The sequence below is a fragment of the Caretta caretta genome, chromosome 12 (assembly GCF_965140235.1).
Source record: "Caretta caretta isolate rCarCar2 chromosome 12, rCarCar1.hap1, whole genome shotgun sequence".
Classification (NCBI taxonomy): domain Eukaryota; kingdom Metazoa; phylum Chordata; order Testudines; family Cheloniidae; genus Caretta; species Caretta caretta.
Window position 1 is genome coordinate 40,800,022 of NC_134217.1, and position 132,508 is coordinate 40,932,529.

Below are 132,508 nucleotides of genomic sequence, written 5' to 3' on the forward strand. Positions count from 1 at the left end.
GCTCCTGGTTCCAACGCTAGATGGTGCCGTGGGGCTAGAACCAGCCCCACTGAGCACAGCACCTGGGTGGGGAGCTGTGACCACTGGAGCAGGGTTATGCCCAGGCTTTGCCCACCAGGCAGGCATCCTATTGGCATCACAGGAGCTGGCTGCAGCTGCCCTTGTCTCTATAGTGAGCTCCTGGGGCGGGGCCAAGCCTGCCACAGTGGGCACTGCCTGAGACCAGTGCTAATGCACCCGCAGTGGGCTGGCCAGCCCACGGAGAGCACAGGCCGCAGGCTGGTTCTGCTGCAGGGCGTGGAGAGGCTGGGGGCAGGAAGGTTAGCTCGGCCTGGCCCTGGGAAGCACACCCACAGTGGAGGGGGTGATGTGGGGGCTGTCCGGCTGCAGGACTGGTAGTGCTAACCTCACAGAAAGACAGACACAAACACACCCCCGCCCCAACTCATGTATTGCGGGGAAGGGATTGGCTGTGGCATGCACCTGCATCAGGCCCTGGTCATGCAGCTGGTCCCCCCAGAGTACCCTGCAGCAGGGGGGCCCACGAGGGAGCAAAGAGCAACAGAGGAGAGGGCTCTCCCCTCCACGGAGCCGGCAGAGGAGCAGAGAGAGCAGAGAGGTCGGCTGGACCATTTTGAACCGGATCCTGAAGCCCACGGGGAGCCCACGGCCGTCTGTGGGCACATGGCTGTGTTGCTCTGTGTGGGAGGAGGTAGCCAGGCCGCGGGGCGGGCAGCACGGCCTGGAGCTGGGGAGCTGACGGGACTCGCATGCAGGCCGCAGCACGTGTGGCCGGCATGACGAGGAGGTGGGAGGGCTGATGGAGAGTTCAGGCTCATGGGGCTGGGCAGGGGAGGAGGGGGAGCTCGGCTCATGGCTGCTCCTCCTGCTCAAGAAGAAGTTGAGGTGAGGGAAGCAGAGAGGAAGCTGGGAGCCTGCTGTATGACACACAGCCAGGGGCAAGGGGGAGGCAGGGGCGAGCCAGAGGAGCGCAATGCCGGGGAGCAGCCTCCCAGAGACGGTAGCTACGAGCAGGGGTGGTGGGAACGGGAGCGAGAGGCAGCCGGGTCTGTGGCTTGAACAGATCAGAGGGCAAAGGAGTCAACAGGATAGTGCGTCTTGGTGTGTAGAGGAACCCACCCTGCCCCGAGTTAGCACCTGCACAATGGCAGCCCCTGGTCCCCGCTGTGCAGCAATGGGGGCATCCCGGAGGACGGGGTGGCCCCGTGTCAGAGGCTGCCCTGCCCAGAGAGTGAGGAGGGAGCCGTGGGCACGCCGGGGAGCTGTCTGTGCAGAGCGGCCCAGAAGAGGAGGTGTCCGACATGCACGAGGAGCCTCAGATCAGAGGTGGCAGCTCCCTGGGGCACTCCCAGAGGGGGAGCTGGATGCAGAGCCCAGGCCGGGAGAGGAGGGAGCAGGCAGTGAGGAGCTGCAGAGAGCAGGAGATGGCATTGTGGACAGGGCGCTGCGCTCGCCCTAGGCACCTCTGTGCTGGCGAGGAACCCACCGAGGCGGGCAGAGGGAGCGAGCTGTGAGGGCCTGGCCGACCTCGCTAGCTAAACGACTGCCAGGAGGGGGCAGTGGCCGAGGGGAGGGCTGGCATGGACCACACAGGCCGGAGCAGAGCAGGGAGGAACGGCCCCAGGAGATTGGCAGTTTGGCGGCGTCTCCCAGAGGCAGGGGTGGGAGCCTGGCTGGACTGGCCGAGGCACTCAGCCCTGTGCTGGCATCCAGGGTGGCCCGACAGGGCATTTGTCTCAGGCCCACTGAGTCCGAAGGGACACAATGGGTGAGACAGGAGGCAAAGGAGGGGTGGGGGCAGAAGCAGGAGGTGGGGCTAAGTGGGTGGTGGGTGTGGCCGTGGGAGTTGGGGGTGGAGCTGGGTATGCACCTTCCTTACTTATTTCCTTGCCGGGGAGCAGCCACAGCCCGGTTGGTGGCTGGCCCTGCTGTGGCTCTGTTGTTACCTCGCCGGGATGTCTGCCTCGGACAGAGTGGCCGTGGTGCTTGGGGGGGCTGGCACGGTGGGATCCGGGATAGTGAAATCACTGCTGGAGAGAGGTAGGGGCAGCCGGCGGAGTGGGTGACGATGGGGAGTTGGTTGATTTGTTTTCTAACCACAGCCACATGCAGGCTGGCAGGTGCAGCATGGGCTTCCCCTGGCTGCCATGCTGGGAGCCTCCCCCGGTGTGAGCGAAGACTCACACTAGACCCCAGCTGCTGGGGACCTGACCCACAGCTAGCAGGTGACGCCAGCCCCTGCCTGCTAAGAGCAGTCCCTGGATGGTTGCAGGCACTTTGATCTGGGGCAGCAACAGGGCCAAAATGCTATTGTGTCCTGGCCAGGCAGCGGCCGGCGCTGGGCTTGAGCTGAGCTGAGAGCACCCTGCTGGGTGGGGACCGGGACCTCCCTGTGGGAGAGCCAGGGGAACCCCCTGGGCCTGCCTGCTGCCCCCACAGGCTGCTCAGTCTGTCCCACCCGAGCGAGCAAAGGGCATGGGCCGGCTGGGGCACGCACAGCTCCCAGCTCAGCCACGGCCGTGCAGGAGGGGCGAGTGCCCTGGCAGAGCTGCCTGTGTGAATTCTGCCAGCAATGGCACAATGCTGGGTGCCTTGCCTGCCCTCGGCACTCCTATGCCCTGCACCTGCATGCTGTGCCTCCTCTCTGCCTGGCTGGAGCCTGGCTCTGCCTCTTGCCTGCCTGGCGTCCACGTTCGTGGTCCAGCTGCGGAGTTCTAGGCAGCAGAGCTATGAGGGTCCATCTCGTCCGCCCCCTGGCGCCAGGGGATGGTTCCCAGCCATCTGGTTCTGCTGTTGCGTAGGGTACGGGCCCTGGGAAGCCAGATTAGGGCAGAAATCAGAGCCACTCCCTTTCAGAGGTACCAGCCTGATGCACTGCCTAGATAAACCCTGCTGTACCCCGACAGTCCCAAGTCCCCAGTGCTAACCCCACGGCAGCCTGGCTCTGGTGCCCTTTGCCCCAAATATCTCGGGGACACCAGCACCCTCCAGCCCAGGGTTAGTTTTATGGGTAGAAGGCTCCACTCAGACCCATGGGTGGGAGGCGGCTAGGGCCCAGCGTGGGCAGAGCTGTTTGCTCTGTATCGGGGTGTGATGAAGTGGGACTGTTCTTAATGTTTCCTCTGAATAGTGTGGGGGTGCCTCAGTTTCCCCTATGCAGTTCTTAAGTATCTAGGTGGTGGGATAAGGGTGTATGATCCTTGCAGAGCCCTAGAGGGCAGGTGGGTGCAGGGGTCTGGACACAGAGAATGGCCAACGCCCTGTTTCCTGGCAACTGATGGCCTGGGCCCTTCCCCCTGCAAGGTGAGAGCTAAAGGGTTGGAGAACAAAGGAATCCGGTGACCTCCTGGCCCGGGAAAGGGGAAAGCCCAGAGGAGGAGGGGCTGGAGGGAGTTTCAGTTTGGGGCTGGCTGGGACATGGAGTGAAGGGCAGACGTGGTTGTCTGGCTCACTGCCCCCAAAATGGACCCAGCTGAGGGGTCCTGTTCTCTGTACCTACAAGCTCTGTGTTAGACCATGTTCCTGTCGTTCTGTTTTACTGGCTGTCTGAGAGTCCCGTCTGACTGTGGAGTTGGGGGGCAGGACCCTCTGGCTTCCCCAGGACCCCGCCTGGGCGGACGCGCTGTGGGAAGCGCATGGAGGGGCAGAGGCTGCTGAATGCTCCGAGGTCAGACCCAGAAAGGTGGAAGCTGTGTGAGCTGTGTGTCCTGCAGACAGGCTGCTCCCAGAGAGGAGACTCCCCCAGAGTCCTGGCTGGCTTCCTGGGAAGCAGTTCCAGAGCATGGCCCAGGGACTCCGTGACACGGGGCGATGCCCTGATGAACGTCTCGGCTCTCCCTTCAAACACAGGCTGGAGGCAATGTGATAGGGCATGAATCGGGGAGAGAGAGGACTCTGTGTTTTTCTCCTGGCAGCGCCACGCCCAGCCGAGCACCAGAAGCCTGCGGTGGGGGTTGGCAGGAGCGTGGCGCTGGAACAGCCGGGTTTGCACACGTTGCACAGAGCGGTGGTGAAGGAGGCCCCATCCCAGGGGAGATCTGGGGCACCTCCACCTCCGCCCCAAGCGATCCGCCCCGAGCACAGGCCCCGTGACATGGCATTGTGAGCCACAAGGCCACAGCTCGCCCTGGGCCCGGGTGCTGGGCGGGTCACACGAGACCGGGAGAGCAGCTCCCTGGCCAGAGGGGAAGGCGAAGGGTCCTTGCATCACCCCGGCTCACAGGGCCTCCCTGCGCTAGCCCGGAGCACGCAGCAGCTTGCCCACACCCCCGCTCTCCTGTCGTACCGCTCCTGGAGGAGTGCTAATACCCCACCCCAGCTGGGGGACAGAGACTCAAGGGGCCGGGAGCCAGTGGCGGAGTGGGGAACGGGGGCCCGGAGCGTCTCCCTCCCTAGCCCAGGGTGCTCTCCCCGCTTCCGGAGACTCCCTCACTCACCAGCACAAGCTGCGCAGCCACCTCAGGCTTGGTCCCAGGGCGCCCAGCGGGACAAGCCGCGGCCCCGCCCTGCTAATGGAACAATGCTGCTGTCCCGGGCCCAGGAAGCACTGGGCAGAGGCGTTGCGAGCTCCTTTCCAGCTGGCTGCAGGATGCTTCAGGCCGCGTCTCCCCGCCACCCTCTTGCCCGCAGGTTTCCGAGTCGCTGTTGTCTCCCGCGATGGAGCCAGGCTGGAGAAACTGAGAAGCTTTGTGCCGGCGGCAACCCGTGACCGTCTGCACACGCTCGTCGGGGACGTGGGTAAGGCCTGCCCGCAGTTCTGCCAGCGGGATGCCCAGGGACGCTGGCCGAGGAGCTGTGGGGCTGATAACAGCAGTGCCCAGGGGAGACACTCGGTGTCAGGCTGTCCCTCCAGGGAGCCCCTTATTCCAGGGCTTCCTCCCGCTGGAGGAGAGGACAAGAGCCCGAGAGGAGCGTTCAAGCCAGCTGCCCCGTTGCATATTGGTAGCGCCGTGCTAGAAGAGCATGGTGCTGCATCCAGCTCCACTCAGGCTGGTGATGCCCGAGCAAGGTCCAGCTGGCAGGCTGGGCTTCCCCCTGCTCCAGGGCTCCTGGTCAGACTTGCTCCCCAGCGGGCAGGGCACGTCATCCAGACAGAGAGAGACATGTCATCGGCCAGGACCCTCCTGCGTGGAGCCCTCTGCGGCGAGGTCAGGGCTGGGTTGCACCTGCAGGACCTTCTCTTTGCCCCTTGCGATTGCAGGGCTGGGCCCAGCCCAGGGGCACTCGCTCACTCGCTGCTGAAATCCTTCCAGGGTCCGAGGAGGGAGCAGAGGCCACCAAGGGAGCCCTGCTGAAGAGCGTCGGGAAGGTTACGGACGTGGTGTCGTCGCTGGGCTTCAGCTGGTGGCAGGGAGGGCCTCCCCACACTCAGACGCTGCAGGAGCTCCACTGGGTGGGTGTGGGCAGGCAGTGCAGCTGGCTCTGGGGAGGAGGCGACAGCGAGCCTTCAGGGAGGGCCGGTCGGGATGCTGAGGGAGTTAGGCCGGGATCCAGACTCCACTGTGCACTTGTGAAGCTGCAGCCCGGTAGCGCCACCCTGTGCAAGGCCTCAGGCCAGTACCGGCTGGGAGTGCCGTGGAGACAACAGGCTTGGCCCCTGCGGGAGGGAACAGGCCCGGCCCCAGGCTCCATCCCAGAACAGGGCAGTGGACTTGCTTACCCAGAGTGCTGGACTGTCTCCAAAGGGCAGCAGCCAGGCCCCGTTGGCCCAGGGCCTCGTCTCGGGATGCACAGATCAGCAGCCTGCACCGGAGGGATGATGGGGGCAGGAGGGTGGGACGCGGCTGCAGGAAAGAAAACCGTCGTGTCTGCCCCGTGTCCCCCCTCCCAGGTCCTGGAAACGCTGCTGCTGAGCACCTTCACGTCCTGGAAAGCATTCTTCCCTCTGGTCAAGGAGAATCCCAGCGGCTCCTACACCTTCATCACAGGTGAGGGGAGGCCCAGCCCCCGGCGACGGGAGATACCGACCCTCTGCGCCCCTTCCCCTGCTCTGCCAGTGCCCCTCGCCGCTGACTGGGCCAGCAGGGGCTGCCATATGTGCAGCTGTGGGGTGCTGGTAAGTCGGGGCTGCAAGGAGCGTGCAGCTTCAGGCGCCGCTGCCCCTTGCTTGCACCCCTCACCCTATCGCTGCCAACGGGCTCTCTCTGTTTCAGGAGGGGCTGGTGAGCGTCTCCTCATGCCAGGCACCGGGTTCCTGACACTGGGGGCCGCAGGCGCACTGGCCTTCTGCCGGGTGGTCCGGGAGGAGTACCCAGACGTGCCCTGCAAGCTGAACGAGGTCAGTGCCCCCTGGCCGGGGTGGGTGGGGTGGAGGGGCACTCACAGCTCTCCCTGCCCCCTCTCCAGGGCCTGGAGGGGAATGGAGCTTAGCCCAGCGAGTCCTGGCCCCCCACTGACCTGGTTCTAGCCCCTACTGGCTGGCATCTCGTGTAGGTCAGCAAAAGCGCCCAGTGCTGCTGCTCATGGGAGCTGCTGCTTGACAGCCCCTTTGGGCAGCCCAGGCCCCACCATGTGTCTGGCCAGCGCCTGGCTCAGTGTGGTCCGGCTCCAGGATACAAGTAACGGGGTCTCTTGCAGCTGGGGCAGGTTTGTGGGTATTAATGCGGGCGAGGGACTCTGCTCCACCCTCCCCAGGGTGAGGGCGTCCCCTCCTGGCCAGCCGGTGGTGGACGGCCTCGGCCTAACTGCCTCCACTTTCCCCTGCAGGTGAAGATTGACATGGGGGTGGCAACCCCGGAGCATTTGCGCCCCGGCTACGTGAGTCACCTGGAGGTGGGCGAGGCAGTGGCCTCCCTGGTCGAGAAGGGGAGCGTCTCCCACGCGGTGCTGCACGCCAGCTCGCCAGCTGACCTGGAGACCCTGACCCTAGAAGGGAAGATCTGAGGCCTTTGCGAAGCCCTCTTGAGCTGTGCGTGCTCTAAGCGCCCCCTGCTCCCTTGTACAGGGCTCCTGGTACATCTGCCCCGTGTTCCGGTCCCCGGCCGGGATGGGTGGGCTCAGCTGGGAGTCGACTCTGAGCAGCAGCTGCCTTGCACTGCGTCACTCTGCTCTCTGGCTCGCCGCTAGTGAGGGTAGCTGATGCCTCCTTTCCCTGCTGGGGACCCAGGACCCTCTTCTCTCTAAGCCGCTTTCTCTCCTCCCTGGCCCAGCAGAGGAAGGGCCAGGCTAGGCGTGGGCAGAGGGGAGGCACGAGCAGCTACTGTGGCTGGCACCTTCATTCACAAACCCTGGCTGGAATTTGGGCTGGGCACAGAAACGGCTGGTGCAGCAGGCGGTTCTGTGAAGAGCAGCCGTGGCCCCAGCAGAGAGGGAAGCCAGCCCCAAGCACCCTGCTCGCTGTGGGGTCCCCAGCAGCCAAAGGCCAAGCCCCACATTTCAGTTCCTTCTCCAGCCAGCTGTCTGCTCTGTTGAGTCGTGCTCAGCTGGGCAGGTCCGTCCTTCCAGCCAGCGAGTGGCCTGCCCTCCCCAGCCTGCCCTACGTCCCCTCCGCCTCTCAGACGCTGCGATTTTATCAGGCCCCTTCCACGCTGTGAGCTACCGTGCTCGGTGTCCCATCCTTGGAGCAGGGGAGCTCGGGGTGCTCGCAAGACGTGCAGCCCCAGGCCCTGGTGTTGGTTCCCCCATCGTAGCGTAGCTCTGAAAAGTCACGTGCTCCAGTTGGCACCAGGCCTCCTGCCCCAGGGCTGGGCACATTGTCTGCCAACCTCCACCCGGCTCTCTGCTCCTGGAAGATGTGTCTCGTGGTTGCATTGTTTTGCATGTTTAAATAAACGTTATTTGTACAAACACCATCCTGTGTCTCTGCGCCAGCATGAGTCTGCTCCTGCTCGAGAAGCCCCTGCCAGATCTAGCAAAGGGATGCAGCTTGGGCACGGCTGGAGGGGCACCACAGTGCAGGCCCAGAAGAGCAGGGGGTGCTCCAGGCCAGAATGAGGCAGTGCCCTGGCTGTGGTGGGGCCTGGGCTAGCCTGGGGGGCTCTGTGCCTCTATTGAAGGGCTCTGGAAGAATGGCAGGAGGGGCAGCAAACCAGTCCCTGGCCACTCCCCATCCTTAAGGGGGGCTTGTTCTGAATCCTCGCTCACCTTCGCCAGTGCTGGGTGCATGGCGCTCTGCCAGCTCGCTCTACCCACTGAACCTCCGTGCTAAGCCCCTTCCCGCCACACCGAGCAGGGCCGGCAGGGGTGGAAGCATTTCACCACTAGCCCGTGGCCGGCTCCCAGCTGTCAGCTTCACTCCCGCAGCTTAGAGCATGGGGCCAGCGCCAATGCCATGGACAAGCTACGTGAATCCGCCCAGAGAAAGGTCTCCAGCCCCCAGCGCAGCATCTGCCCACGGCGGCTCTAGCATGAGGACACGACCAGCCCATGCGGGTGGCGTTCTGGGAAGGCACATGACCAGCTGCAGAGGCTCTGGTCAGGCTGATGCTATGGAGGCAGAGGGTGTCCACCTGGGGTCACCTGCTGTCCCAATGGCTGTCAACACCCCAACCCCCCAGCCAGCTCCTCAGGCCCCAAGGCAGAGATCCAGCTCTGATAGCTGCTGCCTTCCCAGGCCCAGCATCCCTCCCCTAGCAGTGACCCACCCTCCCATCAGTGGGCCCAGGTACAGGCCTGGCCTTGGCTCTGAGCTGGGCCCCTCCGCCCAGGGTGCAATGCAGGGCAGCCTACATTGCTTTCTCACTCATTTACTTACTGCCTTGGGGCCTTGGACCCTCGGGCCCTGAGAGCGACCAATTCTTGCTGCCCCCTTCCCCTGGACAGGCCCCAAGCGGGCCAAGGCTAGAAGGAAATGCCGTGAGGTGTGGCACAGTCCCCCCAACCTGCAAGGGAGCCCATAGGGTCCCACCATGGGTGGCTGGAGCCATGTGCTCTGCCCCAGCAGCAGCTCCCCAGGGAACTGCACACACACGAGGCCACCCCATCCCTGGCTGGTGGCTCTGACACTGGCATCAGGAGTTCACTAGCCCCAGCCTGCTCCTCACCCCCCTGTTCCTCCCAGACTTCGCTCCCCGCACCAGAGAGGTTGTTCCCACAGCCCGTGGGTGCCAAGCCAGCTGCCCTCGTGCAGGGCCTCTGGAGAAGGGTGCTGGGCCCTCCGCTTGGCTCCATCACTGCCTGCCAGCACCGTCAGGCGACGTCTCCCCAGCACGCAGGCCAGGCCTGGGGAGGTGCCCGTGGCAAGGACAGAGACCCCCGGGGTTCCAGGCTGCCCCCTTCTTCCCGGCCTGGCTTCAGCCAAGGCTCCTGCTCTGGCAGCCTATGCCCCTTAGCTCCGCAGGGTGCTCCTGGCACCCCAGGGCTCATCACAGCAGATGTTCCACAGCTAGGCTGCGGCTGGGAGAATGGCTGCTGCTCGGGGTGGGTGGGTGGCATGGCTTGTGCGGGAGCTGGTGCTGCCCCTTGGGGTGGTTCCCCCCAGGACTCTGAACATAACGACCAGACGGGTCAGACCAAAAGTCCATCTAGCCCAGTATCCTGTCTACTGACAGTGGCCAGTGCCAGGTGCCCCAGAGGGAGTGAACAGACCAGGGAATCACCAAGTGATCCATCCCCTGTCGCCCAGTCCCCGCTTCTGGCCTGGGGACCAGGAGGTTGGTTTGCTTGGTGCAGCAGACCTCAAGCAGCCGCTCGTGAGACCTGCCTGAGTGCACAGAGCATGAAGCGAAGGGCGGGATGGCCCCCTGCTGCTGGGGAGCCTGCGGGATGGGGCCATGCTCCCGGGCCTCCATGGCCATGTGCCTGATGTGGGCTGGCATGCTTACTGGGGCGCTGAGCACTCCTCCGCAGCCCACCCCACTCCGGGAGCCAGGAGCACTGTCAGCGGCATTTTCACGCCTGCCAGGGCACATCAGCGTCAGGCTCCAGCGAAGTCTGGCTGCAGCCCTGAGCTCAGCTCCCCCATCACACTGGCACAGAGTGGGGTCCACACAGCCAGCAGTCCCACACCACAGCACAGCGCTGGCCCAGGCAGCCTGCAGCCCGTCTCCAAGCCCAGCCAATGCTGGATGCTCCAGGGGAAGGAGGGCAGTCCCCGTCCAGCAGCGCTATCCCCCAAAGGCAGGACTTTTCCTTCCTGAGTCCACCTGGCCGCCAGCTTCTTCCACGAGCAGAAGGAGCAAGGCCCCTGCTTTCCCTAGCCTCGCTGACCTCGCCACAGGCACCATGGTGCTCCTGTCAATGGCTAAGCTCAGCTTTGACTTTTGCTAAGCTACTTGCCTCTAACATCCTGCAGCAGCGAGTTCCATGGGTCACATGGAAAAAGATGTCCTTCTATGCTGCACTCCCTGTTCGCATCCCTGAGTTACAGCACAGGGCAACTGAGAGCCCGGCTGGCTGGCTCCTCGCCGGACAGACCCCAGGCCTGTTGCCTTCTCTCCCCACCTCGGCTCTTTGCAGACAAGGCAACCAAAGCCAGGCAGAGGACTCCAGGCGAGGCTATAGAATGCTGCATGATGACACTGTAGCCACCACCCTGTTAGTCTCTAGCCTCTTCCTAGCACAGACCATCAGCCAGCCCCAAGGCTTCGCTGCTCACCATCAGAGACAGGCGGCAGCTTCGCCTCCCCATGCCCAGCCCTGCCACGAGCTCGGTCCTCCCACTGCTGCCAAGACAGGGACGCTCTTGTCCCATCTCTCCCAGGGAGTTCTCAACACACCTCTGCCTGCACCTGGCAAGCGAGCGCCCCCTCCTCTCCCTGGGTCATGCAGCTGCAGGCATCTCTTCCGCCACCCAGGGCAGCTGCTAAAGGGAACGGGGTACCAGCCTGAGTGCCCAGAGCCTGCCACGTCCTCTTGCTACAGGACCACGAGCTTCCACAACTGCCCCACCAACACCACAGCTAAAGGGGGACAGGGGCTTTAGCTTCCCAGGCCCACTCCATCCTTTGCTTCTCCAGGGCAGCTCCCAAGGGTCAGTCAGGATGGAGCTGGGGCTGCAGTTCCCTCCTCGCTTCTGATTTCACGCCCTGGAACCCAGGCGAGAGGAACCAGCCCAGACACACCAGGGGGGAGCAGCCACATTTATTACGCTACAATCCCTCCACCGCAGGAAGATGCTACAGTAAAACAAAGCAGCCTTGAAAGAGAGAGAGAGTGGAGCAGTGAATGGCAGGGACAGAAAACACCCTGCTGCACACACAGCCTAGCCCCCAACCAGCCACCTGCTCAGCCTTCAATGGCTAGAGCAGGTGGCTTCGAAACAGAAGAAATCTCTTGTGGCAGCCCAAACACCATGCTGGGTGGAGGTTCCCCCTGCATGCAAGAGGGCATCAGGCAGCTCCCATTGTTTCCTGCCTTCCCACATAAGGAAGCTGCCAGAGGAGCACAGGTCAGCCATTGCTCCAGCTGAGCATGGTGCAAAGGCCCCAGCTGACTGAGCATGGCCCCAGCTCTCCCCACACCCAAGAAGCCCAGGGCTCTATGAAGGGAAACAGCTGCGCCAGTCCTACCAGCCAGCCCAGTGATTGGAACAAGATGGCTCCCAAGACACACTTGGGGGGGGGGAGATGATCATGGCTCAGACGCTCTCATGTGAGCACCTGGGAGTCCAGGCCCCAGGAGCTGCGGAGGGGATTCCTGGAGTGAAGCAGATGGGCCCCCGCTGGGGTAACTGGACCCACATGGTGAGCTCAGCTGTGACAAGTGCACGAGTTCTAAGCTCTCACAATCACCTAGAACAGGTGGAGGTGGGAAAAGGCGCAATGGGAGACAGAAGGGCCGAGTCAGTCTAACCAAGAGGCCTATTGCTGTAACTCAAGGATCATGTTAAGATCATGCCTGGTGAACGAGACACGTGGAACCAGAAATCAGGGAACCAAAATTGGTGTGTAGGAAACTCGGCCCAACTGGCAGACAGAATAATGAGGGGATGGGCTATGCTGTCCACCACCTCCTGGGGCTCCTTAAAGAGACATTGGGGAGAAAAATTAGCAACCTAAACGAGCTTCACCATCACGGCTGCCACCCCGTCTCCTGGGATCCCGGGCATTTGTCAAACTAATCCAGAGAGACACCCTGACCAGGCCAGGCCAGAGACAGGGACCCAGATAACGTCAAAGCCTGGGCCAGGTCAACCCCCACCTGGGACGTGAGCATTCATCTCCTGCCCACCCCCGCCCACTGGGGTCCTTTTGCTTCCCCACCTTATTTCTTCTCTTTCCTCTCTCTCCTTTCCCCTCAGCCTGGCTTAGCTGACCCAGACTGTATATTCTGCCACACCACTGGGAGCCCAGAGGCAGCTACAAGCAGTGCCCCGCCCAGCCTGATGCTGGAACGAGTTTGCCGGAGCTGAGCAGCCTGTGTGCCATGCCAATGTGTTCCCACCAGTGAGGTTATCAGAAGTCAGCACAGAAGACAGAAGTTGCATTGTCTCTTTGCTGTTCCTTCCCCTTCCCTTGTGCGTGCTCGTCTGGTCTTGTCTCCTTAAGAAACAGAACAGGAACAGCTGCAAGGACAGCTGCACCCAGCTCAGCTCACTCCTTTCCCCAGCTCTGGCAGCTAAAAGCTCTCCAGGGACAGCAAACAGGGGATATTGTTAACACTTTCCAGGGCAAGGCTTTATCTGCTTTTCCTTGTCTTGTCTCTGTAACACAAGGTCAGAAGGATTTTCAGTGGTGTTTGCCATGGTGTGAAGCAGGCCAAGGTCTCCATATACCAGGGGTGGACAAACTTTTTGGCCCAAGGGCCACATCTGGGTATGGAAATTGTATGGCGGGCCATGAATGCTCACAAAATTGGGGGTTGGGTGCAGGATCCAGCTGGGGGTGTGGGTGCTGGGGTAGGGCCAGAAATGAGTTTGGGGTGCAGGAGGGGGCTCCAGGCTGGGACAGGGGGTTGGGTCACGGAAGGGGGTCAAGGGTGCAGGCTGTGGGTGGCGCTTACCTCAAGCAGCTCCCAGAAGCAGTGTCATGTCCCCCCTCCGGCTCCTATGTAGAGGCGCAGCCAGGCGGTGCCACCACCCTGCCTCCAATCTCCCTGAAGGGGAGCCAGAAGGGGGCTGGCATGGCACGGACCGTCCGACATTGCTCCTGGGTGACACACCAGGTTCTCCACTCACCTCCCCATTCACAGGCACCATGGCCAGCTCAGCCGCCCGCCTCAGGGAGGATCTCAAGTAACTCCAGAAAATCCAGTAGCTTTTCATCAGCAGGGATTTTGCCCTGTGATCAGTAGCATTTAAAGCTCCAGCCAAAACGAGCCCAGCATCTGAGGCAGGGGAAATCGCTGCCCTGCAGCCCTAGCTCTCCATGGACACAGCACTCCCCAGCCTGGGGGGTAGCGGTGCCATATCCCTGCCCCTCAAGCCGCTGACTGGTCAGAACTGAGCAGCCGTGCACGGAGAACACACACAGGGGTTCTGCCCAACTCTCCTCTAGGGGCTGGAACATGCTGCCCCCCACCCCCGACACACACTAGCCTCAGGCTCCACGGCCGATCAGTGTGCACAGACGCTAGCTCTGCCCTGGCTGGCGCGTCCAGGAGGAATCGGACTCCAGTACGGGCCCCAGAGGGCTCCTCGGGCAGCAGCTGAAACGGGATGGGTGCTGAGCCGTGGGGTGTCACAACCGCTTGCTCGCTCTCTCACACATTAAATACACAGTTCAAACGCGGGTGCAGCCCAGGGGGCGGGTGAGCAGACCCTACCGCTGCAGCCGCGAGGAGCTTGGTGCCGGCACCACGGTGTCAATGTCCCTTAGACTGAGGACGAAACCGCCCAGGCTGGACGCTGCAGCACGCAGGAAGTAGCTGGCTCCAGGCAGCACCCAGGGACCCTGCAGTGGCCGCACAGGGCACGAACAGGCAGAAGGGCAAATTTCGAGCCGAGGGGGTCACAGAGCTGGGACCTGTCCCAGGCCTTCCCTCACCAACAGCCAACACTCACTCTGGCCAGGCAGCTGCTGGAGGCTACAGAATGGGCCAGGTCTGGTGGCCCCCAAGGAGACCCTGTGCTCAGCTCAAAGCCCTCCCTAGATTCAGCAAGGGCAGCTGTCCGGGCCGAGAGCTCCCCACTTGGGGGATGGGACCCTGGGACAGTAACTGCCCCCTGCAGGCCCCCTCCCCGCCCCTGTGCTCTGTGCTCCAGGGGGAGGCTGGAGGAAGCCCTGCACAAAAGCAGCAAAGAGGCTCCTAAAAAGCATCAATACAGGCCCGAGCAGCAGCAGTTACCGGTTGAATCCCATCAGCAGCCCGTGGGCCGTTCTCCTCTCGCTCCGTAGTGGTTACAGTTAGCATGACGGGTGCAGAGCAACCCAAGCAGCAACCCCGGGTCCACTGCCACCCCAAAACATTGCACAGAACATGCCCTGCCCTTCACAGCAGGCAGGACAAGGGGGGTAGGGAAGGGGGGAATGTCTGGTCCTTCCTCTTCAAGTCGGGCCCCTTGGCCCCATGTCGCGTCTCTGGAAGACATGTGTCCGTTGCATCTCCCAGCCGAGGAGGGGTTAGAGTGATCAGGGCAGGGCCCATCTGCTCAGCAGGCGGATGCAAAGCCTCATTACTTCACCAGGACTCCCCCGTGCAAGGACTCCACATAGGACAGAGCACTCTGCAGGGACGTCAGGCAGTAACCCTCCTCGCCGATCAGGTACCTGGCATGGAAACAAGAGAGATCAGGGCACCCCGAAAGCCGCAGGAAGGGATTTCAATCAGTAGCATGACCCACCTTGGAGAGAGCCCCACCCCATCTCCTAGTGGGGCACGCACCACCCCCCTGGTCCTGCAGGCACAGCTCTGACCCCTTTCCACTGCGAGCATTAAGCCTCCACGGCATGCACTCGCCATGCCCCAGAGCGATCACCCCGTCCCACCCATGGGCACAGAGGCAGCAACTTGTCCAAGGCCACCGCAGAGGGTAAGCTCAGCCCTCCTCTCTCTTTCCCAGACCGCTGGCCTCCACACTATCCCGGCGGCAAGTGCTCTGGGTTAACAGCCAAGCAGGGGATACAGCAAATACAGGGTTCTGTTTGAAAAATAAACCCATTTAAAATTAAATCTGAAATTGACAACCTATGTTAAGGCCTCCAGTTATTATCATCTGTTACAATCATTTACATTAAATGGAATATGAAGCAATACGTGTCTGCTGCCCAGTTTTAAAGAAAGTCAAAGCCCTGAACTGGAGGAAGTCCCTGGCTAAGCTCCTGGAGCCTGACTTTGTGGAAGGGCTAAACCAGCTTTTGACAGCAGCAGCTTCTTCTGCAGATGCAGAGAGAATATTGTGTTTATGTCAGTTTATTCAACTCGTTCAGTTCAGTGACTAGCTCATTCAAAGTTAAGAAACCAGCTGGGATTGAAAAAGCAGGAAAGCTTGTTTTCCTCTTCCGTTCTCTGAAAAATAGCAGGTGTGAGAGGATGCGATCTACTAGTTCTATCATCCTAGAAGGAAACAATCTCTTCAGTTTACTAGCTGCAGACAATACTTCCTTTGTGTATCAAATCAGGTAGTGTGAAATGCAAAACATGTTTTGATCAACTTTTCAAATAACTTTTCTTATGTCTCCAGAACGGTTATGGAAGTTCTACTAAATTTTAAAAAATTTAAATGCAGGTTTTGTAATTGGATTTTTAATTGAATTTCTATCCAAACAGAACTGGACACAAATCACAAGTAAAATATTAATCATACAGTAAATCAGAAATGTATCACTCACCATTTCCTAACAATGAAAAATCTCAATGAATGCAAGTTAAGCTACATAAGTGCTTAGATAAATGTTTCTACATACAGTGCATTCTCCTGATTAGCAAAAAGCAGTACCAAATTTAGCGTAAAGGCTATATTTAATTGCAAATCAGCATGTTTCAATGGTTACCAACCAATGAGAATCAACCTTTCTTTAGGAAAATAACTAAAAGTACAGATACAAATCATGATTAAAATCGGTGATTTAAATAAATTCTCCCTGAGAGTAGAGCGCTCCCCACGGAAGGGCCAGGCCTCTTCCCGCCCACAGGGAATCCTGCGAAGTCAGAGGGTTCTCGAAGGATGGGAACCCTGAATCCCAAATGGCTCAGTGGGGGCACATCGCTGGAACACTCCCAAGGAGGCATCTTCAGCCACCTTTGGATGCAGCCCTGCCAGGGGTCAGTGCCCCACATCCTTCCGAGCTGTGTCCTCTGAGCCCACCAATTCCCCCTTCGACTGCCAGGGCCTGCTCTTCCCAACCCCTTCTGCACATGACAAGCCCAACAGCTGCTGCCAAAGGACCGGGGGTACCGGTGAGAGCATCAGAGAGATTAGGGCCCCTCTATTCTGCAGCCCCTTTAATTGCAAGGCCCTGTCCCGAGGAGCCGGTTTGACTGGAGCCAACAGGATCACAAGGATGGCTCAGTAGGAACAGGCAAGAGCTTCTGCCGTGGCGAGGCGGCCTGCCTGGAACCCTGACCGTGCAGAGCCAGAGCCTGCTGGGTTATCGCTCAGTGCCTGGGCAGTGGGACGTGCAAAGGAGTGAGGAGGACACGCTGCATACAGAAATCCCCTGCTCTGCTTTCCCGGGGCCACCAACAGGGTGGTTCCCTCCCTCCCCTGCCATGCCAAGAAAGCCCTGTTAACTCCTTGGGGCCTGGGGTCCCCCTGCCACTCCCCACCAAGGACATGGCCCAATTGGGGCCCTCCGGGATCTCAGCATGCAGGGAACAGAGCTGCAGGGGAGGGATTGAAAATCTGATCTGCAGGTAGAAGGGGGAGGGGGCTTCGCAGGGGTGGCACAGACGGCAGGTCTCAGCCCTGTGAAAGCAGCAGTGCAGAAGGACTCTTCCAGCAGCAGCTCTAGGGCGGGGACCAGCCACCTCCTCTGCTGAGTTCTCTCTCAAATACATCCCAGGCTGCCCCATGTTTGACTCAGCTGCCTGGCCTGTACCATCAGGGCTCAGCTGGGCCCTGCCAGCTGCAGTCGGGCTGCCCACCTTGCCCAGACACTCATGCCTTGCTCAGGCATGTTACACATCAGGGCGCGGCAGCAGACTGCTGGCTCAGCTCAGCCGTGGAAAGCAGGCGTGAACGGGGAGCAAGGGGTGGTTTGCACAGAGTTTGCCATATTTCTACAGGGGTCTCTAAGGCCTCTTGAGTGCGCTTCCTTTGCGACTGGCACGGGGAGGGTCACTGCTCCTCTCTCCTCGCCATGGGGATTCCTGAGGGGACGCGCAGTCGGAGGGAGCCTCACCCACACAAGCAGCTCCCCAAACCACTCAGCGCAGCTGCAAGGTGGCAGGGCAGGTCCGGCCTCCCGGACTTCGGAGACTCCCCTCTTCAGTGGTGCCAGCAGGGGCGGCTCCCAAACTGGAGCAGCGCTGAAGCCTACGTAGGAGGCAGGTCACCACTCTTCTAGGAGGAAGGGGGACCGATGGGCTTAGGGTGTACTTTCTCCAGTACTTACAGGGCTCCCCGCACTACAGGTGGGGAATGGAGGCCCTGAGGGTTATGGCACTCACCCGTGGTCACCTAAGAGTCTGTGGCAGGGGTCAGAACTGCACCCACATCTGCTGAGTCCCAGCCCAGTGCCTTACTCACAAGGGCACCCTAGCTGTGCCCTGGGGCAGGCTCGGCCTAGGGAGCCCGGGCAGCAGAGACGCAGTCTAAGCACTTTGAGGTTCTAGGCACTCAAATCTCAGGCTAAGAAAGAAGTGCAGGGCACTGCAAGGCGAAGGAACACCTGGGTGTTGCAGGACGAGATGCTGTCGAGTACCCAGCACCAGGGGATGCTGTGGGAAAGGAGCCAGAGCCTGGACGGAGCACAAAGCCTGTGCTGGGAGCTGCCACTAAAGAGCCCCTGGCTAGAGCTGGTGCAAAGTTACCCACTGGAAAGTGCCGATTTCATGGAACCAAAACATTCTGCAGGAAATTCCATTCCAACAGCCAGCTTTCCGCGGACGCCATGAAGGCAGCCCACCTGCCCAGCTAGCCAGGCTCCCTCCCTCCCCATGCTCCTGGCTCTGCGGCAGCTCCCCAGGGAGCACAGCATACGGGCCACGGAGCCAGGGACAGAAATCTCTGAAAAGCTCCATTTTGGTTCTTCCAAACCAGACTCTATTTGGATGGGTCCGTCCCGCAGAGAATCTCACACCCAGCACCTCGCTCCAATCTGGAACCAGCACTTTCTCCGAAAAGTGAAATATTCACAGGATGGAAGCTGCGGTTCCAGGACAGCTCTTCCCACAGCAACGTGGGCCCAGCAACGTGGCCCCAGCACCCAGCCCAGTCCCTCTGTCTCAGTTCTCCCTGCAGCTTCACGTTGAAGGGCAGGCGAGAGCTAGATCTGGTCCTGTGTTGTGATGGGTTCTGCCCCCCTGCCGGAGGGAAGCGATTGCGACATAGCTGAACGGCCAGGTCCCTTAGAGCGTAGCTGGAAGGGTGCTCGAGAGGGGTGATAGGCTGTCATCACTGCCCAGGGAGAAGAGGCCACTGGCCCCAAACACACAATATGGCTCTGCTCCCCAATTCTTAGCACCAGGCAGTGGCTGCTGCTGGGGACGGGACACTGGGGGATCCAACGGGTGGTGAAGCCTACAGCAAATCTCCAGGGGATTGCTGGGAATAAGCACCAAGGGAAAGGCAAAGCAGCGCAGGAGAGGGGAATTGTGGGTGGTGCCCTGCTCTGGTTAGTGTCCCGGCTGAAGGAGCAGAGTTGGGGAAGGGCAGGAAGTATCTGCTGCAAGGTTCCCAAAGACCATAACCTTCCCATATCAGCACTCTCCACCCACCGCCGCTCCGGTGCACAGGAAGAGGGCCAGCTCACCCACTCACTGGCCTATCACCTACTGGGATAGGGCACGGAGGAGCCACCTCCAGCCTCTGGCACAGAGCAGCCAGGGCTTTAACTCCCCGGAAACGCAGAGTCGGCTTTATTTAGTCCGGAATGGGTGGCACACAGAGCCAGCAGTGCCAAAGGAACCGAGGCAGCAGGAGGAATTCCCACCCCATCCCCCCTTCCCGTCCCTACCCTTCGTGGATAAACTCCTCCAGCGCCGCACACTCCGCGACCAGCTGGGGGAGGTCGCTCTTCAGCACCACGTAGGACAGGATGGGCAAGAGGTCGTCGGCACCACTGTAGGGGGCACAGGTCGCAGGTCAGCATCAAGTTAGTCTCCCAAAGGAGCTGACACCCCCCCACCCCGGCAGGTCCTTCTCCGGCTGGCGGAGGGTTTGCCACAGTGCCTTTGCCATCGACTGCAGGCGGATCATCAGCGAACAAGGCATTTCCAGGTGAAGCAGGGGGCCTGCTGGGAGCCTGTGTGCTGCAGTTGGTCACCGTCAGGAGAGGGGAGCCTGGCCAAGGGGCAGCAGGACAGGGAAGGTAACTTACCAGCTCTAATGGGTAACAGGATTTTCCCACAGGAGATCCAGACCCAGAGCACTGACTTCAGAAGTGAAGGATGGGAGCAGCGTGGCCCGGCAGAGGCCTGGGTTCTGTGCCGGCCTCTGCCAACATCCCTCTGTGTGACTGCAGGACGTCACCACCTTCTCCGTGCCTCATTTTCCCTATCTGGGGAGACTATTTACCTTCCTCCCAGAGGTGCTGCGAGAGGCGCTGGGTTGCCAAGTGCTTTGCAATCCCCAGGAGGGAGGGGCCAGAGAAGGACAACATGAGATTCAGCCTCCCCAAGCACCAACACTGCCAGCCCGGCTGGAAACCACACCAGCCGGGTTTTCTGTTCCATGTGGCATCGCCAGCAGAGACTCAGAACGCAGGGGCAGAAAGGAGCCCAGCAGAAACCCGAGCAGGCAGGACAGAAGTGTAGGTGCTGGAACGAGGGGGGCGGCTGCACCCCAGGCTTGATGTGGTTTCCATCATATCCAGGGTTTCGTCTGGTTCAATGGCTCTCAGCACCCACACTGTACACACGGTTCCAGCCCCACTGGACAGAGGGGATGCTTGGAGAGCAGAGATCAGCTGGGCCAAAGGGCCCCTTCCCAGTGCAGCCCATACCTGTCACTTTAAAGCAGCAGTCAGTACCCAGGTTAGCGAGGGCTAAGCAGCAAGACCACAAGGGGCGTCCCTGCAGATACTGGGCAGCTGTAATTACGTTGAACCATCGGTTCCTGTCAGGCCGGACAGTGGCTGATCTGTGGTGAATGCCGCAGGTGCAGCTGGCATGCTCGCTAGGTGTGAAGGCCCCGGCTTCGTGAATCACCAGGGCTTGGCCGGCAGCAGTGACACATGCCATGGGTAACTGCCAGCAGACTCCATTCCCTCCCAGCACTCACCGCTCTGCTGTACGCCACCCCGGGACGGTGAGTCAGTGTGACACGGGAACAGGGAACGCTCCTGCTTTCAAACTGCACTTCAAAAACCCCTTTCCACTGGTGCAAAAACTTCAACTGGAGTTAAGTGGCCAAGGGAAAAGGGATGGCTCTGAACTTCGCCCTTTTGTAGAGCGGGAGTGTCTGGGACTGGCCGAAGAGGGGTCACTGCACCTGACTTGGGAGCACGGGTATGGGCAGGGCCTAGGACTAGATGCTGCAGGGCTGGAATGGCACCATGCGGGCGCTCACGGGGCAGCAGGGCAGGACTGAGGGGCGCTGGCCAAGAGGAGAGGGGACCCAGGGCTGGAATGGCAGGAAGTGCTGCCGGCCGGACAAGGGGCTGGGCAGAGCACACCTAGCAAGCGTATGCTGACACCTGCGGCTCTCCCGTTCAGAGACTCTCCGACAAGCACGGACGCCCGCTCTCAGATGCGGATGCCAGCTCTGGGCAGGGATTTGCTCGGCCCCCCAGGCAGCCTTCACTGCCCCTACCCCAAACACGGAGCTGGAAGGGAGCCGAGCCGGGGCAGGGCAGAGCGAGCCCAGGCCTTACCTGCAGCCCTGGGAGTCTTGCGAAGAGCGGGGGGCGAGTGGGGGGGGGGGGGGGAGGGTTTGCAAGCCCCACAGTGAGTCTCCCAGCTCCTAGAGGCTACAGTGCAGGGCCCGGTGGGGAGGGGCAGGAGCAACGCCCAATGTACAGTGCTGGGGGTTCAGGGGGGCAGACATCCCCAGACAACAAGGGATTAATGAACAGCAAAAGCTGATCACCCTGGCTCGGGTCCCTGGGTCCTGCTGGGCACGGGCAGCAATAATCAGGATCGGTCACTGACAAGCCATCCTGGGGAGGAGCCCTGCCAGCTTCCAGCAGGGAGCCCAACAGCCAGAGCCAGCAGGAGACACAGAACAGCCTCCAGGGTCAGAGCCAACACCAGCTAGCTGTGAGGACACGGAGGGCCAGAACCAGGCCGTGGGGGGACACGGAGGGCTGGAACCAGGTGTGACTGTAGCAGAGAGGCCTGGGGGGGGGTGGTGAAACCAGAAGAAAGGCACAGGCAGGGAAAATGAACTCCTTGCCCCACAGCACCGGGCCAGCTCAGCACAGCACGACGATGCACGCAGGCCCCTGAAGGTGCTTCGGGATCATTCGTCTCCTGAGACGACGCAGGAGGATCCCCCAAGAAGCCAGGATGGACAGCAACCACAGGCATAGGGTGGAACATGGGGAACGAGAGGGGCAAGGCAGCTGCCCAGGGCTCCAGCAACCACAGCCCAGCAGAAAGGGTCTCCTGCGGTATCAGCCGCCAGGGTTCTGTACCACGTGAAAGGGGGTGTGGGTGTGGAGGCAGAAGCTGCAACATGAAGCATGAGGGTGCCACCTACCGGCTGCCCTGGGAAAGGATGGAGCACGGCCATGACGGCTTGGATGAGAAGCTTTTGGCCGGCTGGTAGGGTGACCAGATGAAGAGAAGAAAATATCGGGACACACGGGGAAGCAAAACAGAAACAAACACAGCCGGAGTTGACGAAGCCAAAGCCGCAATATCCGACCGTTTTATCGGGACGTCTGGTCACCCTACCAGCTGGGCTCAGGGCGCACACGCCTGGCTGGTTTGTAGAGCTCCCTGCTGCCTCGCCTAGCTGGCCCTGGGCGTTTCCATGTGCAGTCCCCAGCCCAGTGCAGCTGAGAACCAGGCCTGGCCTGTCTCTCACTTCTGCTACTTCCTGAAGAGCTGTGGGGGCAAGCAGGGGAGGCCGCAGGCCCTCAAGTTACAGCGGGTCTCTGCCGTTCGGCCCAGCCTCAGGAGCTCGCGGGGAGGTGTCTGAACATCCGTTTTGTTCATCTCTGTGGGATTGAAAACGAAGCCCAGAGCCCACTGCGCATTTTGCTGACTCGAGGAATTCAGCTTCCAGGTCCCGCAGCCCCGCACAGCAAGGGTTACATTCCAGCCGTCCCCAGGGGCAGAGGTTTAAATGCATCCCGGGGTACCCCACGGCAGGAGACTCTCCCCCTCCCAGCAGCAGTGCCAGGACCCTGCTCTGCTCTGCGGACTCTGCCGAGGGGGACCCTCGCCCCAGAGGGCCCTTGCTCATGTGCAGCACAGGGGGCTGGAAAGCTGGCTTCTCCTCTCCCCACTGAAACTGGAGGGCCAGCTTTTTAAGCACAGGCTGGACAAACACCTGTCTGGGAAGGTTTAGGGACGTGTGGCCCTGCCTCAGCGCGGTAGGCTAGCCTAGATAACCTCTCCAGCTCCCTTCCAGCCCGACGCCTCTCTGCTGGCTGCTCTCACAGCGGGGAGCGGAAAGGGACAGAGCCGTTGCTGGGCAGGGTGGTCTGTGCCACACGCCAGCAAGCTGCCAGCTTTCCGAGGGCAGCACTTCCCGGTGGGCCCACACAACGGTGACAGCCTGGCAAGCGGAGCCGAACAGGAACACGGGCTGGGGATGGCCAGAGGGAGCTGGGGATGGGTGAGGCAGCGCAGAGCAGGACCAGCCAGGCCAAGCCGCAGCAGGGCAGCGGCTGAGAGCGACACTGGCTGGTGCACGTTTTACACGACCAGCAAACTAAGGAGGGAAAACAGCCCAGCAGTAAGTGCAGGGAGTCTCCTCCCCACCTCTGGGTGCTGCAGCGGGTGGGTTCAGCCCCGCACAGCCGGCACCTCAGCCTGGCGTTCCTCGCTCCCCCTCACTTCATGGGGAGAGGTCCCAGTCCAAACTCGGAGCAGAAGCTGCACCTATTCCTGCCTCCCCCCCTCCCCGCCCCTCTCGAACAAGGCAGCCGAGTCACAGCCTGTCTCCCTCCTTCTGCTTCAATGCCTTTGACAGACCTGGCGCCCTCCTCCTCCTGAGAGCTACAACTGGAGTGAGCCGCTGGTCCCCACGTCCGCGCCTTGCTGGGACTCAGATCCCTGCTCTCACTCCCTGTCTCCCGCTGGCTGGCTAAGTCCAAGTGACAGATTCAAAGCTCGCTAATTGCCAGCCCTGGCCCCAGTGAGTCCCTGCCACAGACCGAGCTCCTCGCTCTGCCTGGGATCAGCAGGAGAAGCCGCGTGGGGCGGGAGGCGCTGCCGGAAACTATCCGTCAAGGCCCAGCCCTGCTAAAGCTGCAGCTAGACCACGGACGCCTGGCTGACAGGCAGGATCTGACTTCACACAGAGCAGTCCCGGTGCAGCCCAGAGACAAGACTGAGCCACGGGGAACCTGCCCTCCAACGGGGCAGTGGGCCACAGAATCAGGTTAGCCCGGCAGCAAGGGGGCAGCAACCCCCAGGCCGGCCCAGAAGAGAGTAACACCCCCAAAGCAGCTCACCAACAGCTATCTCCTGCAGGCAGGGGCCTGGGCTCGTCACTTGTTGGAGGAGTGTCTGGTGTGAACCCACCAGGCTCCTCCAGCCCTGGGGGTGCACAGAGCTCTGGGGCTTGGACTGGGCGTGCTCAAGTGTTGCAGCTGCCCCCCAACTCCTCTCCATTGATGCTAGATTCTACTGCCCTGCCGCCCCCCGCCTTCCCCTCCAGCTGGGCTCAATGCCCTACTACCATGCGTCCATCTCTGGTGTGTCCCCCTGGGAGCCAGGCTGTACTCACATGGCTGCGGACCCGGGCTGGGGCCAGCTTTCCCGGGCAGTGCAGTACTCCTCGGCACACTCGCAGATGACACGAAGGGCTCGTACTGCAAGTTGCAAACCACAGAGCTTTAGTGACAACATGCACGGGGGAAGGGGGCAGGGGGGCTGCCTGCATCCAAAGGCCCCCCAGGCTTGTACTGCAGCGGGAAGTGGGGATGGCAAAGCAGCTTCCTTGGGCCATGCTGGGGCCAAGAGCAGACCCTGGGATCCAGGTATCTACCCGCCCTTTGCATTTGCACCAGGGTTCGATCGATCAGCTGCCCACATCTCTTCCCAACCCTGGCGAAGAGAGGACGGCTACTGTATGGGGTCTCGAGAGCCCAAGTCTTCACACACATTGTCTCATGGTAACTTCCCCTCCTGCTCCCCACCGTGCGGGCTGGCCCGGTCGCCATCACAGCTCGTTCCCGGACTCTCCTAAGTACTTCGATGGCACCAGCATCCGAGCACCTGGCAACCTCAAACGGATTTCCCCTCCCCTCCCTGTACCATTACCCCCATGGCAGAGATGTGGAGAATCTGTGGCAGAGCAAGGAACTGAACGCGGGTCTCCTCTCTACCACCCCTGTGGCAACTCCAGCCATTGCTGCCACAGGGGTCACCACTAGGGAAGGAGTCCACGTGTTTCTGGTTTCTTTGAGGGTCGTTTTGCAGACAGAAATGAGGAGCAGCCAATATCGTGTAACCAAACAGCTCTCCGCTCCTCCCAGCGAGCAGCATGAGTCCCACTAGACAGGTGCCCCCGCCTGCACCCCAGAGAAAGAGCGAACCTCACCAATGCACTCCAGCTTCCTCTGCGGGCAGCTCTCCAGAAGGATCAGCCCCAGCTCCTGTACCGCCGTGCTGTAAGGGTAGGAACCTGCGGTGTGGCCCTTGCTGTCCTGGGGGAAGAGGTTAGCGGAGACTCCTATTTCCGAAGGGGGCATGTTCCTGTGGCGCTCCATGCTCCTGGACAGGGCCACCTCCCGGGCCTGGTAGACCCTCCTGCAGGGTGCAGAGCAGAGAGGAGGTGGAGAGCACGGCAGGATGCTCTCTTCCCAGAGTCCTGCTAAATCCCGCCCACGTGCTGGGAACTTCCCGGCCATGGGGCTGGGGAGCCTACGTGTTGGGTTCTTCCTGCCCTACACTAGCCTGGTGCCTCCCCACACCAGCCAGGCCCCACAATGGCACTGCCTTCACTGGGGCCCGCAGCGGAGGCCACACACATGCTGACTGCCCCACTCACACGGGAGCCAGAGATTAACAGGCATGGGCTAGAAAACCAGGCGCATCTGACCTCTGCCCAGCCAAGGGCTGCCCTGGTACCGCTAGGAGCCTGCGGGCTGCTCTGAATTCAGACAGGGAGGGAAGAGACTGCAGCCAACCTGACCCTGGATACAGGCGCAACGCCTGCCAGGAGCACTGGGCCCCGCGCGCCGCGCTCCATGTCGATGCACGGAGATGGGTTCAAACCCCACGGCCGGCCACCTGCTCCCTGCAGCAACGGACGCTGTCCGTGGGAAAGGGATCAGCAGCCCCACCAGAGCCACCACTGGCCTTTCCACGTCTCTGCATGTGGAGCGGCACAAGCCCCGAGTATTCGGTCTGGAGAACTGGACTCTCCCCAGCAGACACCTCACAGGTGGGTAAAGCCTTGGGCCTTGACTCCCACAATGAGCATCCCTTTCCATGCCCCGCACTCTCTGCCATCCCAGTGCCCCAGGCCGGCAGAGCCCTGGGCAAGGCCGGAGAGCAGGGGAGCTGCGGTACCTGTAGAGGGCTAGCAGGGGGGCCCAGAGAGGCGAGAAGAAGGCTTCCTCAATGCGCGCCAGGCACTGGTCCTTGGAGGAGGCGGTGTTCAGGCCCTCAAAAGCCAGCAGGGCCAGGGAGAGCAGCCTGTCTGGGGAGGAAGTGTTACAGGCAGCATGCTGGGTCAGGATCTCCAAGCACTGCTGGGACCCTGGGAAAGGGAGCTCAGGCCGCAGTACGGGGAAAGAGGCTGGCCATGGACCACCAAGCCATCGCTGTCCTGAAGGCGCTGACAGGGCGAGCGAGGCGGGGCCCCCGGCAATGCACGCTGCGTCTGCATGCGTTCGTCACGGAGAAGCAACACCGTGCCACTTGCCCTGCCCAGGATAGATCCAGGAGCCTGCAACAATCCGACCTGGGAAGGGCAGGGGCAGGGGAGCAGGAAGCAAACGCATCAGAGCGGACCAAGGAGGCGGTTTTCTGGCTCCCAGTCCTACCAGCATGACAGCAGCGGCTCCCAGGAGCCCACCACCGCAGGTGCCAGAGATGCTAGGAGAGCCCTGTACAACTGCCTCACTCGCTGAGCCTCCTCCACGCCCTATGTGGAGAAGGGCCGGGCAGCCCATGCCACCCTCTGCGGAGCGTCCGAAGGGGACTCTGTCCAGCTGAGAACCAAGGAGGAGCCCCACAGCGGGGGCACAGGCAGGCCACCCTTGGAGCAGATTTCCAACGTCCTCACCCTCCCGACAGGCTCCAGCCCTGAGCGTGGAGCAGGGCAGAGCGTTGCATGTTGGGACATAGCACAGGCCGTTAGGTCTATGGGCGATGGGCCTGCACTGACCACAAGGGTACACTGACCGGGGCCTGCACTTTGGGCTGTCCTCGTGGCTGTGGCATTACTCTCCCTCCCCCAGGACAAAGCCCTGGGGGGAACAATCCGCACTCCCCTCCTCGGATACCCAGACCCCTCCCACCACTCCCCACACGCCCCTCACCCACTGAGTTGTGAATGTCCTTCACGATGGCTTTCAGCTGCTCCTGCAGAGAGGCCTTCTTCTCAGCTGGGGCCTGGGGCTCCGCTGGGGGGCCAGTGGGCCAGCTCTCGGGCGCTGCCAGGAACCGTTCCAGGTCCTCAAAGGAGCTCTCTCTGTCGGCCAGGCAGGCAGCCGTCCCTTCCTGCAGGCTGCTCTCTGTTGCCAGGTCCTCGCTCAGGGGCGCCGTGGACAGGCTGTGTTGCAAGTTCACCTTGTTCTCCTGGACGGAGGCCATGCAGTACAGACTCTGGGAGGACCTCAGTTTCCGGCCCCCAGGTGCTGGGGTTAACAGTCCCTCAGCATCCAGCGAGAGGGAGGAGAAGCCCCTGGAAGCGGTGCTCAGGTCAGCGAGGTTCTGGCTCACAATGGGGTAGAGCCTGCTGTAGATAGCATGCTGGAGCTTTGTCAACAGCTGGGGAATGGGGTGCTCGGGGAAGCTGGAAGCAAAGGGCAGATGCTCAAGACAGGGAGGGGAGAGGAGCCAGGCCTTACCTGGGGTGCGCTCGAGGCCGTCCCATGGGGATCTGCTGTCGCCTGGGAAGCACCTGGCGGCCAGGACAACGGGAGCTGCTGACCCACATGGCTGGGAGCACAGCCCCATGCCAGGTTCACCGGGAGCCCACCGCGCCTCCCTCCAGGGGCGGAGTTCGGTGGCCAAGCACGCTGCACTCCCAGGCAAGCCCCTCCTGTCACTGTCTGGGCAGCTGCCCCCTCTGCTGGGGCTGGGAGAGCCAAGGAGCAACTCGGCAGGACACAGCACCCAGCCCAGGCATGTTCTGGGCTAGCCGGCACCCCCCAGCACAGAGCCCCCATCACCCTGGCCGGGAGAGGGCAGGGGGCCCTTCGGCCCACATCAGCTCTCCCACTAGCCGCTACCTGAGGAGGTGGGAGATGAGGCCGGACACCAGAGAGAGATCTGTCGGGTTCTTCTTCAGCTTGGCTTTCCAGTGCTTTGGCCACTCCTGGGAGGGGGACAGCAGCAGAGAGCAGCTGAGGCTGCGGCTCCCACCGGGGGAGCCCTGGACAAGGCCACCCAAAAGACAACTGACCCCTCCCACCCAGCAAAGCTCCCAGCGCTCCCCACCCCTCTCAGCAAGGCCACGGCCCCCCCAGCACGCGGCACCTCCTGGTTCCTGAGCCGGCCCTGGCCAGAAAGGCACTGCTGCCCAGACGCAGTCAAACAGCAGGGAGGGCCTGTGCCCTCTCGACTGCTGGAGCCAAGCCGCAGCGCCACTCCTCTCCTGCTGCCACGGCCACGGAGACCAGAACGCCTGCATCGGGGCTGGGCACTTTCTGTAACCCCCACCACAGCCTGGCCTCGCTGGGGCTAGCTCCCAGCTCCCTGTCCCCTTCCGGCAGCCCCCGGCAGACGGCTTGAGAGCCAGCAGGCAAGCAGGCCGGCCTCCCACACTTCAGGGTCCAGCGGCTCCTGGGACAGCGACCGGCCAGAGCCACTTCCCAGGGCCCTGCCGCACCAGTACTCACATGATCCTGCTCGTACTCCAGGATGGCAGCATAGAGCGCCCTCTGCTCCTGCTCCTCGGGGGTGAGGGCGATGTTGCTGGAGAACCTCCTGCCCAAGAGAGACCACATGGCAGGCTGAGAGACCCGCTGCTGCCTTTCCATCTGGAGCCAGAGCTGGGTGCCGCCCAGGTGGGCAGACTGCAGGGTGCCAACTCTAGAAATACCCACAGCAGACACCTCAAGAGCCCAGCCAGCTCCGGCCACGGTGCAGGGACCCATCCAAATTGGAACAGGCGTCTGGAAACAGGGCTGCTCACTCGCGGAGCTGCACCCGAAGGCTGGCCCAAACAGCGCTCTCAGCAAGGAAGGGAAAGGGGCACAGGGAGGTCACAGGTGGCATGTTGCAAGCAGGCCAAAAGTTTGGGAACTGACCTGAATGCCAGCCGGAGCTGAGCACCAGCATACGCTGCCAGGCCAGAGGTATGTTAGCGGCATGGTCACCTACCTTTGAGCTGGGAGGGGGACAGGCACAAGTGGGGGGGGGTGCGGGCACACGCAATAGCATCTCTGACTCTACGTCAGCTCTGCTCGCTCTACGGCACAGGAGCAGCCGGCACTAGCTGGGAACCCGAACGAGGCAGGGCTGGAGACCTCGACTAGAGTGCTGGGAAGGACTCAGAAGGCAGCCCCGCAGACTCTCACCCCTCTCCCAGAGCCCTGCTCCCATTGGAGGGAGCTACGAGATGGGCGAGCACGTGGGGTAATGACATGCAAATGAGCATACCCATAATCCCTCTCTCCAGCACTGCCACAAACAAGTAGCCTTTCCTCCCCGAGTCCCTGGGGCTGGCTGAGGGGAGCCAGAGGGGGGGAGTTCTCCCCAGCAGGGGGGTCATTTAACCAACAGAAGCTTTGCTGTTTCCGTTCCTCACCCACCACAGCTGGGTCTCCCGCCCCGGGAAAGGCCCCTGGACAAGGGGCCCTTCCCCAAACCCCGGCCTTGCTCACCTGTTGGCAGCTTCCTGCAGCCGCAGCCTGCGCTCCTCCATCTTCCTCTGAAGCTGGGGCACAGCCGAGTCAAGGCTCCACAGTTGTGTCTCCACCCACCCGCCCAGCCGCGGCTACGCACAGGGGCAGGGCTAGTCCCGAACCTACCGGCCAGGCGCAGCTTGGCACAGCCAGCTTCAGAGGCACACACCTCTGGCTGGGGGCTCAACAGAGCGCGTGAGCAGAGGCAATCAAAGCAAACGTCACCCCGCAGTCAGTGCCTGGCAGAACCCGGAGCCCCTTGAGGCAGGGCCAGGGGCCCACCAACACCATAGTGCAGCCCTGCATGGAGAGCGGGGAGGCATGGCTGCTTCTCCGTGACCGGGCTGAGAGGGGGCCCCGGGGGAATCCAGCAGCCCTGGCTGGGACACACTGCAGACACCCCTCCTGCTTAACAGCTTGATCCGCCGTTTGCAGAGTCAATCCAATCTCACTATGGCATTAGTGCTGCTGGGTTTACCTCTAAGAGGCGCCATCTCCCAGCCTTTCCCCTGGGAGTCAGACTAGGTGGTGACCCTCTGCGCCAGGAGATGAATTTCTCCTCCCCCTGCCCCCCAGGCAGCAAACGCTCTAGACCTGCTAACCCCACTCTTCCCTGGAAGAGAGCATGAGCCTGTGCCCCTGCCCCTGCCCCCGCTGTTCTGGATAATAAAATAGCACCATGGCTCTGTGCTTGGGGAGCCGTGCTGCTGCCGGGGCAGGATGGGAAAGATACCGTCTCCTCCCGGGCTTTGGCAATCACCAGGTTCTCCATCATCTGCCGCTGAAGGGTCAGCGTCTGCAAGGCAAAGACAGGCCTCACTGGCACTCCCTCAAGCCCGCTGTGACCGCTACCTTGTTGGAACGTCAGCCCTGCGCACGAGTGAAGGGGGATAGAGCATGGGCTGGGCCATCCCTCACATGCAGCGTGCTCAGAAAGGAACTGGCTGCACCCCAGAAATGCCCAAACTTTTGCACATGCTCCCAGAGCCCGATGCAGCTCCCGGATGGCTGGGAGTTGCAGGGCACTCTGGGTAAGGACATGCAAACAAGAGCACCTGGTGGTGGCACTCCTAAAGTACAGGGCCCAGGGCCATGCAGCTGGCTGGGCAGGCCCCTCTTCAGGGCCAAGGGGCTGTGGCAGGGACTTGGAAACCAAGCTCATTTACATGCCACTACCCAGAATGCTCTGAGGCAGCGGCAACTGCAGGCTATTCCAAAGCAGGTGGGGCAGGGAGGGTGGGGGGAATGTCCTCTGGTTTTACCCCCCATTATGTCTGGGCTCCACTGATCCATGATCCCCTTGCAGCCCCCCCCATTTCAGCACTCTGACAGCAGGGCATTGTAGGTGGCAGGGGAACCCCCTGGGCCATCCCCGCACTGGGGAGCCTGGTTTCTTGAAGAAGCAGCCATCCCAGCTGTGCTCTCCAGCAGCTCACACCCACCCTCCCACAGCTAAGACTGACCCAGAGCCATGTTGTTGAATGTGGCTCTCCCGATGCCCCAGCTGGAGAAGCCTGGCTGCCATGCAGCAGGGACTGGTACACCAGAGATCTGGGCCCCAGCACTCTGCTCTCACAGAGCCTCCGGCTGGCGTTTGTACCCATTCCACTTAGGGGAAGCCCCTGGGGAAAGCACAGAGGATGTGCCATGAAAGAACTGCCTGTTCCATGCTTCATGCTGGGAGGCTTCCTGTGGAGCCTGGCTGGGCTCCAGCCTCCCCCACCATTCCTTGCCCGCGCCAGGCGGTCTCCACTTGCCAGGGAAGTCTTCTGCACAGCCTGGCTGGGGTTCAGCCGTGCCACCCGGGCCTCGTAAGCAGCTCTCAGCTTCTGGTTCTGCAGCGATGCCTCCTCCAGCGGGGTGAGCTCCCTGGGAGGACACAAGAGCTGCGAAATTACTTGCCCTGGCCCCGCACTGAGCGTGAGACCTGGATCAGCCCTGCCCAGATCAAGAGACTGCTGCATGAGACAATCCCAGGTCTCTCTTCACCCATGTTCTGACCCAACCTGGACAGGCTCAAAGGCCACACAATTCTTCCCTTCCTCACCTGGCGCAGCAGCACCCTGCACCAGGAACCTCCACGTTCTCTTCCACCAAGGAGGAAACTACTCCCCTGGCAGGAGGGGCTCATGGAACGAAACCCCATCTCCCAAGCCCGCGCCTTAGGTCCTGCCCCTCAGCATCACAGCCGGGCTCCACGCAGGCAGCTGGAATCTGGTGGCTCAGCGTGGGCAGAATGGCATGTACCAAAGAACTCCCCCTGCCAAGCTGCCTCAGGCCTGAATATCTGGGAGCCTTGACCTCTGAGGGGGGCTGCTAGAAAACCAGCACCCAGATCCTCCTTGGAGGCAAGACACAAAACTGGGGGAGCCCAGAGCTCTTTGGGGACATCCCGGGCATGGCCTGGAGGTCTCGGCAGGCAGCATCCAATTCCTTGGCCTCAGGAATGGCTGAGCTATGCAGCCGCCACCTGCTAGCCTGAAGCAGGAACACAGGGAGAGGAGAGGAGAGGAGAGGAGAGGAGAGGAGGGAACCTCCCTGCTTGGGCCAAGCCAGCACTATGGCACATGGTTACACTGGGAAGAGATGGCTCTTCGCCCACACACAGCCTGCAGCCCCTGGAGGGCTGGGGAGATTCCACGCAACGTTCCCCAGCTCCACCTCACTTACTTTTTAGTGCCCTGAGCTTTGGTGATCTGCAGCTTCTGGAAGATCTCCGGGGGGAGAAAGGGAGACAGCTTCCCCCCCTCATCTGAGAAGACCCTGCGGTGCCTAGAGATGGGAGCAGGGCTGGGGCCTCTCTCGTGGGCTGCTGGCTTCACCTTCCCTGGGGTTGGGGGAAGATGTGGGTCAAAGCAGGTGTTTTGTTTAGAAGTTACTACAAGTAGTGAAGGCTGGCAGGAAAAGCCGGGGCTGCTGAGTGCCTGGGAGCAGCAGGGCCAGGAAAGCCAGCCCCAGCCGCTTTGTGCACCCAGAGGTCTCCAGAATGGGCACCTGAACAGGACACTGGCAGGGATTTGCTACCCTGCTGCCTCCCGGGTCTCTGGGGTCAGCACCAGAGGCAAGGAAAGCAGGCAATGCTGCATTCCTGCTGGAAGCCAGCACCAGTCTCCCCTCCCTGGGGACTCTGCCTCCAAAGGCTCCCAACTCCTGCTGTGGGGGGAGGGGGAGAATCAATGAAACCCACCCTCTCCCTCCCGCCACTACAGATCCAGGTCAGCCACCTCCTGCTGCCACTCCCCTGACCTCGGCAGACCTACCCACTCTCCCTGGGGGTGGGGGCCCAGCAGGCTAGCCTGGGCTACCCCATTCACCCTGGGTCAATAGCCCATGTGGTGGCTCTGCAACCACGTGTGTCTGCCGGAGAGAGACTGGCCCCAGCTCCCAGAGGCGACAGGCAGGTGCTTTGTGCCCCAAGCAACCTCCTTCCCCAGAGCTCAGCCCAGCAGGCCATGTCCCGTCTCCGCCCTGAGGCCAGGGGCAACTCACCAAGCACAGCGGTGCTGGACTTGGCTCGCTCCAAGCACTGCTCAGCGAGCTTCAGCATCTTTGGGGTGTCGGGTGTCACGGCATCGCTCCCACCTGGCACAGGCAAGGGGTGGGGTCAGTGGGTTTCCTTTCCCAGACAGGAAGGTGCTGGAGCGAGTTTGACCCACCCAGGCCTCCAACCAGCATCGGCTCTCTTTTCCCCATGGGCTGCTTTGTGTTATAACCAACAGGCAGGGAGAGCTTGTCCTCTGCCCCACCCTCCTTGGCCAGCTGGGACACAGGGCCTGCCGCAAGGGGAAGTGTTCCCTGAGCACTGCAGCCTGCCTGTCTCCAGGGCCTTCTAAGACAAGAGACTTTCCAAGCTGGGACCCTCCACACGACGTGGCGAGGCCTCCAGAGGCCCCCACCAGTGCCACCAAACAGGGCCCCAGAGGATCCTGGGTCCAGCAAACTGCAAGAGGCACCCAGGGAGGCCGCACCCTTTCCTGGCTGCAGAGTGCCCCAGTGCTCTGCTGACAGACTCGGCAGGTATAGTGGAACCTGAGAATTACGAAATGACCGGTCAACCACACCCCTCACTTGGAACTGGACGTATGCAGTCAGATAGCAGAGGCACATAAAAGCAAACACTGTACAGAACAGTATAGTGTTCAACAGAAACTACTAAAAATAAAGGGAAAGTTTAAAAAAAGATTTGACAGGGTAAGGAAACTGTTTCTGTGCTTCTTTCATTTAAAAGCAGCATTCTTCTTCTGCCTAGTAAAGTTTCAAATCTGTATTAAGTCAAGGTTCAGTTGTAAATTTTTGGAACCACCACCATAATGTTTTGTTCAGAGTTATAAACATTTCAGAGTCACGGCTAGCCTCCATCCCCGAGGGGTTTGTTACTCTGGGGTTCTACTGGATTTGCTGATCCACTCGTCCAGACTGCGGCTATGTGAAGATTGAATATGGTTATAGAATCATAGAATATTAAGGATGGAAGAGACCTCAGGAGGTCATCTAGTCCAACCCCCTGCTCAAAGCAGGACCAACACCAACTAAATCATCCCAGGACCAACACCAACTAAATTATCTGTGTTTCCGGCACAGAGGCAGCCAACAAGGTGAAGCTGTTCCTCATTCCTTTAGTCCTTGGCACATGCACGCAGTCAGACGGTGCATAAACCGGCTGCACTACACAGGGCCTGCCTGAAAGCCCAGAACTCCACAGCGGGCCCAGGGGACAGGTGTCAGGCCATGAAGGAAAATGAATGTTTCAGGGCTGTGAAGCCTTCGGAGAGTGAAGGAAAAGCAGTCCAGTGTCTGCTTTTCACCAGGGAAGTGGCAAGTCTGGTGGTTAGTGCGGGAAAGTTTTGCTAGACACTGCTTGCTAGTGGGAATCTTGAGGGTCCGCAGTTCCCTTCCACCAAGGGATGCTGCTGCGTGCATGTGGGTAGAGAGCAACACTGCCAGGCACGTGACTGTACATCGTCCGCTGCCCACCCCCACACAATCCCAGCCACCTTCGAGGTGGCTGGAGGAATGAGGCAGCTGTGACTGGAGCGTGGAGACAGCTTCTCTGTGCCAGAGAGCTGTCCCAGCCTGGCTGTATTTCTTTAGGGAGGTGTACAGAACTCACACAGCTCACTTGTACAGTCATTAAACAACCAAAATAACCCCTAAGGACCAAAGATTTGAATTGTGGGTTAAACCACAGAGCCCCACCCCTGCTGAAGCAGACTCCCAGGCTGGGGGTTCTCATTACAGCTTTTAATCTCTGGAGGCTCCGCCCAAATATCAGGCGAGTGCCTCCAAGGGGGTAACTAGGCAGTGACCCACCCTTCGGAGGATGGGAGAGAACAGCGTTTCAGCCAGACGCAAAGCCGTTTTGTACCTTTCGCTGCTTCCTCCAGCAGGGCCTGGGAAATGTAGCTAATGCTCTTCAGGTACTCCACGTAGGCCTCCTATCGACCAGAAAGGACAGAGAAGGCGGGGCTCAGGAGCAGCCGGTTCGACTAAATTCACCTGTACCAAGCACCATCCGCCCACCCATTCACCCAGAAATCAGAGCCACAGAACCTGCAGGCCTGACCCACTGTGCAGCCGACCCCGCAGCTGAAGCGCATCAAAGGAACCCAGAGAGTGAGGGGGGGGCCTCTTTTGGGAGAAAGGCTGGGGGAGGTGGTGAGTCCCCACACCCCAGTCTCACAGGGTTCTGTACAGCGCCAGCACTGTGGAATCTAAGGATTCACTCCCCCCGGTTCCGAGAGCCCCTTGCGTGGTCACGCCTTACACCAGCCCCCCGGCGCTAGGAGCACGCCGCGTCCTGCAGCAGGCACCCGAGAGAAGCGGAGACGCAGACCCGGTCATCCATCCACACGCCCTGTACAGGCCAACACAGAGACCGGACAGCGAGTGCCCACGGGCAGGCCCGTGCAGGCCCCAGACCTGGGCGCAGGGTCTGCTCCCAGGAGAGGCCTTGGCAATTCTGCACCCCCCGCCTAGCAAGAGGTCACCAGCTAAGGGCTGTTGTAGGAACCTGGGGCCCTGCCCCTCCCGGCTGCCAACACAACCAGGCCCAGGCGCCCCCCCGCGCGGAAGGAAAAGCCCCGTCCAGCCCCCGGCGCAATCACGGGTGGGAAGAGCCCCGCGCTGTGTCGTGGGCCTCGCCCCCCAGCCCGGACACGGGGGGGCCGTGGACCAGCACCGCCCCCAGCCGCGTGCCAGCGCTGGGCACAAGGCCGCCCCCACGCGGGACACAGCGGGGCCCACGCGCGGGACACGGGGGGCGCCGCCCAGCCCCGCTCACCCGCGGCCGGTTCCCGGTGTCCAGCTCGATCGCCGCGGCCGCCAGCTTCATGGCGCTTTGCAGCGGCTTCACCGCCCCGTCCCCGCCGGCGGCCATGGCGGGCCGGGGCCGGGGCCGGGCCGGGCCCCTCCGCGCTCGGAGCCCGCCGGGCCGGGGCAGGGGCAGGGGCTGAGCCGCAGCTGCAAGCAGCGACCATGCTGCTACTGCGCATGCTCAGTGACGCCTCCTGCCAGGCTCGCCAGGCCGGGAGGGGGCTCGTGGCGGCCGGGCTGGTCCGTGCAGCGCCGGGCACCTCTGCGGGGCAGCTAGCGCTGAGCGGCCGGGCTGGAGACCGGCCGGTCCGAGCTGTGCCAGGGCTGGCCCCTCAGGGGACCCGCCCGGCTTTCCTTGGGGAGCCGTCTAGGTCGCCCGACCGGCGGGGCTGGGGCTTCCCTTTCCCCTGAGCCCGCGGCGGCTACCCAGACTGCACCGTGCGGCCGTGTCCGAGCACCCCACAGACCCCCGTGGGCTTATCCGTGCAGCCCTCCTCCGCCCCCTTGGGTAGTGACCGATCAGGAGCCCCGTTCCGCAAGAGGGGAAACCGAGGCACGGATCCGTGGAAGGACTCGCCCACGTTCAGGAGTCTGCAGCAGAGCCAGGACAAGAAGCCCAGTACCCACACACCAGACCAAAAAGCTTTTTGTTAGTTCAAAGACCATCTGAAACACTATTATTAAATCCACCCCCCTCCTTTGGTTCTTTGCAAGAGCGTGCTGGGCACCCCGGACAAACACGGGGAGCTGGTCCCTGCCTCAGGGCGTGGACAGACCCCGGGGGCCCGGTCAGGGGTCCGGAGGCAGGCGGGTAAAAGGCTCCGTCCACCTTTCCAGAAGCGCCCAGGCGGAAGGGAGGCCCCGGGCCCGCGGCGGCAGCTGGTAACCGGAGGAAGGGGCTGTACAGGGGCGAGGGGGGGCTCAGCGGAACGCCCCTCCACGCAGGACACGCCAGCCGGCTGCGGGGAGGGAGAACTCAGCCGCGGGCGCCCGCGGGCGGAAGGGTCGGCTCAGGTCTCCGAGTCCAAGGCGGGCCCGAGCCCAGCGCGCGGTGGGCGCCCCCCGGCCACAGCACACGCCAGCTCAAACCGCTGCCCCGCGGGGGCCGTGCGTGGGGCGCGCGCCAATCCCGCAGGATCCACCTTGTCGTGGGCGGAAATCCCTCGCCCTCGGGGTGGCCGAGATAAGCGACCGAATGCGGCGGCCGCCCCCTGGGCCCCCCCCCGGGCTGGCGGCACGAGGACGGGTGGGGCGCGGGGCCGGGACACGCGTGGGGCGGGGCTCGGCTGCGCTCGGCTCCTCCGGGCCGCCAGGGGCCGCTGTGCCCAGCCGCGGCCCCCGCCAGCCCCAGCGCCGAGGCGGGAGGCGCCCGCAGCGGGCCCTGGGCGGCGGCGATGAAGCGGGATCGGCGCGGCCGGTTCCTGTCCCTCGCCGGCGGGCGCAGGCCGGAGCCCCGGGCGGGGAGCGGGCGGCGGGGCCGCGCTGCCCGGGAGGCGGCGGCGGCGGCCGGGGCGGGGCCGGGGGCGCGCGGGGCCCCGGCGCCGCCCGAGCCGGAGGACGGCGCCGAGGAGGCAGGTGGGTGCCGGCGGGGCAGGGACCGGACCGGACCGGACCGGACCTGACCCGCGCCCCTCCCCCACCCCGGGCCTGAGCCCTGGGGCCCCCGCGGGCTGGGGGGGCCGGTCTCCGGGCCGCCTCTGGACAGTCTGGCCCCGCCCGTCACCGTGGCCTCTGAGCCCTCCCGTGCCCGGCCCGGCCGGCCCTGCTTCCGTCCACGCCCCGGAGCGAGCCGGCGGGCGAGGAGGGCCCGGCCCCAGGGCGCAGGAGGCCTTGGGGCAGGCCCCGCTAGCCCCGCAGGGTGGCCCGGGGTCGGGTGTGCGGGTCCGCGGGCGGGGCGCGGAGTTGGCAGGGCCCGGAGGAGTGGGGAGAGGGGCCGGGGCCGGGGCCGGGGCCGGGCCGTCCCGGGAGCAGCAGCCCTGCGCCTGGGCCCTGCGAGGCAGCCGGAGCTCGGGGCGGCGGGGCCCGGGCTCCTTCGCCCAGGAAACGCGGTTTCTGCTAGCAGGGGGGGAGCCGTGGGCAACTGTCAATCCAGCCCCGACAACAGGCGCCGAAAGCGGCAGGAAACCCGTCACCTGTCCCTTCTCCTCCTAAGAGACGTGCTTGGGGCCCGTCTGAGAAGAGGTTTGGAGGGGTTTATCTGCTGGCAGGGTGACACTCCTTAGTGGAAGAAGAGAGAAAAATGGGGGAAATATCAGTGCCTGGTCCAGATTGTGGGATTAGAAATCTGCCGGAAAAAAGCAGCGTTAGGAAGTTGTCTGTTCAAGTGAAATGTAGAGTCTGCACTAAGTCACGGCCACTTATTTGTCTGACAGAATACAATGAGCTTGTTGGGGCACAGGCTGTCTAAACCTTTCAGCCTTTAAAGATGCCCCCGCCCCTTATCCGATGGATATGAAAGCAGCTACGCGAGCTAGGATACACATTACAAGTGTTACCAGCGCCGTGCTTCCAGGCGGGAGCTGGTGCTCGCTACAGGGGGGAAGTACGAGCTCTCCCTGCCAGCGCACTCTGCTAAGCCTGTGGAAGAGAGGGAGGGTTGTTCTGAAGTACCAGCGTAGTGGACGCCATAGACAAGTGGCCTTGGAGAATGCACTGATTCTGTACCAGCTTGTATATATTTGTGCGTGCTGAACAGCTACATTGTTTGTTTGAAGGGGAAACATTTTTTTCAAAGCAGAGACAGTTACACATGAAGTCAAGTTGCAACATTTGTAATATAACTAATGATAAAACCCTGCCAAAAGCCGTCAGTAGTGTCTGAGCTTTCTCCTGCCTGTAAAGACACTCCGAATTGAGCAGGGAGGGCTTTTACTACCATGTGCTGCTCCCCATCTGCAGAGCATTGTGCAGTTCAAGGCAGTCATCTCTTCAGTGCAGACGTGGGTGAGGGGAATGGGCTAGGTTACTGCTTGGATTCCCTGGTATCAGAAGGGATTGCAGCTCCCACCTGTCCCCCTCCTAGCGTTCATTGGTACATACTGCCCTCCCCGTACAAAACCCCCGAGCCTGGGAAACGACTGTGCACTCAGCTGAGCATGGTGGGGGCTTTGGGGCAGGAGGAGAAGCTGTAGTGCAGGGAGGGTGTAGGGAGGCCAAGGTTAAGGCTGACCAGTTGGGGAAGGTCCATGGGCTTTTCTGGTTCTGGCTGGATGACATCGCTGTTGCACTGACATTAACCCAGTTTTCCACAAATGCCGTTAATAGGGTTCTGGATACTGACATTATTGACCTGTCAAGTGGGCTAAGCACAGCTGTTAACTTTAAGAGGGTGGCTAGGGCCTGAGTGATCAGTGCTTGGTTTCTGTACCTACTGCACACTGGGGGCTGTGCATTGTGAAGCTTTAAGATTTGAAATGTTGCACTGGCTTCTCAGAGGCATGTGCTGTAGGGTCAGTGGGCAGAAATTTCTTATGTGTTCCCTTGCTGGGTCAGGTGTCGGGCAAGCCCATGTGGACAGAAGTCAGTCAGTGGTCTGTATGCAGCTGGGGAATAAGTGGATACAGTGGCATCGTAGTCACCCACCCCCTGGAGGAGTTAGTTTTTGAGAGAGACTTGTCACTGCTGCTGCCAGTTAGTAACTGTCACTTTGTGTAAGGGCAGAACTGAAATCCTCTTTACAGGGTAGTTCAGCAGGAGTGCAGTAGGCTGCCATGGGAGGGTCGGAGAGTCACACTTGGGCATGGTGCTGGGCCAGCAGGCTGCTCAGTCCTTAGGCAGGCGGGGTGTGTTACTTTGAAGTAATCTCTTGTGGGTTGACAAACTCTAGAGGGGGAGGTTTGTGTCCCATCATGCTGCTTAATCCCATTTCACTGGTGCCCTTGCTTGTCCTGAACACAGGTTTACACAGCAATGGTTGCTGGCTTCCAATGCAGCTGTTCCTTTAACTCCTCAGGCATGACTACCTTGATGTTGGGCTGGAGTGAAGGAGTGCCCGGGTTGCTCTGCACCCAAGACTCTTGAGGCAGTGCACTGGCTTAGAGTGAAGTCATAGGTGTTCGCACAGTACAAATGTTGCACAACAAAGGGCCACAACCATGTCTGGCCTGTTGTGTTAGGTGCTGTACAAACACACAACAGTCCCTGTACATTTGTAAGAACTGACTTATTTTCATCCTTCCTTCTTACTTAGGAATCGGTAGAGCCCTGAGCACAGGGTATTGCCGACTCTGCCATGGGAAGTTTTCCTCCCGGAGCTTGCGGAATGCTTTCGGGAAGGTCCCTGTAACAGGAGAGAACTCAGAGAAGCAGCGACGTGTGGATCAAGTGTTCTTCACAGATTTTCAGCGACTGGTCGGGGTAGCAGTCCGACAAGATCCTGCTCTGCCGCAATATGTCTGCAAGAAATGCCATGCCCAGTTTTACAAATGTCGCAGCATCCTCAAAACATTTATTCAGAGGGTGAATGCGTCTCCCACCGGCCATATAAAGTCAAAAGGAAAGTATGTGTTGAGCTTTTTTATTCCCGTTCATTTTTTAAGTCATAAATTTCTGTATATTTGTATATGTTAGTTTACTTGTGGAATTTCCAGGCACTGAACTCCCTGGACAGTATGTATTTTTAGCAGCTGTAAACAGTTAATGGCTGAATCTGTTTTCTCTGTAGGCAGCATGTGATCCTTTAGCTGCTACTGCCACGTTTAGATACCTTAGTGTTGTTACTGCCCTGTCTCTAGCTGCTACTGTGTTCCTGACTTGCTGTCTCCCTAGAAGAGATTCTTCATGTGCTGCTTTGTCTTGTGTGTAGGAGCGGTGATGTGCAGCCACAGCCAGATACAGAAGCCCCCTGTTTGGGTAAGCGCAGTACAGAATTACTTGGAACTATTTTTTGTTTGTTCTGTGATACTGTCGAAGAAGGGTTTGGGGTTTTCGACTGGACACTCAGAGGAGACGCCACTAACTTGAAATCTGATCATTTAAAGAAGTTCCCTTCTGTTCCTTTAGTGCATTTGACAGTTGTGTGTGTCTAGCCAGTGTCACTTCTTCGTGGTCCTTTGTACTTCCTGGGTCGTGCAGTGCTCTGGGATCTCGCCTGTTCACTCTCCTAGCAGGTTCCACACAAGGGGGTTTCCAGGAGTTGCATCAGTTGAAGAGGCTGCAAGGCGCCCAGAGAGGGGAAGAGGGCTGGGACTGAGTATATCTCATCACGTTCTTGGGCCTGCCCAAAAGCCCCTCAAAGCCAGCAGAGAAGCAGAAAACAGCTTTGTAGTATTCCTGATTTATCAGGTTATTTTTTAAAACCAGTCCATTAAATTCCAGTTGATGCGTTCTTTTAAAAAGTGCTTTTGGGTCCTCTGCCTGCCTGAGCTTCCCCATCAACTCTGGATGTTTTCTAGCCACACTCTTCAGATGTTTTTAAATGGTTCAGCTTAGCTGTTAGGCATGGCATAAAGAGGCAGATAGATACCAGAGCAACCCATCACCATGCTATGCAAGTGGGGGTAAGCACCGTCCAACAGCCTGGTACTGCCAAAGCGACTAACTGCTTGCATGCTCTTCTTTCCCCTTTGAACAGTAGACCTGATCACATCCAGCCCCCAGTGCCTGCATAATTTGGTTACGTGGACCCACAACCATGCGGGGAACTGCCAGTCTGTGCCAAGCCTGCAGAGTGTGTTATCTTCCGAGTACTGTGGGATAATTCGAGCCGTGTGGGGCTGTGGAGATGGGCATGACTATGTTATGGATACAGATTCTGATTGCAGCACAGTGCTTGTCGATAATGCCTTGTCTGTTACGTGGGAATGGAACAAGAGCACAGCACAGCGTTTGACTGACAACGGGGCAAGTGCAGACAATGCTGGGGCTGCTTCTGCTCCCAGGCCCCAGCTTGCCCCAGCAAGGACAGTCACTTGCGAGCAGCCAGTAAACAAAGGGACCACATCAGAGCCACTAAGCGCAGAGAATCAGTTGCCACAGAGCAGGAATTCATCTCATTCACAACAGGACAGTCCAGTCCCTTCCCAGGAGAAAAGTCTGCCCCAGTCAGCCTCTCCACTGAGCAGTCCCCCAGGTAAGAGGTTTGCCTAAAAAGTGACCTCCAACAGTATGGGGAAGGTGAAGGCCCTTTTCCCCAGACCCGGAGGCTGGGTCCATGCAGAACTTTCTGACAGTGCTATCACCTCTGGAATGGGTGGTCCTCCAGGATGGCATAGACAGCAATCGAAAGCACCTAAAACTCAGTCCATGTTGATGTTAGAAACTGAGCTTTGCAGAGAAGGAAGTGTATTTAAAAATAAACCGTGGAAGCTGGGCTCTGAGCACAGGGCTGTGGGCCAGAAGCACCTAGATTCAAATTGTGGCTTTGCCACGGACTTGCTCTGTGGCCTTGAGCAAGTCATTTTGCCTCTTTGTGCCCAAGTTTCCCCATCTGTTGATGGGGATGAGACCTGCTTCTGCCCCAGTGGAGATTCCAGATTAAAAGTGCAGAGTGAGCGAAATGGGCCTTGGTGGGGAGGACGGCTCCTCTGCAATCTGGGAGCGCTCTGTATGTGTTTCCCAGGCTGTTCCATGAATCGTGTGCAGGTGTTTCAGAGAGAACCATTTGTACAGTTCAGTGCAGTTGTTAGCTCTTCACTCCTGTGCTACACTACCATAGTTTCCCTCATTGTTAATAAATAAAAGGTGGGTCGCTGGGTGGATGGCCTTGCCTCCTCCCTCTCCAGCACCACAGCAGGTGTGTGGTGAACCAGGGAGCGCCTGGTCACTGCCCTCAGACATTCATGGGGAACTTTCCAGCATGATTCCAGCAGTGGACCAGTAAGTACTTAGTGTTAAGAGAGCTGCTTCCATTCACCCTGTAGGCCTGATTTGGCACCTTCATCTCTTGTCCCTTCTCAAGGTGACATGTGTGACACCACTAGGGATTATCTCCTGACTTTAAACAGGTGGGTTTGGGTGACTCCACCTTGTGTTCTGGATCATGCATCTGAAAAAGGCGTGAGTGAGACTTCCTGGGGCTGACAAGAGGAAATGTAATTGAAAGCTGCTTAGTCTCAGATATATTACAACTACAAATCAGAAACTGGTATGGGTCAGAACCAAGGGTGTTTACATGGGCATTTGGGCAAAAAGGATCCATAACAGTTCCTAGAGTATAGGAGGTGAAGGCCCCAGGTCTTATAAAGCTCTGCAGTCGCATATGTGGTTAACCCATCCTCAAAGAGAGTATACGTAGCCAGCTGCTATGAGTGAATTCTTCAATGTTTGCTGGCTTCTTTTAGCTGCTTTTTGTTTGTAATACGCAGCGTTCTCCTTTATTTCCTAGGACAGTTGAGTGGGAAGCAGATTCTGTCTTCAACATCGGATGAGCGGGTAAAAGACGAGTTCAGTGACCTTTCTGAGGGGTGAGAGAAGAGTGGGTTTAAAATAGCCTAAATGTTCTTTGCAAGCATGAAAATGGTCAGCTGAGGGGATCTCATTCTCCAGTGTGACCTGGTCATGGGAGACCCCCTTCCTCCCTTGGACCCAGCATCTGACACAGACTGCTTTTTTTGTAGTGATCTTGATAAAAATTCACTGAGCTGACACCCTGGATTCGTTTTTCCTAATTGTGTCCCATTTTTCTTTAAATGGCATTTGGAGTCCCTGATAGATGTTTTAGCAGCTTCTGAAAAAGTTTCCCAGCAGAGCTGCCCTATGTCTTTCAAGGACCCAGTTTGGTATTGCCCAGCTCTGTGCTGGGTCTGGTGAGATGGTTGCCAGCACTGCAGGTCCATCTAGCTTCATATTCCGTCTCATAGTTCATTCTCATTTCCAGCTACTGAGAGTCTGGATTCCAGAACAGTCATTGGTGTGGATATCTAAAGGAGACTCCATCTTGGTTGTCAGATATCGGACTGCACTTAGCGAAATCTTGTCTTTACTTACAAAAGGAGCGTGTTTGATGTGAACTTGCTGAGTGGCAGTAAATGACACTTAGAGCCTCTCAATTTTTGCGATCATCATAACCCCGCGTAACAGTGAAAGAAGATTCGGTCAAGATTCCCAAAAGAGGGTGTCTAAAGTGAAGCTCCTAAATAAGTGACCGTTTAGTAGAGTTGTTCTGTGTCAAAAGTACTAACACCTGCCATTTGCAAGCCTAATTACAAAATGTAGCTGAGAGCCTGAAAAATCTTACATAGAAGATGCCAGAATGCTCTGTTGTCTCCTTCTTAACCCCAGGATTATTTTGGTTTCTATAACTAGGATAAAAAGCCCAAGCCTATTGGCTGCTGTTAGGAGAATGTGGAATGAGCTGCAGTGTAATTAACTTTGTGTCAGAACAATTGTATTACGTTCTTGCTCTGCAAAATTGCCTGTCCTATTGCAGAGGTTGGTTGTGACAATTCCACTCTTACAACTTCCAATAATTCTCTTTAACTGCATGGCCAGACTTTTTTCTCATTACAATACTCATTTATTTTTGCTGTGCTGTAGTCTCCAAAGTAGTAGATTTTGCAGTTTCAAGTGTTCCTTGGCATGTGGTTTTCTTTCTTGCTTTAAGAGATGATGTGGGAAGAGACTGTTTTGCACCTCAGTTGCCATAACTTTTTGTGCAGGAGATTAAAGAACAAATATTGATGTCTGCTAAAGAAACCAGCAAATTGGAGTGTTAGTGCTGAAGTTTCATCCAAACCATGTATAATAAAGTTTCTTCTCTTTCTCAGAGACTTCTTGAGTGAAGATGAAAATAAGAGAACCTTGCAATCTTCAGATGACTCCTTTGAGCCTTATCCGGAAAAGAAGTAAGGGGCTTTTTTAAACACTGAACTTGGTTCTGGTGCCTCTGTTTATCCACAGAATAGGTATAGCATAGGCATTAGCGTCCCTTGACCCACTTCTTTGTTTTTTTTGGGATGGGGGAGGCCAACCAAGGGAAGAAATTTATTTTTTTTTGCTCTCACATGACCCAGAACTCAAACTTTCCACATCTCCCTCACTCCCTTCCTAACCTGTTGGCATGTAGAGATGTGATTTACGGAGCCTCAGTAGAATGATTCACTGAGCTGCACAGCAGGTGAATGTGATCTATCAGGGGCTGCATTCCTCCTCCTCCCCCACTCATGTGCAGAGAGCACGTGTGCTTCTCTAGACCTTTACTGTGCTACTCTCAGTTTAAATGGCTGAGCTAGTTGGGCCATTTCAGGTGAAATTAGACTTGAATTAAATAAAAATGAAATATCAAACATTCTCATTCATCTCTTTCTCTTGTTGTTCTTTGCCATAGGGGGTCCAACAAAAAGAGTGAAAATAAAGAAGCGAAGAAGGCTGAAGAGCCCAAAATAAGAAAGAAGCCAGGACCAAAGCCAGGCTGGAAAAAAAAGATCAAATGTGAAAGGTAACTGAACTGAGCAAGGAGGCATGAGACCCTTTGAGATGAGCACAGTCTCACTGGCGTAATTCTCTGTTTTTCAGGGAGGAGCTGCCTACCATCTACAAGTGTCCTTACCAGGGATGCACAGCGGTGTACAGAGGGGCCGATGGCATGAAGGTAAGTTAAGAATTAACATGTGGCTTGTGTTATTTCCAGTGTAGGTGCTGTGAGCTATTAAAGGGGGACGAGACACCTTTCATGTGAGTAGAGAATTAAGAATGGTATCTGGGCATTCTGTTCCCTTCTCTTGAATGATGGGGATGGGGTAGGTCAAAGTGAATAGTTCAGCTATGTGACCCGTGTAGTGTCAGAGGTCTTTGTTCCATTCCAAGTGGAAAGAGGAACTGGTCTCTGACACATGCTGTGTCCTGATGTTCAGCCATTGGCTTGCTGGGGAGCCCTTTTGGAAATGCTGCTGGCTAAATGAGCTGCTTTGTGCCTAATGTTGGTGGAAAGACTGTTTAACAATGTTCTATTAAAGTCCTACAGAACAACGGACTTTCACTATATGAAACAACTCAAGCTTGCATCCAAGCCTGAAAGTAGCTGGGATGCGTAGGCCTGCATTGCTGACTTTTGCCACTGAGCCTTCTGGCTTGTGCTATGTAAGCTATTGATTAGGAGTGTGAACTAACTTCTGACCCCTAGTAGGGTATAAAAGACTCCTGTTTCCAATCCTTATTTTTAGAAACACATAAAGGAGCATCATGAAGAAGTGCGGGAGAGGCCTTGTCCCCACCCTGGCTGCAACAAGGTGTTCATGATTGATCGGTACCTACAGCGCCATGTGAAACTCATTCATACAGGTACTTCCTGCTGACAGTGGCTGCTCACAACCGAAGGGAGGGTGTTATGCAAGAACAAGATGATGACTTCACTGTGCCAAGACCTTGTGTTGGGTATGAAACTGCCCTGTCACTGTGGTATTTGCTTAACACCCCTCCCCACCTTTCCACTGTTTGTTTGATACCGATAGGCCTCCAGGCTCTGCTATCTCCTGGGAGGATTTGAGCTATTTCCCACATCAGGTGCTAGTGAAGGAACTTCATGGTTTAGCTTAAATTGCTTCCGGTAAACATGGGCTTCTGTGTATCAACATTTGAGGTGCTAAGGTGTCAACAGTGCCAGTGACTCCTTCACCATCTCTGTTCTCCCTGCAGAGGTACGGAATTATATCTGTGATGAATGTGGGCAGACCTTCAAACAACGTAAACACCTCTCAGTCCATCAGATGCGCCATTCAGGAGCAAAGCCCCTCCAGTAAGTGCACTTTGGTCCTATACACATCAGAGTGGTGTAATAAAGTAAATGAATAGACAGGGTCACTGATTAGACCCCTTTAAAATGTGAAGCCCTACTAGCTTCTTAAAGTGTGTGTGACCTATTTGTTCAGTCTTCCTAAACCCTGCAGCACTTTGATTAAAGAATACTGAAAACCATAATGTGGAATCTGTATGGTTTCCTTCCACTAGTCATGGAGTGTATAGTTAAATGTTGTTTAGAAAAAGGCCCCATCCAAGAATCTTACTGTAAGATGTTGGCGTTTTCATCAGAAAATGCAGATTGGAAGTTGAGGGAGATTAGGTAGCGGTCACATTTCTGAAAGCCAAGGTAAGGAATTCATTTAGAGACACTTCTCTGAAGTCAGGTTCAGAAAAGTTCAAATAAACTAGGGCCTGGAAGAAGTCCTTTCATGACTGGAAAACAGAGTCCTGGTGGACCTGCTGCCTATGCTAGGAAGTGTAGGGATTTCTCTGCCCTCTCAGCGTACCAGCAGGGAAGTGATGTAACTAAAGGGAGACATTTCCTGGCTGTACATTGGGTTTGTGACTAATCATGATCTGAACCAATTGTGAGTCTCCCTTTACTGGTCAAACTAGGTAGACAGTTATCTGCTTCCAAGATTCCTTTGAGCTCCACCCCACTGCACTCCCTTTGCAGGCTCACTCTCAAGCTTTCTAATTTGTGTTGCCTCAGCTCCCAGTAGATGCAAAAATTGGTAAGTAATAAGGACAGGTCACTGATTCAGAGAAGTCTGGATTGCTTGATAAACTGGGTGCAAACAATACGCATTTTAATATAGATAGAAACATATACATCTGGGAACAAATGTAGGCCATACTTACAGGATAGGGGACTCTATCCTGGGAAGCAGTGACTCTGAAAAAGATTGGTGGGGTGTAGTGAATAATCAGCTGAACATGAGTGCTCACTGTGGCCAGAAGAGCTAACTGTGATCCTGGGATGTATAAACAGGGAAACAAAGAGAGAGGTTATTTTACCTCTGTTTGGCACTAGTACAACTGCTGTTGGAATCCTGTGTCCAGTTCTGCTAGCCCCAGTTCAAAAAACATGTTGATAAATTGGAGAGCCCTGCAGATGAGTAACAGATTAGAAAACATGCCTTGTAGTGACTGAGCTCTGAGTCAATCTGTTTAGTTTAACAAAGAGAAGGTTAAGGGATGACTAGATTATAATCTACATGGGGAACAAATATTTTGTAATGGGCTCTTCAATCTAGCAGAGAAAGGTACAACTTCTAGCCATTGTCTTAGACATTCAGACTGGAAATAAGGTGTACATTCTTAACAGTGAGGGTATTTAGCCATTGGAATGGTTTACCAAGGGTTGTGGTGGATTCTCCATTACTGGCACTTCTTAAATCAAGGGTGGATGTTTTTCTAAAAGATAGAACTTCCTCATAATTCCTACACTATGTCCTGTGTTATATCACTATGGTCCCTTCTGGCCTTGGAATCTATGAATGAGATGCCTTCAGTAGCTTAGCATTTCTTGTACTGTGCTGCTCCAGTATCTTCCCCGCCCCATGCACAAGAGATGTTCTGCTGAAATAGTATTCGGTGTCACCTATCTTATTCTTCATATTCCTAAACCCATTTACCCAGATTATTGCTGAGCAGGAACAGAAGATTTTTTTTAATACAATCTTTTGAGGTGTGAAGCCTTTTTGTTCAGTGAGGAGTTACCCTAGTTTCTTACTAGGGATGAACTGCTGCGGCCACTGTAGTGTTGCTCTAATTGTGTTTTGCTTTCCAGATGTGAAATCTGTGGTTTCCAGTGCAGGCAGCGAGCGTCTCTCAAATATCACATGACCAAACACAAAGCTGAGACCGAGCTGGAGTTTGCCTGTGACCAGTGTGGAAAGCGTTTTGAAAAGGCCCATAACCTTAATGTCCACATGTCCATGGTGCATCCTCTGACCCAGACTCAGGACAAAGCCAAGCCACTGGAGCCTGAGCAAATTCTCATGTTGAATCCTTCAGGGACTGTGGAAAGCCAGGCTGTAAAACCAGAACTGACTGCGCAACAGGAGCCTACTTGAAGGGCTGCTGGAGGTGTGTACTGATCCAGCCTTGTATAAACCATTCAGCAGAGTGGGAATTTTTAATATACATTTTAATAGATTCTCAACAAAAAAACCCACCTCAGTGGAAATAGCTTCAGCTTGCTCAGAAACAAAAAAAGCTTTTACTGTGCTGTGATTCTCCATGCTTAGATCAATTTCAGCAGTGTTGTACTAAACAGTCTCCATCGAATGTAAAGGAACTGGGTGTTCTACGCTTCCCCACGTGGTGATAGAAACCAAGTTGTACCACATCAGTTAAGTATTTGCATAAACTGCAGGCATGTATGTAGTTCCTATTCAGATGGGTCTACAGTTATATGGGACAGTGGAGTGACTTAAAACAAGGCTTTTTAAAATTACAATTCCCCAAGCAAGTCTAAAGAGAAAAATTTAACCTACTTTTTATTATTAACAAGAGCTTCAAGGTTTTGCTTGTAATAAATTATTTACAAAGTAATTTGAATCAAGTAGTCCTGGTTACAAAGATGGAGAACAGCTGATAGTTTTTCCTGTCAATCCATTTCTTTGGATTCCACAAAAATGATCTTAGTAAACACTTTCTGCAGCTGCAGAGTTAGACACGTCTTTCTCTGCTGCCCTTGCCTTAGCTACAGTTTTCCACCAGTATCGCTCAGAAGAGGACTGGTTCATCATACAAATCCTCAGCTACAGTGAGCTTCCAGGAATGGAAGAGGGCAGCTTTCACCTCTGGGTCAAACTCTTCACAGGGATCCAGTAACTGGGAGGAAAAAGAAAACAACTGGTATTAGAGGCCCATTACTGCTTCTTCAAAGCAACCTGAGATCAGCACCAGCTCAGCCTGCCTCCTTATAGTAAACTTCCCAAAACATGCCTCAGCTAGAGAAGAGAGACAGCATGGTTTGGGGGTCAGGCAACAGCAGACTCCGTACAAACAGTGGATCTGTACTACCAGAAAAGTACTATGAAAGTGGCATTTAAATGCTGTATGGTTTGGGGACAGTGCTAGTTCTTGATTAGTCTTGCAAAAAAGACTGAGGACGGCATGCATGCAGACATTAAATGGAGGGTAGGCAGGAGCTTACAATGACTTGATAAAAGTGAGAAGGAGGAGGATTTAGCATACCTGTTGTATATGTACAAAGCTGTTTTTAGGGCACCGTGCAATTGAATGTAGCAGAAATTGACGAGCCTTAGTTAACACCTCTAAAGAATCCACCTAGTGAAAAGACATCAGGTTCAAGACAGAAAGCAAAGTCACTTGAAATCCTCACTTTCATCTTTATTAAAAGAATGTTCACTTTTACAAGTGGCTTAGGTACTTTAATTTATCCTATTTACAGATTAGAAGATAACTTCACCACATGTAAAATTAAAGTGCACTCTAAGGTCCTCTAAGAGCAAGGTTAATGGGCATGTCTATTTTATGATGGCACTCCAACTTGATCGTTCTTATATGCCACACTGACAATTATTTGTATGACTATGGCACCTCCAGGCCTTAGGCAATATCAGAGCCCCTCTGGGTTAGGTACTGTACAAGTATCAACGGTATGTCAGCCATTAAAAAAAGTAAATATACTTTGTACAAGCAAGTGAATAAATGGTATTATGGCTAGGAGGCCTTCAAAGTAAAATTCAGTTAGGTAAGAGAAGAGAACGAACACCACTCACGTGCTTCACGCTGGGTAGGCTTTGTCCCCCCTGATCTGATCTCCGAGGATTCTCCCCTTCTATGTAGAGTCGAAGCAGCTGGGTATACATGTCAACAGCAACATAAAGGAAGGTTTGCTCTCTGTTAAGTAGGTTTTGGTGAAAGCAGGGGATAAGGCTAGAGGGAATCACACAAGGTATAGAATGAATACAGTGCAGGAGGAAGCACCTCAACAGCATCTCACCATACATCTTTAAACACATTAGGGGCAAAGGTACAACCAGCATTTTCACCACCTTGAATGTGGGATTTCACTATCAGACGTGCTGTATTCAGCACTGGACACTACTCCCACCCCTCAGAACACCGGGAAGTGTGAATGGACACTTCTAGCAAGAGAAGATGGAATTATATCATCTGGAAATCATAGTTCTGCCGAGTTGATGAAAACAGTAAGATTGCAAGAACATCCTGGAGAGCAGGGAAAGCTTTCATGGACTATCAAGCAGAAGTAGCATTAGCTTTCAGAGGGTTACAAGTGTACTTAGCTTTGCAAGTTACCAGTTTGTTTCACCAATAAGACACTGGCTACACCTGAAGTGGCCAATACAGCCAGGTTGGGTGGGGTATCTTTGCCATTGAGTAATACAGCCATCCCAAACTCATGGCAATCAAATTTTTCTATCACACTATCCCATTAGGATTTCTCTCCCTGCACACACACTTGTTCTGTGATTGAGTCGAGCTTAGACATGTATAGAATTGCTTAGAAATGGGCATGTGAGCAACCAACCACTTTCTTCTCCCATAAACAATTCCCTTAACATTTTTTGTTGTTACCTGTAGAACGCAATAGGCAACAGGCTGATGTATTGGTCTGAGGCAGCACTGTGTAGAATTTGATACAGTCCCCGGTCTGCAATATCCAAAGACAGGAGAAGGGTAAAATGTCTTAGATCATCATTGGGTCTCTCCAGATATTTCTAAAGCAGTGCAGATGCTGGGCATAGTGCCTTCCAGGCAACAGCTGGAGACTGTGCATAATCTGAAGTTTGGATCAGGTCACTCTCATGGAAGACAGGTTTCAGAGGAACAGCCATGTTAGTCTGTATTCGCAAAAAGAAAAGGAGTACTTGTGGCACCTTAGAGACTAACCAATTTATTTGAGCATGATGAAGTGAGCTGTGGCTCACGAAAGCTCATGCTCAAATAAATTGGTTAGTCTCTAAGGTGCCACAAGTACTCCTTTTCTCATGGAACAGTGCTTGATGGTTTTCAAGCCTGTCTCTAGCAGGTGGCACAGTACTGAATTTGTGTAACTTATTCATATGGATTGTCAGCTACTGTGTGGTTTAAGCTGTTTGGACTCAGCTCCCTCTAAACAGCAATTTATTACATTCAGTGAAGATCTGGCAAACCCTTACTGGGCTCCTGCCTCGACACAGCAGCTGATAGAAATCAAAGTGCTACCACGTAGACACCTAGAGTCATTTCTTTATGCCCCACAGGGGGCAGTTTTCTCTGTGCTGCTTACAGTGTGGGGAGGCTCCTTCAGACAAATATATTCACCAGACCCAAAAGGTAATCCCTTAAAGCACCTGGTACCAAATTTTGCATTCCCATAAGTTGGGAAGGAGAGTTCTACGCACCTTTCTCTGCTGAGTGAAAGAGAGCGAGCCAGGACACGCCTTGTTCTTCCAAGCATCCGAGGATCTCCAGGCACCATTCCAAAGATTTCTGAAACTCTGTCCCTTGCTGTGTAGTTCAGAAAAGAGCATGCACACCCCGGACTGAATTGCAGTTACATTTCAGACAAAAAACTGCCCCAGTAATGGTGAAGGTTTATCAAGAGTGGTGTCAGTGGCAGCATTCGTACTATTAAAGGCACAGACAGAGCCTCTTCCTCCACCTCTCTGCAGACAAATGCATTGATGCTAACGCAGGAGGCTTCAGATCACCCTGGACCAAGGTGGAAAGCATGCTGTAACCAGTGGTTATCAAAAGCTGCAGAAAAAGTAACAGCAAGGACCAGCCTATGACCAAAGCATTTCCAGGCAGTTCTCAGCATGTAGCCTTGGGCAAGTCGCTTCCCCGCAGCATCTTTTAAAAGGGGGAACATGTCACCACTTATTTCACAGAGTATTATGGGCATTAGTTAATAGACAGCATTCTCCAGCTCTACCCCATCTTCTCCCAGAGTTCATGCTTCTCTCCTGACCAGTTTGTCTCCAAGCCTCCTTTCACATCACCTCTCTGCTTGGAACAGCCTCTCAGATCAATCTTTGCCAAACACCTTCCCTTAAAAAGAAATCCCCAAAACCTTGTTGCACAAAGTAATCCAGCCGCAATGGTCCCTAACCTCTCTGTTTGGTCTGCGTTGTTAGATTGTCAGGACAGGGATTCTGCTCCCTCTTTGGGACATTATCTCCTGTAAAATGCCATGTCTATTTCTTGCCCTATGGAAAGTGACCAATAATAAATGCAAAATGCTATACAAAAGCTAAGCAGCATTATTTGTATTAGTTCAAGCAGTAGGGGAGTGAGGTATAAAGTCCACTGAATGGGAAGGTCTGAAAACAGTGAGTCAGCCAGAAAGACAAATATTAAATACTAACATGGTGGGGAAGGTGGTGTCATCATTAAAGGAGGGCTGCTGTGTTTGGCTTTTGAGCAAAGTAGGAGAGAGCAAGGACTTCCATCATGCTCTTCTTGGGACATTCCTTACTTCTTCCTCTAGCAGGAGGATCCCATCAAGCTTGGTAGTGCTGGCCTAAGGGATTTTTAGGTGGCAAGCCAGCCTTTTAAAACCCATACAGTCTAATGAGACAGGAATTAGATTTACCTTTGGTGCTAATCTGGTGAAGATGAGATCCATGAGTGAAAAGAACAGCAGACACACTAGGAGCTACAAGTGAAAAAGGCTGCATATTATTGATATCATCAATATTGACTTGAAATGTGTATATTCCATTCATGAAGTAAGCCCCCCAAACATGTCCCAAGGCTTTTCTGGCTTTGTCACAGGTAGCGAGATTCTTTCCAGGAAGACTGTGGCTCAAGAGGGCCCCAAGCCTGCACAGCACTCTGGGAGCTGATACAGCTGGTGAAACTAGGGTCGCAGTGACTGGAAGTCTTGAAGCCAGAGTCCATTTCTTCTTCTGGCAAAACTCCATATTAATCACATAATTCTTAACAGCAGGAATGAGGCTCATTGAAAGTCAGTAAGCAAAAATAATTGACAGCCTTCCCCACATCCACAGATAAGTAATCTTCAAGCAAGTACTGCCCAAGCAAAAGCATATTGCAAGCACATGCTACGCACCCTCCCACCTCTGGCAGTGCCCTCAGTCCTACCATCCAACAGGCCTATTATTCCTGTTCTGGGGCTGTGCCATTCAGTTAAAACTCGGGTGGTTTTGTGATCAGGGTAAGACCAACCCTGGTTTTCACTTGTACCATTATTCAAATAAGGCCTCTTTCCTTCTAAGAAATATGACAGCTGAACCAGCCAAAAAGATTTATGTACAACATATGTACACTACAGACTAGGATATCTGAGGGGAAAAAGCAGGAGCACACCTTTTAACTCCACTGAAATCCAACAGACCCAGAGAGACAGAATGGGCAAAAATATAAATAATTTGCTAACAAGCCAGGATTAAATACGAATGAGGTGTATGGAACTCCCCTAAAATTTACTCCACACTGTTTCATTCCCAGACAGGGCTAACTGATCCAAACACCACGCTCCAGCTTCACATAACAGTATAGTTTACCCTTCTCCAGCTGCACAGCACAATGCCAACCCTGTACACCGTGGAAAAAAGTCCTTCTCACATTACACCTGAGCAACTCCACTGAAGTCAGGGCAGTTGTCCTGCTGTAAGAGGAGAATTTGACCCTAGATCAGTGGCTAGGCAGTTAGTTTGTTTTGACTGCTATTCATTTAACCAAACTCAGTCACTGCACTGTTACCCTGTCCTTTCTCCTGTTTGTCTTCGCCATATGTTTAAATTGTGACCTTTGAGACAGGAGCTGTCTTCTTTTATTTCATGTGTGGTCAGTACCCAGGGTAACGGGGCTCTCATCCCTGACTGGAGCCTCTAAGAGCTACCACAACGTACATAAATAGCAATAGTAGTAATCATTGACCCAATGGCAGGAAAAGGCAGGACTGCTTATTTCCCACTCATGTAAGTTACTACCTGTACAGGGATAATTTTGTTGCATATTTTGAAATGCAAATTGTCAACATAAAAAGATTTCTCCAAGAACTTCCCTGCATTGGGAGAAGGCTCTGTAATTAAAAAAAAAAAAAAAAAAGTCGGGGCAACAACACCTCCTTTCCCCTGAAAAAAATACTCAACTGCTCTGATTGTGCAGCTATTTCCTTTCCTCCTCCCCATGACAGTCCCTGTGCACAAAGGACACTGAGTTAATTGGGGAAAATGGCAGCCACCCGTGAGAAAATTCCTGGATCTACTCAATTTTCAGGGGTTCTCTGGCTCTCCTCTCAGCATTGCAGAAAGTGCCCTTATTCATGTCCTGTGTACACTTCTCAGCCATCAACCTCCTAGCTGAGCAGGCCAAGCTGGAATTCCTTTCAGACTTCACCAATGCTGCCTTAAACAGGCAGGAGACCTGCAGCCCCAGTGGTTCCAACTATCTTCTCAGCACTCTCCCCTGGCTTTTGGTTTTGGAGTGTGTGGGGAAGAATTTTCTTTCTCCTCCTCACTTATCAGAAGATTCCAACAAGCTGAGTTATACAGATCTGACACCACTTTACCCATGGGGTTTGGGGGGGAAGAGGCGGGAATTTAGAGCCACATCCCTCCCAGAAACCAGATTTAACAACAAGGTTTACAAGGGACAAGACAATAGCAGTGGACAGTCATTTCTCTTAGTGTTACAAATAAATACAATCAAGTTTATATTTACTAATGGTTTAAGAACAATTGCAAATAGAGAACTGCAAAGAGTTAAAGATGTCTAATCTTGCCTGCTCTGTATCAGACCCCACTCTCTTCAGCACGTCTCTCATTCTTCCATGCGCTGCTTGCTGTTGAACAGTGAAGTGTAGAAAGGCCGCAGAAATCCAGGGTGTATCAGATAGGGAAAATTCTGCTTCTAAAGAGAGGAAGCTGGGAGATGAAAACAATGTAATCATTCAGGAGAGGGATACCCATGGGTGAGAGCGAGGAGAGAAATCAGGACTTCTAGTCAAGGCCACGATAGAGTAAGGGATCAAGAGACAAGGTCTTTCTGCCTGGGAGACCTCTTTTCCCCAACTTTTGTTCCTACATATAGGCAGTTCTCCAAAACATCTGACCAAGGGATTGTGGCCATACGAAACCCATCTGCCCAAAGGTCAGGTCTGGGGATGGTTCAGTCACAAACTTTCTAACTCAAAAATCTATTATTTTAGCTTTTAGGACTAGTATGATTATCAGAATGGGAGCATCCAGTTATTGCCTACAAGGGCCATCAACTAGAAGTGTCAAACATATGAGTTCCCACTTCTGCCCACCTACTGCTTTAAATCAGTAAAGCTGCAGTACCCTGAATAGGAAGGAGTAGTGGTGTTTGCGGGAGGGTCAACCGATGTGCAGCATAGCACCAATATGAGCATTCATGAAAAGTAGGAGGATCAGAGAGAGGACTCCAAATCAAGGGGTGAAAAGGGCACTATGATGTCAATTCATTTGACTCACCACCACTGCACAAGGCTATTTTCCTGTCTCTGTTGTCTAACAATAACTCTTGTCTTCTGCTTTATTCCACAAAGGATCTATATTTTCCTGGACTGCTTGGCACTCTCCCAAGATGAAATGGTGACATTCTCTAGCCTGTGTTATGTAAGAGGTCAGACTAAGAGATTATAATGGTTCCTTCTGGCCTTAAAATCCATAAATGAATCTATGTATAAAGCTGTCCTGCAAATCTCCTGTCCCCCTTAGTATGTCATACTGCCAGCGGAAAGTCCGGCAATCTGTTTCAGAGAGTAGGCTCGCACACTTCATTTTTCCACAGAAAGATACATTGCTTTGAGTGCATTCTCATTTCTGCCTGCAATCTGATATTCAGGATCCTCAGACTTACCTAGTAGCAGAATGCTGGCATTTCCTCAGTCTCTGCAATTCCTGTGCAAGTGGAGCCCCAAACAGCCTCTTCCACTGGGAGCAAAGCACCGGCTCCAACCTCAGCCACCACAGCTGGAAGAACGTTGGAAACCAAGAAAGTTAGCAATCACAGCCCAGGGAGTGAGCAAAGTGAGACCAGGGTAAATATGTTTGGTAGATGGGCCAGGAGGAACCGCATCTAGAACACTCCTGAAGATACTTCTTTGCAATTCTGTGGTCCTGTGTTTGTTAATCCGCAAGGTGCTAGCTGTCCATTCCTGCTTCTTACAACAGGAGTCACTCTGAGAAGGGATGTTTTTTTCTCAGCCTACCTTCAGCCATACAGAGGATGATGCGGTTGCATCTGGATTACTTATTTCTGATTGCTTACTCCGTCATTCCCATGAGGCACATGGGACGATGTCTCTGGCTGATGCCTGTGGCTATTTTCATGGTATATCTGTGTTCTGAAGGCTTTCTGTATGTGACTTTTTTATTTTAAGTGTGTGGGATTTTAGATAACTGACCAATTTGTATGTAATATTTTGGGTGCTTTTATAGTGTTAAAAATAAGGGTTTATATTTTTAGTGATCTCTGGTCAAGTCTGTGAGCCACGTTGGCCAGGTGGCTATCAGAGTCTTGGGGTTTCTTTTGTTGTTTTAAGAATAGATCTGGGCTGACGGAACTGTATGTAGATAAATAAGCAGAAGGTGTCTTACAAAGATGAAGCAGTGCAAGGTCATTAAATCTTTACCAATAGAAAGGTCTTTTGTGGCAGTGCATCTCCATCAGTACCCTCACATTGCCTTAGCAGGAAGTGTCCTAAGAAGCTCAAGGCCTAGCTGTCCTGGAGAGATAATCAGCACACAAACTACATGAAAGAAGAATTAGGCACAGGGGAAAAATATTTACTTGTGCTAATGGGTTTCTGGACTACTGGCAAAAAGACAAGCTTGCACTGTATATCAGAAATTCAGAAGCTTCTCCCACCTTCCCTGTCCTGCATAACCATCGGTCATCGTCCCACAATTCTGTTCCAGCCTTGTAACAACACTTCCACAAACAAAACAAGATTCCCCCACCATCTCACTTTTCCTGAGTCATATAAACAAAGCTGGAATCATCTGTGGAATATTAGGATAGTAACATGCTATAAAAGCCTCCAAGAGGTTCTGATTTACTACTTAAACAACACATTCCCAGACAAATGAAAAAAAAAGTGGCTAAAAGCAATAGTATACCTTTCAGAGGATAACAGTACAGTAGAAATGCTGAAATCACCGAGATACTTGGCTATAAACACGGAAATCCTATACTTGTAGGATAGTCAAGAAGGATACACAGAGAACAACTTAATTATACCCCCCGACCGCCAGCTCTCTATTGTCCTGAGATTCTTCTCCCTACCCTAGAAAACATTTAGCTTCCCACCCCAAAGAAGTTAATATGATTGGTTTTATATATTCCCATCAGAGGTCACAGAACCGTATTCCTCTTTACCATGGATTACAATTTTAACAGTCTTAGTCATAGTCCAGCATTTCCATTGAAATACACAATCCAACATCCTAACTTTTAGGATGCCCTCTCAACCTTCCCACTCCAAATGTACCTTAGTCACAGGTATAGGAATTTTTTATCTTCCCAATGCCATGCCATTCTCTTTTGACCATGCTTTCCCTAACCAGAGAAACCTGGGCCCCAGTCTCTCGCCACACTAGGCATTCTTTGCCATTTACATCTTGCAACTTCAATAAATTTCATGTCCACGTCCAATTTAATCAGGGGCCTGGGGGCACCTCTAGGTTAAAGATAGTTTAATTAATCTCGGTTGGATGGGATGTGGGCTTAGTTTCTTTTAGTTTAGGGTAGTGGTCCTCAGACTTTGGGGCACACTCCCCCTAGGGGAGATTACAACTCTGTCACCTTTTGGAACCACAGACTCATTCATCTGTGTATATATGTTGTCTTCTTTAACCTGTAAATAACTCATTTCTTTTTCCTAGTTAATAAATCCTTAGTTAATTTACTATAGGACTGGCTACAAGCGCTGTCTTTGGTGTGAGAGCTGAGGTACAAATTGACCTGGGCTAAGTGACTGGTCTCTTGGGACTGGAAGCAACCTGAATCTTTTGCGATCTTTGGTGCATAGCAACCACCTATCACTAAGTCCAGCTTGTCTGGGTGGCAAGGTAGACTAGAATACCTATGGGGACGGTCTATGAATCCATAGTAAGACTGTTATAGTGCTTCAGGAATTCACACTTGTTACTTGGTTGGTGAAATCTAACTATAGAACATACAACCAGTTTGGGGTGTCTGCCCGGAGGTTGGCACTCATGGTTGCAAACCACTCCAGACAGCATGACATCCTGGTGAGGGCATCACCAAGGAAATACTTAAACTAAAGCTAACACATACTATATTAAGGATACTAATTAACTATATACAACTAGAAACAAATTAGTCACTAAAATAGAGGAATTGTGAGGTGAAAAGCACACAGAGCTGACTCTCACCATGGATGGTAAGGAGGAACTGAAGGGAGTTGAGTCACAGCCTCATATAGTTTGGGAAGGGGCTTTGGCCATGAAGCATGAGTACCACCCCTCTATGAGTACTGGGAGGCACAATTCTTCTGCACTGGTGCATTGGGAGTGTGCACACACCTAAGTGTAATACACGGCTGCGTCTACTTGAAGAAGAACTTAACAGCTGACCATCACTCTTATCAGTCTCTGAAGAGAAGACAAACAGATGTGCTCGGGCAGCCTTCTCTGCTGGGAATAACACAGCGAAAGCAGAGAACTTTGCAGCCTGGAAATACCCTGGTCAGAAGGGATTGAGATTGGGGGAAAAAAAAGAAAAAAAAGGCAACAGCTGGGGAGCCAGATGCCTCAGAGTGGATGCTTTTGCTGGACCACTGAGGGAAAAAATACAGGTGCAGTTGCCCTGAACTGTGATAACATACACACACACACACACATTACAATTGTGTCTAAATAATTCTGGGGGAAAAAGGAAATGATATGCAATACATTGCTGAATTTTATTAATTTTGTATTAAGATACGTACCTATGTGTGTCAAGACAATGTAACTAACGTCTTATTGTAAATTAACCGAAATAGCAATACATAAAATATTCCCTTCCATCTCCCATAACACCCCCTACACATCACATTCTAAGCTAATTTACAGTTGGCATTGTATTTTGGAGCCAGTACTTAAAATAGGAAATATAATTAAGAACATTTACCGCTGCAGAAGAAATGATAATGGGACATTTGGTTCGACATGTTTTCAAAACATCATTAATCCCTTGTGCTGATTCCTCATAATCCAAACTGGCATTCAACAGACCCTGGAGAAGTGGAAGTACAATGTGACTGCAAAATAATATATCTTTCCTATACATTTCAAACCCATATTGTCAACTAATAAAAACCAGCTGTAGGAGTCAGCATTATTCAGAAGGAAAATCACACCCACAAACCTACCCTGAACCTAGTTTTCTCCTATTGTGAAAAATTAGTTAAAAATTATAATATTTCAGTAAAACTTCAACCCCTGCAGACCAATCTCTCACAGGTTTCACCAATTCCAATACAATATTTACATCCATCACTCTTCTTCCACAGCCACATTTCAGAATATTTGTTTGTGGACTTTATGTAAATGTCAAGTTCCTATTTTGGTTTCTCAAAACCACTGCATAAATGCACATTCCAGTTCTAGTAATTGTGGCAGCTCATGGTCCTAGTGTGAAAGTCAGCAAATTGTTTCCTTGCAAACAATTTCAGTCTTTGCATTGTGAGAGAAATGGAGGGGAAAGATTAAACTAGCAGTTACCCTTAAGAAGTGAGCTGTGATGTCATAGGAGAGTGCACATCCTCTGGAACAAATGTTCCTCTGTAACAGAATAAGACAGAGAAGAGTTTACTCAATAGAGAGTTAAATGTTTAAAAAAAAAGTTACAATCCTTTGGCAATACTTCACAATAGGGATAGGTCTGACAGTACAGAATAAACCTTTCCGAAAGCCCAGTTACTTGCTCCCTTTAGAGCCCCCACTCAGGACTTCATTTCTCTTGTGAAGCAACATCAGTCACTAGACAGTGCTTTGCAATTTCCTATCACCAGTAAGTAACACAGATAATGCTACTTATTGCCTACTGTAGAAGACAGAACTGGTTCTAGGCAGAGTGACATTGTTTGGATGAGTGGATTTCTCTTGCTCCACCTATGCAGGGACAGAGATATAGGTGGTTTGCAAGGGATCATTTAGCCAAGTAAAGTAAATACAGCTGACTAATACCAGAAGAATATAAAAGGAAGAGACCCCCCAGAAGCTGATGGCACAACCATTATGAAGCTATTGTTTTGTGTCAAATACTAAGACGTTTCAAAATATCTCATGGTTTTAAAGATGAAAAATTAGCTTATGATAGGGTCTCAATTTCCATATATATATGGCAGGGTGCCATATGCCTTGAGGTGTCAGGGAAATCAGAGACTTTGGGCTTGTCTTCACTACGGGGGTAAGCTGATGCTACTCCAGGTATGTGAATAACGTAGCTGGAGTTGACTGACCCCGGTGTTTTCACTGCGCTGTGTCGACAGGAAATGCTCTCCGGTCAACTTCCCTTACTCTTCTCAGAAAGCTGGAGTATTGGGGTCAACTGGAGAGTGCTCTGCCATCTATTTAGCGGGTCTTCACTAGACCCGCTAAAATCGATCCCTACTGCATCCATTGCAGCAGCGTTGATCTCCCTGTAGCGAAGACCAACCCTGGAATGCAAGTTCAGGGTTTGTTTACACTGGTACTGTACAGCGCTGCAACCTTCTCGCTCAGGGGTGTGAAACACCCCCACCCCAGCGCAGCAAGTTACAGCGCTGTAAAGCGCCTGTGTAGACAGTGCCCCAGCACGGGAAGCTGCGCTCCCCACGTTGGTAGCTACGCCCCTCGTGGAGGAGGTTTTTTTAGGCTATGGCTACACTGGCACTTTACAGCGCTGCAACTTTCTCACTCAGGGGTGTGAAAAAACACACCCCGAGCACAGCAAGTTACAGCGCTGTAAAGCGCCAGTGTAAACAGAGCCGCGTTCCCGGCGCTCTAAACTAATCCCCTCATGGAGGTGGAGCACCAGGACCTGGCGCGCAACCACACTCGCACTTCAAAGCGCTGCTGCGGGAGTGCTCCCACGGCAGCGCTTTGAAGTTTCGAGTGTAGCCATGCCCTTAGAGAGCTCTCTCCCAGGGCTGCACCACAACCACACAAGCTACGTTCAAGTGCTTTAGCGTTGCCAGTGTAGACTAGGCCTCAGTCTCTCACTTCCCGGCCACCAGAGAATGCTGCAGATTTCTATACTTCAAATGCTCTTAACGACTCTTCTAATGGCAACAAGAAATGTTGTTGACAGGCTCCAGGAGCCATAACAAGTGACCTATAACTGAGGAATGGAATAAAAATAAAATAAAATGGGTATAGCCCGAAGGACTCCACCTTCTAAAATTCTAAAAAAAAATCTAAAAATGTACAACTTACTCTACTCAACCTGACTTAAACAAGGTCACAAAACTGAATATATTGTTCACAAATTGGTTAACACATCACCCTGCAGGTGAAAAGTCTAAACTGCTGATCAGTGATTTTACTCAGATATGCACCCATTTGTGGGATATTCACTACATCCAACAAAGTGGCAGATGACTTCATCAGACCAAATCTTTATATTGTATTTCCAAAGAGCCCTTTCTCATCAGCATAATATATTCATTGTGAATCCAGACAAACTTACTCTGAGTGCATTCTGCTGCAGAGAAAAAGCACACAGAGGAATACTATAGTATCAGTCATTGGCAAGGTTCATAAAACCACAAAACTTTTCCAGATATCTGGACATCTCCTGGAGTGCCAAAAACATCAGAAGCATAGGTTGTCTGAAGTTCCCACACAATGACAGATTTCCTGCTTTCGAGTATGATGATGTTTGATCCCTTCTCCATTCCCTACTCTCAAGTTTAAGACCCCTATCCAGAGCAATTACCAAACTTGCTACTGTTTGGGAAATTGTACACACCAGCTCAGTGTTTACAAAAAAAAAGAAATCTTCACAATCCAAGGTCATTTTCTTTCCTCTTCGACACATCATGATGAGAACTGATGGGGGGAGACACAACAGAATCCTAAAGTAAAATTTAAAAACATGCAGTCAAGAAGAGTACAGAACAGCGGTCAGGTCATATTAAGCCTGACTTTGATTTTCAGTAGAATTTAGAGAACTTTCCAAGACTCAATTCCTTAAACATCTGCTAGCAGGAAATGTAAAGATTACTCACTGGGGATTTTTCCACGTGGCCAGAAACGGATTTGGTATTTCAATAAAATATTCAGAGCATTTTCAAGACACAGAAACAATGACTTTAGAAATGGTGAAGTTCCCTTCTCATCCCCAGTGGGAATTAAAGCTTGTTAAAGAGGTGATGGTTGTAAATAGCAGGTCCAGGAGGTTGAATTCCTAGGACTGCTATCAGGATCAGCCTTTGGCTAAGTGTGTTGTGTTTAGTGAGAGCTCAAATACCGGGGTCGTTAGGGAATAAACACCTCACTCCACAAGATCACCACACTAAACCAGTAAACATATATATTCCCACCTTAATTATCACCCCTTAGGAAAATGGATGTACAATTATTTCATTGCTGTTGTGCTGTGTAGTTGAGTTTCTGAAAGTAGCTTTATCAGATGAGTTTCTCTCATTCTGGCATCCTGTTGGTATTTTACCTTTTTTGCAGTAGCACTTCCTGCTGCCTCAGTAGCCGTTCACCTACAGCAGAGCCATTTCCTATAGTTTTTAACCTTTCCTGGAAAATCCTGAATAGGAAGTGTCCCTTGTCATTCCAGCAGCCAGTGGGTGAAGTCTGCCTAGACCCTAGCTCAAGTACCATTTCCTGGATGGGAGAAAATTTTTTCATAACTTTACATCAATCTGCATTTCAAATCCTCTTTTACCCCACGGTATCAGTGACTGAGATGATTTTAGATTTACAGCAACTGCACAAGTGCCCAGAAATCCCAGCCCGGGATAAACACACAATGAAGTGACAGAACTCCTCAATAACCCCTGAAGTGAGAGAGTTCACCCTTCTGAACGCTACATCTATCCAGCATGCAGTTTCCAACTTATTCTTCTGAACTTACTTTGTTTCTTTAGGCTTTGTAAAGCACATTGGTGCTTGCAAAACATACTCTACTAAATTTGCATTCCTCTGAACTTTGCACTTGTCCTTGTTGAACCTCATCAGATTTCTTTTGGCCCAATTCTCTAATTTGTCTAGGGCCCTCTGTATCCTATCCCTACCCTTCAGCGTATCTACCTCTCCTCCCAGTTTAGTGTCATCTGCAAACTTGCTGAGGGTGCAATCCACACCATCCTCCAGATCATTTATGAAGATATTGAACAAAACCGGCCCCAGGACCAACCCTTGGGACACTCCACTTGATACCGGCTGCCAACTAGACATGGAGCCATTGATCACTACCCATTGAGCCCGACAATCTAGCCAACTTTCTATCCACCTTATAGTCCATTCATCCAGCCCATACTTCTTTAACTTGCTGGCAATAATACTGTGTCAAAAGCTTTGCTAAAGCTTCACCTAAAGCACGTCCACCGCTTTCCCCTCATCCACAGAGCCAGCCAGTTATCTCGTCATAGGTGCTATATGGATTACATTTCACTTTCCAAAAGCCAGATTCCAAGAGTGCTTGTGTATGTTCTGTTTTGTTTATATTGATCTGTGGGATCAGGAAGGATCAGATTGGAAGTTAGTTTCTTTGATGTCTTCAGCGGAAAGATAGATTTGTACCTCTGAATACTAGTCAGTTGCAGCAGAGATATAACTTGACTAGCTTGACAGCTAATTAGAACCAATTACAAATAGAAGAGCTGCCATGGTCCTAAAATGCCTAGTAGAACTCACTTTATCTTTGCAAGATGGAGCCCTTGCTTCTCTGCAAGGCTAATTTGGGAAACTCTCTACTTCAAGGACCTGCATGTAGGTATATTAATAAATGGGGGTGGGGTGAGCGAACAGCCAAAAATCAATTCTTATAACAGAATTCCACTTTTGTAAACGTAATTCAACATGTAATGCAAACTGTCATCGTCTAGAATTCAAGACTGGCTGCTTGCACATTTTCAGAAGCTTTGTTTCTTTCTCACAGCTTGTAACAAGGAAGGCTGGCTGGTTCTAATGCCTTAAGGGCATGTGAATTAACACACTAAAGCAGTGGAAAAAATATTCTGACTGATCTATCTTTGGTTATCCAGAGCACCAATCATAATATCTAAAAACAGGACTGTCTGTCTTCCATACACTGAAATTTTAGAAAAGATTTTGTCATGCCAAATTCATGGATCTGGCATATGGATTCGTATCATGATCTAAAATCACCTGTAATCTGCAGAAAATATCAGGATTGACTGTCCTGTTATGAACGGAAAACTCTGACTTCTCCAACTGTCCACAGTTGTCCAACTCTGACCTGGAATTAAGAGAGACTCCTGATGACTACCCCTGTTAGTTAGTTAGTTATATATTCAGTGACCCTATCTGTAACAAACTGGGAAAATGTCTGCATTATTTCTCATTAACATTATGTAACTTGGTTTCCCTGTTCAATTTTATATTTATGCCTAACTGAATGCATATAGTAAAATGAAAGGAGGCTGTAAAGAGGAGCTGTTAAGGACCCCAGGAAGAGTTGAACAATGACACAGATAAGACAGTCTCTCCGGTACCCACTTCAAACAACAGTGGCTGAGCCATCAATGGAGAGAAGGAGGCTACCTGGCTGGCACCATCCAAATTAGGATGTTTTTCTCTTCCCAAGGCCAGGGCTGAGATCAAAAGATGCTTAGGGGATTAAAAAAAAAAAAAAAAAAGCTTCTGGCAGAAAGGGAGGGAGGTGGGGGCAGGACCTCATGGAAGGGGTGGAGTGGGGGCAGGGCCAGGAGGTTTGGGGGGTTGTACCTTAATATGAAAAAGTGTCAGTGATGCGGCCTTTGGGCCAATGTACTAGTCCTCATGTGGCCCTCATGGTGATTTGAGTTTGAGATTCCTGATTTATAAGATTTTTTAAAATTAGAATTTTTTTTAAAGAAGTCTTAATGATAGTGGAAACTCACTGTGGTGTACAGGAATGTATGCTCTATTCATACAGACGTATACAAGAACATAATTTGATGGTTGACTTAGGAAGTCAGAATTTAGTTTCTGAGGAAATCAAACACTGGGTAAACATGCACATCTATAGCAATATGAAATGTTTAAACAACTCTTGCGTTGACACACACACACAAAACATACCCATTATGAAGACATGTGTGAGGGGCAACATTCTATGACATTGCTCTGGCTTGAGTCAACGAGACTCAGCTAGAATTAGGTGGTTCTATGTGTGCATTAAAACCCAACATATAAACCTTTCCTAACTATGCTGTAGGTACAGAGTCAAATGCTGCTCTACCTTATTAGTTTCCATATTCACAGTAAAACTGTCACTGCTGTGCAAGTGTATTCATGTGAGGTAAAGTACCTTTGGGAGAAATCCAGAATTGTACCAATAAGAATGCCACATGCCTTTTCCAGGTTTCCATCACAGCCTCCAGAAGCAGAGGCTGCTGGAAGATACCACTGGTACAACGCCCAGTAATGGAAGTCGTGCCTGCAATATTGAACAATGGAAGGTTGGATTCATATCAAATGACAGGTTTCAGAGTATCAAAGAATTTTAGTGCTTCCTGTTCATTGTTTTAAAGAGAACACAGTACACCAAGTCAAATGGAATGGCAAAAAGAAGGTTGCCACACAGACCTGCATATATAATAAATCTATATGAAACTAGAAAGTGATTGCCCCTAGAGGAACAGATGAAAAACTAACAGCTCCCTTGAGGGACTTTTAACAATCCAGAGACATAACAATGCTGGGCATATAGTGTTTGCAGGTTGGCCTGTAACAACCATCTCTTGCTTCTGGGCATGGGAAAGTCCCGAGATAGAAAGATGTTCTAGTGAATTCTGTGGAGGTCAACGGTTACCTTGGATAACTTCCTCAAGGGAAGCCAAACCCATCAGATCTAACATACCTTGAGCTCTTGTTTAAGATGTGGGGGCATTAGGAGTTCATGCCCCAAGCCAGACAATTTATTTACATGGTCATCAAACTCCAGGCTTAGGAGCTTCTCTAATATTTCTGACTTAACTGGAAATGCATTTCAAACTACTTCCATTTTTACAGGACCGTTCTGCGCTTACCTTTCAGAAGCAGAAAGGATATCCTTCTCAGGCTGGACTTCTAGCTCAAACAGCAGCCACTCTTGGAAAGATAACTGGGAAAAACGCAGAGATTCAGCACAATAAAAGAACAGATCAGCAAGGAAACATGACTTCTATGGCTAGGTTACCAAAAGGAGCTCAGCCACCCTCTCTCAAATTACAAAGATCTCTCTCTCTCTCTCTCTCACATAGCAGCAGAGGAAATTAACAGTTCCCATTTAGTCTCAAGAACATTTCTGTTCCTGGAGCATTCCTAGCAAATCTAAACCAAGCCACCACTAGTTTTCAAAAAGACTACTACAAGTACACATATCTTTAATGCTTCTAAAGTGCCCATGCTCTGAATATCTAGACACCAGTATGGAACATGTGACAATATAAATCAAAGGAGAAAACAACAACAATTAAAAAAACCCTGTAACCAATGTTCATGAGAACTTCAAGGGATTGCATGCACTTAAATTGGGTGCCAGGAAAAGTTCATGAGCATTTTCAAAAATTTGGGCCTTCTCATAGATCTGTTTCTATAAAGGATTAAACTATTAGGCACACATCTGAGATATAAATATATTTATTGTACAGTTATAACTGATAAGCCTCCATGGTACTATTCCTGCATTACCATGTTATATCCTACTCTACTTTTTGTCAATTTCTCTATAAAGCCAAAATGCCTCATGCCTTTTCTCCTATCTGCAGGTTATGGTGTAGCCAGACAGCCAGCCCCCTGCCTCAGACCAGCATTGCTGGAAACACAGGAGGAAGCCGGAACAGGGCACTTAACATATATTCCAGCACAGTCTTTGAAGCTGTGAAAAGCACAGGTGTGCTGCTACAATGTGCCTCTGGGAGCAGATACAACGATTAAGCTCACAGCAGGCAGAGGCCCTGTGACAGACATGGCTCTTAGCCCCTACTAAATAGCGTGATGCACACACACCAACATCCTAGGTGGGAAAATATTTACCCTGATAAAAGAAATGTCCAGTAGTCGACACTTATTGTTTCTCTCCCTTGCAAGTGTAAACTACTCTTGCGAAAGCTGGCGTCACCCAGACAGACCAGCCTCAATTTGGCATAAGAAAGGAGAAAGAGAATAAAGGAGTACAGAGGTATAAGTAGGGGACCTACAGCACCATGATTTTTGAGTGCTTTTCACTATCTATCTGCTGGTCAGATAAGTGACAGCCTCCCAAGGCTTCTGCAGCTAAGAGGGTCCCTAAGCCTTGTCCCTTATTCGTCTTTCCACGGAATTGAGTGACCGATCCTGGCTTGGCACCGCTGGAATCGAGAGATGCAAGGAGGGTAAGAAGCACCCACACCTGATCTCCTATCTTTAGTGTACACATATTTTGAAATAGAGCTCTATACTTTGTTTTCTTTCTTTGGGATTGTGGCTTCAGTTTTGTAACTTGTTTGTGTGTGTAACATCTCTACATTTAAATAAGTAGGCACTAGCAATTTTGTAACCACATGATTAGAATCTAGCTTAATAAATTTTGGTAACCATTTGTGCATAAGCCTGACTTGTTTTCTCTGGTTTACTGTAAAGCAGCCAACACAATTAAAGAACCTCAGCCGTTTTGGCTCTAAAGCCTGGCCATTAGGTGAGAGTACTAAGAGCCTAGCGTTGAGTTGTGCCGCCTCCACGGGGCAAACTCTTGGGGCACCTGTCAGTCAATCCTGGCTGCCCGCTGCGAAGGAGCTCTGAGCTCTAGCAGTTAAAGTCACGGGTGGTTAGGACCTTGGGCATCCATCAGCCTAGCCCGGGCTGCCCGCCGCGAAGGGACAGTGCGTCCTAGCGGTTAAAGTCACGGATGGTATAAACGGGCATAGCTGGCACCTCACCAAACATCCTTGGCCGTCGGCTAACATATGGGGATGATGATAATGATAATTCTTAATGCTTAGATTTGGTTGTACACATCTTCAAAGTGTTGTACAAACACTGTCTAAATAATAAACTTTTATAGGGAGCAGTTATTGCTGCTAATGAGTAATAATATTGCATCTATGCTGGGAAATCCCAAAGCACAGATCTGAAAAGTTAACGTTATGGTATGAGGGTAGGGACTATTACCTGGAATAGTTTCTCCTTCAAGAGTTCTTGGAAGTACGTTTGCTTCCATAAACAGAGGCTGGTTTTCGTGTAGTTTACAGAGGGACAAGAGAGGGACCTCCAGGACAGTTCAGGTGCTTCCTCCTCACGGCCAATTCCGCGAGCCTCTAAGCTCAGCCGTGGCACAACATACTGTAACTAAAATAAAGAAAGTAGAAACTTACATATTGCCATCAATGAAAAAAAGCCTCTGTGCAGTACCAATTACGTAAAATAGTGAGTGTGGAAAGAGACAAGGATACTCTGCCAAAAATGTATGTTATTCAATTATTTGGCAAAAATGTGTTTGCGCAAGTGGAAACAAAGTTGAGGTGTCACTAAAAATCAGGCTCTAAAACACAGAATTCATGAGTCCAGTCCTTAGACTTGGAACAGTATTGTTGTTACTCTCCTCTCTAATAATCTCCCAAACAGACCAGGAGTTAACTTGGTAGAACTAAAACAGCTCATTTACATTGGTTTAGCTGTTCCTCATGCTACCCAGCTACTTGACACAAAAATCCAAAACTGTAATAAAGAATGTATAGGTTGTGTGTGTGGAGGGAGGGCGGTGGGCAGGGGGCCGGGGCGGGATTAGATCAAGAAAATCATGGCATTCGGGACAAAAAAGTGATAGGATGTAGTATTAGACTTTTAAACCTTCCAATGCTCTGTTAGGAAACAAGAAAGCAAACAGAGTTGGCTACATAATATTGCACACATTATGGAATGAATACGCAGAGAGCTAAGGCAGCTCCCATAAAGGATTCAGGATAAATACTGCAATTAGTGCTAACCTGTTACAGTACAGATACCTGCGACAGACCGTTCCAGTGGCACTGCCTTTTCAAAAAGTGATGGCAACAGATTTTTTTTATTGAAACGGTTACCTTTTTTATAACGCCAGAGGGAAGCAAGTTGCATAAATCATCATGAGAGAGGGAAGGAAACTTGCACAAACAATAAGCAACTGCTGCAGTACAAAACCTGAGAGAAGAAAGAGAGCAGTTATTTGGTTTGGTTCATCTGTCATATCTGCCCCATCTTCCACTGCTGTTGCTTCCCATCCAGGAGCGTCCAGGGCCAAGTAAAAACCAAGGATATCATGCTTCAAAATTGTCTAAATACAAACTGCAATGATATCCAGTGACCACCTAGTCCAACAGTGTAATCATATTGGAACACTGTGCGAGCTATGACAATGGATTTTAAAGAACAAGGAGATAAAAGTAACTACTAAATCATTTCAAAGGCTGGCACAGGAAGTCTAGAAAAAGATGGGAATAAAATCATAACATACCTGGGAGAGAGACTGCAGTCCTATTTTGTGTAATTCAGCGCTGACCCAGAGCCACCCTAATTTTTAATATGGGGGTGTAGCCTGCAAAGACCACAAGTGCCAACAAAAAAAAAGCTTCATCTTGATTTGAGGCCAGGTAGGATCTGGAATTTTCATGGATCACACCTTAATATTGAAAGATGAGGGCGGCTTCAATCTGTTCTAATTCATGCCAATTAGATGCAATCCCTGGGCTCCTCCCAAATTTCTTATGCAGCCCATTGGTGGGCAAAGTTGGGGCACATCTTGTCTAAAGTTTCTACTTTTAAGTTTCATTTTCAAATAAAAACGTTCTAAACCTAAATACTAACATGTCCAATAGTGTGAGTGCCACACATTCGTAAGAGGGGAATCTATTGCATGACAGGACGTACTGTTCCATATCCCTGCCTGTGCCAAATCCAAGTCATCCCTAGAAACAGGGAAACCTAGCATATGACAAAGAAAGAAACTCACCTCATGCAGAAGGCTAAGGACTCCCCTGTCCTGCAAACAAGTAAATGGTTCCAGTACTCAGTAACAGAAAGGCCCTTTGCAGAGGCAACCTTGGATCCAATGTTCACTTCAGGAATCAAAGATTTGGATTCATTTAAATGAATCATAAAGGCAGCTAGTCCTAAAACATGAGCATCATTTAGGGAAGGACCCTGCAGCCAAACAAATAAATAGCTCAGTGAAAAGATGCATAGCATTTGTAACAAAGCAGCAAGTCTCAACTGAACCTCAAACTAATCAAGAGGCAGAATACTGCAACTATCCAGTGACTAATTCAGTGCAAAAGAACAATTTAGCAGATAGAAGGCACCAGTTAAATTAGATAACTTCCTCCTTATCTGAAATTCTGAAGTTGTTTCTGGTTAGCTTCTACAGCAGAAATAAGAGAATTCTACAACAGTAACGTGGCGTAACTAATTTTAATTACATCCTTGCAGAATTTTAAAGGCCAATGGCTTTTCAGATTCCATGGCATTTAGATTCATTTATCAGCCTCATAACTTAATCCTTTCAGTACAACAGGGTGAAGAGCACTTAAAAGAAAGAGCACAAGGAAACACTTAAAAAAATAAAAAATAAGAACAATGAACGCATGAGGCATAGCTCTGGATCTTGCACCTAGGTATTTAGAAAGGCTCAGGGTCTCAACTGTCTCTTAAAAGCTGACTAAGGCTGGTAACGGTGGTGGATATGTAGTTCTGCACCAGGTGCCACATCACAACCCCTTTACATCACTCCAATAAAGGGACTTTAACAGCTCCTGGGGAAATATATTCATTCTAAAGCATAGAACATATGAAAGCATAAAAGCATCTATACAGAGTTCTATGCTGCCTCCCCCCTTGCAGCTTGTAGCACAGGGGATTGCCAGGACAGGCAGGAATGCTTTAACATACAAAATGGCCTGCACTGATCCAGAATCCAGGACACACAAATATAGTATAAAGCCATCTTTCCCCCCCTCACGATCCTCTTCCTGGGAGGATCCCACGTGGGAGGATCCCATGATCCTCTTCTTCTTCTGTGCTGTGCCTCCTCAGAGATGCAACACAGAATCTAGCTGCAGAACTGAGAGCTGTGGTCTGAAAAATTACTTAGCATGTAATACTGCCTGTACCAGCTCAGAATGAAAATTAGAGGGGGCAAAAATGGTCTTGAGGCTGATACAGCATTTACTCAGTATTTCTAATGCACAAGTGCTCCTTTTAATTCAACAACAGTGCCTCCCCCTTATACATTAAACGCACAAGGCTGTATAGTTAAAAATTAAAAAGTCTGAAAATACAAGAGTTAATCTGACCATATTACACCTTTTCTGCTTATGTATTTGCATATTATGTATATTTACATATTATGTATATTTCAGTTCATGTTGTCAAATGTGCATCATAAATGAGCAATGTGGCCAAGTTAACATTGCTGTAGAATCACTATTGTTTGCATTTTCTCAGACCAGGTTTGAAAAGTTTGTTAAAAATGAGAACTCTTTTGGAAAATTACAAGTTAATGAAATCCCTCCATCATATAGTACAGTACAGACAGGTACTCAGTATACATGTGGAGAGATGAGGCCAAAGCACATGGTTACCATCAATTTCTTTATGTTGGGAAACTAACCTGATGATAAATAAGCTGACAGAGCCTAGTCAACAGGGCAGGTAAGACACGCCTGTGCCCACAAATCATCTTCACAAACAGAGACAAACAGAGCCCCTGCCTACAGAAGACACAAGCCATGTGATCATGTTACTGCCAAAGGTCACTGTTATCCTTAATATAGAAGAGGGTTTTAGAAATGGTTAAACAGAATGCATCTGAAGCACCTTTGAGTGTAAACGCATCACACAACTATCACTCCATCAATATAATCAATTCAGCACTATAATAAATGCTATTTATATATCCCCATATGGGCATGGCACTATATGACATGTAAAAATCAGAAGGTCCCAGCCTTATGTAGCTTACAATCAAGTCAAAAAAGAGTTGTCGAGAGAGATCTGGAGAAGAGGAAGGTTGCTGAGGGGCACAGAAAGGAGACTGTTGCAGGTACAGGGGTCTTCTTTCAGGATAGTTATTTAAACTGTGGTGAGAAAACTGTTCAGCACTGCCATGCTGCCAAAAGCACACCCCATTTAGGTTACAGGATTGTAGGCAGCTTGGAAGTTGCCAGTGAAGTTACTTTTTAAAGAACTATTTTGACCATAACACTTATAAAATTTTTGCTAACACACACACGAGCTAAAACACCACATTCTTCTTCCAAAGAGGAACTTCAGGTAAAGCCCAGTGAAAGTCAAGTCATACTCTCACAGTTTCCATTTGTCAGTACAAACATATATTTAATTTCTGAAATAAAGGGAGGCATACACAGGTTTAAGATCAAAGTGAAAAAATAAAATGCTGTATTCTTCTCTTGATCTTGTGTCTTCAGCACTAAGCTTTGTGCTTCATTCATTTAATGCTGGAGATGGCCCTAAGGCTAATGGCAGGGATGCCTAGACCTAGAGCAGCTCTGGATGTACCAAAAATAACCCAGAAGACACTTTAATGTCTTATGTACAAAGGCAAAGAAAAATATTCTTCTTGGGGTCTGATTTGTTTCAACAAAAAAGTTATAAAAAAAATAAATCAGAAACTTTGCTCCAGTGTCCCCCTCTTAATAATCCCATCTTTAGAAACAACGTGGTGTTAGTATTACAAAAAGGCAGCACTAGACAGAGCAGAGGGATATTTTAAAGGGCTGTCACATAGTGGGCAGCTTATTTCAAGGAGACTCAATGATAATGGAAGAGCACATGGTGTTTCTACTCTCATCTATCAAAGTATTAGTTTTTGCATCATAGCAGCTCAGGATAAAAGTGCCTAAAAACACCAGTACGATATATCCCGCATCATCAACAAGGGGATCTTCACAGACCCTTGTACAGTGCAGGTATTACAGGGCACTAAACAGTTTTGTCCTGCTTGCATGTATAGCATGCATCTTACCTGTCAGGAGGGTTAAAATAGGAAGCAGCTATTAGATTCTGGCAAAAGGATGTCAGTAAAAGATCAATGACCTGGAACAAACAACATAATTCATTTCTACTTTGTGGAGTTTGTCTCTAGATTTAGTTTTAGGATATGCATAGACATACATACAATTACCCAACACAATCTTAAAGAAAACATGTTAATGTTTATAATAGGTACACCAGATCACTGGTGTCAAGAAACTGAAATTAAAGTCCTGTGTTATAAACCCAGGAATGTTTTATATCCCCCAATTAATGTCCAGACATATTGTGATGTTAACGACATGAACTGGGACTGTATAGATAATTGTTGCAACCAAGGTCCTATAATTGCGCCAAATCTTGTACAAAGGGGGTCAAGTGAGGTGTCTATGAAAAGGTTGTAACTTGCTGGTTATAATTATGCTGTAACTTGCTGGTTATAATTATGCTGTCTGTATGTGTATGTCATTTTTGTATTTGAATTTATGAATATTGGCTATGTACTTGTATCTCAGTGTGTTTGATTCAGAGTAAGCATCAGTGAAGCATTTGGTCAGCTTCTTGAGAAAGGACTATTCTGAATAAGTGCCCGATCACGAAACACTTAACTGACAATGGACTTTGGGAGACTCCAATCCACATCTGAGGAGCCTTCCTGGGAACTTTCAAGGTAGCATGTGAGCAGTGGCTCCTGCCTGGAAACTGAATTATGCATGGACATGTGACTTGCCCATGTGACTCCAAACTCCATCTTGCAGCTGTGATTTTCCACAGTAAGGACAAAGGGGTCCTTCCACATGGCAGAAGATATAAAAGGCCCTGGAAACCCCTCCATTTTGTCTTCAATCCTGCTTCTGACCTCTGGAGGAACTGTGCTTGAAACTGAAGCTCTGAACAAAGGACTGAACAACCCATCCAAGCTGGGATATTTGTACTCCAGAGACTTGATCGGTTTAAATCAGCAGTAATCCCATCAAGCCTGAAACAAGCCTGAACTAAGAACTTTGCAATTGTTGTATGTATTTGATTCCATTTTAACCAATTTTAACTCATCTATATTTCTTTCTTTTTATGAATAAACCTTTAGATTCTAAAGGATTGGCAACAGCGTGATTTGTGGGTAAGATCTAACCGGTATATTGATCTGGGTCTGAGGCTTGGTCCTTTGGGATTGGGAGAACCCTTTTTCTTTTACTGGGATATTGGTTTTCATAACCATTCATCCCCATAAGGACTGGTGCTGGTGGTGATACTGGGAAACTGGAGCGTCTGAGGAAATTGCTTGTATGACTTCTGGTTAGCCAGTGGAGTAAAACCGAAGACCTCTGTTTGGCTGGTTCGGTGTGCCTTAGTAGTGAAGGACCCCCAGCCTTGGGCTGTGACTGCCCTGCTCTAAGCAATTTGTCCTGAATTGATACCCTCAGTAGTGTCCCGCCAAAGGTCGCTTTGTTATATATATATATGTCTTGTAAAGAAAGCCTATCCCATCTGAAAGATTTACATAGCATACAGTACACTCCTAGGTCTCTTCACCAGACATCCAAAGATTTCTGAAAGGCTAAATATAAGTTTATATTCTCTGTAGAACAATGCAAGATGCACAGATTGGTAATACATTTACTGCTCTTCATAGACAAAGTTTTTGACAAGCACTGCACATGTATTTAAATTTATTCAATCAACCCAATTTGCTTATTGTTTCAGGCTCTACAATACTCACACACTGATCCTGCTGTTCAAGTTTTGGGGAACAAATGTTAAGTTGGATCAGAGAATTGAAGGATGCAGCTTCATTTTCATTATTGCGATGTCCCAGGACAGTCATCAGTCTCTCAGAGATCAGTGCAATCTGGGCTGGCACAGCTGCAGGAAAGAGCAGCATGAGAAGAAGAAAACCAGAGTGGGTAAGCGTAAAGGTAAGAAAGGAGCTGGAATTAAGAGAACACTTCCATTTCCAAGGTTGATGGATGTCAATTTTTAATGTAAGGGGGAAAAGGAAGGAGTGTATGTCCCATTCACTGCCTTTAAAATTCGCACCAGAGACTCTAAAATCCTGAAAAGCAGTAAAAGAGATTTTCCCTCCTGATGTGCTCAAAATGCAGAATAAATTACATCTTTTGGCTTGGAAACATCCAAAATGGCTGCCTAGAATGAAGGAGCGGATGAAACTCCTGCATTTCCAGCTCAGACCAAATATGTTACGTTACTGCCTTGCAATGCATCTCCTTGGTATCACTTCAGGAGTTTCAAGCCTCAAGTATATGGAAATGATTAAGACACAGAATATTCCCTGCTGAGGGATAGGGAAAGATAAGTCACTTTGTCATTATCTAAAGGCCTCTGTCACAAAAGTAGAGAGCTTCCCATCCTCTTCAAAACAAACTCAAATGTTCCTACCAACCTGCTTATAGAGTGCTGGGCATATTTACACCTTTAGGAATAAATTACTATGATGTGTAGGGTGTTAAATACTGAATCCCAAATTTTTGAACAACCAGAAAACTTATGTACTGTTCTCCAAATCACTAAGTTTTATTTTATTTATTATGTTTCAGCAGGTGCATCTTTCATTTGTTGGGATGATGGGTTTCACCATACATAAAAGCTTGACCAACGCACCCATCCTGACTGCCATTTAGAATTGTTTTCATAGAATGTATTTCATAGTTTAAGGTATCTCAATGCACTTTAGATAGTAGCACAAGGGTAGTAACTGTGTAGGCAATAGAGCATCCACTAGGCATTCTGTCATAGTTCATACAGTGCTAGGTACATTATAACTTACTTTATTGATCAGAAGAATGGTAGTCAGGACACAATAATTATCAGTTATTTTTTTGAAAAAAATTAATGGGATCTTTAACTCCCATCAGAGACTTATGACAAGAACCATATTTCATCTTCCATCAGAGGAAGAGTATCCCAATGGCAGCTCCTTTGTCTCCAATACTGCACTGCCAAACAGCTTTTATGAGCACAAATGCAGGAGTAGGGGTGGGTGCCCCCCAACCTTTTGACAGAGATGACTGAGTTGTCTCGGGATCTTTACTGACTTATTCTTTTAAGTTAAAAGCTTAACTGTCAGAAACTAATTAGACATTCTCAAAAAACAAAAACAAAAAAAAAAATCAGACCTGAAGAAATTATATGAATCAGAGAGGTTACAGTCCTCAACCACCTTTGGCATGAAGCATAACACTGCTGTTTTTGTTAGCATTAGCCACTTTCTTAGTGGCCTTCTATGAACTTTATTTTAAAGTAACTGCTACATGCCTCCCCACATACCATCATGTTTGCTTTGGTCTGTGATCAGCATGATCAGTTCATCCAGTTCAGCCTTCAGCTGTTCAACAGGCTCTTTGAGATGGTCAGTCTCTATTTCTATTGATCCATCTATATAAATAGAAGAGAGATGGTCTATATTATTTGTCTGTATTAGAATACTAGAAATATAGGGCTGAAAGGGACCTCAAGAGGTTATCTAATCCATCCCCCAACAATGAGGCAGAGTCAAGTACAGTAACTCCCCACTTAACGTCCTCTTGCTTAACATTGTTTTGATCTTATGTCCCTGCTCTATTTCAGAACATGCTTGTTTAAAGAAGCGTAATGCTGCCCTACAACTTTGTTTGGCTGCCTGCTTTGTCCATGGGTGGCAGCCCCCCTACGTGCCCTCCGGTGGACCCCACGGATCAGTGCCTTCCCCCTGCTCCCCCCGCCTCCTGCCCGCGGCAATCAGCTGTCTTGTGGTGTTCAGGAGGCTGTGGGGAGGAGCGAGGACATGGCGCGCAGCCTCCCCCCTCCCTCCTGAACACCACAAACCAGCAGATTGTCGTGGACAGGAGGCAGGGGAGGGAGGGGGGAGGCTGCACACTGCGTCCTCGCTCTTTCAGCCAGCCTCCTGAATGCCTCAAGACAGCTGTTTGCTGTGGGCAGGAGGCGGGGGGAGCAGAAGGAAGGTGCTGATCCGCGGGGTCCATCGGCAGGCGGGAGGCGGTGGTGGTGCGCGCATAGGGAAGCTGATGGGGGGCTGCCAGCCTGTTTAATACCTGTATTAAATTGCTTGTTTAAAATTTATATAATGCCTTTTGTCTGGCAAAAAAAATTTCGCTGGACCCTAACCCCTCCTATTTACATTAATTCTTATGGGGAAATTGGATTTGCTTAACATCATCCCACTTAGTCACATTTTTCAGGAACCCTGACCACACCACACGATCCATCGTCTACAGCCAAGCTCTGAGATACAACCGCATTTGCTCCAACCCCTCAGACAGAGACAAACACCTACAAGATCTCTGTCAAGCATTCTTACAACTACAATACCCATCTGCGGAAGTGAAGAAACAGATTGATAGAGCCAGAAGAGTTCCCAGAAGTCACCTACTACAGGACAGGCCTAACAAAGAAAATAACAGAACGCCACTAGCCGTCACCTTCAGCCCCCAACTAAAACCCCTCCAACGCATTATTAAGGATCTACAACCTATCCTGAAGGATGACCCAACACTCTCACAAATCTTGGGAGACAGGCCAGTCCTTGCCTACAGACAGCCCCGCAACCTGAAGCAACTACTCACCAGCAACCACATACCACACAACAGAACCACTAACCCAGGAACCTATCCTTGCAACAAAGCCCATTGCCAACTGTGCCCACATATCTATTCAAGGGACACCATCACAGGGACTAATAACATCAGCCACACTATCAGAGGCTCATTCACCTGCACATCCACCAATGTGATATATGCCATCAGGGGCCAGCAATGCCCCTCTGCCATGTACATTGGTCAAACTGGACAGTCTCTACGTAAAAGAATAAATGGACACAAATCAGATGTCAAGAATTATAACATTCATAAACCAGTCGGAAAACACTTCCATCTCTCTGGTCACGCGATTACAGACATGAAAGTTGCGACATTACAACAAAAAACTTCAAATCCAGACTCCAGCGAGAGACTGTTGAATTGGAATTCATTTGCAAATTGAATACAATTAACTTAGGCTTGAATAGAGACTGGGAGTGGCTAAGTCATTATGCAAGGTAGTCTATTTCCCCTTGTTTTTTCCTACTCCCCCACCCTCCCCCCCCCAGACGTTCTTGTTAAACCCTGGATTTGTGCTGGAAATGGCCCACTTTGATTATCATACACATTGTAAGGAGAGTGGTCACTTTAGATAAGCTATTACCAGCAGGAAAGTGGGGTGGGGGAGGTATTTTTTCATACTTTGTGTGTATAAAAAGATCTTCTACACTTTCCACAGTGGCATCCGATGAAGTGAGCTGTAGCTCACGAAAGCTTATGCTCAAATAAATTGGTTAGTCTCTAAGGTGCCACAAGTACTCCTTTTCATTTTTCAGGAACATAACTACAATATTAAGTGAGGAGTTACTGTATACCTAGACTATCCCTGATAGAGGTTTGTTCAATCTGTTCTTAAAAACATCCAATGAAAGGGAATCCCCAACCTCACTCAGTAACCTATATTCTAGGTACTTAGTTTTTCCTAAATCTAACCAAAATTTTCCTTGCTGCAGATTAAGCCCATTACTTTTTGTCCTACTTTTAGTGGGCATGGAGAACAGTTGATCACAGTCCTCTTTATAACAGTCCTTAAACATAGCTGAAGACTTATCAGGTCCTTTCAATCTTCTTTTCTTGAAACTAAATCTACCCAGGTTTTTTAACCTTTCCTCATAGGTCAGGTTTTCTAAACTTTTTCTCATTTGTGTTGCTTTCTGTGCACACTCAGATGTGGACAAATTGGAGAAAGCATGGCACCCAAAACTGGACACAGTACTCCAGCTGAGGCCTCACTAGAGCTGAGAGAGTGGAACCACCACTTTAAATATACAAAACCTAAAGCAATGATTCTCTGATCTCTACTTAGGGTTAATGTGAAAGCAGAATTCACTTTGGGATATAAAATAGTGTATATATATATACATAAAACATGGATCTGCCACAATGTACAGAATCATTTTTATCCTCAAAATCATTTACTCCTGGGGGAATTCTGCACTACTGTGTGTGCATAATCAATGAGCCGTGCATATTTTTAATTTTTTCCCCAGAAAAAAGCTTCTGCTGAAAAGTTGCTGCAGTTCCTCCTTTTACCCAACAGAGGACGCTGTGGCGATAGAGCACAGCAGCCACTCCCAGCATGCTAGGGAAGAGAAAGAATGCCTTCTTCACTGTGCCAGCTGGGTCAGGTCAGGAAACAGGGAGGGACTATGGGGAGACAGACAGCATGGGGGTGCTGGGGGGGGGGGTCAGACAGGGGCTCATAAGAGCTAGTGGGGGAGGACAGACTGGGGCAGGGGCTGAATGAGAGTGGAGGCGCAGGGCCACATGGTGACGGGGAGGGGGTGCAGGACCACATAGGGACAAGGGGTGGCTGAGTGGGGGCACAGAGACACATGGGGACGTGGGTGTCTGAGTAGGGGTGGAGGGACACATGTGCCTGACTGAATGGGAAAGGCTTGGAATCATCCAGGATCTGCATGGGGGAAGCTCCCTAACAGTTCCTTCCAGCCCCCCAAAAAAACCTGTTCCATACTTTTCCCACACATACCCAACAACCGTCAAATTTCACACCCAGGCTCCTTCCCAGCAATTATTTCCCGCTCCCTCAGCTCCTCCGTTACCCGACTCCCCCCAGCCTTGCACTGCTTCTGGGGGGTGCGGGAAATATGGTTCTGTATGGTAGTTTAAATGAATTATTACTCAGCGTTCTGTATTAAAAAGCCCAGTAAGGAATCTATTTGTCAAAAAACATTTTCTGAATCTTTTTTGTCGTCTGTATTGTTGCAGACATATTTGCTGACAGATATTTTGAAATAAACGACCAAAAATAATTGAAATTAGTGTGATTATATTGTCTTATTTTGACAAATAAAATACACAAAATTTTGCTGAATTTGAAAATAGTGTGCGCAGAATTTTTAATTTTTTGTTGCAGAATTTTTAATGTTTTGGCTCAGAATTCCCCCAGGAGTAAATAATTGTACCACTTGACTAGTCAGTTATGAATTTATGTCTAGTTCAGGAAGGAACTTAACTTTCAGAACCAAGAAATGAAGAAATCTTACTTCATATTTTCCTTACTATTCTCCTTTTCTTCCAGCCTCCAGAAATTCTCATAAGCAAACTAGGGAAATATGGTCTAGGTGAAATTACTATAAGATGGTGCACAACTGTTTGAAAGACTGTACTTAAAGAACAGTTATCAATGGTTATCTCTCAGACTGGGACGGTATATCTAATGTGGTCCCACAGGAGTCAATCCTGGGCCCAGTACTATTCATATGTTCATTAATAACTTGGATAGTGGAGTGGAGAATGTGATTATAAAAGTTGCTAATGACACCAAGATGCAGAAGGGTTGCAAGCACTTTGGAGGACAGGTTTAGAATTCAAAAAAAGACTTGGCGAATTGCTCTGAAATCAACAAGATGAAATTCAATAAAGACAAGTGCAAAGTATTACACCACACTACAACTTGGAAGGAAAAAAAATCAAATGCACTACTACAAAATGGGGAATAGCTGGCTAGGTGGTCCCTACTGTTATCCTGGGGTATATTAACAGAGTGTCATATGGAAGACACAGGAGGTAATGGTCCTGCTCTACTCAGCATTGGTGAGGCCTCAGCTGGAATAGGGTGTCCTGTTATGGACACTGCACTTTAGGAAAGATGTGCACAAATTGGAGAGAGAATCCAGAGGAGAGCAACAATATTGATAAAAGTTTTAGATAACTTGATGTGTGAGGAAAGGTTAAAAAAACCTGACAAGTTTAGTCTTGAGAAAAAAAGACAATTGAGGGGGGAGCTGAGAACAGTCTTCAACTATGTTAAGGGCTGTTATAAAGAGAGCAGTGAAGGATTGTTCTCCATGTCCACTGAAGGTAGAACAAGAAGTAATGGCCTTAATTGGCAGCAAGGGAGATTTAGGTTAGATTAGGAAAAAAAATTCTAACTATAAGGATTGTTAAATTCTGGAATAAACTTCCAAGGAAGGGTGTGGTATCCCCATCATTGAAGATTTTTAAGAACCGGTTGGAGAAACACCTGTCAGGGATGGTCTAGGTTTACTTATTCCTAATCAGTGCAGGGAGCTGGACTTGATGACTTCTCAAAGTCCCTTCCAGCCCTTCATTTCTGTGATTCTATAAAGTGTCTTTTCTCCCAGCAAGGCTGGGAAAACATTCCAGAAATACCAAGTTAAACGCTAAGTAATCAGATGCCCCTCAAACAAGAAAGCAAGAACTCTACAAAAATCTCCAGCTGGGAACATTGGGTTTATTTTGTTTGAATTGCAAAAGAAGGCAAGTTCCCACTTGTCACCACAGAGACACTGCCACCAGCAACATTTCAATTCAGAATAGTCCAGCCCTAGAAACCATCAAGTAGAGTTTGTCATTGAATGTTCAGCAGATAGGAACAGTGTCTCAGTTAACAGAGCCAAAAATAACTCAAAAAGAAAAGGAGTACTTGTGGCACCTTAGAGACTAACCAATTTATTTGAGCATAAGCTTTCTTCTACACTTTCCACAGTATGCATCCGATGAAGTGAGCTGTAGCTCATGAAAGCTTATGCTCAAATAAATTGGTTAGTCTCTAAGGTGCCACAAGTACTCCTTTTCTCCTCAGTGTGTCTGTGGTAACACCCATTGTTTCATGTTCTCTATGTATATAAATCTCCCCACTGTATTTTCCACTGAATGAATCCGATGAAGTGAGCTGTAGCTCACGAAAGCTTATGCTCAAATTTTTTAGTCTCTAAGGTGCCACAAGTACTCCTTTTCTTTTTGCGGATACAGACTAACACGGCTGCTACTCTGAAGCCCAAACCAGTTTTTCAGGAACAAAGGACAGACCAACTCCCAGCCAGATGTTAAAAGTTTGTCACCTGCTTAAGCAGCCATTCTCCAGCAGGGGGAAAAAGTGTAAAAAAGAAATTTACATTTAATCACAGGGATAGTTCAAATCTCTCATCCACAGCAGACAGCTTGTCACCTACACACTAGCTGGGGGTAATCCTCAAAGAGGGGAGAGTGGTATAAAAATGAGAGACCGTGGCCTCCACTTCACCTCTCTTCTCCCCCTCCCATATCTGCTCATGGCAGCTACAATGCTCAAAAGACAAAGAAAGCATAATTGAACTGGGGGTGGGGTGGTTCTAGCTGGAAGGCTTTTCAGCTAATACAGATTGCTGTAGCACATGGTGAGACAAAACCTTTTGTTTTTAAGTTATTTTAGTTTGTTAAATTAGGTATTGGATTAAAGTGTGTAGGAAACTATTAGGGATAACAAGGCTGGTGCATTATCATTTTCCTTTGATGAAAGCACAGACTTTCTATGAGTTTGTACTGTTCAGAAGGGTACTGAGCAGTACAAGACATTTCTGGGGGACAAGGCTGGGCCTGGGAATTTGAGGGTGTTGCCCTGTAAGTAATTCATGAGTGACTGGTCAGATTCTCATGTATTTAAATGGAAGTGAATTTGCATGCTGAAGGCTATGCAAACAGGCCAGGAGTGGATGTTCTGACAGCAAAGCAATGCAAGAGGCACCCTAGGCTAGAGAATTAAGGGGACGCAGCTGTTCAACAGTCAACAGATTGAACCCTGGATAATGTCACATGCACCAAGGTTGATTTAGGCCCTATTGAATCAGTTCTACTATGATGTAGAAAATATTAACTAGGATGAGCCACTAGAGGTCATTGTCAACTCAAATGAATCTTTACAAGCTTTTTATTTTGATCACAGAGACCTGCACAATTGTCACCACTTAGTACTTCTGCATCTCCTGGAAACCAGGAGGACACTAAGCAGCTGAATATCAGGAATTTAACAGCATCTGTGTCTTCATGTTACGCAAAAGGGGTTGAAACCTCCCTATATAGCTACTGCTTCTTTGTGAGACTTTTTTCATGTTTGAAGTGGTTTTAGCAGGAGTTATTTTCTGTGTACAAACTTTTGAGCACACTTGTAAAATATTCCTGTTTCATATTAGCTAGTCCCGAGATTGACAACCCTGACTGGCCGCGTGCCAAAGGAAATCTGCTGGCGGGCCAGGACGGTTTGTTTACCTGCAGCGTCCACACGTTTGGCTGATCGCAGCTCCCATTGGCCGGGTTTGCCATTCCAGGTCAATGGGGGCTGTGAGAAGCGGTGTGGGCCCAGGGATGTGTTGACCAAAAGTTGCCAGTCCCCGTGCTAGTTTGACCTGCGTTACTTCATGATTTTGAAATAAACTTCCTTGTATTTGAAGATATTGCCAATTTTAAAATGTTAGTGTTTTGAAAATCCATTTGCTAACAGAGAATACATAAAAGAGTCCGTTCAAAAATTTACAATAGCACCAACATGATGGCTGTGATGGGATCTTAAATTAAACCCACCTCAAACAGGTGTGGATTGGCAACTGTAATTGTTACATTTTCAGATCTATTTCTCATCCCCTTCTCTTTGGGCATGCACTTTATCCCGTCCTTTGAAAGGCAGGACCACAACAAAGCCTGGATGAAGTACTGTCATGCAGAAGATCAGGACTTAGGTTCTCACTCTGCAGACTAGTGAGGACTATGTTACTCAGGGCTGAGAGCACTTAGTCTCTGAAGAAGAAGAGATGAAGACACTATGGTAATGATTTTAACAGAACCACATAGATGGCTTTTTAGAAGTCACGTTCTCAATCACAGCAAGTATTCATATATAGATTTGGCAAGGAATTAAAAATGGTGGCAAGAGTAAGAAGGTACAGAAATCCAATAAAATATCTCTACCTCAGCTCCTTAACCTCAATTCCTGCTCCTGTACAGAACATGGGTCTTGTCTCCCTGCCCCCCAAAGGGTAGCAGAAATCCAACTACCTGCTTGCTAAATATGACCTAGCAATTAGACATAGTTTTGGAATTGCCATTGTAGCAACTGACTCTGTCTGCCACAAGTGCGCTTCATTCACTGTAGACGGTCCTATGCTCTCACATTCCAAGAGCCAATACCTGGCTGAGTTTAGATCATTCCTATAGCAATAAAATTACCAAGTTCAGCCAAAAAGACACTTAATATAGTTGCTTTCTTGAGGCTCCGCAACATGGAACTGCAGTCTATCACCACAAAGACAGCTGATAAAGTTTAAATTTAGATGGGAAATTTTTTTCTCTTGACAGAAAATGATTTGCAGTAGAAACTGTAACAATACATATACCTCTCTGCAGACTCTTCCATTTGCAAATTGACAGCCACCAGATTTTTAAAACGTGATATCCAAATGACCACTACTCTAAAGAGCGATATGTGCCATTGTGTTCTTGTTGTTGTTCATCCTTCAAGTTTGAAGATGACCAAGACATCACTGATTGGTTTGGTTTCTGCGAACACATGAGTAGCTGATCAGGCCAATTTGAGCTTTGAACTCTCTGTGGCACACTTAATCAAGTAACCCATAGTGGCATCTCTTGCTAACAGTGGACATACTGCTCTTGTGAGATTTACACTGCTGGTGCTTCTGCTGTGCCTCAGTGGTTCTCCTCTGCTCACAGACTGTAGCTCCAGTATGGATGAGACTTCGCCAGGTAGAATGATCATGGGCAAGATCTTCTCAAATATCTGGGTCAATGTCAAAATGTTGAGTCTTTGAAACATTTCTGTTGGCCTCCCTGAGTGTGCTTTCCCTACTTTAGCTCACCCTAAAAGATCTTTGGCAGTTGTTCATCTGACATTCTGGTGACATGGCATGCCCATCTCATCTGTGATTTCATCAAGGAGAATGGATGCTTGGAATACCTGCCCATATGAGAATCTCAATATCTGGAGCCTGGTCTTGCCATCTTATCCTCATTGGTTTCCTCAGACAGCCCACGTGAAAGTGAGTCAGCTTCATAACATGGCGTTTGTACACTGTCCACATTTTGCATGCATAGATCATAGTTGGCAACATAATGGCTTAGTAGACTTCAGTTTTGTTTGTTGACTAATGCCTCTGCGCTCCCGCACATTTGCATGTAGTCTGCCAAAGGCCAACACTTGCTTTGGCAATTCTGGCATTGGTTTTAATCATTGCTGTGAATTGCACATGACAGTGTCCTGCTGAGATAGGTGAACTTGTTCACTGCCTGAAGGGTTTCGCCATTCACTGTGATAGTAAGGTTTTCCTCGCACAGGCTGGTACATCATTTCTGTTTTCTTGAGGTTGATTGAGAGACCAAAATTATCACAAGCTGAAGAGAAACAGTTTATACTCCGCTGCATGTCAGAATCAGATTCGGCATTCAGAGAACAGTCATCAGCAAACAGAAGATCATGAATTGTCACTTCCTGTACCTGTGTCTTTATCTGTAGCCTCCTCAGATTGAAAATTTGCCATCAGTCCGGTATCTGATGCCAATCCCAGTGTCACAGTCACAAAAGGCATCTGTAAGCATGGCAGAAAACCTCATACTGAAGAGGACTGGGGTCAACACACAGCCCTGCTTGACTCCATTGATGACTGGGAATGTTCAGATGACTCATCATCCATAACACAAGGGACCATGCCCTCATGGAATTGCCGAACCATTGTGATGAATTTCTCTGGGCAAATGAATTTTGCCATGATCTTCCAAAGGCCCTCCCAACTGATTATAATAAATGCTTTTTTCAGGTCAATGAAAGTCATATACAGGTTGGAGTTCTGTTCCTGGTATTTCTCTTGAAGTTGACAAGCTGCAAACACCATGTCTATGATCCTGCATCCTTTCCTGAAGCCACACTGTCTCTCAGGCAGGAGTCCTCATCGGATGAAGTGAGCTGTAGCTCACAAAAGCTTATGCTCAAATAAATTGGTTAGTCTCTAAGGTGCCACAAGTACTCCTTTTCGTTTTGCGAATACAGACTAACACAGCTGTTACTCTGAAACTTATCCAATGTGTTGCATAAGGCGATTCAGCAGGTGGCCTAAACATTTTCTGCTTCACCTTAACCCTGGTCAGAGTACTGCACCTGATGGGGATCCTGCTACAGCAGTCGAAAAAAATCACACAAAAAAAGACATCACCAACACAGTCTTCCACCTGTCAAACTGTGACAAGAGGTCTTGGATGCATCTGAGCTTCAAGCACTGGCATCATATTAACTATGTCATCATCAGGAGAAGAGATAGATAGGATGTTAGCGTGACAAAGGCCATGACAAATGCAGAATGCTGGACTGATCAAAGGCTTATAGTCTTCAAGCTGAATATCCAGATACATCCTAGTGGAAGACCACAAGGTAAAAGAAAGCACCCGAAAAGCTTAATGTCTCCAAATTAAAACAGGAGAATGTGAAACAGGCCTTTGCTGAAGAACTGCGCAACTTGTAACAATTGATGCAAACTAACAACATCAAGGAAAATTCGGCATCATGTACTCAGATGCATCAAATAGCCACAGTTCCATCACACATAAACATCAAGATTGGTTTGATGAAAACAATACTGACAAAGGGAGACTACTGAATGAGAAATATCGGCTCCATAAGGCCTGTTTAGGAGACAGCATTTCAACGTCTAACAAGGCAGTCTTCAACAACTTCAAGAGGATTGTCCAACGCAAACTTAGAGAGACGCAAAACTGATGACTGAGCAGCCAGGCAGATGAGAGTCAGTCTTATGCTAACAGCAATGGTATGAAGAATTTCTATGATGCTCTAAGGACAATCTATGGGCCATAATCATCAGGAACATTTCCAATACTGAGTGCTGATGGTACCACACTGCTCACTGACAAAGAAAAGATACAGTAAAGGTGGGCAGAACAGTTTAACAACATATCAAGCATCTATTAGCAAGGAGACAATTGATCAACTGCCCCAGATTGATATGAACATATCTCTTGCTGATCCCCCAACGCTCACTGAAACTGCAAAAGTGATGGACCTGCTGTCAAATGGTAAAGTACCTGGAGTAGATGCTATACCAGAAGTCTATAAAGCCAGAGGCTTGCAATTGGCTCTGAAACTGACTGAATTTTTCCAGTCAATGTGGACTCAAGGAACTATCCCCCAGGAGTACAAGGTTGCATCCATCGTCCACTTGTACAAACAGAAAGGTAACAGACAATCCTGCAACAACTGTCAGGGCATCTCCTTGTTGTCAATAACCAGCAAAATTCTCACCAGAATTATATGTACACACCTGACTACTAGAGAAGCTGGGGAGGAGGAAATCCAGAGGCCAATAAAGTCTTAAAGAAAAGCAAAGATCACTCATTTATTTATCTACACATTTTTATTACACCCATCACCCTGGATGGTAGGTAGCCAAGCAAATATATTTAATACAAACACCACCCTAATAAAATTCAGAATCAAACTACAATATATTTTGCTTTATGTATTAATAAAACTCCAATCACTGTTGTCTATACATAGGGAAAGAATCTGATTTGTAATGCTTGGAAAAATTCCTATCTAAAAGGACATCAGTGAAAACAGATGTTTAATCTTGGTTCATTGCTCTAACAAACTAATGCTTTAGTAAATACCTATATTTCTCACCTTGTAAGTGTTTCTCTTTCAAAGAATGACAAGCTTGGACATATCTGGAGTACAAGTTTGGTGGAATTTTGTCAGCTCTGCAGTAAGAGAAAGTTTTTTTTTCCATTTACACCATTTAACCACAGAATTCAGACTCATTAAAGTAAGTGCATAACTATATTTCATACAAGAATTTTCCCCCATAGACTAGTAACACTAAAGCAGACACTGCACTTGACAACATTTTTATGATCTGGCATGAGGTCAAGATAGTTGCACACTAGAGATTAGCAGTATTATATAATATGTGGGGGCAAGAGTGCACAAAAGGGAGTGCAGTTATGGGACAGAGCATGCACTCATCTCAAGTGCAGGACAAGACTGAGATCAAAGATTGTATGACCTCCAAACAGTTGATAGGCAGGTAAACAATACTAAATGTTCATTACAGTGTTTATAGCAGGATTAGATCAATTATATCAGTTTAAGTTGTAACATGCAGCTAGGAGCTTGTTACATGGTGGGGTAATATGCTCTATGCGGGTGTGATTTCTAAAGCGTACTAACGTGCTTTAGTTGGTCCGTGTACACCCTGCTGGTGCACACTAAGCGTTCCCTAGTGCACTTTAACGTAGTACTGTTTCAGACAGCACTATATTAAAGAATACCAGCAGGGTCTATAAGGACCAATTAATACTCAATAGGTTAGTGCACTTTAGAAATCACACCCTCATACAGTGCATTATCTCACCATATAGACAAGCCCTAAGTCTTAGATATAGTTTGGAATTAAGAGACACAATTGAATGCCTACAAATGAGGCATTCATATAGAAATGTTTGTGTTAAAGTCAGCTACAGAAAAGTTACTAGTTTTAAAACAAGTTTATTCCCACTGGGCAAGAAAATATCAAACAGTCAATATTCAGGAATGATTGAGTCCTTAACATGGAATATGTCCTCCTTAGACACTATCCTGACAAAACAAAGGCAGATCTTGAAGTATTGCCATGGCAGCAAACCCATCCCCAGCAGCAAGGCACTGTACCTGCCAGCTGAAACCAGGTGTCTCAGAGGGGGAGAAATCCTATCCATGAGGTTAGCTAGTAGGTACCATTTTGCAAACAAGGTGTCAGTGCATGAACCTCAGATAACCTGATTCTGTAGTCAAACATTCCTAACACATAGTCCAGAAAATCAGAAACTCCCTTTGCCTCATGTGCTTTATTTTCATACCTCTTTAAGGAGTCTATAAAAACGATGCGTGAGTCTGGAATTTCAGGGAGCTGTAACAAAAAGCAGCCAAGTCAGAAATGCATTTACTACCCATAAATATGTTTCCAAATGAAAGGATAAGAAAAATACTAACCACACGTGGCATGAGTAAAGCAGGAATAAAGTGGGAAGTATAATAGGGTCTTCTGAAAATACTGAAACAGAAGGGGAAAAGATTAGCAACTAAATACAGAGGGCAATTTCGTTAATATCTTAGGAGTGATTTCTGCTTGCTACACAAATAAGAATATTTGAGTATAGTTCCTTCAGTTAAAAACCAGAACAAACTTTATTAACCATAAAAACTCAGCAATTTAAAATGGAGAAATACCATACCCAGGTTAACTATTCTTACTGTGGGGTTTCCTTCCTGTTAGCTTCTCAGAGGATAGAGTCCAAATTCCCAGTTAGTTCATAGCATGAAACACTGGGTTTTTCACACAGTGCATTCTTATAGACATTGGTTTCTTGATTTTTAAACATCCTCAAAAGATGGCTTTATAACAGAACTAGTGCCTTCCCTTCTGTGTGCACATGGCCTTTTTATCCTCTGAGTATCATCTGCACAAATAGCCTGAGCTTAGATGATTACTGTAGCACTGGATAAATTAGCAAGATTTTCTTAAGTGCTTCTTTGCTTCCATCCTAAACTTTTCTCTTATTTTTTCTTTGATGTGCTCTTGAAACAGAATCTTTTGAGAAACTTCTACAAAGATACCATACCTGGCCTCCATCACACTTGTTGGGATCTTCCCTGTATTTTCAAATATCCGAATGGCCTTTTCAACATCTTCAAGTGCCTGGCTCTGGGGCTGGCTCATGCAGGTGACAAGGAGGGAACAGCATAGTAAAGTCTTTAGCATAACAGAGTAAATCATTCTTGCCTTTTCTTTCATGCTTAGTAATGGTGGTCTTATTTTTACAGCACAGAGACAAAGGGTGCAACTACATAACTGAAATAGGCTGGTATGGAGAGTAACAGTGCAAGAATACTGATAAGGCTGTTCTATCTTCTGTATTTCATGTGCTTTGGCTTTTGGGGTTGAATTCAGTGCTCATAACCTTTCACTTAATTGCATTGGCTAGAACTAAACAGAATGCAGGGTACGGCAATCTAGGCGTCTCTCAAGCAGGCTGCTAATCACATGAAGTTGCAACAACTTGTGGCAATCTCCCAGTGTGCAAACATATCTAATGCAGATGAGGAAGAAACTAGATGACCCTTTCACTAGGGACTTAAATAGAATTTGATCCTCCTAAGACAAACCACCAATGTACTCAGCTGCTGCACCACTGACAAGAGCCCTATTTCATGCACTTTAAAATATATTCAGTTTTTTACTTATTTCCACATTCCATCAGTATATCCTATTGCATTACTAACTAATCAAAATACAGAAAATATAGAATAAAGTGTGACTCAAAAGGATCAAGCCAAATATTCCCTTTTTGATTAGTATTATTCAAAATATATCTTAAACAAAACAGTATAAGACTGCAGTCCGTAGACAACTCTCTCCCACCATGGATTATTCCCCTTAAATGTGAGAGTCATGTAGATTCTACAACAAACAGATGCTATACAAAATTAAAAATAATTAATTATTTACTGAGCTGATATTTTGCATAGTTTTGCATGTAGCCAATAATGCTGTGTAATTTTGTACTGAGAAGTGTTACCACAGTAACAAAAAGTATAATTTACTGGAAGTCATCCTGGAAAATCCTCCAGTACCTGCACAGCTTCCTTTGTTGAAGATAAATCCTCATAGAGCCCCATGTCTTCGATAGCAACCTGTAAGTCACAAGAAAAAGGAAAATGTCACAGAGCAACTGATATTCTGATGGAAAAGGATTTTTCAGGTGGAGGAGAATGTTTTTCACCAACCTTGAGATCAGCCAATCGGGTTTTGGCCAGAGTGATATATTCCAAGAGAAAGGGACGGTATTTTGTTGGTACGAAAGGTGGATGCATGATATGGACCTAAAGAGTAAAATTCAAAGCAATGGTTTATTATTTTGACAGCATACAAAAGCCAGCTTCTGATACATCTCCTTACAGATTCCTGGGAGCTCTGAAGCTAGACAATGACAAGGCACTGTTGCCTGCTTAAGAGCTCACAGAAAAGCCAGTTACATGGCAAAGGAAATCTTTCCACATAAAAAATTGCCATGAATTTTAATTTAGTCCCAAGGTACTTTTTCTTCATTGTGTCAAAGCATTAAAAGAACCCTCTGCTAATTTATTTTACAGAGAAAACTTGGTCCTGCTTCTCAGGTACATATTGAAAGTTATAATAATAATCTGGCCCGGTCAAGGGCCATGTGACCTTAGTCTGATAAGCTGAAGCAGTTTGGAACAGACCCCTAACAGCCCCACAAGAAAATGATCTCCATAAGAAGCTTCTCACCTTCAGATATTGGGGTGCTTCAAAGGGAACCAATTCTGATAGGAACTCGAAGAGAAAGACCAAAGCCTTCTTACTGCTACCATGGTAACCACTGGCATTGCCAAAGGAAACCTGAAAGGGGGAAAATGCAAATATTGTCTTTCAGGCTTGATAAAATTACTACCGTTGCACCCTGCTACACTTAGTGCAGAAATCCCAAATACCCTACAAATCTTATCTGCCCAGATAGTGTTTCTGCAAAAAGTTATTCAAAGGATACTATTTATAAAAAAAATAAATCAATCTGCCGGAAAATCTACCACAGTAAATATCAAAGTTTGGTTTAATGCTCTCTCAAGAGAACATTTATAGATAGTTAAATGAGGTGATATACTGAAGGATTTGCAACAGCAAATGCACCGGTTTCTACACAGGGGAAATATATCTTTATTCTGATACAGTTAAGCATTACAGGGATAATATATTGATTTATTAAGATCACACAAAACAAAGAATCATTTCACTTTTCAATAAATCCTAAATATTTCACCATCAAAAGCTTCAGGACATATTTTCAGACCTTTCAAGACAATTTACATGTACAAAAATGCATGAGAATTTGTATGCGTAAATTACATACACATTTACAACAACTGTAAAAGCAAATGATCAATTATCCTAACTGATCAACACATGCAATTACAAAAACTGCACACACATTTTTCGTAAACATGAGTACCTTACACATGCATTTCTCTAGCCTACAACTTGTGTTAATGATGATTTCAATTATGATCGTAACAAATGTTGTGCAAGGAGAGACATTTCTGACCAATAAATGGAGAAGCCAACGAGGAGTTAGGGAGGGAGGAAGGAAAGAGCAGAGAAAGCTAGACTGATTAAAAAAGCAATTTATTTGTAAATACAAAGGCAATATTTAAGACTAATAATATACAGTATCATCAATTGTTGCTTTATTTCTACTCCAGGCTGACTGACTAAAATTAAGATCTTCTTGTACAGGTTTATATCAATTCATTCTTTCCAACTGTCTCCCTTGTACACACTTCCTCTTCAGTTAAGGAATAACATTCCCAGTTAATCCTTATTTAGTCTTACCTTAAACCATTCAGCATAAGGCATGAACACAGCAGGACCCTCAAGGGCAGCCTGACGAGCTATCAAGAATGCAGTGATCATGTTTTCCATATCGTAATTCTCAAAGGCTTTTATCAGCAGACTGCTCAGTAGGTCTAGAAAAGGTATAACAATAGGCCCAAAACACTAAATATCTGTGGTAAAAACTTAATGGAATTTTGGCAACTGTGTTGGAATATTACTACAATAAATGCAGCCAATTATCTGTGAAAAAAAAGAGGTCTGGGAAACAGGGACAAGGGGCAGCACATAATACTACACTACAGATTCAAATTTGGGAGAGGCTTTGGGACTCTATCTTAACATCTTTTCATATATAATAAAAAGGCACTTTTGCTATTCAACAAATCCTTTAGACTCTACAGGGCTCCAAGCACTGCACAGAATACAGCAACTGAATGCACAATAGGAAACTCAGAAAAATGGAAAAAGAAAAGGAGGACTTGTGGCACCTTAGAGACTAACCAATTTATTTGAGCATGAGCTTTCGTGAGCTACAGCTCACTTCATCAGATGCATACCGTGGAAACTGCAGCAAAAAACTGCAGAAAAATGGAGTTTACCTACTAGTATCACATTGCAAATGCACACGTGAAGGCAGAAGTCAGACTCTGGAACACCCTGCCAACCACGTTAGCAATTAAGATGGTTATCACATAACCACAGCGAGCTGAATTTAAAATTTGAGAAATGGGAAAGTCATAGCATGTAGCACGTGCATCAAGGTGAAACTTGGAGTATTTAACAGGAAAAGCAGAGCTCCTGAATTGTTTATTACCTTATAAACACAGCAGACAATTATACAATGTCTGAAGCCATCTAAAAGCAGTGATTATAAATTTAATATTATAATGGCTGACTGTTCAGCATTTGGAAATCCAGACACAGCAATGCACACAGGTTCCCTACCAAGTTTCTCAGCCCTCTGTACCTTTAACCAGCTGCTCTGCTTCAGTCTGGCAGACTACCAATGTAGAAAAGCAGGACAGCACATGCTGCCAATTCACCTCATGAGTCTCCAGAATCTGCTGCAAATGACACATCAACTTCTCTGCACTGAATGCCACAAACAGCTGGAAGACAGGAATAGTGAATCTCATAGACTCATAGACTCATAGATATTAAGGTCAGAAGGGACCATAATGATCATCTAGTCTGACCTCCTGCACAATGCAGGCCACAGAATCCCACCCACTCCTGCAATAAACCTCTCACCTATGTCTGAGCTATTGAAGACCTCAAATCATGGTTTAAAGACTTCAAGGTGCAGAGAATCCTCCAGCAAGTGACCTGGGCCCCATGCAACAGAGGAAGGCGAAAGACCCCCACTGCCTCTTCCAATATGCCCTGGATTCCTTCCCGACCCCAAATATGGCAATCAGCTGAACCCTGAGCATGTGGGCAAGACTCACCAGCCAGATACCCAGGAAAGAATTCTCTGTAGTAACTCAGATCCCACCTCATCTACCATCCCATCACAGGCCATTGGGCCTATTTACCATGAATAGTTAAAGATCAGTTAATTGCCAAAAGCATGTTATCCCATCATACCATCTCCTCCATAAACATATCAAGTTTAATCTTGAAGCCAGATATGTCTTTTGCCTCCACTGCTTCCCTTAGAAGGCTATTCCAGAACTTCGTTCCTCTGATGATTAGAAACCTTTGTCTAATTTCAAGTCTAAACTTCCCGATGGCCAGTTTATATCCATTTGTTCTTGTGTCCACATTGGTACTGAGCTTAAATAATTCCTCTCCCTCTCTGGTATTTATCCCTCTGATATATTTATAAAGAGCAATCATATCTCCCCTCAACCTTCCTTTGGTTAGGCTGAACAACCCAAGCTCCTTTCATAAGACAGGTTTTCCATTCCTTGGATCATCATAGTAGCCCTTCTCTGTACCTGTTCCAGTTTCTTTAGCTATGCATTCTAACCAGGCACTAAAGTGAAACCCATTCAGATTCTCTTCTCACAGGACACTCCTGACTTCATTAATAAGATAATTCCCTTCTGCCTTATTTTCAGACAAAGCTACCTGTCCACCGCACCAGCTTCCCAGACCCCTAGCCCTTTTTGACCCTATTCCTGCTACAACAAACAGCAATTCTCCCATTTACTTCAGTGGGAGCAAGGTCAAGTCCTTTAAACAAAACCAAACAACCCAAGTGCCCTGTGCCCAGCACTTACTTTATTTATTTATTTTTAGTTACTGTTATTGTTAAATGAGTGCTTTTACTTTCATTTTCCCTCCTTTATCCACACATAGTTGTACAAAATTAAATCAGAACAAACAAAATCTTACGACTATGTTTTCTTTCCACCACACCGTTGCCTACCTCTATTAGGTGACTCAGATTTTGTGACTGAAATACACTGTTCTTGAGAAGTCCCATCTCAATCTAAAGTATATTATTAGCATTTCAACAAGAAAAATAAGTATACGAACTGGAGTAAATATATTCTTAAACCAATTTTAATACATCAAGCAGTGAAAGTTTTCAGAAATTGAAGATCTGCAAAAATATAAACAATATTCTCTTTGCAAATCTTGGGAGACAGACATACTTTGCGATACAAGGTAGTAAGCAGTGGGCAGGTTCTTGCAAAACTCCATTCTCTCTGCATATGTATGGCATCAGATGCTGCGTCCACAGGAAAGAAAACAAGTTTTATTATTACCAGTAGTTAGATCAGGAATAAAAACATGAAACCTCCCTGAAATCAGGCATCCAGATATATTTCAGACAGTGATTCACCACCTTTCCTCACACTTTAACAGACAGCCTGCATTTAGTACTATATGTAAACTTCTCCCAATTAGCAGGTAAGCAGTGCCACACCACAGTTCAATGGGGCTATTTTCCATGTGCTTTGCAGTCCAAATGTATTTCTTCCTGGACAAGTCATGCTTTAGAGTAGGCACCAAAGACCAGCAGCCTTCCTGCCTTAACATTTGATGTAAGCCAATAGAAAATAAACCACACACACAAAAAAGTGACATCAAGCCCAGGGGAGGTGGGCGACGACGAGTCTATTGTACACTTAGAACTCAATTTTTTCCTATAACTGTATCACATTACAGCCAAGGATGGATGCACTAGCTACAGCATGAAGAGCTAGCCTTTCCTTCCTTGATTCCTACCTTTCAACAAAGGATTATAGGTAAGAATCTCAGTCAGGGTGTGAATGAAGAACTGTTGCAAAGACTCTGGAAAGTTGGTGCTTTTGTACATTGTCACAGTGAATATGTTCAGCCTACAAATGAAAAACAACAGAAGAACTGTTCAGGAACAATAAACGGGAGCCACGATCCACGATATATGGAGTACAGTTCATTACTATTTTTCCCTTTAAATTTGTTTTCACCAGTCAAACTGCCAAAATGAAGAAAACTTTGACAGTTTTTATAATACATACAAAAAGAGGTTACTGTGTATTCTGCTCAAACTATCAGCTTTACACAACAACACAGGCTGGCACTGAAGACTGAAAGATGCATAGCAGGAATGCTAATTGGGAATAGGATCAAAGCAGGACTAAGGGTGTCTGGAAGCAGGAAATTCGGGAGGAGATCTGAACTGATGGAAGCTGCAGGGGACAGGAAGACGAGAACTAGGGTAGGAATAACTGCCAGGAAAGTCACAGAATGCCTTGTGGGGATATCATACAATTCAGAAGTGGCACCTATATTGCCAAAATATACTTTACTACACTTACATTTATTTTCTGCAGATATCGTCTATAGTGTTTGCATACATATATTTGATGAGGGAGGGGAATGCCAAAAATAAGTAGCCATACTTTTAAATTATTTGTAAACAGGTTAAAATATACTCATTTTATAATTTTTATGTCTACAGAAAACAGACATGCAATAGTGGGAAAAACAGACAATACTCACAGGAGGAGATTTCTTACCAGCATTTCACAGCCTGTAATTTAGAAGAATCTTCCTGTTTTTCATTAGCAACAGCATCAAGTACCCCTGATCCCCCAAAATAAAAACAAAAAACAAAAAAGCACAAATAGTCAAAGGAAGAGAAAGAAAGATGGAAAAAAACACCGTCATTAAACAAGGAAGAACTAATTAGAACAAGCAACATGTTTCAGAGTAGCAGCCATGTTAATTTGTATCTGCAAAAAATCCAGGAGTACTTGTGGCACCTTAGAGACTAACAAATTTATTAGAGCATAAGCTTTCATGGGCTACAGCCCACTTCGTCGGCTGCATAGAATGGAACATATAGGAAGAAGATAACAAGGTGGAGTAAGAGGCTAATTCTTAATTAATTAGCCTCTTACTCCACCTTTTCATGTTCTCTGTAGGTTATATATCTTCTTCCTATATGTTCCATTCTATGCATCCAATGAAGTGGGCTGTAGCCCACAAAAGCTTATGCTCAAATAAATTTGTTAGTCTCTAAGGTGCCACAAGTACTCCTGTTCTTTTTTCAACAAGCAACATGTGCACCGTTTAAGGAGGTGACCCCATTAGGGAAATGGGCAGCAGAAACCATTCATCAGTGCTTGGTTCTTATGAAAATTTCTCTAAGTAACACAAAGGCTTAGAAGCTACTAATACTAACCTTGAACCATTTTAAAAGGCTCCCCAGCATGCACTAGAAATTAAACCATTTAAAGATGTACATAAATGAAAATTTAATTTCCAAACCCTAGTGCCCTAGATTCTGAAGTTTGATGTGCTAGTTAAGATCCTTGCACCTGTTTGGAGTCCCACTAAAGACAATAGGATTCTGCATGGAGGAAGGTAGTTTATGCTAGAAGATCATATATTCACTTATTCTTTAGTGGATGACTGATTCTCCTCACTGTACTAAAGAGAAAGCAGAATTCTGCTTGTTAATTCCCCCCTGTCAGTCCCAACTCTGGGGTTTTCCCATGTTATATCTACTCAGAGCATGGCTACACTTGCAGATGTAGAGCGCCGTGAGTTAAACCTGCCTTCGTACAGCACAGTAGGAAAAGCACAGCAGTCTGTCCACACTGACAGCTGCAAGCACACTGGCGTGGCCACATTTGCGGCACTTGCAGCGGCACTGGGAGCAGTGCATTGTGGGCAGCTATCCCACAGAGCACCTCTTCCCATTCTGGAGCTGTGGCTTGTCCCAACGCCCCGTGATGCATCAGTTCACATCCCAGCATTCCCTTTGCTTCCATCCACATTTGGTGCCATCTTTCAATGGTTTTTGTACTGTGCGTTCTGTCTTCCCTTTCAATCTGCAGGAACGGAGCCCGAACTGCTGAGTATGCTGATGAGTCTCGCCAGCGCATCACATTTGGCAGTTGAGTTATTCCTTAAGATCCAAAGTGACAGTGAGGACTCCGACGACAATATCGACTCGAGTAATGTAAACGACATGAGTTTGCTTGTGGCATTCACAGACATGCTCACCACCATGGAATGCCGCTTTTGGGCTTGGGAAACAAGCACAGTGGTGGGATCACATCGTCATGCAAGTCTGGGATGACGAGAAGTGACTGCCGAACTTTTGGATGAGAAAAGCCACTTTCATGGGACTGTGTGAGGAGCTCGCCCCCATCCTGCGGCACAAGGACACGAGATTGAGAGCTGCCCTGACGGGGGAGAAGCAGGTGGCTATTGCAATCTGGAAGCTGGCAACTCCAAACAGCTACCGATCGGTCGCTAACCAGTTTGGAGTGGGGAAGTCAACCGTTGGAATCAGGTTGATGCAAGTTTGCAGGGCCATTAATCACATCCTGCTCAGAAGAACCGTGACTCTGGGTAATGTGCATGACATTGTGGCTGGCTTTGCACAAATGGGTTTCCCTAACTGCGGAGGGGCGATAGATGGGAAGCATATTCCAATTCTGGCACCAGCCCACCTAGCCTCCAAGTATATTAATCGGAAGGGCTATTTCTCTATGGTTCTCCAGGCACTTGTGGATCATCATGGGCATTTCATTGACATTAACACAGGCTGGCCCAGAAAGGTGCATGATGCACTCATCTTTTGTAACACTGGCCTGTTCAGGAAGCTGCAAGCTGGGACTTTTTTCCCCAGACCAGCAGTTCAACGTAGGGGAAGTCGAAATGCCCATTGTGATCCTTGGAGACCCCGCTTACCCTTTGATGCCGTGGCTCATGAAACCCTACACAGGGAGCCTTGACAGCAGCAAGGAGAGGTTCAACAACAGGCTGAGCCAGTGCAGAATGACTGTGGAGTGTGCTTTTGGCTGTTTAAAGGGTCGCTGGAGCTCTCTGTGTAGGAAGCTGGACCTGGCCAATAACAGCATCCCCGCGGTTTTATCCGCGTGTTGTACCCTCCATAACAATTGTTAAGGGAAGGGTGAAAGATTCACTCACGCATGGAACTTGGAGGTTCAACACCTGGAGGCTGAATTTGAACAGCCAGAGAGCAGGGCTATTAGGGAGGCCCAGCGCGGGGCTGCAAGGATTAGGGATGGCTTGAAGGAGCAATTTGAGGCTGAAAGCCAACAGTAATGTCTGATGTGGTGCCCTGCACGGGAGTGAAGCGCAGTAGGAATCTGTGTTTGCTACATATGAAACACTGACTTGCAGTGCCTGTTGCTTTCCTGGGCTAAGGTTTCTTTTATGTTATGCAATAATAAAGAATGTTTTCAAAGCCAAAAAATCAATTTATTGAAAAGAAACACAACACAACTGCTTGTGAAACACAAAGGGCAAGGGGGTGGGGAACAGTACAATCACGGATTTGTATATGTCCCATCTGGAGTGCTGAGCAATGCATGCTGCACTTCAGGATGGCTACACTGCATGGTGATGGGGGTTGAGTGCAGTGGGTAAGGGTCATAGTTTTCAGGGCTGGGTGGCAAAGCTACAGGTGTTGGAGGCAACGGGTAGCGGTAAGAACTCGGATGTTGGGGAAAGTGGTTTGGAGGCGACATGGTGGCAGAAGAGTTTGGGACAAGGGCTGCGGGGGGAAGTGGGGAAAAAGGGGAGCACGCGCGGGGGCACAGTAGTGCTCCGCCTGCCTGACTACAAGAGCCTGGATCGAGTCCGCTTGGCGCTCCATGATGCTTATCACCCGCTCTGTATTTTGGTGCCGGCGATCCGCATTTTGCTGGCAGACCCTCCTTTCACTCTCCCGCCACTCCTGCACTTTTTTATTTTCATTAGTTGAATGCTGCATGAAATCATGCAGCATGTCCTCTTTGCTTCTATGTGACCTCTTTCTGATTCTTTGCAGCCTCTCGGCCGTTGATAACATGGACGGCTGAGATCTCAAAGTTGCATCTGTAAAGGTAAAATGCAACACTTAACAGAGGCAGCATTGTTCACACCAGACAGAGCAATGATTCCCCCGTAGTCAAGGGCAAGCACAGTCTATACAATAGCATAATTTGCCTGTGCCAAAGCGAGCGCACATAAAGCAAGGGAGCCCCAAAATGGTGAGTAAGACGGGGTCAAGCGTGACTGATTGTTTCACGGCTGCACTGTCCTCTGGGTTTCTGTGCCTTAGGGATAGCCAACAGCGGCAGGGGGCCCCTATACTGAACACTGTCCCCACATTTTCCACAGGAGTTCGTCCTGGAAGATATCTCGCTGCTGAAGGTGACCAGGGAAGCAAGGGAGAGTCTTCTACTGCAATGCGGCTTCCGCTCTGGCCCATATGCAGCATGCCTGTGTGCAGCAATGGTCTCCCCGCCCCTCACGGCACAGTGGCGCGGACAAGTTAGCTTTACTGGGACGAGGACAACAGTGGCTTTCCTGAAAAACCTGCGCAAGCATATTGCCCAAGTTCTGGCTGAGACCTTTGAAGAGATTACCGAGGCCAATTACCACGACGTGAGAGAGCACACCAACGCCCTATTCCGCATCTAGGCATGCATGCGGCCCTAACCCTCCTCATCCCAAGAGCCTGTACCAAATAACTTCCTTCCCAAAATAAAAGCTGCTTACCGGGAACCTCCTCTGGTGTTTGTCCCTCCCCAAGCACCGGCCACCGCGACTGGCTACCTTCCTCCTGGCTTGACAACAGCTCCTGGCTGCACGCATCTACGGATTTTAGGGTGTCTTCCTCCGCCGGAGCACCCTCGCTCCCGCTTTGCTGCTCCTTCTCCTCCTGCCTTGTTGCACTGGCCTCTCAGGTGTCCATGGTGGTACTCGGCATGGAGGTGGGGTCGCCCCCAAGTATTGCATCCAGCTCTTTGTAAAAACGGCAGGTCGCAGGGGCAGCACTGGAGAGGCTGTTTGTCTCTCGGGCTTTGTGGTAGGCATTCCACAACTCCTTCACTTTAACCCTGCACTGCAGTGCGTCCCCTTTCCACCATGGCCCTTGATATCTGCCTGAAGACATCGTAATTCCTGTGGCTGGAGCGCAGCTGGGACTGGACAGCTTCCTCCCCCCAAACACTGATGAGGTCCAGCCCCTTGCCATTGCTCCATACTGGAGATCGCCTGGCGCGTGGAGGCATGGTCACCTGGAAAGATTCACTGAGAGCACTCCACACCTGGCTGAGCAAACAGGAAGGGGATTTTCAAAATTCCCAGAGAATTTAAAGGGCGGGTCTGACGGTTGGTCACCTGACGGCAGGGCAGTAGAATTCAAAGTGATGACCAGAGTGGCTAGCACAGGCATTGTGGGACACTTCTGGAGACTGATCAGAGCGCACTATAGGACCAGGGAATCCACACTGGTACCACGGTGTTCCAGCAGGGGCGCAGCAAACATTATTCCACTCGCCAAGGTAGAGTACCAGCAGTGCTGTAGCTGCGGAGACAGAGCACTCTACGTGCCTTGCCAGTGTGGACGGCTAGTGAGCTAGGGCACCTGGGGCTCCTTTATTGTGCTGTAACTCGCAAGTGTAGCCAAGCCCTAAGTAACACTCAAATGAAGACTAGGCCTACTGCATTAATTGTTGACGAAGACAACGAAGTGCACTGGCAACTCATACCCAGTACTGTCTTGGCCCATCAAGTTACAGTTCTCATTGACCAGACTAAATGCTGATCTTTTACTCTAGCGCAGTGGTTTACAACCTGTAGTCTACGGACCCCTGGGGGTCCGTAGACTATGTCTAAGATCTCCAAAGAGGTCCACACCTCCATCTGAAATTTTCTAGGGGGTCCATAAATGGAAAAAGATTTAAAACCACTGCTCTAGTGAATGTGGTAGACAGAACAGCTTTTCCGTTTCTTGCTCCATCACATCTTTGAAAGTCTCAAAATTACTGAAGGGAAATCAAAGAACTCTTGAGCTTTAAGGGAAGAGCCCTTTGATTAAGACTGGGGGTTCCCTCTTGTGACCCACTTTTAAAAGGAAATGTACTCGGACGCAGGAGACACACAAATGCCCCATACTTGTTCCTTATCTGCCAGACCCTGCTATTTTCTCTCTTTATTCTCTCCCTTTCTAAAGAGGAATAAATTAATGTTAAATAGAGGAGACTAGGGGAGGGAAGAGGAGAAAAACCACTCTGATCTTCAGACACAGGAGCTCACTATCACTGTATACCTAATATAAAGCATAATGCTCCCACTGCTTCTCTCACGCTGACACTTCTCCCCCAGACCAAGGTCTTTGTTAAATCATTAAGTTATTTTATATAAAATATCTAAATCTGCTTTAAGGCAGTTGATTAGTTACTGAAGTGTAAAGAGCCAAGCAGTGTCACAGATGTCAATTAAACAAGCTAAATTTAAGAATTAGTATTAAAGCCCTTATTATTTCCCTTTTGTGGAACACCCTGCAGTTTATATACAGTTCTGGGCTGTATTATATTGCCATTGAGAAACCAGAGGAACAAGTGGTCAACAGCATGACAGCCACATGTGAGGATTAGGGCAATATACTGGTCTCTAGGTCTATAAAGGTCTATAAAGCATCAGTGGCAATGACTGAGTGCTCACCCTGCAGAGAGAGAGCTGCGTGGACAGCACAACAACAGGTGAGGAAGATCATCTGCTGCTGATCAGAAAAGCTTTGGACTTCTGTTTGGTGTTTTTTGCATTGTGATTTGTGATGAAAATCCAGGCATTACTATTCTTGCCCACTCAGCATCATCATCAGGACTGCCCAACACAAAATGGATTTCATGGGAAAATTCAGGGATTTGAAGATTACACATGCAGTTTAAATTACAAAGTTTCATTCTTGGCTCATTCTCATTAAACACATCACTATATAAAGATATTTCAAATTTTACAAAAAGTTATTCTGCTAGTTAAAAATGCTGTGTTATGGTGTCACAATGATTTAGCACCAAGACACTTGTATAAAACATGCAAATTCAAAGTTCTTAGTCAGAGAGAGCTAGTATAAAAGAACAAGGGGTTATCTGCAATGCAAGAGGAAGCTCATGGGGGAAAGTGCATCAGAGTTATCTTAAATGACTAGTGATGTACATGATGCAACACAACAGAGGAAATCCATCACTAGTAAACAGCTCCTTAATGCCCTTGGAAATCTCCCAGGAAAGAATGGAGGTATGTCTAGCAAAGTACATTCCTAGTAAATTGCACAAAGCCCCAAATTATAAATAATTAATACTTACATGTCAACATTTTTTGCAGTACAGCATAACAGATCTATTTAAAATAAACAAATTAAGACCATTTAGCATTTAAGGAGGCTGTAAGTAAGTATATTGGCTCAAAAATTAAATTATCCTAAAATTCCTAATTTAAAGATTAACTGTTAACATACAACTATTTGTAGTATAAACACAATATATAGAATTTCCCAGTTTTTTTCCTACTACTTCACAGTATTTCGCATTGCACATTGGAAAGAAAGCAGAGCAATCAAGCAAAATCTGTATGTAGAAAAAAAATGGTGACCCTGAAAAGAGTTACTGTGACAATTCATCATTCCAAAAAAATCATCTTTACAAAGCATATTGATTTTGAAATAAAGCCAGTTTCATAAATTAGTTCTGGAAGGTCTATGATAAACTCTCAAAGAATCACCTCTGCATTGGTCTCCTCACCGTTTACCTCTCTGATTGCTCTCCTGACTTATTGTCCTGTCTATGTTAAATTGTAAGCAATTTCCAGCACGGATTGTGTCTTATTCTGTGTGCTATAGATCACCATGTATATCAATGGTGCTTAAAAAAAAAAAAAAAAAAAAAAAAGCATAAATAGTACCATTTTGCCCTTACATGGGGGATTTTCTGGAATTCCACCTTCTTTTCTGGATCTGAAGTTTGCTGAAATCCATTCTGAAGAAACACAATCATAAAGTCTGCAAAATCAAGAACGAACAACTGTTTCAGCCTTCTCTTTTACCTACAATGAAAGAACACATCCAGTCTCCCAGAAGGGTTACTGCTGGTAAAGTTTCATTTATTACACAGCGAAGTTAGCCTAGTGTTGGGCAACCTTGCTATCTCTTTAGAGGTAAAATTATTTCATATACAGGAGAACCAAAGGCATCACATATCACAGAGGTGCTCAGATACCTCAATGATAGTGGCCATATAAGAACTTAGATATATAGGCAGTTCATTGACTCACATATTCCAGAGTCATGCAATCAATACAACAGACTGCCAATATGTTGTTTGTTACACATTTTATACAAAATATTTATCTTTTCCTTATGCTACAGATTCAAATGCATGAAGAGATAATTGGCTCTTCAGAGTTTTACACTCTAGGTGAGCCTTCTCAGAAGAAAAATCCCACTGTGCCTGAGGAGATCTGTGGAAGAGGATTAACCCACACCACTATTAGAAGAGATTCACTCAGTGCAGACAAAAATCTCAGACTGAATGTTGAATTTTCAAGAATGCATGTATTTGAACAATGAAAATGCAGAAATTTCAACCAGATAACTCAGTTTGCCTGGCAGTACCTGACCAAGTGCACTGGTCAAAAGATTTCACTGGTACTCCTCAGTAAAACGAACAAGCTATTAGCTTTTTCTGAACCAGGAGAGAAGCACAAAATTAGACAAAAAGGTGGGCAGAGGAGAAAACATAAAATGGAATCCTGGTTAGTATTAGGTTTGTGTTTTTTGTTTTTTTTTAAATAGCCAAATGGATGATGGGTACTATATGGAGGTGACATGATCAGGATGCAGGAAATGACTGCTGGTGACACACCTCTACCACCACAACCCTTTGCTGGTCAAAAAAATGAACTTCAGGTCACTAACATGTAATGTAACAGAATATAAAACATTTATGTGCAAAACTACATGCTAGAAGCGATGAAAGACAAATGGAATAGTGGGGACAGGATAGAAGAAAGAGGAACAGGAGATTTTAGCCACCACAACTCTAATGATATCATGGCCAGTAGTGGAATGGACATTCTCTTAATTATTAAAACAAAGTTATGAAGGAATAAAGAAAGAGAAAATTATGGTTCCAGGTTAACAGTCAAAGAATTCACTTTCTTAAATTCCCTTATCAGTATAGAAATGTAGCCCTCTTCATCAAAACAGATAGCAAAAGAATACAAGCTGAAGACTGTGTTTTCATATACCTAAAGTTCTAAGTTGAATTATATCTGTTGTAGATTCTAAAGTTTAAGTACTTAAGACCACACTGTGTTAAATGCCTAAACTCAAAGTGTTACCTGAGAGTATGTGCCCAGAAAGCTCCACATCCAGGGAAGAACTGTCTGTCTGCTTACAAAGCAGACAAAGGCTGCTGCATAGCCACTCCACCACAGCAGGGGTGTCTGAATTGCTGAGAAGACAACAAAAGCAGGTTTGATTTGTTTCACTCTCTTTATTGTGATATTTATTTTTCCTCCAACTAACATTCACTCACATTCAGGAGAGGACAGATGCTTCCACGCCTTGACTCCATGTCTGGTATTTATTTCTTAAAGTTGTGCCAACTGAAAGCTCTATTTCCTTTATAAAATATTTCAGAATGAATGTGCCCACAGAAAGAGAACCGATCTTGAAATCTCATGTTAAATTAATTATTTATTTCCACCATAAAAATATATCCATAAAGAACAGTAAGAAAAAAGCTTTTTTGTCTCGAAGGAACTACCTAACATCCTGTGGATGATTTCTTCAGGTCACATTGAAAAACCAACCAAGTTCAACTAATTAAAATAGGCAACGCATGCAATTATCCCACCCAGTATCAGTAACAGAAAAAGAAAGCAATATCATTATCAGGGGAGCCAAGAAATCTCCAACCTCCGCACATAGCACGAGAGAATCCTCTGAAGGATTGCTTGATTTTACTTATTAGAACACTGTGGCACACACTTGCAAGATGCTGCGCAGGGTTTCAATCACTTGACTGCTACAGGAACTGAATCTGTAAATTCTCAGGATGATAAAGTTTTTGCTACATGATTCCTAAAATGGGACCTATTGAAAGTCTATCAGAAAGCACAATCATTCCAGTATATCTTAACTTCTAACTTCAGTCTATCATCAAGGTTTCTGTCCTATATCAATTTATAGCGTAGAGGTAAATTTATTCTCTAAGGTATAACTCTGTTGTAATACTCTGCCTTGTAAAGACAGAAGTGTGCAGCTTATGCACAGTAAGATCCCTGTTCTAGACCAATTTTATTTTTTAATGGCCAAGAACTTCTGAAGCAAATTTTAGGCAAAGACATTAACAACTAATCCCAGATAAGATTTCTATATGTTTGAGACTAAAGACATCTGCAAACGTATAAACCTCTGCTTACCTCTCCAGCAGCTCTCCCAAGCTAACAATGTTGCCTCTGTGCAGGTGCCACACAACTTCCAACACGGGAGGATTCTAAGAGGAATAATGCTACAGTCAGATGATAGTGGGTAACATTTACAATAGCAAACTTTCCAGGGGCAAACATTAAAAGAAAATTAAAAACTGTTAGTCAGATTAAGGGTGTGAAAAAATCTGAGCTCATCATAACAGTAATATATAAAATACCAATAAAAAAAAAGAGTTACCATAGACCTATTCTCTCCTACCCACTTTTGAAATGTTAATTAAGAATGATAAATCATTCAGGTCACTTTACATCCCTGGAATAATCCTGATTACGTTCTAAAGGAACAATGGACACCTCAATGGATTGGTAATAACTAGGGTTGTCAATTAATCGCAGTTAACTCATGCAATTAACTCAAAAAAATTAATCGCCATTAATCGCTGTTTTAAATCAAACTGTTAAACAATAGAATACCAATTGAAATTTATTAAATATTTTGGATGTTTTTCTACATTTTCATATATATTATATTCTGTGTTATAATTTAAATCAAAGTGTATATTTTTTATTATAAATATTTATACTGTAAATATTAAACAAAGGAAATACTATTTTTCAATTCACCTCATGCAAGTACTGCAGTGCAATCTCTTTGTCATGAAATTGCAACTTACAAATTTAGAATTTTTGTTGTTACATAACTGCACTCAAAAACAAAACAATGTAAAGCTTCAGAGCCTACAAGTCCACTCAGTCCTACTTTTTGTTCAGCCAATTGCTAAGACAAACAAGTTTGTTTACATTTACAGGAGACAATGCTGCCCACTTCTTCTTTACAATGTCACCAGAAAGTGAGAACAGGCATTTGCATGGGACTTTTGTAGCTGTTATGCTACATGCTTCCATGTAGCTTCCATGCTAATAACACTCGTTAAAAAAAAAATGCGTTAATTAAATTTGTAATTGAATGCCTTGAGGGAGAATTGTATGTCCTCGGCTCTGTTTTACCCACATTCTGCCATATATTTCATGTTATTGCAGTCTCAGATGACAACTCAGCACATGTTGTTCATTTTAAGAACAATTTCATTGCAGAAATGACAAAACACAAAGAAGATACCAATGTGAGATTTCTAAAGATAGAACATAAGAACGGCCCTACTGGGTCAGACCAAAGATCCATCTAGCCCAGTATCCTGTCTTCCAACAGTGGCCAGTGCCAGGTGCCCCAGAGGGAATGAACAGAACAGGTAATCATCAAGTGATTCATCCCCAGTCACTCAAACAGAGGCTAGGGACACCATTCCTGCCCTTCCTGGCTAATAGCCATTGATGGACCTATTCTCCATGAATTTATCTAGTTCTTTTTTTTAACCCTATGTTTATGGTTTTGGCCTTCACAACATCCTCTGACAGCTACAGCACTCGACCCAAGTTTTAAGAATCTGAAGTGCCTTCCAAAATCTGAGGTGTGGCAAATGCTCTCAGAAGTCTTAAAAGAGCAACACTCTGATGTGGAAACTACAAAACCCAAACCACCAAAAAAGAAAGCTGCTTTGGACTGTTATTGAGCAGAACCAGTCATCAGCACGGACGCATGTCCCCTGGAATGGTGGTTGAGCCATGAAGGGAAATATGAATCTTTAGCTCATCTGGCACGTAAATATCTTGTGACATCGGCTACAACACTGCCATGAGAATGCCTGTTCTTGCTTTCAGGTAACATTGTAAACAAGAAGCGGGCAGCATTATCTCCTGCAAATGTAAACAAACTTATTTGTCTGAGCAATTGGCTGAACAAGAAGTAGGACTGAGTGGACTTGCAGGATCTAAAATTTTAATATTGTTTTATTTTTGAATGCAGGTTTTTTTGTTTTTTTTTTTTACATAATTCTACATTTGTAAGTTCAACTTCCACGATAAAGAGATTGCATTACAGTACTTTGTATTAGGTGAATTGAAAAATACTATTTCTTAGGTTTTTTACAGTGCAAATACATGTAAAAAAATAAAGTGAGCATTGTACACTTTGTATTCTGTGTTGTAATTGAAATCAATACATTTGAAAATGTAGAAAACATCAAAAATATTTAAATGGTATTCTATTATTGTTTAATTGAGCGATTAATTGTGATTAATTTTTTTAATCGCTTGACAGCACTAGTGACAATATAAAACCCAAAGGTAGACAGACATTAAGAGTAAATTACCCTTCCCTACAGAGAAGGATTGAAACTTGCAGAGCTGCTGTCTGTGTTGTACATTTTTTGTGGAAAAATAGATCTCAGTAGCCAGTGCTGTCAATCTAGCATTTTTCACAAACACTAGCATTCATATAAAAAGCAGAATGACAGGTAATAGCTTACATTCACTACCACTCTTTGATGCCAAAAGCCAGTCGGCCAATGCTAATGCTCCCTTTTCTCATGGCAAGAGTTGAATGCAGAAGCCAGTCAGGTGGCTTAAAAAAATGGAAACCACATAACACACTAGCTATAATACAAATAGTTATTAAACAATCAATAGCATATGAAAAGGAGCATTTACTATTCCAGATATCAGCATGCTTCAGAGGCACTGTGAAGCAGAATGAAAGTAAAGTGCTTTCAAACACCCAGGTAGACCTATTATTAAGAATATAAGATGCATGACCAAAAATTTTCTATTGCTTTTAGTTAAACTCTTTACCAGGAAGGCTACCAATGTTTGTCCTCCCTTGCTAGAAATGCTCACAGTTTTTTAAAATATTGTCCTACTTTGCAAGCCATCTCCTGTTCACCTGTTGCAGTCACTATCAAACAGCCATTAATATTTAGGGGGGGGAAGGGTAGCCTTATTGGCTTCCTTTCCCTGAATGTATGGCCTTTTTAGATTAATTCACACAGCTTTAATAGATTTTAGTTTTAAAATATTTTAAATGGAAAAATCAATGCTCCTTCACATTAAGACAGAATTATGCTTTTAAAGTGCCAAAAAGGCCGTGGTGACACCCGGGGAAATGCAAAATGGCCACCATCCTTCAAAAAGTAGGACCAATAAGCTCCTGAGCATGCTGCTATCGGCCATTAACAGGAGGAAATCAGATTACTAGATTTCTGCAGTCTATTTTAGTGTTACCCCTTGCTTTCAGGGGATACATAACAAGAGAGTTTAATATGCACTACTGGTTCCACTCAAATAATCTAAATGTTCTGTCCCTACAGTCTGCAGAACCAGCATTTCTCTTCAGAGGTCTTACCTGCTTTTTCCACAGTTCTTGACAGAAGAGCAAACGACAGAAGGCATTGTGCACCAACAAATCCTTGACAGTTTGAAGCAAACAAGACAATTTCTTCTGGAATGGAAAAAGTCCCCTCAGTAAATATTGCATATAATTATAAAAATATTTTCCTGTTTTTCCTTATTTGTTGAATTTTAGTGACTGAATGGCTCAGGGGATCGATTGGCGAGGAGACAGTGAACCTTTCACCTTTGGGTTATGAGTTCAAATGCACCCCACGTCAGTAGTGACTGTAATCACTGTCACAGGACAGCTTTCCAACTATTTTTGTTCACCCAGTGATGGCAGCACAGCAATGTGAATTCATGAACTCAAGCATCAGAAGCAAGAGTCACCCTATACCACCAGGGCCTGATGGCTGTTCAGTGGCCTCGGTGAAGTGAGTTAATGGTCTCAGTACAGCTTCTGGTGTCCACACACACAAACCAACACAATAATTTGCTAAAATTGCAAGCAGGGATGCTAAAAATTAAACAATGGACACAATAAAATGAACCTCTTGGGAAGGGCTGGGGCATACTAAAGAAGAATCATATACAAGAAGCTTGCACAGCCACTACTCACACTGTACTAGCTCTATGGATAAACAGAGGACATCATTTCCAGGGCTGTCAATTCAGTAGCTTTCATGTTTAGAAAAAGAATGCTCCATTTCTAAGGATTTTACAACATACAGATATGAACCATCAGCTATCTAATTCCATTACTGGTTTTGTATTTTTTTTTTTTTAAATCGTTTGGGGACTACATATACGTTTATGGAGGCCAGGCAGAGTGAGCTTAAAGTGTAAAAATAAAAATAACCATTAACAATGCCTTTTCCCTCCCAATGTTCATCTTTGTGGGCATAAGAGAAAAGATTTTCCTCTTACTCTCTGCTCCAAGTTCAACAGTGCAACTTGGTTGGACTCCATGGAAGTTTTGCAAATCTGTTCAATGTTGGTAGCAGTGGTATTGGCTGACAAGATTCCCATTGGTACTCCCAGCCTCGAGGCCTGCTCCTGCAGAATGGAGACTGGAACACAAAGCAAAGTTAATAGTGTCAAAGGATTGTGGGCTGAGCACTAGACTAGGAACCAACAACTCTGGAGTTTTAATCCTGGCTAACTCTCTCTCCATCTATGGCTTTGGGTAAATCGCTTGATCTCCTTCCCTGCCTCATTTTCCCCCATCCACAAAATTGACAGAACATCATCTACCTCAAAGGGATGTTGTGATGATCTCGTTTGTAAAGTGCTTGCTGACTAACAGTATTAGAGCTCGTCTCTGAGGGACAAAATTTGAAAATAACCAAAATATTCAGAAGTCAGAGGACTTTACCTGTCAGTATCTGACAAACTTAAGAAAGGCTACTGCCAGAATTACAGGGCAAGCCATACTCTAGTTTTTGTCCCTCGAGTGGACCCCTCCACTGACAGGCCTGACTTTCTTCATAGCTTTCAAGGATGGAATCATATGATTCAAACACTTTGAGACTGGAAATCAGGGTGGCTCCTTAAATCAAATTTTCAGAAGTGGTCACTAGCAATGGGAGATGTGCTTGAATACATAAAGTGTAAAATAATGCTAAGTACTCTGAAAAAAGATCACTGTTTCTCAAATTTGGTCACCCAAAATTAGTTCATACTTTTGATCTTAATCTCTCTCTGCCTTAACTCCCCATCTGTAAAAGGGATAAAACTTATTTCATAGGGGTATTGTGAAAAATAACTAGTTATTGTTTGTGAAGCACTCAGGTACTTTTTGGAACCAATCAGATGTGGTGTTCAAAAGTCACCCTGTAAGACTTTACAAGCTAGGCCAGGAATAGGAAATGTGGCTTGCTGCTGTCCTCATTCTACCCAAAAGAGAACCAGGGTGCTCAGTATATACTTGCAACTATATATCTATTTCAGAGAAGAACAAACTAGCAGACTGATAGAGAGAACAAGAAATTAAGGGCATATGACAAGTAGAAATTCACTGTGTCAGGAAAACTTAATTTCCATCTCTCTCGGACAGATACTTCCTCGCTCACCTACAAATGATTCTGAAAAAGCACTTTGAGGCTCTGGACCACTCTGTTCAGTTGATTTACTGGAACTCTCCACCTAGAAACAAAATAAAGTCTTTTAAATCTGTGTGTACATGTATATAAATATATTACCTTTATATGGCACCTTCCATCTGCAACATTCTAGAAATCTGAAGCAACTGAAATAAAACTAATGTTAAATAATACCACCTAGCTCTTACATAGTACTTTTCATCTGTAGATCTCAAAGCGCTTTATAGAGGTCAGTATCATTATCCCCATTTTACAGATGGTGAAACTAAAGCAGGAAAATAACTTGCCCAGGGTCACCCAATAGGTACATGGCAGAGCAGGAACAGAGTCCAAGTCTCCCGAGTCCTAGTCCAGTGCTCCTTCCACTATGCCATTGGTAAAATGTGACAAAAAAAATGTTGGGAACTAGAAAAAGTCAGTTTCCTTTTAAAAGGTGATTATTCTATAGTACTCCTTAGAAAAACAAAAGTTCCCAGAGAATAAATTCTAGGAAGTACCTGGTCTACCTATAAAAGTCCTCAAAAGCAAATGCCTTCTCCAACCTGAGAGCGCAAGATAATGCACAAGAAGTCAGGTTTCAGAGTAACAGCCGTGTTAGTCTGTATTCGCAAAAAGAAAAGGAGTACTTGCGGCACCTTAGAGACTAACCAATTTATTTGAGCATGAGCTTTCGTGAGCTACAGCTCACTTCATCGGATGCATACCGTGGAAACTGCAGCAGACATTATATACACACAGAGATCATGAAACAATACCTCCTCCCACCGCACTGTCCTGCTGGTAATAGCTTATCTAAAGTGATCATCAAGTTGGGCCATTTCCAGCACAAATCCAGGTTTTCTCACGCTCCACCCCCCCACACACAAACTCACTCTCCTGCTGGTAATAGCCCATCCAAAGTGACAACTCTCTTCACAATGTGTATGATAATCAAGGTGGGCCATTTCCTGCACAAATCCAGGTTCTCTCACCCTCTCACCCCCCTCCAAAAACCACACACACAAACTCACTCTCCTGCTGGTAATAGCTTATCCAAAGTGACCACTCTCCCTACAATGTGCATGGTAATCAAGGTGGTCAAGAAACTTCCTGAAAAAGCACAAGATCAAATCCGCACAGACACACCCCTGGAACCCCGACCTGGGATATTCTATCCACTACCCAAGATCCATAAACCTGGAAATCCTGGGCGCCCCATCATCTCAGGCATTGGCACCCTGACAGCAGGATTGTCTAGCTATGTAGACTCCCTCCTCAGGCCCTACGCTACCAGCACTCCCAGCTACCTTCGAGACACCACTGACTTCCTGAGGAAACTTCAATCCATCGGTGATTTCCTGATAACACCATCCTGGCTACTATGGATGTAGAAGCCCTCTACACCAACATTCCACACAAAGATGGACTACAAGCCGTCTAGAACACTATCCCCGATAATGTCACGGCTAACCTGGTGGCTGAACTTTGTGACTTTGTCCTTACCCATAACTATTTTACATTTGGGGACAATGTATACCTTCAGATCAGCGGCACTGCTATGGGTACCCGCATGGCCCCACAGTATGCCAACATTTTTATGGCTGATTTAGAACAATGCTTCCTCAGCTCTCGTCCCCTAAAGCCCGTACTTTACTTGCGCTATATTGATGACATCTTCATCATCTGGACCCATGGAAAAGAAGCCCTTGAGGAATTCCACCATAATTTCAACAACTTCCATCCCACCATCAACCTCAGCCTGGTCCAGTCCACACAAGAGATCCACTTCCTGGACACTACAGTGCTAATAAACAATGGTCACATAAACACCAACCTATACCGGAAACCTACTGACCGCTATTCCTACCTACATGCCTCCAGCTTTCACCCTGACCACACCACACGATCCATCGTCTGCAGCCAAGCTCTGCGATACAACCGCATTTGCTCCAACCCCTCAGACAGAGACAAACACCTACAAGATCTCTGTCAAGCTTTCTTACAACTACAATACCCACCTGCGGAAGTGAAGAAACAGATTGATAGAGCCAGAAGAGTTCCCAGAAGTCACCTACTACAGGACAGGCCTAACAAAGAAAATAACAGAACGCCACTAGCCGTCACCTTCAGCCCCCAACTAAAACCCCTCCAACGCATTATTAAGGATCTACAACCTATCCTGAAGGATGACCCAACACTCTCACAAATCTTGGGAGACAGGCCAGTCCTTGCCTACAGACAGCCCCGCAACCTGAAGCAAATACTCACCAGCAACCACATACCACACAACAGAACCACTAACCCAGGAACCTATCCTTGCAACAAAGCCCGTTGCCAACTGTGCTCACATATCTATTCAGGGGACACCATCACAGGGCCTAATAACATCAGCCACACTATCAGAGGCTCGCTCACCTGCACATCCACCACTGTGATATATGCCACCATGTGCCAGCAATGCCCCTCTGCCATTTACATTGGTCAAACTGGACAGTCTCTACGTAAAAGAATAAATGGACACAAATCAGATGTCAAGAATTATAACATTCATAAACCAGTCGGAGAACACTTCAATCTCTCTGTCACAGACATGAAGGTCGCTATCTTAAAACAAAAAAACTTCAAATCCAGACTCCAGCGAGAAACTGCTGAATTGGAATTCATTTGCAAATTGGATACTATTAATTTAGGCTTAAATAGAGACTGGGAGTGGCTAAGTCATTATGCAAGGTAGTCTATTTCCCCTTGTTTTTTCCTACCCCTCCCCTCCCCCCAGACGTTCTGGTTAAACTTGGATTTAAACTTGGAGAGTGGTCAGTTTGGATGAGCTACTGCCAGCAGGAGAGTGAGTTTGTGTGTGTGTGTGTCACCGGGAAAGGGGTGGGGGGTGAGAAAGCCTGGATTTGTGCAGGAAATGGCCCACCTTGATTATCATACACATTGTGAAGAGAGTTGTCACTTTGGATGGGCTATTACCAGCAGGAGAGTGAGTTTGTGCGTGGGGGGGTGGAGGGTGAGAAAACCTGGATTTGTGCTGGAAATAGCCCAACTTGATGATCACTTTAGATAAGCTATTACCAGCAGGACAGTGGGGTGGGAGGAGGTATTGTTTCATGATCTCTGTGTGTATATAATGTCTGCTGCAGTTTCCACGGTATGCATCCGATGAAGTGAGCTGTAGCTCACAAAAGCTCATGCTCAAATAAATTGGTTAGTCTCTAAGGTGCCACAAGTACTCCTTTTCTTTTCACAAGAAGTCAGAAACTTGGCATGACGTGCATGCATGTATCTCACACGTCTATAAAGACGGTCACATTATGGAATCATGGGTGGCTATTAAGAGAAAGCTGATAATCTCCAATAACTTTTTACTCTGTTCACTATAAATCAGAGGCTTTCGAAGTGCGGGGCGTGCACCTTTCGGGGTGGGGAGGGAGTGATGAATTATCAGTAACGAGCCATGCTAAAAGACCAGGGTCAGGATGGGGCTCTGTCTGGTAGGGGAAGTAGATTGGACTCTGTATAGGTGGTCTTGACTACTGAGACCAGGCTCCCTACCTGTCTTAGTCCCTCACTGCTACAGCAGCCACTGACAGGCACTTACCCTCCTCTGTTGGGTAGGCCAGCAGGGACTCTGCAAGGAGGGAGCCAAAGGCTGCACCCCAGGACTGCTGACCCCCTGCTGGACAGAGCCCCCTCCTGACCCTGGCCCTTCAGCATGGCTCCTGGGCACATCTGCTTCCCCTCCTAGAGGGAGCCTATGGAAGGGAAGTGGACAGTGCCATACTGAAGGGCCAGGTTCAGAAAGGGGCTGTGTCAGTACATGGCCCAGTGCTCACAGGGTACAGGCTTTGGCTCCCCTGCTGACCCTGGCTCTTCAACGTGGCCTCATTTCTTTATTCTGAGTAGGATGGGAGCCAGACAAGCAGGAAATTGGGTCCCAGCAGCTGAGACTGCCCAACCGCTGCAGGGCAAGAAGTCTTCAACTGCAACCTGGTGAGTACCCCTTCCTCCACACCCCCCATGAGTACAGGGCACCCCTCCCCCAAGGGTACCAAGCACCCCTCCTCCCACCACATTTCTTAGAAAGAGGTGGGCATGCATGGGACATGAATCTCCAAAGGAGGGGCTCAGCAAAAAAGTTTGGGAACCTCTGCAATAGACGAAGCCAGTTCTGATCCCAACAAAGAGGATGGGTAATTTACCACCTGTGACATTCTGTACCTGAGGGGAAAACCCTGCACCCCAGGTTCATCCTTATAATATGATTGTGTGGTATCAAATGCAAAGTTTTTCATGTCAGGTGTCTTCGGAAGGCTCATGATGCATTGAGCATTGTTGTTATAGTAATGTTATAGGTTGTAATTTCATGTATATAGTTATGAGGCTGAAAATGTGCCCTCATGGCTTAAAACAGGCCCAGGCAAAACTCTCCAAGAGCAGAGGGGCAGTTCACACTTCATCAGGGCATGTATGGGACAAACCCAGCCCAGCCTCACAGGAACAAAGGACACTGGCCCAGGCAGCAACAAAGGATCTGTTGGACTCTGGAGTAAGTCACCCCCCTTACTTTGTTCTGTTTTGGACTGCAATGAGGTAATGCTCACCTGACTCTGAAGGGGGAGGGGTTAAAGCCAAGAGGGAAGAAAGAATTTGATAAAAGGGAGAGATGTTTGCCGTACTCTTCCTTTCTCTTCCACCTTCATCTACAGACACCACCACCAAGCGACTAAAGCGCTTATCAAAGGGGAGAGCCTGGCTGAAGGGCAATCAGCCAGTCTGTGGTGAGAAGCATCTAAGTTTGTAAGGGCACTGAAAGTGTTAAGATCGCTGAGAATGTGTTTTGCTTTTATTTCATTTGACCAAATCCGACGTATATTATAAGTCAAAGCATATCTTTGTAGTTAATAAATTTGTTTGTTTATTCTATTTGAAGCAGTGCGTTTGATGTAAAGCATATCAGAGGCTACCCTTGGGATAACAAGCCTGGTACATACCAATTTCTTTGTTAAACTGATGAACTCATATAAGCTTGCAGTGTCCAGCGGGCATAACGGGACACTGCAAGACAGAGGTTCCTAGGGTTGTGTCTGGGACCAGAGATATTAGCTAGTGTCATTGGGTTGCACAATCCAAGGAGCAGCTTATATGCCAGAGGCTGTGCGTGAACAGCCCAGGAGTGGGGGATCTCACAGCAGAGCAGGGTAAGGCTGGCTCCCAGAGACAAGGATTGGAGTGGCTGAGCAGATCACCGGTCCAGATAACACCAGAGGGGAACATCACACCACCATATTTCAAATCTTAATTAGCTCTGTATAACCCTAACTGCACTTTTAGGCCACAGTAATAAAAGAAAGAATGAATGTAAATCTCATTGCTAAAAGGAAAACCACTAGTCTTTTAGTTTTCTTTTACACCGGTTTCCCACATGTTCACTTACTGAAGATATTCTGCTTACACAACATGCACCTTAGACCTATATCTGAAAGACTTGTATGGAGACCAAACTTCAGCAGGGTTCTACAGAAACCCAAGATATGACTGGTAAATTCAAAACTGCCAGCTGTCTTACCTCCAGCAAGAGGTCATTCAAGTTCTGATGGCAACTCAGAAGGTGAACAGCTGCTTTCTGAAACTCCTGTCCACTGTCAAATGTGCATTTCTGTTTCTTGACTCTTCCTGCTAAGAAATTTTAAAAAAATAAATAAACTAAAGGTTTACTAAACGGCCTGTTTTCTGCGGTTTTATTCCTAGAATGCATAAATGTTGTGCTGATGAAAAGGAATGGTTGACATTGGCAAGAGCCAGACACAGTGTGGGCTAATGCTGCAGCTCTGCCCAAGTCTGCCCTCTGATCCCCAAGGCTTCTCCTTAACCCGGACCAGATCCCTTTACACAGAAACTGCCAACTGTGCCAAAACAGAGACAAAGACGAGGACTATAAGATTATTATTTTTAAATGAGACAGGCGGGTTGTTCCAGGTGCTGCAAAAACACCTTCTGCACTAGCGACAGCAAGACTGACAGAGACAGTTTTAGGGTTACTTTGAATTGAATCTCCACATGAATCCAACCCCAGGAGGGCGGGGGCGGGATAGCTCCGCGGTTTGAGCGTTGGCCTGCTAAACCCAAGGTTGTGAGTTCAATCCTTGAGGGGGCCGTTTAGGGATTGGGGGAATAAAGAGTTCAGAAAAGGTGGCGCTCAGGAAGCGAGGCAGAGCCGGCGGCGGGAGAGACGGAAGAAGGACCAGCGCCCACCTCGCTTTGGTTTCAAGCCTTGCGAAGCCGCCATACGCCGCCCCGACCGGCGGCCCCAGCACACAAACAGCGCGGGGCGGGCCCGGCGCCGCGCCCGCCCGCCCGCGCGGGGAAACCGCGGGACGGCTCTGCGGGGAGAGCCCCGCCCCGGCGGCGAGCCGAGCGATTCGCGCCCACCTCCCGCGGCGGCGGGGCGGGGCGGGCGGGGTCGGCCCCCTGGGGACCCGGACGCGGCGCTTTGCAGAGCGCTCCCCTCGGGCGCCCGCTCCGCCGGCCGGGGCAGCCCGTGGGCGTTGAAGGCCCCTGGCGGCCACCTACCCAGCAGCTCGGAGAGAGCCCGGCTGCCCCTCCGCCCGCTCGGGCTGGTGGCCATCCCCGCTAAGCCGAGCGCCGCAACCGCCTTCTCCTCAGCGACGGCGCCGGGTCTGCAACCAACCAGCCCGCCCTGCGCTCCCATTGGCTACGGCGCCCCCAGGTCGTAAAGGGCTCCGTCTGTCCCCGCCTACTGACTTGTCTTGACCGCCATCTTGGTAGTGGCAGTAATTGCCATGGAGTCCGCCATCTTGGTAGTGGCAACAGCCTAGGTATCCCTTCTCCCCAGTCCAGCCCCATTTCTGAAGAGGCTCCTCGTTTGTGGTGGGGTTGGAGTTTAGGAACCAGGCCCACAGGGCCCTGTGTAGCTTGGCTAAATGGTGGAGATTGGGTGCGAGGTGTTAGCAACTGTCTGAAGGTTTGGGAGTAAGTGGGGTCTGCTGGTTTTGTCAGTGCTAGGAAAACTACCCCAGGCACATCTCAGGTAGTCCCGAGCACGGTGTAGCTGCAAATGCAGCCAGTGGCAAAGCACATTCATGTTAGCAGGATGGTTAAAAGCATCAGGTTTAATTAACAAGGTGGGAAAAGCTGGAAGCTACTGGAGTTTCATCTCTACTTGGGATCCTCAGTGGGAATTTTTTGGGAGTACAGACAGCCCGTAGGAACACACTTTAGAGAACAGCACATCTGAGTGGCTGAAGGGAAGCAGCAGAATTATTCATGCCGGACAGCTGGGGGCAGAAGAGCAATGGCCTCCAGCTAGGAAGAAGGGAATTCATGCTAGGTATTAGGGAGCCTGCCTGACAGGAAGGTCAGTGGGGCTACTATGCATTATCTGCCTATCAAAGGCATCATGACTAGATGCAGTCAAGAGAAAATTGAATTTAGCCTTCAGATGCACTAGGAGAGGAAATGCCGCACGTGTGCTGGGGTTAGTCAGCAGCTTCTTCCAGCCTAAAGTTGAGGCTTTTGTTTGAGCCTATAGGATAGCTGCAATTGGGAGTTTTGTTTGTTTGCGGGTTTTTGTTTTTGCTTTATAAGTATACTCTGGGCGGAGATTAGTTTTATTTTCCCAGGTTGGCTCTGTGGGTCTGAAGCCAGTGAGACTACTCGGGTAATCAGCAACCAACCATCAGAATTTATTGTATTGTACCTGACTTGACACAGAAACTGCAGAGATTGTAGTTTCATTATAGCTCTCTTACTGAATCACAATAGAGATTCAGTGGTGATGTAGCCATGTTGGTCCCGGAAAGAGAGACAAGGTGGGTGAGGTAGTATCTTTTATTGGACCAACTTCTGTTGGTGAAAGAAACAAACTTTGAAGCTACACAGACCTTGCCCCACTACCTCTCTCTACCCTGGTACAATCTGGAGCCTGCATCTTTTTGAAATAAAATCTTCTATTCTAGGACTCAAACACTACAGTTCTCCAGCCGGGCGGTGATAAGGTTGCCACTGTACAGTGCCTTGGTTTTCTGGGAACAGAAAGCTTTTAGAAATTTCAGGGGTCAGGAGAAATCCCATTTTAAAGTATTTTTTGTTTGTTTGTGTGTCTGTTAGCAATACAATACCACAGAGCAACATACAGCGTGAGGTGTAATAATTCATTCTGAGAAGCACAATTGCAATACATACTAAGTAAATTAACATTAATGGGATAGTTAACATGAAGCAACAACCTGGTTTCTTTTTACAGAAACAGATTGAGAAAATGGCCTGTTGGAATTGATTGTGAGGCATTTTATTCTTCTTCTTGTTCCCCGAGCATCTTACTCAGCAATCCTTAAGAGTGCTGGGTGCAGGAGAAAACCCTTTATGATCCTGTTCAATTTGAAGACAAGGCTCATGGTTTAATATCTGGAATGTAAGTAAACTCTTTAGAGAATCTTCCTCTACGTTTTCTACACCACCATGTACACGGAAGATGCTTGATAAGTTATAACACTGTGCAGTTACTCTGTTGCCTATGAGCCTGGTAGGGAAGAACTAGATTATGATGTCCAGAATGCCTGTCTAAATGTTCATCATCCTTGTGAGTGCCATACTGGTCCACTTAGACTCTGAAGCTGGTTAGCTGGGGATTGGGTTGTTTAAAATAATAAACTCCCTGAGACTGTGGTGAGGTTCAGTCTGGAGTTGAAAGTGAAATGAATTTGTTGGACTCAGCTCACTGATGAAGGCTTCAAGTTTGCAGAATTCCATGTTTCTGTGTAACACAGTATACAAGGATGGAGAGTGTTCTTCAGCAGGAGAGTCCGAGAATTCAGGATTGGGGGCTTATACAGTGAGGCGGAGGAATAGCTGACTAGATTTTCAACTCAGGAAGCCTGAGTTAAAAAGTGAAAACAAGTTTGGCCTCAGAATTCTGTACACAATCACAAAAACACCTTGGTCTGGGGCAACTGGTATTTTTTATTCAGAAGTGGCTCAAGATTGCAACAGGAAGGGGTGCCACAGGCCAGGGTGGAAGTGTCTTAGCAGGGCTGCGTGGGTAGCCAAGACTGGCATAGCGAGGAGTGCTGGTCTGAGGTTCATTGGCAGAGCTATGTTGACTAAGCTTTCATATGTGTCTCAGGATAATCCTGTCAGGCCACCTAATTTCACATGCCCTTAAGTGAGTCAGTTTCAAACAGGGGCAGGACTGAGTGGGAATTCAAAGCATGAAATAATTGATGATCTTTACTACTAATGCTGCCATTCTTGTTTCCTGAGCATTGGATCAGAGGCATGCAATAAGTATGTCTTGGGGCCTGTATGGAGCCCTGTTGACTTAATTGGGCTCCATTCGAGACACAGGTCCACCTGCATGTAACTGTCTGTAAAATTGTGGCCTATGGATGGCTGGTTAAAGTCATTTATTGAGTCAGGTTTGTTTTTTTTTTTAAATCCAACACTCCATTACCAAGAAATATTTTTAAAAGCCACTGTTTTTGGTGGGACACATGAGAACACAGTGGGTGTGTGCACCCTCTGCTGATTCAGCAACTGCAGCTAACTAATCAGCACTGTTCTCAGTGTTGCACAGGTACTGGAAATTCTGATGATGGTGCATATGCAGATAAGTAAATAAAAAACCTGTGCTAGAAAAAGAGCAAAATACTGTGTTTGCTAAAGGCAGACGGAGGTCTTTGGAGAAAGATATTTCATCTTCATGTTCTAAAAATGTTTTCCAAGTAATGAAGAGGGTTTTCTTAAGTAAACCGGGAAAAGAGTAATCTCTGAGAGAGAGAGAGAGAGCTGGGATTGCAGTGGGGAGCAAACTGGAGCTCAGTTTGCAATATATGGCAGCAAACAAGGCTGGTGCAATTTTGGACTACCGCTGCAAAGACATTGCAATATGGAAGAGTCAATTTATAATCCCTCTCTGTATGACTGTGGTGAGATGGCAAGTGGAATATTGAGTCAAATTCTGGGGTCACTACAAGAAAAATGTAGAAAAAAACTGGAGGAAAATTAGAGAGAACAACAGAAATGATTGAGGGATGGGCAGGACTGATTTATGCAGACAGAATCAAATATCTACATTTGCACAGAATGGCTAAGTGACAATAGCTAAGGTAGGATATAACTGTCTAGAACTATCTGAAAGATGTAAATATGAAGGGAGGAAAGGAATTCCTTAGCACGGTACAAAGAGATAAAGCAAGGTATATGGGATTAAATTAAGGGAAGGCTAATTTAGGCTGAATATCAGAGAAAATCATCCTGTCTGCGAGCTCATTAATGGCTACATTCTCCCGCCTGCAAAACCTGAGTAGCTGCATTTGATACAGGGTTCCTCCATAGAAGTTTGAGAGAAAAGGAACCTTCCCCAGGCTAGAGTTCTCTGCTGTTCCTCAGTCCCTGTTCTGCTGGAGCAATTGCTAACCACTCTGTGTACCTCTAACCCATCCCTTGAACCCTGCTGCATGGGGACAGGCAGGGAGCATGCACAGTGATTGCAGATCCCTTGTGGAAGAGCCCCAAATTCTGTCTCCACTCGCTGGCCGCAGAATTGTGCTGCATCTAGGACCATCTACAGCTATGGTGGAGGGGGCAGGATTTTCTCCTATGACTGTGGAATAGTTTTCCAAGGGAAGTGGCAGAGACTTTTAAAACTAGGCTGGAGAAATCACTAGAACATATGCTGTAGAGAACAGTTCTGCATTGGCCAGGACAGGAGGCTTGATTGCATGGGACCTAAGGGGTCATTTCCATTTTTAATGTTTATGATTCTTTGGCATATATCTCTGCACCACTAGCCTAAATGTAGCCGGTTGCCAGTGTAAGTGCCTAACATTTGTTCTATCTTTGTACTTCATAGGTAGAAGCCATTTCCCCTCATGCTGTCACTCTAAGAATAGATTTCTCTATTTTTAACATTACTAACAGCTTTCCACAGCCTCACTGGCTTACTAGGTTGCAATTAGCACTGCTGGCTATATTTAATCTGGTGCACTATTTGCAAGGCACTCTGCATTAATGCAGTCTGTTCAGAAGATGGGTTTTAATTAAAATATTAATGAAAAGGAATCTAGAAAGGAAATGGGACTTCTGTTTTTATGTTCTGCAAATTAAATATCTTTCATCCCTGTATGAAATTTGCCCCAGCAGTGTGACTCTTAAATCATTTTATTATCATCGGTGGAAATTTAGAAGCCAGCTTTTCTATGTGTGGGCAGTGAGGCCTGATTCTCCTTTCACTTAGACCAGTGTAAATCAGGAGCACAGAAGTCAGTGGAGTTACACCGATGTAATGCTGGTGTGAGAGGAGACTCCAGCCCTAAGACTGTACCATTTGTCCTGCCTCTATAGAAAAGGAGGACAACAAAGCTCCAATGGTAACAATTCCTTGAGTCTATTGCAGAGTGATATTCTCTGGGCCTGATTTTGCCCTGCCTTGTACCTGTCCAGTCATTTATACCTCTGCCCTTATGAAACACTGCCACACCTTATGGGCTCCAGAACACACTGTCTGGCCCTTTGTGCTGTGATACACACATTTACATCCTGCCTCACTTACACGAGAGACAATCATTTAGGGAGCCTACTTGTCCTCCTCTATCAGGTGTGTGTGTACTGCAGGTGCAGCAAAAAATCTTAGCTGACACATGTTGATGGAAACAAACGTCCTCGTTGAAGGGACTTGGTGAGATTGTTTGATTAGGGCCCAATATTTGGGTTTGTAGAACTGCAAAGTCTGGCTATAGAGACGTAGTTAATATAGGAGTGTGACTGTGATCATGATCTTGTGTTGCTCTCTATGGCCCATAGAGAGAATAAGGAAGCTGCTATTCCTATCTACTAAGGGAGATTTCACTTAACTCCAGCGCTGGTGGCCTGTGTTTTGGGTTCTAGGTCTGGCTCCCTGGGTGGGTATGTTTATATGGTACTGTAGTGGCATCCATTGCTTTGCTACAGAGTTGTGAGCATCTTGATTTAGTGTGGTTTTTAGGAATAACCTGTGCATGAAGGTAGTCACTCTTATTTAATTAATTTCTTTTAAAATAAACAATATACAAAGCATTCAACTGCTTGCAAAACTACTTTCGTCTAATGGTGACAGCTGGGACTGAATGGGAGTCAGGACTCCTGGGTTCTATTCATGGCTGCTACAGTCTTACTGTAAATGATATAACCTTTCAGTACCATAGTTTCTCAATTTGTAAAATGACTAGAATATGATGTACCTACCTCACGGGGGTGCTGTGAGCATGAATGTAATGTCTGTACAATGCTTTGAGATCCTGAGATGGAAGGCGTTTTGGCATGATAATAATACTTCACACATACATAGCACTTTGACTTTTTCCTCATCTCTCCTTTTTCCTTTTATTTTTGCTTTAGAATCTGCCTACCCACATATACACACCTTGAATTATTTGTTAGGATATCAAGAGGGGAGATTTAATTATATCTTGATTGTGTTTTAATTAGGGTATTACCCCATGGTAATTCAAGGTCTTGCTATTAATTCTGTGGGGTTTGTTGTGAGGGTGTCTCCTTGTGGAGTCCCCACCCTTTTCCTGCCACATAGCTCTGATGGTGCCTCACGGGCTATTTCTGGAGGGCACTGCCAGGTGAGTGTGAGAACAAAACTGAAAGCAGGAAATGTCTGCAGCCTTCAACTCCTCCTTCATTCACATTCCCGTCTGTTCTGCAAAGGGCAACATGCTCAGAGTTCACCTTCTAAGGTCATTTCTGAACCCATCAAGAAAGTTATTTACAGGTTTAACATGAATCCAAACACCATTCATCTATGGAGAGGCCAGGACCCAGATCTGAGCTTCAGAGCTGACCCCTGTCTGTAATGGGATGGATAGGACTGAGAAGCAATGGGCTTAAATTGCAGCAAGGACGGCTCAGGTTAGACATTAGGAAAAACTTCCTTACCTGTCAGTGTGGTTAAGCACTGGAACGAATTGCCTAGGGAGGTTGTGGAATCTCCATCATTGTCTAACCTGTTCTGAAAAGCCTCCAAACACCTGTTGGGGATGGTCTCATTATTACTTAGTCCTGCCTTGAGTGCAGGTGACTGGACTAGATGACCTCTTGAGGTCCCTTCCAGTCCTGCCCTTCTATGATTCTATATGTGCTGGGCTGCCCTTTCCTCCGGTGGGATTTTGTTGATGCCAGCCTTGCCCTGCCCCAATCCATCCGGCAGCTTTCTCACCCATCATTTCAATTACGTTTGCCTCCCTCCTCCTTTTGAGTCGCTTTTCTGGCTCTTCATTACACTGTGCATCAAATTCAAACTCTGTGCTTTCCAGTCCCTGCCCCATGCAGTCTCTGCCTGTGGCTCTGACCTGGTCTCCTTTCATGTCTCCCAGAGCACATGCCCCATTCCATCATGGATGCCAGCCTCAATCCCCCTTTCATTTCCCTCCCTCACAGATTTCTCTGTGTCATTTCCCACCCGGCCCCTTATGCTTGGAACGCCCTTCTCAAATCTGTTCACCACCTCTTCATCAATGCATTGCTTTAGTAAATCCTAAAGACCCACATCTGCAGCAACGCCTACAAAAATGCATTTTTATGCTAAAAAATGGAGCTACCAAGAGGCTTGACTGCCAAAAGTAAGTAATGGAGTACTCATCACTCCCTCACCCGTGCTTTCATAGCCCTGGTCTACACTACGAATTTAGGTCGAATTTAGCAGCTTTAGATCAATTTAACCCTGCGCCCGTCCACACGACGAAGCCATTTTTGTCAACTTAAAGGGCTCTTAAAATCGATTTCTGTACTCCTCCCCGACGAGGGGATTAGCGCTGAAATCGACATTGACGGGTCGAATTTGGGGTAGTGTGGACGCAATTCAATGGTATTGGCCTCCGGGAGCTATCCCAGAGTGCTCCATTGTGACCGCTCTGGACAGCACTTTCAGCTCAGATGCACTAGCCAGGTACATAGGAAAAGCACCAGGAACTTTTGAATTTCATTTCCTGTTTGGCCAGCGTGGCCAGCTCATCGGCAGAGGTGACCATGCAGTCCCAGAACCGCAAAAGAGCTCTAGCATAGACTGAACAGGAGGTACTGGATCTGATTGCAGTATGGGGAGACGAATCCGTGCTATCAGAACTCTGTTCCAAAAGACAAAATGCCAAAATATTTGAAAAAATCACCAAGGACATGAAGGACAGAGGGTATAACAGGGACCTGCAACAGTGCCGCATGAAATTTAAGGAGCTCAGGCAAGCCTACCAAAAATCCAAAGAGGCAAACGGCCGCTCCAGGTCAGACCCCCAGACATGCTGCTTCTATGATGAGTTGCATGCAATTCTAGGTGGTGCCCTTACCACTCCCCCACCCCTGTACGTGGACTCCTGCAAGGGGGGAGTCTCATGCAACAGGAATGAGGATTTTGGGGACAAGGAAGATGAGGAGGAGGAGGAGGATGAAACCATTCCCCCCGACAGCCAAGCACTGTTTATCACCCTGGATCAATACCCTCCCAACCCGGGCTCCCAGACCTTGAAGGCGGAGAAGGCACCTCTGGTGAGTGTACCTTTGTAAATATAATACATGGTTTAAAAGCAAGCGTGTTTAATGATTAATTTGACCTGAAGACTTGGGATGCATTCGCGGCCAGTACAGCTACTGGAAAAGTCTGTTAATGTGTCTGGGGATGGAGCGAAAATCCTCCAGGGACATCTCAGTGACGTTCTCCTGGAGGTACTCCCAAAGCCTTTACAAAAGGTTTCTGGGGAGGGCAGTCTTATTCCATCCTCCATGGTAGGACACTTTACCATGCCAGGCCAGTAGCACGTAGTCTGGAATCATTGCATAACAAAGCATGGCAGCATATAGTCCCGGTGTTTGCTGGCATTCAAGCAACATCCGTTCTTTCTCTCTCTGAGTTATCCTCAGGAGAGTGATATAATTCTTAGTCACCTGGTTGAAACAGGGAAATTTTATTAAGGGGACATTCAGAGGTGGCCAGTCCTGCTGGGCTGTTTGCCTGTGACTGAAAAGAAATCATCCCAGCTGTTAGCCACACGGTGGGGGGAGGGGTGAAGCGATCATCCCAGAGAATTGGGGTGAGAGGGGGCGACCTTGTACCGAAAGCACATCTGCTATGTAATGTTAACAGCTTGGTTCACCGTGAAAGAGTCTACCCATTGTTCTCTAAAATGTCTTTTTAAATACTACTCTCCCTTTTTTTCCTCCCGCAGCTGCAAATGTTTCAACGCTCCCCCTATCATCTCCGTCCCAGAGGTTAGCGCAGATAAGAAGGCGAAAAACCACACTCGTGATTAAATGTTCTCTGAGCTCATGCAGTCCTCCTGCACTGAAAGAGCTCAGCAGAATGCATGGAGGCAAGCAATGTCAGAGTCCAGGAAAGCACAAAATGAACATGAGGACAGGAGGGATGCGCGAGAGGAGAGGTGGCAGGATCAAGTTGATAGGTGGCGGCAGCGTGATGAGAGGAGGCAGGATGAAATGCTGAGGCTACTGGAGGATCAAACTGATATGCTCCAGCGTATGGTTGAGCTGTAGGAAAGGCAGCAGGAGCACAGACTGCCACTGCAGCCCCTGGGTAACCAACCACGCTCCTCCCCAAGTACCATAGCCTCCTCAGCCAGACGCCCAAGAACACAGGAGGGCGGGAGGGCCTCTGGGCACCCAACCACTCCACCCCAGAGGACTGCCCAAGCAACAGAAGGCTGGCATTCAATAAGTTTTGAAGTGCAGTGTGGCCTTGTCCTTCCCTCCTCCACCACCCCTCCCGGGCTACCTTGGCAGTTATCCCCCTATTTGTGTGACGAATTAATAAAGAATGCATGAATTTGAAACAACAATGACTTTATTGCCTCTGCAAGTGGTGATCGAAGGGGGGAGGTCGGTTGGTTTACAGGGAAGTAGAGTGAACTAAGGGGTGGGGGGAGTTTCATCAAGGAGAAACAAACAGAAATGTCACACCGTAGCCTGGCCAGTCATGAAACTGGTTTTCAAAGCTTCTCTGATGCGCAGCACGCCCTGCTGTGCTCTTCTAACTGCCCTGGTGTCTGACTGCGCATAATCAGCGGCCAGGCGATTTGCCTCAACTTCCCACCCCGCCATAAACCTCTCCCACTTACTCTCACATATTGTGGAGCATACAGCAAGCAGTAATAACAATGGGAATATTGGTTTCGCTGAGGTTTAACCGAGTCAGTAAACTGCGCCAGCGAGCTTTTAAACGTCCAAATGCACATGCTACCACCATTCGGCACTTGCTTAGCCTATAGTTGAACAGCTTCTGACTACTGTCCAGGGTGCCTGTGTATGGCTTCATGAGCCATGGCATTAAGGGGTAGGCTGGGTCCCCAAGGATAACTATAGGCATTTCAACATCCCCAACGGTTATTTTCTGGTCTGGAGAGTAAGTCCAGAACACCTTCCTGCAGCTGTTCAAACAGACCAGAGTTCTTGAAGATGCGAGCGTCATGTACCTTTCCCAGCCATCCCAGGTTGATATTGGTGAACCGTCCCTTGTGATTCACCAGTGCTTGCAGCACCATTGCAGCCCTTTCGGTTTATGTACTGGCTGCCAAGGTGGTCCAGTCCCAAGATAGGGATATGCGTTCCGTCTATCGCCCCACCACAGTTAGGGAATCCCATTGCAGCAAAGCCATCCACTATGACCTACACATTTCCCAGAGTCACTACCCTAATAGCAGCAGCTCAGTGATTGCATTGGCTACTTGGATCACAGCAGCCCCCACAGAAGATTTGCCCACTCCAAATTGATTCTTTACTGACCGGTAGCTGTCTGGTGTTGCAAGCTTCCAGAGGGCTATCGCCACTCATTTGTGAACTGTGAGGGCTGCTCTCATCTTGGTATTCCTGTGCTTCAGGGCAGGGGAAAGCAAGTCACAAAGTTCCATGAAAGTGCCCTTATGCATGCGAAAGTTTCGCAGCCACTGGGAATCATCTCAGACCTGCAACACTATGTGGTCCCACCAGTCTGTGCTTGTTTCCCGAGCCCAGAATCGGTGTTCCACGGCATGAGCCTGCCCCATTGCCACCAGGATGTCCAAATATCCAGGGCCCATACTTTGAGAGAAGTCTGTGTCCATGTCCTCATCACTCTCATCACTGCACTGCCATTGCCTCCTCGCCTGCTTTTGCAGGTTCTGGTTCTGAACATACTGCAGGATAATGGGTGAGGTGTTTACAATGCTCATAACTGCTGCGGTGATCTGAGCAGGCTCCATGCTTGCTGTGGTATGGCGTCTGCAGGAGAGCAGAGTTGCAGCGGAAGCGGTGGCTGACGACGGATGTCACGAGAATAGATGTTTATAGAGAACGACGAGAGGACCTGCGAGGTGGATTCATGTGAGCAGGAGAGCGCAGAGTTGCAGCGGAAGTAGAAGCCCATGACAGCTAACATGGAGAAATTCGTTATCGAGACAAGAGGAGGAGAGCAGAATTGCAGTGGAAGCGGTGGTTCGATTATGATGGTTAGCAGTCCTACTGCACCACCTGCTGACAGCAGTATGGCGTCCGCACAGAAAAAAGGTACGAAACAATTGTCTGCCATTGCTTTCACGGAGGGAGGGGCAACTGACGACATGTACCCCAAACCACCCGCGACAATGTTTTTGCCCCATCAGGCATTCTATAAATTCTACCTAATTTCGTAATGTAGACATACCCTTACACACCTTCCCCTTTCACCTAGGTGCATGCTTTATTGTCTCTAATCACTCCAGTCCAACAATAAGACTGCAAGCTCTTCAGAGTAGGGATCTTTTCTTAGAAGCAACTAGCACATTTGCAGGTACTATAAAGTAATTAACAATTATTATAATGACCAAAATCACAGATCTAAACTCAGCCCCACCTCTAGAAAACAACAGAGGGAGGGAAGAAGGAAAAGGCTGAACTATATTCTGTATGGAAGGCACCAGCTCTGGGGGAAGCTGGCAAAATGGAAACTCTTCCTACAAAATGTTGCTTGTACAGATCCCTGTGCTGCCCTGTATCGTTTTACATTTTGGTCCTGAGGAGCCTCTGGCAGCCATCCTGCTGAGTGACCAGTATGCCCAATTAATCCTCCATTCACTGGGCCAAATCAAGTCTTGTTGTAAGCAGGTGCAGTTCAAGATGGAATTGCTCCCCACTACACTAGGGCTGAATTTGGTCCACTGAGTTTAACAGACTCATTGGAACCAAAGACCTGCAGAGCCATCCAACCATCTTTGGGCAGTCAGAGCAGTGCAGTAATGGGTAAGCAGGCATTTGGGTTCACACTGGCTCTCTCTGGTGCAGTAAATATGGAGTTCATTCTTGCATGTAGCAGGTAGCTGATCTAAAGTTATTTCTTGTTCTTTAAATATCACCCCAGAGAGTGATTGGAATTGGATGGTCCAGTGAAAGGGAACTTGCCTAAGACTTGGGAGACCAGCGTTCAACTGCCTGCTCTGCCATAGACTTCCTGTGTGACCTTGGATAGGTCACTTAGCCTCTCTGAGTCTTGGTTTCTATCTGTAAAATGGAGGTAAATATCGTCCCAATGTCGCTGGGATGCTGCGAGGCTAAATACACTAAAGGTTATGAGGTGCTTGGATATCACAGGAATAGGGGCCATATAAGTACCTGAGAGAGAGCAGCTGTATGCTGGACAAAATCATGGTGGTACCACAGTTTCCTTTTCCTCTTTGATTTTCCTTTTAAACTCACTCCTTCTTTAAGGTTATGAAACCTGAATCTTCGCCTCAAGGTACGAGAGGGAGGTGTGTGGGGTGGAAGCCTATAACCCTCATCATATGTGCTTCACTAGCCTGATAACATGCATGATTCTGTTGCTTTAGCCCTCATGTGCCCTTCTCCCTACCCCACTGCAGTGTTTGTCACGATCCCTTGTTACTTTTCTTCTGATTGTAATTTAAATTGTAAACTTTGGGGCAGAAACATTGAGTCACGTTCTCTTTCCACTTACATTAGTGTCCAGATTAACTCCATTATATTCGGGAGTATGGTGTAAACGAGAGCAGAATTTGACCCTGTTGTCTTTTGTCTGTAAAGCCCCATGCCCATTTACGGCCCTGTGGAAAGAATAGACAATACTAATATGCTCAGTGGCAAGGGTGTGGCAGAAGTGTAAAGTGATGTTTGCTTTTGTTTCTTTGGGGACAAAGAGTCCCCACTGAGCACAGAAACTTTGGGTGGGTATTTTGAATGTAAACATGGTGACAAATGTTCTGTTCCCCACACCCACAAAGCCAAATTTGATTTAGCTGCTGTGCTGGGCATTTATTCATTCTTTAGAACAGCGTAGTACATCAGCAGCATGTTGGAGAACCACAAAGGGATTCAGTTACCAGAAAAAAGACCAGAGAGGAAAAGCACTAGCTGGTGCTGGGGAGAGGGAAATAAACTAAACGGCTTGTAATAGCAATAATGACCTTGATCCAAGGCATTCTTTGGGGGCAGTTAATAATCAGATGGGATTAATGGCTCTTGTTTCTCCCTGGGCTGCCCACAATATGCCTCAGGCCCTGATTGCTAGTGTTTACATTTGAATAATCCCACAGATAAATTGAACCTATGGATAATCCCATATTCTTCTCATTTCTGAATTCCAGTGTTATGAAGTAAGTTTGCATGGACAGCAAAATTCCTCAGACAGGAAGCCTCTCTCCTACTTTGCTCTATTCTCTTCCTTCCCCAAAACAAAAATGATGTTTCTGTGCAATAAACACTATCCAAAATTATTTGTTGCTGATATCCCCAGACCATCTCTAGTCAATATTCAGGTCCCTTGCAATGGAGAGGACAAGTATTTGTGTACCTGCTCCATCATCATTCATTCATTAGAAATCTTGGCCTGCATGCAGGATCAGTAGCTAGTTTATCTACATGGGTTAGTAGTTCTGACATGGGATTGCATTCTCTTTCCACTTTACAAATGGATGTCTCGTAGCTGTAAGATCTTTGTTTCACCCAGTCTACCTGACCCTTCTTTGAAGGTTCTGCTGTTCTTCCTGGTCTTTCTGGACTAGCGTTTCCAGAAGCATCTTCTCTTCACTGAAGAAGGGATTGCACAATCAACAATGCTGATTCAATGCACCAAGGGCAGGTGAAGTATAGGCTATTCCCATCAAAGGTCATGCACACCTCACATGCATTGCCAGCATCAGTTTGCAAGTCCTTATTTCCTGTGCTGGGCCCTATGTCACAGCAGTGTCCCTCTAGCTGAGGGTAGGAACTAGGTCCCCTCAATAACACTGGTACCCATGATGCAAAGTGTTCGGTAGGCATCTCCATTACAAGAAATTTAAAATAGTAAATTATGGTAGAAGCTTAATCGTTGCATGAATTTGGTGTTCTGCAACCAAACCATCTTGGGCTGTGGCCGCGTCAGATCTCTTAAGAGAAGCAGGGTTGAACCTTGGCATTACCTGGATGAGAGAACTCCAGGGTAAATCCAGAGCTACAAGAAGAGTTGGTGCTTCTCTGCAAGTCAGTACTGAATCAGTACCCCTAATCTAGTGGTAGAGGGTGCTGTACTGTAGGAAGTGGGGCTAGTGACTCAGTAGTTACTCTGGACCAGTTAAAAAAACAATGTCCCAGTATAGGGTTATGGGGAGAGGGGATTATGTAAATCAAGGTGCTATCTTTCAGATGAAAAGCAAAACAGAGGTCCTGACCTGTGATCACTGAAGAACCTACAGTGCTCTTAAAAGTAAGCCCTAGCCAAATTCCAGTTTGGGATTTATACCATGCCTTCCCAGGCTCCCCCTGCAATTCCAACTGCATATGGGGTTGGGCGGCTGCTGCACTTCCTGGCCCTGAATGCTCGAGTCCTGTTGCTCTGTGCTTTGGACAATTACTGCAGGTAGTAGAGACTATAGTCTTGATTTTGCAAGGAATGTCAGGCCTGTCTATGGATACTTTAAAGGATTAACTAGGGTGGGATTAAATTGCTGC

General features: G+C 48.5%; 4 protein-coding genes across 16 annotated transcripts; 2 read left to right on the forward strand and 2 right to left on the reverse strand.

Annotated features, from left to right (window-relative positions):
- Positions 1-1,899: 1,899 nt before the first annotated feature.
- On the forward strand, positions 1,900-7,811 carry LOC125620586 (peroxisomal trans-2-enoyl-CoA reductase-like). Its single transcript, XM_075118482.1, has 6 exons — positions 1,900-2,061; positions 4,651-4,758; positions 5,274-5,413; positions 5,852-5,948; positions 6,174-6,298; positions 6,727-7,811. The coding sequence occupies exons 1-6, from the start codon at positions 1,977-1,979 to the stop codon at positions 6,901-6,903; spliced, it is 732 nt and encodes a 243-aa protein (XP_074974583.1). The 5' UTR covers positions 1,900-1,976; the 3' UTR covers positions 6,904-7,811.
- Positions 7,812-11,024: 3,213 nt separating this feature from the next.
- On the reverse strand, positions 11,025-35,556 carry VPS9D1 (VPS9 domain containing 1). 4 transcript variants are annotated; one of them, XM_048817066.2, is made up of 15 exons: positions 35,419-35,556; positions 34,504-34,573; positions 32,628-32,720; positions 31,809-31,965; positions 30,896-31,007; positions 29,872-29,934; positions 29,118-29,170; positions 28,131-28,323; positions 27,522-27,607; positions 26,607-27,082; positions 25,633-25,762; positions 24,659-24,867; positions 23,843-23,927; positions 18,957-19,061; positions 11,025-14,606 (listed from the first exon to the last, which is right to left on the reverse strand). In XM_048817066.2, exons 1-15 carry the CDS (start codon positions 35,512-35,514, stop codon positions 14,513-14,515), a joined length of 2,022 nt encoding a protein of 673 aa, XP_048673023.2. In that variant the 5' UTR covers positions 35,515-35,556; the 3' UTR covers positions 11,025-14,512. The 4 variants fall into 4 exon arrangements, with proteins under 4 accessions (XP_048673023.2, XP_048673025.1, XP_048673028.2 ...); XM_048817068.2 differs by having other exon boundaries at positions 28,131-28,218; positions 35,419-35,555; XM_048817067.2 differs by lacking the exon at positions 11,025-14,606 and adding an exon at positions 15,563-18,303.
- A 1,256-nt stretch (positions 35,557-36,812) lies between these two features.
- On the forward strand, positions 36,813-49,799 carry ZNF276 (zinc finger protein 276). Of its 4 annotated transcripts, none has more exons than XM_048817072.2 (11): positions 36,817-37,025; positions 39,640-39,949; positions 40,255-40,301; positions 41,026-41,520; positions 42,775-42,853; positions 44,156-44,233; positions 44,716-44,826; positions 44,904-44,979; positions 45,551-45,668; positions 46,023-46,122; positions 47,920-49,799. In XM_048817072.2, exons 1-11 carry the CDS (start codon positions 36,845-36,847, stop codon positions 48,203-48,205), a joined length of 1,881 nt encoding a protein of 626 aa, XP_048673029.2. In that variant the 5' UTR covers positions 36,817-36,844; the 3' UTR covers positions 48,206-49,799. The 4 variants fall into 4 exon arrangements, 3 of the variants coding, with proteins under 3 accessions (XP_048673031.2, XP_048673029.2, XP_048673030.2); XM_048817073.2 differs by having other exon boundaries at positions 36,818-37,025; positions 41,023-41,520; XR_007352346.2 differs by lacking the exon at positions 47,920-49,799 and having other exon boundaries at positions 36,813-37,025; positions 41,023-41,520; positions 45,551-45,761.
- FANCA (FA complementation group A) lies at positions 48,263-118,256 on the reverse strand. Of its 7 annotated transcripts, none has more exons than XM_048817062.2 (43): positions 118,118-118,256; positions 117,114-117,223; positions 111,533-111,605; positions 110,388-110,530; positions 109,474-109,569; positions 106,227-106,300; positions 105,141-105,253; positions 103,718-103,800; positions 103,109-103,142; positions 96,509-96,575; positions 95,733-95,845; positions 95,156-95,232; positions 93,520-93,661; positions 92,550-92,683; positions 91,452-91,562; positions 90,929-91,024; positions 90,776-90,835; positions 89,764-89,852; positions 89,135-89,195; positions 89,002-89,051; positions 87,788-87,864; positions 76,541-76,648; positions 74,976-75,118; positions 73,248-73,318; positions 71,874-71,973; positions 70,218-70,408; positions 69,313-69,409; positions 68,405-68,581; positions 66,304-66,377; positions 65,583-65,711; positions 64,439-64,529; positions 62,766-62,932; positions 62,064-62,169; positions 59,834-59,893; positions 59,241-59,345; positions 55,962-56,074; positions 54,862-55,003; positions 52,705-52,767; positions 51,512-51,617; positions 50,703-50,778; positions 49,883-50,039; positions 49,335-49,427; positions 48,263-48,968 (listed from the first exon to the last, which is right to left on the reverse strand). In XM_048817062.2, the coding sequence occupies exons 1-43, from the start codon at positions 118,254-118,256 to the stop codon at positions 48,861-48,863; spliced, it is 4,419 nt and encodes a 1,472-aa protein (XP_048673019.2). In that variant the 3' UTR covers positions 48,263-48,860. The 7 variants fall into 7 exon arrangements, 5 of the variants coding, with proteins under 5 accessions (XP_048673019.2, XP_074974585.1, XP_074974586.1 ...); XM_075118484.1 differs by having other exon boundaries at positions 117,114-117,220; positions 118,118-118,229; XM_075118485.1 differs by lacking the exon at positions 118,118-118,256 and adding an exon at positions 117,800-117,851.
- Between the last annotated feature and the right edge of the window lie 14,252 nt (positions 118,257-132,508).

Excerpts from the sequence above, each read along its gene's own strand:
- LOC125620586 (XM_075118482.1), top strand. The coding sequence starts at position 1,977 with ATGTCTGCCTCGGACAGAGTGGCCGTGGTGCTTGGGGGGGCTGGCACG. Across the intron at positions 5,949-6,173 it reads CTCCTACACCTTCATCACAG|GAGGGGCTGGTGAGCGTCTC; the intron begins GTGAGGGGAGGC and ends TCTCTGTTTCAG. Across the intron at positions 6,299-6,726 it reads TGCCCTGCAAGCTGAACGAG|GTGAAGATTGACATGGGGGT; the intron begins GTCAGTGCCCCC and ends TTTCCCCTGCAG.
- FANCA (XM_048817062.2), bottom strand. The coding sequence starts at position 118,256 with ATGGGAGCGCAGGGCGGGCTGGTTGGTTGCAGACCCGGCGCCGTCGCT. Across the intron at positions 93,662-95,155 it reads TTACTACCTTGTATCGCAAA|CTGTTTGTGGCATTCAGTGC; the intron begins GTATGTCTGTCT and ends CCTGTCTTCCAG. Across the intron at positions 73,319-74,975 it reads TTGAACAGCAGGATCAGTGT|GTCATTGATCTTTTACTGAC; the intron begins GTGAGTATTGTA and ends TGTTTGTTCCAG.
- ZNF276 (XM_048817073.2), top strand. The coding sequence starts at position 36,845 with ATGAAGCGGGATCGGCGCGGCCGGTTCCTGTCCCTCGCCGGCGGGCGC. Across the intron at positions 37,026-39,639 it reads GGACGGCGCCGAGGAGGCAG|GAATCGGTAGAGCCCTGAGC; the intron begins GTGGGTGCCGGC and ends CTTCTTACTTAG. Across the intron at positions 46,123-47,919 it reads TCAGGAGCAAAGCCCCTCCA|ATGTGAAATCTGTGGTTTCC; the intron begins GTAAGTGCACTT and ends TTTGCTTTCCAG.
- VPS9D1 (XM_048817066.2), bottom strand. The coding sequence starts at position 35,514 with ATGGCCGCCGGCGGGGACGGGGCGGTGAAGCCGCTGCAAAGCGCCATG. Across the intron at positions 31,966-32,627 it reads GTCCAGCACCGCTGTGCTTG|GGAAGGTGAAGCCAGCAGCC; the intron begins GTGAGTTGCCCC and ends CCCCAACCCCAG. Across the intron at positions 19,062-23,842 it reads CAGCCCGGGTCCGCAGCCAT|TGGTGCCGACGACCTCTTGC; the intron begins GTGAGTACAGCC and ends TGCCCCCTACAG.